Consider the following 143,742-nt stretch of genomic DNA (forward strand, 5'->3'; position numbering starts at 1 on the left):
ACCGGCGGCAACGGAATGCCCCTCGGTGGGTGACGATCGTCTGGGCTTCAGCAGTGGCATCATCGACGGGCAGTTGTTGATAGGCTTGGGCAAGGTCCAGCTTAGCGAAGACCTTACCCTCACCCAGGGAATGCAGCAGGTGTTGGACAACAGGAACCGGGTAAGCGTGCTGCTGAAGTGCCTTGTTGATCGTGCACTTGTAGTCAGCGCAGATTCTCACCGACCCGTCTGGCTTGACAGGCGTGACGATGGGGGTTTCCCACTTGGCGTGGTCAACCGGCTCCAAAACTCCTTGGGCGATCAGCTTGTCTAGTTGTTCGTCCACCTTAGCCTTGAGAGCAAAGGGAACCCGGCGTGGCTTTAGCTTGACTTGTGGATCAAGGCTAAAGGAGATGGGCGTACCTGTATATTGCCCCAAAGTGCCGTCAAAAACCTCGTCAAAGTCTTTGACCAGACCCTCAGTCTCTGCGTTAGAGATGCAGTTGATGCCGGTGACTTCCAGGCCGAGGGCATCAAACCAGTCTAGCCCTAGGAGGCTTGGCCGCTGACCTTCGACCACCACCAACCGGAGCAGGCCCAAAAAATCCTTGAAGGCGATCTGGAACCGGCCAACGCCTACCACAGGAATGTCGTTTCCCTGGTAGTCTCTCAGGTGTACACGGTGAGAGTCGAGTTGCCTTTTGGACACTCTGGGTACCAGTCTTTTGATGGTGCTCCAAGACACGATGGACAGGGCAGACCCGGTGTCGATCTCCATGTCACATGGAGCTCCTTCAATGAGCACTGTGACGTTCAGCTTGCGTCGTGTAGGCGAGTCGGTTTGGCCAATCATGGTTCCAGACGGACAGCGGCAGTGTCGGGATTCAAGCCAAAAGTCAGAGCCTCCAGCTCAGCTCTTAGTCCAGAGGAATTTGGCCACCCTCCAGGTGCCCGGCTTGAATCCTTAAGACCTCCTGCCAGCGTCTGCCGGCAAGATCAAAGGAGGTCTCTCCGGCGATCCTTTTCAAACGTGAAAAGAACACACCACTCCTCCCCCAGGGAGGGGAAAGAGACAGACAGAAATATATTTACATGTCTTTATTCCTGTCGTTCACCAGTACAGAGAAAACATGTCTGCACACTCTGCTTCCCACTGCAGAGAGGGAATAAACTCCACCCATGTACTTCCAGTACAGGGTCATGTGCTGCTCTGAGGTAACATCCGGCTCTCAGAGCAGTGAATAGACAGTCCCAGTTTCCCACGGTACAATCCAATAACATCAGTTTCCTGTTTACCATTCCAGCCACCTGGTGCTTGCTTCTGCATTGCTCCTTTTTCGTAACATCCTCCCCCAAAAGAATCAATGCGTGTTGCAGCAAGCAAAGCATGATCCAGAGAAGAAAACAAACAGTTGTTATACACATAACACTCCCCTGTTGTTTCAGTTCCACCCTTGGAACTCCCCGCCACTGGTTTCCCCAGTGTACCTCTCTGGTTGTCTGGTTTCCAAGGAATGAGTGCATCTGCATTACCTTGGCTAGCAACTCTCTGTTGTGTCTTTGTCTCTGACTTAGACACAGCTCCAACCTGTTCTCGGTTGTTTACAACAGCAACACATGCAACAGCTAAGTTAGCAAACTCTTTTGAGTACCTCTTGGGTGGTTGACCCTTTGTAACTCTCTCAGACCTACGTATGAGGTGCTGATCCTCTCTGCTCACTGGTCCAGTCTCAGGACTCTTTGGAGAACCAGTTCCAATGGTAAACAGTGGTTCATCCTTCAGTTGTGAAGGCCTATCTATTGTGTGAGACTTCCTCTCAATGACTGTGACAACTGAGCTCTCCGAGCTATCAGTGTCATCACTTTCTGTACAGCTGAAATCAGTGAAATCATCATCATCTGAATCGTCCTCAGTGGGAAATGTGTGTACTATCACTCTCTCCTGTTCAGGAGCACTCTCTAGAAATTTTGTGAGAATCACCTGACCAGATTCAGACAAAATTACTCTGTAGAGACCCTTTTCATACCCCACAAAAATGCCTCTGGCATTCTTTACTCCACCTGGAGCTTCTGTTCTCACATGAGACCCAAAAACCTTGAAATGGGCAACAGAAGGTTTTCTGTGGAACAGTTTCTCAAAAGGAGAACTTCCCAACTCTTTTGAAACCTTTCTCACTTTCGTATAACAGAACGACATTAGAGACTCGGCCCAGTACTCATGTGGCAGATGTGAACTTAGCAATTGCGCTTCCATCCCCTTTTGCAATTCTCTGTTCACCCGTACACAGACACCCCTGTTCCACGCTTCCGCTGAAACAGCAATCTTGTGTCTGATCCCCTTCTTCTGCAGGAACCTTTGGAAATCCTGTAAAAGAAAAATCTGCTTTTCATCTGTGAATAGACAATCAATGTTAGCATCATGCATACTCTTAACTTTGTCACAAAACTCCTGAAACCTCTCCAAGGCTTCCTGTGGCTTTTTCAACACATAAACCCAGACATAGTTAGAGAAATGATCCACACACACAAGATAATATCTTGCATTGCCTCTAGATGGTTCTAGAGGACCAATCACATCAGCATACACCCGCTGAAATGCTCTGTTGACTCCGGTCTTCTTCTTGCTCACACCTGCAAGAGAAACTAGGTTAGACACAGATGAATTACATTCCATGTAATCACTTTGTGCAAAAGTCAACAAATAAAGTCCATCCTTCTCCCTGGCAGAAAGATATAACTCTCCATCTTTGTAGATCTCGCAGCTCTCAGCATCGTAGGACAGTTTCAGTCCTCTCTTTGCAATCTGCGAAACACTCAGCAGATTGAACTTCAATTCAGGAACCAAGTAAACATTGTTTATTGTCAAGTTCAGACTCTTAAGATAGACAGTCCCCACGCCGGCCGCTTCCAGCTCCTGACCGTTGGCCTGTGTCACAGTGAAGCTTTGCTTCTTAAACGTTGAAAAGAGTCCTCTGTGTGGGGACATATGAACCGTCGCTGCAGTGTCGATAATAAACGCGTTCCCAACATCTGGCGTGGTTCCTTTCGCCATCAAAGCCTTTCCAGGTTTCACCATAGGCTTGGTACGACCTTTGCCTGACGCCTCAGGCTTTGCTGAGCGGCCCTTCGCTCCTTTTGGCTGACGTGGCTTCTTACAGCTCCGCTGAAGATGCCCAGCCTGTCCACAAGTGTAACACTGCACAGCATTCAAAGCTACAGCATCCTTTCCAGTAGCCTCATCGGTGGGGGAATTAGAACTCCGTTCCTCCCTCCCCCTGTCCTTTTCTTCCAGTGCAGCATGCCGGCTGTGTTCATCTAGAACCACGGCACTCAGGGGCACTCCCCCCTTCTTGGCATCCATGCTGAATCCAAGGGTCAGCTTTACACTCAATCTCAAGCCAGCTTTCACTTTTCAAGCCAGAAAACTCCAAAAGTTTTTGTTTACTGCTTCACTGGCAGGCAAAACTTTTGGGCTGTTTTTTCAAAACCCTTGCACAGCTGCGCAGATACACTTTCGATTTCCCAGGCTCTTTCCCAGCCATTCAGTTACTGGCAGACGTTGCCTAGCAACCTGCTCAGGACGGAACTCCTTATCTCACCACAGGAATTCCTGGTATGCAAGCTTGCCCTTTCAGAGCTGTTTTTTTTAAACGCAGCTCTTGTGAACCAGAAATTAATCTTTCTGCGTTCATTCTCTCTCCCCCAAAATGCAGCATACCTTTTTTGGGGCTCTGTTGCCTTGAAACACACTCCTCTCGGTGTCCAGCTGTCTGTTTCAGCTTCTGGCTGCAGGCAGACGCTTTTCTTTATCTCCTTAGGTGCAGAGGATGGCAACGATTCATCGACCTCTCACCTCTCATGCAGATTCTCATAGATCAGATAACCATCGGTCTGCTACCAGTTGTCGGGATTCAAGCCAAAAGTCAGAGCCTCCAGCTCAGCTCTTAGTCCAGAGGAATTTGGCCACCCTCCAGGTGCCCGGCTTGAATCCTTAAGACCTCCTGCCAGCGTCTGCCGGCAAGATCAAAGGAGGTCTCTCCGGCGATCCTTTTCAAACGTGAAAAGAACACACCACTCCTCCCCCAGGGAGGGGAAAGAGACAGACAGAAATATATTTACATGTCTTTATTCCTGTCGTTCACCAGTACAGAGAAAACATGTCTGCACACTCTGCTTCCCACTGCAGAGAGGGAATAAACTCCACCCATGTACTTCCAGTACAGGGTCATGTGCTGCTCTGAGGTAACATCCGGCTCTCAGAGCAGTGAATAGACAGTCCCAGTTTCCCACGGTACAATCCAATAACATCAGTTTCCTGTTTACCATTCCAGCCACCTGGTGCTTGCTTCTGCATTGCTCCTTTTTCGTAACAGGCAGTTGGTGAGAGCGAAACAGCTTTCCTTGGCAGACTGGAGTGAAGACTTGGATTTGCGAGTCGGTGAAGGGGGGGTGTCAGACGGAGCCGATCGGCAGACCTTAGCGATGTGGCCCCTTCTGGAACACTTCCTACAGATGGCGTCTCTGAATCAACACTTGGCACGGGAATGGTTGCCTCCGCAGCCGGCACATTCCGGTTGGCCCTTGGACTTCTGTTTGAACTTCCTGTGCTCCCGCTTTGTCTGGTGCACGTCATCGTCTTCACTGGATGATGCCTCATCACTGCTGGCCTCTTCATGATGCACTGGAACTGGCTTCCTAGCAAGACACGGGCTGCTGGACTTGCGGATCTCCTGGGCAGCTTCTGAGGCCACAGCCTCCTCAATGGCTTTCTGTAGCGTGAGGTCTGGCTTGGCGAGGAGACGCCGTTGCAGATGGATGTCCCAGACCCCGCAGACGATTCGATCCATCAGGGCATCGTCTAAGTATCGGAACTCACAGTGCATTGCAGCCTGTCGGAGGGCAGTGGTGTAGTTGCTGATTGACTCCCCCTCTGCCTGGTTCCAGTGGTAAAACGCATGGCGGGCAGCAATCTTGGACGGCTTTGGTGTGTAGTGGTTGCGGAGCTTCTCTTGGATCGTGTCCCATGGTGTTGCCTGGACTGCTTCAGGCGCAACCAATGCTCAGGCCGTCTCAAACACCTCAGGCCCACAGAGGCTGAGGAATAGGCCCCGCTTCCGTTCCTCTGATACTGCTGTCAGCTCGTTGGCTTGGAGGTAGCAGTCGAACCGAGCGAGGTAGGAGTCCCATGATTCAGAGGCTGGCGCAAACGGCGGTAGAGGCACAAGTGAAGCCATGATTCTGATGCCGGAGAGAAGGGCGATGGATGGAACACAGTGCTCTAGCCACAACGGTCAGCTCTGAATTGGTTCTGTCCCGTGATTTCGCTCAGTGATTTCGCTCTGTGACTCAGCTCAGTTCAGAGGATGGCCGCATCTGGCTGTGCTCTGATGTCCACTAATCCCATCCTCGTCGCCAGTATTAAATAGTGGGTAGACATGGCAGACGACACAGCGATTACTTCTGTACATAACACTTCTGTTGTGGAGAAGTGGCAGCCAGGAACATATACCCTTTTACAAAATGCAAGCCATGCTGCAATCATTTCATTTTTAATGCATCTGCTCTCTACTGTGTTCATGGTCAAAATGCTGTAGTTGGAAGTAGGCAAACTACCAAACCCCACGTGCACAGGAAGCTGATTAAGAATACCACTCTGTAACTAATTGGCGGAAATGCCACATTTTTGTCTTCATAGGTTATGGCTCTGATTGATCTTTGCATATATGTAGCTTGGCTGCCAAAGAAGCAGATGGATACTGTCAGTAGGGCTGTGCTATAAATCAATATATCGTCTGATATCAGGTTTTAGATCAAATCATGATCACCGTTTTTTACAAAATGACTTTGCAATTTATCGCATATCGTGTGTGTGGTATTAAAAAATCACAATTTTGGAAAAACCAGAAAACTGATGCTTCTTCCTATCCGTTCAGCCCTTGCTAACTCCACCTCAGCTAGCTCTTCCCTCCCTCCTGCAGCAGCAAGAAATAGCTACAAATCACCGATTCAAAAATCGCCCAGCAGATAATAATAAATAATAATAATAATAATATCTTTATTGTCATTACCCCCTCTCGGGGACAACGAAATTACTTGACTGCTCCATAAAAACACTAATTAAACAATACAGTATAGTACAGCGAGGAAGATTAGATGACTTTCAAAGTCCAGGCTTCCCATTCAGGGCCGAGATCGCTCTAGAGAAGAAGCTGTTCTTAAGACGGCTCGTTCTTGTCTTCATCGTCCTGTATCTCCGTCCCGACGGCAGGAGCTCGAAGAGACAGTGACCAGGATGCGATGGATCTTTTACCATGTCGAGTGCCTTCCTATGGCACCTTGTGGCATAAATCTGCTCTAAGGTGGAGAGTGGGCAGCCAACAATGCTCTCTGCTGCCTTAACAACTCTGCACAACCCCATCCTGTCCTGGGTAGTACAGCTTCCGTACCACACACATAAGCCATAAGTGAGCACGCTCTCCAGCAGAGCTTTGAGAACCGGTTAGCTCTCCGTCTCCCCGGCCATCCAGCCTGCAAGCGGAGACTTCTTCCCTCCAGGTTCTTGCTTAAAGGCGCCAGGCTGGGATGTGTGTGTACTGCTTGTGGGTGCCTGAGGGTATACGTTAGTCTCCCTCTTCCCTCCCGTTGGTGGGGTGTCTGGTGTGTTTGTTTTTGTGAAGAAGCAGCCACCAGCCGGCAAAAAAACACTCGGGTTTTCAACGACCCAGTCGACACTTCACATTTTTTTCTGTAAGCTGCAGTCGGCCCCTTGTTAAAACTACAGTGGTACCTCAGGTTACATATGCTTCAGGTTACAGACTCTGCTAACCCAGAAATAATACCTCGGGTTAAGAACTTTGCTTCAGGATGAGAACAGAAATAGGGCTCCGTTGGCACGGCAGCAGCAGTAGGCCCCATTAGCTAAAGTGGTGCTTCAGGTTAAGAACGGTTTCAGGTTAAGAACGGACCTCCAGAACGAATTAAGTTCTTAACCCGAGGTACCACTGTATACTGCTTGTGTGTGGGGTGTGGGTGTGATTGTGTCTCCCTGACTCCCTCTCCCCTCTGTTGGTGTGCCTAGGTGATGCTTGCTTTGGAGCCATGGCACCATGGCAAGGAACTTTCCTGGGGGGGGGACAAAGCTGTTAAGAGGGGCTTCTTTAGCTCCATTTCTTTATCCCTCTGTTCCTTGAGCTCAGTCTGCCCTGCAGTGCTTTACTTGCGCTGTGTGTGTGTGTGTGTGTGTGTGTGTATGTGTGTGATTGTGGCTTGCAAGTTGCTTCAGAATAAAAGGGGGAAAATACCCAGTGTTTGCTGTGTGTGCCTTTCCTTGGGGCAGAAGCAGCTCACAGGAGGTTGCCAGCCCCATGTCAACTCTGCAAGCCTTCAGCTCTCCCCTCCCCAGTCGTAAGCATGCTTGAGATGCTGGTTGGCTTGCAAGTTACTTCAGAGTAAAAGAGGAGAAACCCCCCTCCCTGCTGTGCCCTTCGAGCCTCTTCTGTCTCCCCCCCCCACCTCCTTATGCTGCCCATTTTCTCCTAGATGGCCATGCCAAGAGTGGACATTGATGGATGCCCCCTGACGTGGGGGGGGGCACATGAGGCATCCTTCCCAATGTTGAAGGGGATCGCAAAGAAGTTTTTGGCTATCCCAGGAACAAATGTGCCATTTGAAAGTGTGTTCAGCTCGGCTGGCAATGCTCTTCAAATACAAAGCGCATCTCTATTGCCAGAGAATGCCAAAATACAGTTTTTCCTTGCAAAAAATATAAATTTCATTTTATAATTTTTGTTCTGTAAAATGTTCAGTAAGTGATGCCTGATTGGCAAGGATGATCCATTCAGCAAAGAGAAAGAAGAAGAAGCCAAAGGAAACAATGGAACCAAACACGGTTTTTAAAAGGTGAAGATTTGCCAGGAACGAACGAATGAATATATACCGTATTTTTCTGTGTATAAGACTAGGTTTTTTATTTAAAATTACAGTAATGCTAAAAAGTGGGGGTCGTCTTATACACGGGGGCAATCTCCCCCAATTTTCTCTATTTGGAGTCCCAAATATGGGGGCATGTCCTACACGGAAAAATACAGTATGTACATCCCACTGAAATGGCTGTTTTAAGCCTAAAAATTGAAACAGGAAAATGCTTGGCAATAAACCCAAGGCACATTATTTTATTTAATACTTTTCCTATATCATTTTTGCTTGGTTACCTCTTTGGAAGATTGAACCCAAGGGCTTCAAAATCAGTGCTGCCACCTAAGCAGCTCTTCTCAACTGTCTGATCAAGCTCTAGACACAACAAATCCTCAGCTCTAAATGTCAGCAATCAAAGAGGCTCAGGATGCCTAGATTTTCCATTAAGGCACAGACAGTGAATCTGATTAAAGGTCAAATGCATAGACTAAAGGAAATCAAACTGGCTGTAAAATAAGAGAATTTTCTAACTCTTTGTTTGCCACAGAAATATTCACAATACAGGAACACAGTAAGCTGCCTTATACCAAGGGAGACCATTGGTCCATCTCAAAGTTAAAAAGGTAAAGCACCCCTGGACACTTAAGTCTGGTCAAAGGCGACTATGGAGCGTGGCGCTCATCTCACTTTGGGCCAAGGGAACTGGCGTTTGTCCACAGCTTTCCAGGTCATGTGGCAAGCATGACCAATGCTGGATTTACATATAAGCTAAACAAGCTATAGCTTAGGACCCCACTCTCTTGGTGCCCCCCAAAAAAATTAAAGGGAAAAAACAACTGGATGTACATTTCCAAAATATGATAAAAACAAATAAAATAAAACCTACATACAGCAGCAGTGTTTTAGGTTGTGTAGGCTCCTATGATGCAAGTAATGGTCCCCGCCTGCTAGCCTGCTCCCTAAAATATCACTGGTTTGCTCATTTCTATATATACGTCTCAAGATAAAATATGCTACCTCCACCTCATGTGCATAGAAAGTGACAAGCTACACAGTTTATCATTTGATGATATCATCAGTGATTTTGCTTTGGCAAAAGCAAGGAAAGTATTGTAATTTAGATCATGTTTGTGTACTGTTTGTATACACAGTATACAATAAATCATGATGAAATTATACAGTTGAATGGGTATTGGGTAGATGCATTAATATAATTAGTCCTGTCAAATAATTTTTTGATGTACAGGCATGTATAGTATTAGAAATACCGTCTTTTACACTCACTAATTGTAACAGGGTACAAAGGTCTGCTATCCCAATGAACAGTGTAGACTACTATGGTGATACTGATATTATATTAAAAATGCATTGTGTTAACTACAATTGCACTGTATAGGTTGTAACATTTAATTTCATATTAATAAATATAATTAATATAATTATTAGTAGTTTGCATCATATATTTACACCTATTATTATTTCATGTTATAGCAAATTTCTAGAGACTAGATTATGAGTCTTTGTAAATTGTGTTTTCTAAAGGAACTTTTGTTATTGCCAAATGCCAATGTGTTTGCATTATTAAGTTTGTTATGAATAAAAAAATCATTTTAAATTAGAGCTTAATAATTATTTCACTATTAATATACTTCTTCTTAATTGTATTTCACTATTAATATACCAAGAACCAAACTGTAAAACCACATTTACAAGGCTCCCCCAGAAGTTGATATTTCCAGAAATTATGAATTATTCAGATTTGCCTTGACAAATTCCTTCCTCATCCTTCTTGCTAACCTAGTAGCCACCTGAAGGATAGTCTCCCTTGGAAAACCAAGCTGGACCAGAAAACCCCAGAGGCTGAAGGAAAAAGGGCTCCATTTGCCCCTTTACAATGCATTACTCACTGGAGGAATTCCTCAGGAATGCAGGAAGTTGATGGCTATCAGCAGCTGTGGAAAGTGATGGCGCACAGGTACCTTGCATTCATCCATCCAGGGGATGGCGTGCAGCAGGCTGGTCAGATGTTGCTGGAAGAGAGAGAGGGGCAAGTCACTTTCCCTGCTTTTCTGCAGAATAGAGAAACCCCTCAATATGACACTGGGGAGAAGAAGCCACAAAGCAAGGGATTCGTCCTTAGCACAGCAGTGGCAGACTCTGCAAGGGGCTCTGATGCAGTTGCTCGGCCGTCAGATGGAGTAGTTGTTGTTGGTCAGCCAAAACCTCCTGCCATATTCTCTTGCAGGCACAGTGAATGGAAAAACAAGAGCAGCGGTCAGACCCCTTGGCTTAGGGATGGCGCATTATTGCACGGAGGGGCAGTGGTGCCGGGGCCAGAAGGGCGCTTTGCCTCAGAACCTGACCACAGGTGGTCCAGCTCCATCAGGAACTCTACTGCTTGCTGCCATGCCACAAAGAGAGGAGATGGCTTGGTCTTCCCTGGTCTCCTGCACTCCAGAAGGATCCCTCAGTGATCTGGATCAGCCCCTCTGTGCCGCTGCATGCCTGCAGATAGCAAAAAGACCGCTCCTGTTGAGAGGGGAAACCTGCCCCAAGAGGACAGAGGCCTGGCCCTGCCTTCTCGGCTTCTGCTCTGTTGCTCTTCCTGTTAAAAGGACCTAATCCTGGCTATGGTACCATGGCAGGAGCCCTCCAAATCTTCTGCCTGTTGCCATGAGGCAGCAAATCAGCTGGGAAGCCAGAGGGAGGAAGAGATTTGGAGACTGGCTGCTGACACTGTGGGGAGCGGGTTCTCCAGCTGCCTGGCCTCCTCCCTCAGGGAGAGAGTTACATTCTGAGCAAGCCCTGCAGATTCCCAACATCTCTCTTAGGCGGGTAGAAGCCTGAGTGCCCCATAAACGAAAGGAAATTGGAGGAGGTATTCAACCACTTTCTCCAGGCAATGGTAAGCTAAGATGGAGAAAGCGCAGATGGACACTTCTCTGCCCTCCATTGTAGACCTCAGAGTGATCTTATGGAAGGCCTCCAGCAGCACCTCCACCTGTCAGAGATGAAGGAGAGGATCACTCAGATGGTACCAGGAAGTGGGGCTGTCTCAAGACCCTTTGCTGTGGTTCTTGTTCTGACATTGTGAGGCCCCTCTCAGCAAACATGTGTCATGGCCACCCAATGGCATGAGGTGGACTCCCCTACTTCAAGGCAGAGACTTAGAAGACATATGAAGGCAGCCCTGTTTAGGGAAGTTTTTAATGACTGATGTTTTAATGTATTTTTAACCTTCTATTAAAGGGACGCGGGTGGCGCTGTGGGTTAAAGCACAGAGCCTCGGACTTGCCGATCAGAAGGTCAGCGGTTCGAATCTGCTTGACGGGATGAGCTCCCGTTGCTTGGTCCCTGCTCCTGCCAACCTAGCAGTTCGAAAGCACATCAAAGTGCAAGTAGATCAATAGGTACCGCTCCGGCGGGAAGGTAAACGGCGTTTCCGTGCGCTACTCTGGTTCGCCAGAAGCGGCTTACTCATGCTGGCCACATGACCCGGAAAAACTCTGCAGACAAACGCCGGCTCCCTCGGCCTGTAAAGTGAGATGAGCACCGCAACCCCAGAGTCGTTTGCGACTGGACTTAACTGTCAGGGGTCCCTTTACCTTTACCTTTTACAATATAAATACAGTACAACCAACTAAATAAAAGATAAATGTAAACAGTCTTATAGTTCTGCCAAACTCATTTGCTTTTTTTAAAATTTGAAATCCATAGTTACGGTAATACTGTGCTGATCTGTACAAAGAAAGAAAACCACCTCCCTCCCCACCCCAAGTCTGACAAATGATGCAACAGGGATAACTCTCTCTCTCTCTCTCTCTCTCTCTCTCTCTCTCTCTGCAGTTAGCATCCCTTCCAAATCTACCCCCCAGTTTCCAGCTCTGCCACCTTTCAAGAAGGGCTGGGTCAGAGTTCCCGCCATCAAAGGTCCCAGGGGCAGTTACACAGGCAGAAGCTCCCAGCCAAGGTCCAATCCATACACAACCTTGTTAGACCCAGTCTCTCTGCAAAGCTGCTAAATATTCTTCCAAAAGTTGGTGCTGGAATCCTCCGTCTGCTTCGGGAGACAATATTGAATCTTGGTGTTTCACTGTCACTTCAAAGTCTCCTTAGGCAGCGCTGCTATTGCGCCGGGAGCCTGTCTCCACGTGCAGGGGAAACACGTCCCCGGTAGCATCACTATGGTGCCTTATGTCACAACCAGCCCCTCCTTCATCCCGTCCCGCCCGCCGCCTGAGAAAGCGGGAGCTGCGGCCTTGAGGTGGAAGTTGCCCGGGCGCAAAGGCGCGGACTTCCAGGCAGGCAAGGCGGGCGTACCAGAAAGCTGCCGGAAAGCCCGCGCGCAACCCGGGAGCAGAAGAGGCCGGTGCGGAGCATCGCTTCCACGCCAAGCCGCTGGATCCCACGGCTCTATCTGGCCGCCGGGAAGAAGCAGGTGAAGGAGGGGCGTGGAGGCCGCTGCCCCCCCCCCCCGCTCGGCTCCTCCCTCCCCTCCTGCTGCCGGGCAAGGGCGCCCGGGATGCGATGGCACTACTGCCCCCCCGCCACCCCACCACCTCCCTCCCCGCCTCTTCTCCCCTCGGCCGCCCTCTTCGGGACCTCATCCTCGCCGCCCGCCCCCCCAGCCAAGGCAGCCCCACCCAGGGCCGATTTACGTATATGCTGAACAAACTATAGCTTAGGGTCCCACTCTCTTGGGGGCCAAAAAAATGTAAAGGGGAAAAAAAAGATGTACATTTCCAAAATATAAGATAAAAAAATAAAATAAAACCTACATACAGCAACAGTGTTTTGTGTTGCGTAGGCTCCTTTGATGTAATTAGGTCCATAAATTACCATATAGTATATATTCAACACAAAAAAACAGCGACAATTTGTTGTTGACAAAGGACAGCTGGATATATAAAGGGCCTCATTACCTTCAGTTGCTTAGGTCCTCATCAAACCTAAATCCAGCCCTGAGCGTGACTAAACCGCTTCCGGCGCAACAGGACACTGTGACGGAAACCAGAGCGCATGGAAACGCCATTTACCTCCTGCCACAGCAGTAGCTATTTATCTACAGTGGTACCTCAGGTTACAGGCGCTTCAGGTTACATACGCTTCAGGTTACAGACTCCGCTAACCCAGAAATATTACCTCAGGTTAAGAACTTTGCTTCAGGATGAGAACAGAAATCGTGCAGGAGCGGTGCGGCAGCAGCGGGAGGCCCCATTAGCTAAAGTGGTGCTTCAGGTTAAGAACAGTTTCAGGTTAAGAACGGACCTCCGGAACGAATTAAGTACGTAACCAGAGGTACCACTGTACTTGCACTGGTGTGCTTTCGAACTGCTAGGTTGGCAGGAGCTGGGACAGAGCAACAGGAGCTCACCCCGTTATGGGGATTGGAACTGCGGACCTTCTGATTGGCAAGCCCCAAGAGGCTCAGTGGTTTAGCTCACAGCGCCACCTGCATTCCCTCTATCTCAGTATTTGTCTACACTGATTGACAGTAGCTCTCCTGGTTTCAGACAAGATACATTCCCAGCCCTGCCTGGAGATGCCAAGGATTGAACTTGGAACTTCCTGCACGCAAAGCAGATGCTCTGTTCTGCCCTTTCCACAAACCACTTCTGTACATACATTACCTTCTCATGCTTTAAATGCACCACAAAAACATTGAGAAACATTCAGTTCTACATTTGTTCTATTTGTTTATTTTTATTCAAGGCAGTTACTGCACAAATTACTTTTCATGCCACTACTGCATTATCTGGGATACCAGAAGTCTTTATTAGCCATTATGCTAAGTAAGCCACAGCTGGGCCTTCAGTGAGTTTGTGGTTGGTGAGCATCTCTGGCTGTCTCTGCAAAGCACCCACTTATCCTTCAGGCATTACTAAAAAGAATTTAGTTTTTCTTATGAATATCAGCAAAGCCAATAAATTAAGACAATTCTTTGTCTGATCTCTTGACCCTAGGATAATGCGCAACAAGAAATTATGCAGAATGGCAATCACAATGGGAATCAATGTAATCAAGTGTAGGTCCAAGAAGTGTGGCTCAGAATCGGGACCCATTAATTCAGGTTTTGCAAAATGCCTAGAGGTCTTGAGTGGGATACTAATTCACCTCTCAAGAAGTCCCTTTCTGGTAAGATCATTTGTGAGGTTGGAAGAGATTAAGAATTTATATTTAGTACTCTTCCAGGTGTTAGTGTAGTACAACTCCCATCAGGTCATGGCAAGTGGGGCCAAAGGGAGCCAGAATCCAGCAACATCTGGAGGGCCACAGATTTACCACCCCTGCTGTAAAGAGTACTAAATAAATATATTTAAAAAGTTAAATAAAACATAATATGGTTACAGTATTTGATTTCTGCTTTTTATAGTTTTGTATTTGTAAGATAAGCAGTTCAAAACCTGCAGTGTGATCTTCCTATCTTGATTCACAATACCTATGGAGAAACACGACAGGCAAAAACAAAAGCACTGAAACTATTCACCATTTTTCATAAACATTTTTGGTTGTACTGAAAAGCTCCCCTTTGAATAATTTTCTTCTCTGAAATCCTCTGTATGCACCAGAAACTTTTTATTGATATACATGCAGACATCTTGGGAGAAATTATGGGGAAATAATTAAATCTGGAGGAAAAGCTATGGCCAGGAGACTGCACATCATCTAAGAACTTTATAGCTATACAAATCTGAATCTTATTAAGGACATCAAAATTGGTGAGGCTATAATACTGGCATCAACAAAAACACACATATTACTGAACAGTGAATACAGGCATTTACTGGTAATTCTGAAGATTTTAAAACGTGCACAGGGGAAAATATTATGTGCATAACTAAATGTCAAAGACTACAAAGTGCATTGGGGCTGTATGGGGATATTAGGGGAGGGGTAGTACCTCTGTAGGGTAGATATGTCGTGCTCTTTCTGCAGTTGTTTGTCCACCTTTGGTCCCCACCATACACTCCTAGAAGCTGTCAGCATATGACAGTGGCCACACCTCAGGAACTGCTTCAACTGGCTGGCTAAACCGGGTGAGGGTAGCTAATGGATTTCAAACCTTTGATGAGCTAGGGACTTTTCCTGCATGTGGAGACAGGCTCCAGCAGATGGAGCAGGTGAGACCAATAGTGGATCCAATGGTCAAGAAGGTGGTTTCTGCACATGCTGTAGAGGGAAGTTAGGTGCAGGTGGGGCTTGTCAACCTGGAAGGTAGCCCAGCTAGGAGAAGGAAAACTCTGATTCTAAACCTTTGCTGCCTTGCAGGATAGCTTCATAGGAAGAAAAGACCAAGGAGTAAACCCTATACAAACCCAGAGTAGCATCCCTAAGACTGTTGGATGGTGTATTGTATGTCCCCCCCCCCCAGCAACTCCTGCAGCCAAGCTGGTGCCAAACATACTGCTCTGCTTTCCTTTGGACCACATAGGGTGGTCTTGTCATCTGGGCAGCCCAGGACCTCCAGACACGTGGCCCAGGCTTGTGCCTCAGGAAGGCGACTTTGGTGCTGCAAACACAACGGTTTGACTTCACCCCCAGAGGCACACTCCATTGTCTCTCAAGACAGACAGGTGCCAACAAGAATACAAACTGCGTTCAGTAGATGTTCAAATGCCATGCTGATTTCTTTTAAGTCTTACCTGCCATTTCCTTCTGACCCTCGTAAAACCTTAAGAATTACCAGTAAATGTCAGCATCCACCAAGTTTAGGTTAATGAAACATATTCTCATGTACGCATACAATATGTATCAGTTGTATGTAGATGCAAAGCATCAAACAATTATCGGCACTGAAAATTAGACTATTCACTAGCAAATATGGCATAGGCCTTTTGATTTCTGTACTTCATGCCTCTTTGGTCTTGTATTTGGAAAATAGGCAATACAAGACTAGTAACGTGGTCTTCATATCTCGGTTCACGAGATCTGTGAAAACATAAGGCAGACAAAAGTAGAATGGGTAAATTATACATCCTTGAGATAAAGAGGAACAGCCCATATAACACATTGAATTTGCATTCCCTAGAATGGAATGGGGAAACCAAGGCAGCTACCACAAACCCAAAGCTCAGGAACAGAAGTGATGGTTGGGATTTCGTCTGAACCGGAGGATGGGCATCCAGCCAATCGCCATTATGCGTGTCTGCCCGAGTAAACAAATCATCAACAGAATCCAGGCCCGAGGTGGGGGCACTAAAGCTACTTTATTATTGACAGTTCAGAACAAAAGGAACATGTCTCCTCTCCTTCATGCTCTCGTAGAGAAGGGAACAAAAGCAATACCTAAACGGAACTGTGAAAGTCAAAACATCCGTTCTCGTGCTCCAACAGCTAATGCTGGAATGTATACAGACATGTGATGATTAACAGTTCCACACATCTGAGAAGTGCCCCTAAGGTGATATGGAAACATGAAGTGAAAACGCACCCCTTCTTGTACAATGACTAACCTTCAGGGTTGATAGGTACATTCAGAAGGCCTCCGTCCATTAGCAAGTCTACTGCAAGGCTTGCATTGTGTACCTGAGAAGGGTCAACAAAAGAAAAGGTGGTGTCAATTCTGGAAAAATTATCGCCAATGGAAAACAACAACATATTCCCGTATTTTTCTGTGTATTGGACGCCCCCATGTACAGGATGCCCCCAATTTTTGGGGACCCAAAAAAAAGAAAATGGGGGGAAATTGCCCTGACTTGTTGAAATTTTGGGGGGAGGATTGCCCAGAGGCTAATAGCCCCACGCATCTAACAGGCCACCTATCAGCTGTTCCCTCACTGGCAATCACTGAGCTTTTGGGGGGGCAGAGTTGAGCTTTTGGGGGGTGGTGGTGAAGCTTTTTTTTCCAATTACTTTTAGCACTTTTCGCCTTTCCAGCGGAGCCTCCATACAGTATTCTGCTTGCCTCCTCCCACTCTGCCCGCCCTGCAGCGGGGAGGGAGACTGTTTTTGCCATGTGGTGCCATGCAGTCTGTTTTTGCCATGTCGTGTCTTCACGCGGCTCCATTTGTGCAGGGGCGGTGCAGCGTTACACAGGAGGAGAGCAGCGATTGAATATTCCCCCTCTGCGCCTTTAACATTAGTGAAACATCGCACCTTGCGCTCCTCCTGTGTAACGTTGCGCCGCCCGTGCACAAATGGAGCCGCACAAAGACGTTGCGCAGAAAAAACAGATCACACATGCAGCCTCCCCCAGGCAGCCTCTGCCTGTAGGGTGGGCAGAGTGGGAGGAGGCAGGCGGACTGAGAATGCCCCACGAGAAAGGCGCAGAGGGGAGAGATATCTTCGATCACTGTGGCCAACATGGCAAAGTCAGGTGAACGCCAAAATGCACACCACCCCAAGAGGGCCATGTGACGGACAGCTGAGCCACACCAGAGTCTGGTGATGCAGTGCCTCAGAATTCCACCAGAGGGCTGGAGCCTCTCTCTGATTGGCTACCTAGACAGACAGACAAAGGTGGGCGGAGCCAGCACTTGGGGAGGGAGAATAAAAGGAGCCGTTTCAGAGAGAGGATTCTGATGGGGAGATGGTTTAAGAGAGAGCAGGAGGGAGAGAAAGAGAGTTGGTCCTGGTCTGTGTGTGTAACATCCGCCCTGGGGGCAATATCTACAGCTAGAGAAAGGAGTCTCTGAGCTTAGATAGGAAGACGGTGTTGAGTGTCTTGGGAGAGCATTCAGACTGAGTTTGAGACAGGAGAAGGAGAAGATGTGAGGATAAAGTCTCCTTGGGTCTCCTTCCAGTCAGGAGGAGAGAGATCTTCCAGAAAGAGACTCCCAAACCGGGCAAAAGGGGTGCATGGGGATCCCCTGGGTCTGTTTGACGGCCAGAGGTATCTCAGGAGTATAACTGGTCAAAGGCTGGGAAACGGACAGAAAGTACCACCTCCTTGTTTAAGAACCAAAGTATTAAGCTGTAACACCTGCACAACAACTAAGTTTAGGAAATCAAGTGAAAGAAGTGGAAGTAAACTTTTGTCTAGAAACCTGTAACATCTAACTGAGGAGTAATAACTGAATTAAAGCAGCTGACATTCAAAAAAAGCTGTGCATTTATTACCTTGTTTAGAAGCCTGTATCATCCACTAGATTAAGTATAATTATTAATAAGTTAACTGTTTCCTGAAAGAACATTATCTCCTGACACATCCTTTGTTTTATTAACTTCATTCTGTAAAACTAATGTCTTATTTTTTCAACTTCTGCTTGAGTCTCCAAGGATCTAAGTTTACATAAACCACAAAGATAAACTGTGGAGGTTACATGTAGTATATAAGTCAGTGGGTTCTGCCACAGTTGGTAGCCAGAGAGGTGGGATCCGCTTCACTTTGGTGACACAGCGGTGGGATTTGCTACAGGCCGGTTTATTCCCTTTGCATAGGGCACCTAAGAAGCTTGGAAATAATGTGGGGAAAATATTTGTGTGTCCTACGTATTACAGTTTAGGGGCCTCCAAATGTCCTGTAGCCACAACTGGGTGCATAAAGAATAACTTACCATTTCTGCAGGGGAACTTGGTTTCAGGAAGAAATCTCCCAGATTCAGGAAATAGCCCTGAAGCTGCCCAATTAGCAAGAGTAAAATAACCCCGTCTGCAAACTGGGGGGAAATGAACAGAGGCATTACATTAAAGATTATTAAAATGATCGCAGGGTCAGTTTTGTAATCCACAAGACCTCCATGAAATAAAGAACTTTCCTGCTGGACAGAAGCTTCTTCATATTTGCCCCCAAGGCTTACAAAAGCTTCTGTGTGCAGCAGCACAAAACAGTCACACAAAAACTTCTTAAAGTGCTACAATACTATATGTTATATATCACCCACATCTGTATGTTACAGTCTGAATCCAAATTTCAGCACTTCAGGTCCAGTTCATAGGTTATCAGTGTGACAGGTAAGTCATTTATCTCTGGCTAGATTCCAGTGCCATTTGAATGAAAGAATCATGTCAACTATATAGATCAAGTTTTAAAGTTGCTTATTATTTTGACAAAGGACAAAATCCAGATAAGGATTTCTCTTAGTGCTGATCTTATGCCAAGAATTAAAAATTCTTTGTAGGTGGGATATATGAAAAACTTTTGCATCACTTCACTTTCCAGGATACTAATGTGTGTTAGCAGAGAACAGAAAACTGGACTTGCATCTGGCAAGAAGAGATTCAAGCCCCACCTTGGCTGCAGATGCTGGGCCACTGCACACGTTAGGCCATAGTGAACCTGGGTTTGCCACCAGATGCACATTTGGTGGGAAGCTGTAGCAAATCCCGAGTCCAATGAATATGAATGCATGATACACATGCTTCCAAACACATGCATATCTAATTAATCCACTTAATTTCTATGCATGCAACAACAAAAAAACTTAGATGTGCACCAATGTGGTGTAGTGGTTAGACTAGGACCAGGGAGGTCCAGGTTCAAATCCCCATTCAGCCACAAAGCTCACTCAGTGACCCTTTCAGTCACTATCTTGGAACTTAACTACTTCACTGGCTCATGGAAATGATAAAATAGGAGAAGGAAACTATGTGCATAGCCAGAGCTCCCTGATAGAAGGAAGGAATAATAATGGCATACATAAATTTTAAAAATGGGCTTCCTGCAAGCATCTGAGATATTGAAATGAAGAATGAAATCAAGGAAGCCCTCACTTAGCATGCTTACTCGCTATAAATTGTTTTCTTAACCACGTGAGGCAGGTGTTTAAACTTGATTTCCCATCATTTGAAGTAGTCCTTGTTTGGAATTCCATCCCACCCTTTGCTGCAGATATGTGGGATTGTTATATGTCACATGTCTGTTTACATTCCAGCACAGATTGCTGGAATCCCGTGAGCAGAAGTTCTGCTCTGCATTGCTTTTGTTTTCTCTTCCTCTGAGAAGAACAACAAGGAGAGAGGCCATGTTTTTCTTTGTCCTGATTTATGTAGAATAAATGCATAGTTTAGTACAGTATCCACGCCTCAAGCCTGATCTTTGTGTGTTTACTCCGCTGAGTAATGTGTGCTCTTGCATGCACAACAGCTTGAGTTGCAGACACATGTCGGAGGAGTATTACTGATGGATCTCCACAGAGGCAAGACTGAGAAGGGAGACGCTTCGGCTGGGGCCAAGCCAGCTGGCTTTTCATCCCCGGTTCCAACAGTCCTGCTATATAGTGTTCATGTGCTCCACACTGACTTATGATGTGGCCTTCATCAAGTTGCAGCCCCAACCCATGTTTCCCATCTGTAAAGGGAAATGCTTAGTGATAGGCCTCCAAGGGTTGATGTGAGGGCAAACACCATAAAGCAGTTCATAAATTAAATGCAACATAGGATCGCGAGCAGGATATTTTTACCTGAGAGTCAATGTCTTTCACACTTAGTCCTAACTTCCCAACATGTCTGTTGACAAACTTCAAAAATACCTAAAGGAACAGAGAATGGCATTAAATCACTGTTTCTTGGTTATATATCACATTATAAATTGTCTGGGGGGAAACAAAACAAAAACCTGAGGGTGTTTGTTTTACCTCTTTCACTGCATCCACTTTCTCTGGAGCATATGCCATTAATTCATCAAAGATTTCAGCTTCTAGAGTAAAGTACCAAATTGATTATTTTCAATATATTTCACCACATGAGAGTTTTTCTGTATTATGTTTTGCAATGCAGGTCACAATGACCCATATCTTAGCCCAATAACAAAGGAGGATGGAGGTGGAGTGCTCTGCATATGGCTTCTTTGTGGGCTTGTGGGTCTATGTGCCATCCCATCCTCTCAATTGCCTTTTCCTCCCGATGCTGTCATTCTGTACTACAGAAATGTGGGTTGCAATCCTATACCCATTTCTCTGGGAGAAAGCTGCTTTGATCTCAATGAGATTGACTTTTAACTACTTAGGACTGCACCCTTAGACTGGAAATTCCTTGGGACAGGAACCTGTCTTCCTGTATGTTTATTCAATAAAGCATCAAATCTATGAGGGGGGCTCCCTAGATGTTGCTGAACTCCCATCATCCCCCCTGACTATGGCCATGGTGGCTGGGACTGGCAGGAGTTGAAAGTCCAATCAATCAATATTTATTACAGTCAAAGTCAAAGACAACAGAAAGAACGATAATAACACATATAACTACATCAGCACCTGAGGTAGAAGCGGTAGACAAAATCGGAAATGTCATATATACTTCTTAACATTCTTAACATTAAAAGGAATACTCCATCAGCTAAAGTCTGAGATCCAGAGTCTAAAATCAGTATTCATTCGCGGCTTTGTCAGCAAGAAGGTATTTCCCATAAGCAGCTAGGTAGTTAGTTTCCTTAATAAAGGTTGAATTAGTTCTTTTCAGCTATCATAGTATAGCAGGCAGTATAAGAGTACGTGGGCAATTTATTCAATCTCATCTGAATTACATGGGCACAGCTACAATTATAACGTTATAAGTCTCAACAGCCCCAGGTGACTTTCCAGCTCATACCTAACCTCAGAAGAATTATTTTCTGCTGCTATGTGTAGAAATTTAGTAAAACAATGGTAGTTCTTCATATTTAAGAAAGAGCATCAGGAGATTGTCGTTGATGAAGATATGAGGCTTTTTGCAGAGAACAATAACTGCCACAGAGCTTTTCAAAACAGATCATGGTGGAGACACACTGGAATAAGTCCTTAGTTCTGTAACTTACGTGAAGAACTTTCGTCAGGTTCCCTAAATACCCAACAAAAGGAAAGATGAGTTAGAAAACAAGCAAACAGGCATCTGAAGTAGCAGGTGGTTGCAGCCCACAATATCTCTGGTTGAATAGTTAATCTCTGGGGTGCGACAAGCCTCATGTGGCAGAAGCTGACGCATATTTACTTGGACATAAAATTGCACAGCACTCCAACCTCGGTTATTTTGTGGCAACAGATTCACATGCCTGCCTTTCTAGAATTTGTCACTATGAAATAAGAGACTGAAATATAAAATGTGGCTGTGACCTGAGCCTCTGGCTCAAAAGTCAATAAAGGTTTATCTTATAAGCGTAGTTTCTCATATTAGAAATTGTCTAACATAACAGATTATAAAAGATATTGGTAAGGACAAACCCATAGAAGGCAAATGGCATTTCTGATGTTTGAAGCCAAGGCGGAAAGAGGCAAGATCTTGCCTGGTGTCATGGTCTGAGCGCAGAAGGAATCAGGAGCCCAGAAGCCAACAAATAAGGGATGAATTGGCACTCATTTCCAAAACCACCTAAACAAAGAACTCTATGGGGTTTACAAAAACCAGTACCAAACACAATACATTTCCTACTCTTTGTTAACCTTTATTTGCACAATAAAACTGACACATAAGTAGAGACTACAGTGGTACCTCGCAAGACGAATGCCTCGCAAGACGGAAAACTCGCAAGAAGAAAGAGTTTTCCGTTTTTCGAGGTGCTTCGCCAGACGAATTTCCCTATGGGCTTGCTTCGCAAGACGAAAGCCCATAGGGAAATCTCCGGGGACCTCTTTTAAATGCTGGCGGTGGGAAGAAAAGCCCTTCGCCCCCCGCCGGCCTTCAAAAGAGGTCCAGGAAGGCTGGCGGGGGGAGAAGGGCTTTTCTTCCCACCGCCAGCCTTCAGAACAGCCTTCTGAAGGCTGGCGGTGGGAAGAAAAGCCCTTCTCCCCCCGCCAGCCTTCAGAAGAGGTCCGGGGACAGATTTCAGAGTTCAAGGCAAATTTTGTCTTTTACCTGTTCCCGGTGATGTACTCAACTGCATCTTCTGTCTTAAATCCGTTCGCTGTATGCTATGAAATAGAAAGAAAGGATGCAAAAAGAAGGTATCAACTACTAACTGCAAAAAAAGGAGGAAAGGGGAACAATATACCTCAGGCATGTGCTGTGCAAGATTTCTTTATAGTGAAATCTTGGGCATTCCTACACAGAAGGAAGACTGACCAGGTTACTCCCAGGTAACCAGGTATAGGATTGCATCTTAATTATAGCAAAATCTTAGGCAAAATCTACACGTTCTGGGGTCAAACAGAGCATCCTCAACAAAAACACAATCCCAACCTTGTGTTTTCTGCCAAAAGGAGAAATGCCATAAGTTTTCCCTCGGCAACTCTCCCCCTGCCACTCGCCATCCCTAACTATGGGTTCTGAGATGCTTTTGCCTTGAGGGTTTGCAAGGCAGAAAGACAAAATGTGTGTTTTAATAAATAAATAAGTAAAATTAATAAAGTGGGAGCCGTGGATGGTGATCTTGCTCCTGGCACTGCAAACACAAACATGCCCCTTGGAATGGCATCAGCAAACATGGAGTGGAGAATCCTGGGTTTGCTTCTGCTCATATAGCTCTGCCCAATACCCTCCCTGCTCTGCATACTTTGGCAGTGCAACTTCACACGTTTTCTGCCAATAGAATTCCTATAGGATATATGGTTTGTTTGAGTATTTATACAAGTTAGTGCTTAATTGCTTTTTAATGGTTTGAAAAAAATGTTTTTAACTTGTTTCTCTTTTATCTGTAAGCCACTTTGAGTCCCTGTCTGGGGAAAAGGTTGGATTAAGTAAGTAAGTAGTAAATAGTCCTCATTCACACATAGGAAATCCCAGCCAATTTGCTCCTCCCCATTCATTCTGCTGCAGTGCTGCACTGAGCTAAGTTATGGTTTGGTTTAGCATGTGATACAGACAAAGCATCAGCTGTAAACCATAGGACAAAGTTTGTCTGGAGACAGCGAAACCCTGAGCTTGGGCTTGGACAACACATTAAGCCAAACTAGCAAAAGAAAGGCCAGGAAGAAGCAAAGGAGCCACCATCTCTTCTCTGGGAGCCATGGTTTAGCTTAGCATTACACATGAGCTTATTAACAGTGTGATAAAATGATGAATTAGTGCAAATTTTGATGTCAATTACTCATTGCATACATATTATCTCAGTATATTTACTATATATGCAGTGAACATTTGATATCTCAACATCAATTCCAGTGATATTTAATTTTGAGACATGGCATTTGATTTCAGAATTAGTTGTTTGACAGTGAACATTTGACAGTATTTGATAGTCAGCATGCAATGTTTAATTTAATTTAATTGCTGGTATGCAATGGTATTTAACATTTAACAGATATGGCATTATATGTAGTGGTATTTAGTATGTGGTGCTGCTTCAGAGTGGACAGCTTATAATATTCACATCTAATAATAAAATGTCAAGAGAATCATAAGATTATCCATTTCTTTTTGTTAGTTGCTTTTCATTATACAAATCATTCTAAAGCAGATACTATATCAATAAAACACAACCAAGTCATACAACCAGAAAACAATAGAGCACAGTTAAAAGGGGGGAGCACAAACACAGTCAAACAACTATTTATAAAGTGCAGCATCACAGACATAGCCCAAAGTCGGGGTGAATAAATAGGGCTTCGGTTGGCTTATAAGACTTAGCACCAAGTAACTGCAAAGTCCAACGTAATTGAATTTTGTTATAAAAAATCACGTTAAGGATTTGAGGATTTGAATTTGACATTTTGTTTTCAACATTTGAATTTGACATTTTATTTTCAACATTTGAATTTGACATTTTGCATCCATGTTTTTAATATTCCTAATATTAATCAGAGTTCTGGAAACAGCCCTGAGAGGATATTTGTTTGCAATCCACCTTGTACTAGGGTCCATGACACTTCTGATGGACCTGAGATGGAAGACACAGGGTTTCCCAGGCACTGCCCACTGCCTTGCAGCCTGTCATGTGAGCTGCTGATTCTATAATAATAATAATTTATAATAATTTATTATTTATACCCAGGCCATCTGGCTGGGTTTCCCCAGCCACTCTACAGGTAGACTAGTGAGAAATAGAAGTGTGGACCTACGAAACCCATCCTGGTTCCACTCCTTCTTCACCAAATTGTGGTGGTGGCGCTCTTAACACTATGCTGCAGAATGGCGACATGGTTGCCACAATGCAAGTGAAAGCGCTCTCTCCAAACCCCCCCATCCCTACCCCACAGCACCTCCCTGAGGTCGGTGTGTGGATGAGAACTGGGGCTATGCTTGGCTCCTGTGCCTGCTCCCACAACCATCGCAAGCAGTTTCTCTAACTGCAACATGCTTGCCTCAGGGTGCAAAGACAATCTTAACAAGCTCAGCAGAGAGCGGAAAGAAACCAAAAATTGTTCCGGTACCTCTATGTTTATTACATCCACCTTAACGTTCGGAGGTATAGCGAGCTCTGGTTGAAAGTGGCCAGCGATGGCCACCAGAAGATGCAACGTGGACAGCAGGTCCTTCCTGAAGATGGCTAAAATAAGAGCACGAGGCAAACGGATGAAGTGTAAACCAATTCATATTTGGAAATACCGTATAAATAAACCGTGTCTGGAAATGGTTTAAATGCTAGATTTCAGTACAATGGTACTCTTTCTAAAGCTGCGGGGGTATGTAGCTCCTGGTGGCGCCAGGGTGGGGTGGGGGGCTCTTCTTGACTGGAAGAAGTGAGGAGGGGGCTTTATGGCCCAGTGGGCCAAGATGTCCTAAACAAATGCACGCTTAGGCTGGCCCTGAGTCTCTGTTCCTCAGAATCCCTCACCAATGGAACCCTTGTTGTTTTAGTTAGCAAAATGGTCATCCTTGTGACAGAAGTGTGTGTCTGGAGGGCCCTTGCGGCAGTATAAAATGCACGCCTTATCAGCAAGGGCCAGGCCACGGAGAGGCAGAGATGGAAAGTTGCTTTCCACCCACACTCCATCTTGTCTCCAAGTGCAGCAGTAACTTTCCTCCACAGCAATTAATGCTCACCATTCATTTATCTGGGAGGAAATATCTGCTGCAAGGCTAAACTTGCACTTAGCACCTGGGGACTCCAGCAATTAGGAATCAATGCTGTTTTAATCTGTACAGTCCAGACCTGGGTTTGTTTCTTGGGAAGACTAGGGTGGTGGTGACTGGCTTTTATACAAAATATTACTTTTATGCTGACATGTTTTTGTGGGTGGGTGCCTTTGTGTTTCTCCTTCAAATGTTATAAGAAACTTAGCCATGAGTTTGTCAGGAGTTACAACTTTTGTTTGGGGTATTTGGTTCTTTTACTTCCAGTCTAGAGGATCTTCTTCCTCTACACCACTAGATTCCCAAGATAAGAAAAAGGAAGGAGATACATTATTATTCAGTATCCGGTTTGTGTTTTGCATTTATACCTACAGTCTACACTCCATTTCAGTTTGCTTTCTTCTAGCTGTAAACACTGGTTCACAGATTTCAGAATAATTTCAAGTTTAAGCTTTTGTTTCTTCTCTGTCAATGCAATTTCCTCTACTTCCAGACTGAGGGATCCAAGTTGCTCTAGGAGTTGAAAAGAAGACAAGAAAGAAAGATGCAGAATATAGTCTGACTTCTGGTTCAGCAATTTATTGCAGGGTATTCTAATTCCTCCAGGAAGCCCTGGCACAAAAGTGGCTTATTTTAATTCACACAACACCAACCTTCTAGCATTGTGTACTGAATCTTAAGTGGTGTGAGCCTCTTCCAGAGCCATTTTGTGCCTGAAAAGCTGTAGAAAAGCCTAACGGCTAATAGGTGAGTGTCCTTCATTCACTTAGGCGTAGGGCATTCAGGGCAACCGTTGAAATGAAAGCGAAAGGTCATTGACAAAAGATCCCTTTGTGTATCTTATAGAACACTCAGGGGTTTGGACTGTAAATACTGTATTGTTAGATTTCTATGATTCCACATTTATCCAAATACCTATTTTTATATGCATTTTTGCCAAATCTACACAATTTTTCAAGCAATTTATCCAACAATGCATTTTGCAAGTTATTTTCACTAATATATGCATGCACACTTTTGTGTACTGCAAAATTTGAAGCAGTTTGAATGTTGAAGGATAGCTGTTGTTTGGTTCAAGAAGTGCAAATTAGCCACATTTCTCCCCTACCCTAACTCTAAACACACACAAAGAAAAGGTAACAGCAAATAAAGGACTTGTGGCAGGAACCACGAAGCCGTATGAATTATCAGTCACTGAAGGCTAGAAGTGCTTATGTTTTATCCTTTTCGAGGGTTAGTCTTTGTCTCTGCTTTTCCCCTTCTGCATAAAATCCTGCCGTTGGCAAGGCCTTCTTCTCTTTCTTCATTCTATATTCTTCTAAGTTATTTTCTTTTGCTGCTCCCTTCCTGTCAGGCTCCCACAATATCTGCTCATGATGGTCACACAAGAACAACAGGCTACCATTATGTGTGCATGCATGCTATTTCTGCACAGGATGATCTTAATTCTGTGTGCAAGTGTTTCAAGGATACACTAAGTTGTGGCAGGAACAAATTGCAAGAAAGCCAATACATAGAGAGTGTGGGAGGAGAAACATGCCATTCAGGCTTCAGAATATTTCAGTTATCTGGTTTATCTGCATGTAAACTAAGAAAAAGAACTGGCAAATAAATAATTATAGGAGGTCACTCTGTAATGAGATTTATTCCACAATACAGGTATTTCCAAATGCCCACATTTAAAACAAAAATGGCTTACCTATGAGATGATGAAGTATTAATCCATCATACATGTCTTGTTCAAGGCTTTTCACCACAATGTGTTCATGCTTCAGAGTTGTGTTAATCCAATCCATAAAGAACTGTGGGGGGGAAATGTTGTCTTGAATAACAGCATTTGGGTATTTTCTCACTTCTTCTTTTTTAAAAAATAGAAATCAGATTTACTTCAACAATCTGTGCCAAAGTATCCTAATTCTGTAATTGGTGGTTACTGTAATGTAAAAGTAAAATGGAAGAGCCCTAAATTTAGCATATATGTGTGTGTTTTTAGTTAAATTTCATGCACTTGACAAGAGTGGCATGTTTTTGTACACTGCTTGGAAATTCTGAATATTAAGCAGCATATAAGTATCTGAAGTGGAGAAATAAAAGATATATTTTAACATTTTAATTCATTGCAGTATATATTTTTAACAAAAAAAGTTCATAGAATCATAGATTGCAGAGTTGGAAGGGACCACAAGAGTCATCTAGTCCAACCTTCTGCAATGAAGGAATCTTTTTATCCAACATGGGGCTCGAACCCACAACCCTGGCATTAAGAGCTTAATGTTGTACCGAGTGAGCTATCCTGCTGGCATATTATCCCCGAATTGCTGAACCGTCACACCAGCATCTTGCAAAGAGCAAGAAGAAGAGGAGGAGGAGTTTGAATTTGATATCCCGCCTTTCACTCCCCTTCAGGAGTCTCAAAGCGGCTCACATTCTCCTTTCCCCTCCTGCCCCACAACAAACACTCTGTGAGGTGAGTGGGGCTGAGAGACTTCAGAGAAGTGTGACTGGCCCACGGTCACCCAGCAGCTGCATGTGGAGGAGCGGAGACGCGAACCCGGTTCACCAGATTACGAGTCTACCACTCTTAACCACTACACCACACTGGCCCATAGGTCTGTCTTGAAGAGATGCCTGAAAGTCAAAAGAGAGGATGCCTGCCATGTCTCTGCTGGAAGAGGGCTTCACAGGATGGGAGTGGCAACATGAAATGCTCAACTTCAGATTCAGGCCTGATGGGTCACTTCCACACTGTTGTTAGGAGAGCCCATTCCCCTTCCAGAACTGAAATTCCCAGAATGGTAAACAGTCAATCCTTCTTCCCAGGAAACTCTGGGAATTGTAGTTCTGTGAAGGAAATGGGGCTCTCCAGCAACTCTCAGCGCCCTTCGCAAACTTCTGTTCCCAGGATTCCCAACAAAATAGTCCTCAAGTATAAAGGTAAAGGTACCCCTGCCCGTACGGGCCAGTCGTGTCTGACTCTAGGGTTGCGTGCCCATCTCGCTCAAGAGGCCATGAGCCAGCGCCGTCTGAAGACACTTCCGGGTCACGTGGCCAGCGTGACGAAGCTGCTCTGGCAAGCCAGCACCAGCGCAGCACACGGAAACGCCGTTTACCTTCCCGCTATAAAGCGGTCCCTATTTATCTACTTGCACTTAGGGGTGCTTTCGAACTGCTAGGTGGGCAGGAGCTGGGACCGAAAGACGGGAGCTCACCCCGCCGCGGGGATTCGAACCGCCGACCATGCGATCGGCAAGTCCTAGGCACTGAGGTTTTACCCACAGCGCCACCCGCGTCCCTTAGTCCTCAAGTATACTGTTTGTCAACTTGGAATTTTATCTTTGAAAATGCGGTTCTTAAAAAACCATAAGGTAACTAAAATAAGGAGAAAGTGCATTACTGTTTGTAGAGCTTCTAGTTTAGGGTCATTTCGAGAAGTTGGCTTTATGTATTTCCTCTTTTCTCCTAAAAGAGATACAAACAAACAGCAGTTACAATTATACAGTCTAACTCACCCAGGCCCTGAGAACAACCATCAGCATTTCATCACCAAATTGCCAATTCAAGCAAAAAAGTCTAATAATTTGGACCCGTGAAGGAAGCCCAGCACAGCAGAAGGCAAATGGTCAACATCACAAATTCGAAATTATAATTAAGGGAATACAAAGTGACATCATCTTTTTTGAAGGGTGATAAAGGAGGAAAGGAAAGGAAATCATAAAAATGATGCCACATTTGTTTGACTTAATGCTGTGATAGAGAATCTTCTCAGTTAGGTTAATTTATCAAGTATATTTGCATTTCCTAAACTGGAAATGGCAAGTGGTGGAGACACCAACCTATCCAGGAATGGACTGGATTAAGTCTAGAAATAATATTGAATTAATGAATCTGTTTTGTACATTTGGTCACACTTTCGCCTCTTAACAACATACCTTGCGCAATGTCCTCCTCGTCTGAGAATGCATTGACTTGAAACTCTGGGAAAGCTTTGAGGAAGCTTGGCTCCATTGCTTTGGTTTCCTTCCCCTTGCAAACAGGAAGTCTGGGTTTACTTCCCCTAGAAACCATGGCAGAAAAATACAAGTGAGCAAGCTGTTCCCAGGGGAGAAAAGCGGTGGCAATAATATCTATGTAACTGAAGCAAATGTGTTGATGGGATCTTATTTTGATGACATAAGACTCCAGACCCCAAGGTGTCTTTTGAAACATTTACCTCCAGTAAAATGGGGCTCTTTTGGGGAACAACCTTTGACTGTTCAGGGATTCAAATCAGCAGGGGGGCGGGGGCAGCACTGCAAAACTGATGAAAGGCTTTCACACCAGGCTCACAAAGCAAAACAGGCATAAATCCTGGGGAAAGCAAGGACTTTAAAAATGGACTTGACAATAAGAAAATAATTGAGAAGAACGAGGAAATTGACCATCTGGTATAAATTAAAGGCTGAAATGCCTGGTGAAAGATAATATAAATAGGAGAGGGAGATGTGGGAGGGGGAGACATGAAATCTACTTTTTTTTACAATAGTGCTGTAACCCACACAACGACTTTCTCTTAACCTTTTGATATTAATACCAGCCACCTTTTGGAACCTCCAGTTCCGATTTAACTCAATATAAAAATGCTCATAAAAGGAAGTCCTAAGAAGAAATATAGAGGAGAATGAGCTCATGTCTAAACTCTGAATCCAGAGCTCAAGGCTCCCAATTCAGAGCTCAGCAAACACCATGATGCACACATACACATGCATGTCTTACATGTCCCTTCAACTGCAGTTTTCAAGGCTCCCAAAGAAATCTAGGAAGCCTTCCTTCAGCACTGCAGCTGGATGGGAAGGTGCTGGCATATCCGTAGCAGAGATGGATGGAGCTTTGGTTCCCCTTGGTTTCTCATTTTTAGAAACTTTAGTCTGGACATTTTCTCATCAGTTTGCAAACATCCTTTTTTAAAAATTGCAAATACTTTTCTCTAATATGTTCATATGCTATTTTGCTAATGTATGCATTTAGGCACACTTTCCTCTAATGCACACCTCTGTACATATTATTTTGGTTGGAGAGTGGCATAAAAAATCAGAGAAGAATGGATTTCAGTGGATAGTTCTTCTTTGGCCCATGCATCGTTTTGGGAAGTGCAAATTAGGTAGGTTTGCATTAACATGAGAACCAGACCGATCCCCGTCACCCACAAAAACCTAAATAGGAATGTGCAGAGCAGTTACTGCCTTCCAACCTTGGGCACCACACACAGTAATTGGCTTTTTGCAGACTGCCCAGATGTGTGATCTGAGCACAGGAAGCTCAGTTTGAGAGGTTTCCTCTGTAAGGTTCTAAGAATTTCACACTTCCCCTAACCTAAGTAGTGGGAAGTTACAGAGCAGCATTTTTACAAGGCCACTTTTTTATTTTTAGATAAGTACTGAAGTCTTACTGTGAACTTTGTAAGAACTACCATTTAGAAATGCCCAGGCTGAGCAGGTGAAGAGAAAGCAACCCTTGCTTCTCTTTTTTTAAAAAAATAATTTTTATTCATTTTCCAAACAAGTTTTATACAGTCAACAAATTATTTTACACTCATGCTTCAATTTTTGACTTCCCTCAGTTTCTCTGTCAATCTTTCGAAAAATTTCTATTTATTGGCGCATTTCTAAACATGATATTGCCTTTTAACACTCCTTTTCCTCTTACTCTCTTTTTTGCAATATTTCTTACTATTTCACAGAGTCTCTTCAAAACCAACAAGCGTTGTCTGTGTATCACATATATTTTTCAGATATTCTGTAAATTTTCCCCAGTCCTCAATAAACTTTTGGTCTTTCTGGTATCGAATCTTCCCAGTCAATTTGTCCAAGCAACCCTTGCTTCTCAGCAGTCTTCTGTAGCCAGTTCTCAAAACCTTCTTCCCCCTCCCACATTCTGATACAGTGGTGCCTCTGGTTAAGAATTTAATTTGTTCCGGAGGTCTGTTCTTAACCTGAAACTGTTCTTAACCTGAAGCACCACTTTAGCTAATGGGGTCTGCTGCCACCGTGCGATTTCTGTTCTCATCCTGAAACAAAGCTCTTAACCCGAGGTACTATTTCTGGGTTAGCGGAGTCTGTAACCTGAAGTGTCTGTAACCCGAGGTACCACTGTACTTTACAAACTGTTCTTTTCAGCTGTGCTGGACCTGGCAGACAGGTGTGGCTTCAGGACATTTTTAAACTACCCTTAACAACTACAGTAACAACTGGAGAGGCAATGAAGTGCAGTGGGTAGATTTTGACTGGAGACACCTGAGTTCAAATCACCACTCGTTCTCTCTCAACCCAGCCTCACAGAGCTGTGAAGGTCAAGTGGGAGAACCACACATATACTACTCTGAGCATTTGAATTGGGAAATAAATAAAGAGATTCCTATAGTTCAGCATCAACAAAAAGGTCATGCAAGAACCTAGACAGAGAGAGCCTTCCCTTTGACACCAAACAAGAGCAGGCACCATCCATAACATCACTTCTTGGGGGGCGGGGGGCAGATTTGCAGAATATTTTCAGTCAGTCACATTTTATTTATAGCCAATGGCATTTGCAGAATATGACACTCTGAGCTGTACTTTCATTACTGAAATCAGAAAACCAATGAACTTTATGGCAAAGGCTCAATTTCTACCCGTAGTTCTAACTGTTATCATTTTCCCTAGTGTTCAATAGGAGTTTCTGAGTTAGTTCTTTATTAACTATAAACCCCAGAGAAATAGATCAAAACCACTTACTTTTGCAGATTCCACTGAGGAATGTGGACTCACTCTTTTCTTTTCTGCTAAGGAAAAAGCAGAGACAAAAGACTCAGAAATTGTCCCAAAGCGGGGGAAATGCTCCATGGACATTTTAGGGGGGAAATATTAAAAACTCCAGCATCCAAATCATAGCAACTTTTTTCAGACATGATGCTTAAAAGAAGCAAATCAGCAGCCAGCAGAAAGCAACTTCCTCGTTTTGTTCTGTCCCCAAGACTGAAGCTCGTAAATTTGCAGCAACATTCAACAGCAAGGAGGCTGCATTTATACGTACAGGAACACAGAAAAATACTCAAGAAATCTTTTTAAGTACCAACCTAAATTCCCAAGCAAGATCTTTGGAGAGCTGTATTGAGGCAGGCAATCTATTTTGACCCCATTGGATCAGTTTTGCTTTCAGAATGCTGCCTTGGTGTGTCGTGCGACCAGGGAGAGGAAGTTGGTGCACATCCTTCCTATAGGTGACATTTCAAAAACAAAACCACCGTTCCTCACACATTAGCGCAACCTATGCATTCCCATATCGTCCAACAGTCACTATTCACACATACTGGTCTTGCTGGCATCTGTGCGTCTCAGTCCCTGGAAATTGCTGTCTCTAGTTAGCTTTTGAGAACAATTGTGAAGCTGCTGCTTCTTTTTATAATAAGTGCTTATAAGTTCTAAGTACAAATTCTGCAATAAGTGAAACACTTTCCGTAAATTCAACCAGAGCTAATGTGAGATTAAACAACGCTCTGCCTTTTTAAAAGAGTGCTATTGTCATTTTGCCAACACACCCCATTTCAGAAGAAAGCAAAGGGCAGACTAGAATGGAATAAATTAATGCAACAAACAGAAAACAACAGTGAGCTGTCAACAATGTGTTATTGCAGCAGGTGGAGAGGGGGAGGCAGGAGATGCATAGACAAAAATATATCATTTTCAGCTATGGGAATATTGGTGGATACGCATTCCTACCATTCAGAAACGTTATAATTGCGTCCAATGGCCCAAACAAAAATTTGGCAGTAGTTATGGATCTGGATTAAACATGCACATTACAATGGGGTCAATAATGCTGGTGTCTGCAATTGACTTATTTAAAAAAAATATTTGGTCTCTTGTAGGCAGAGCATTGTATGTAATGCTGTATGAGCAAAATTCTGCTTGTGCAACAGGACTTCTTCTTCTCCTCTACCCTATCACACATCCCCCAAAAAAACTGCTCCAGAGGGGGGTGGCTGTAGAGGAGGGACACGTTCTGCTGTACCAGCAGAAATCTCCTGCCAGTGGCGCCAACTCCAGGGGGGCCCAGGGGCTCAGGCACCCACAATTTTTTTGCTGTGGGTGCCCAGCCTCCGCCCTCCCGCCACTGCGTGTCCCCAGCTGCCGCCTTGCCTCTGGCTCTCCAGCACCATGGGTGTGACTGGGCCGGGGCCTGCACCTCCACCACGGGGCCTGATCCACCAGTTGGGGCCTGATGCGGCCCTGGACATGCTTCTGGGATGCAACCACAGTGGCCCCCAACAGAGGCCCTGCCGTGCAGGCCCCAGCCTAGTCGCTGCCAGAGTGCTCACGCGCCCCATGCCGAACCGTCATGATGTCACACGACATCATTGATGTCACATCACACCTCGATGTCATGATGTTGCAGTGTGGCGAGCGTGCGCTGGGCACCCAAAGTCTGGGGCCCCAGTCGGCACTTCTGTCTCCTGCGCAAGCAGAACAGCAGTGTTAGATGCATCCGAGGGTCTCCCACACTGAATGGTTGTGCTAGCAAACACTAGCATAGCACATTATTATTATTTATTAAATTTATATACCGCCCTTAGCTGGTGGCCTAGGTCACCTGCCTCACCCCTTGGAAACTTACCTGGCAAGGGGGCAGCAGAGGAGGGCAAGCAAAGTGGCTGCAGCATAGAATTACATCGGGATCCACAGGTAGCATAGATAGCAGCTGCAGCTGCTTCCCTCTGGTCAGCGCTCTGGGACCTGCCTTCATCCCCACCCCCCATCACGCCAGGTGCTGATGGGGGACCAGGTGGTGAGAAATGATTTTGGTGTCCTTTGGAGCAGCACAGAAAGTTGTGCGCTTCTTAGGTTGTGGGTATCTTGTTCATTGCCTGGGATAAGAACTTAGCATAATTGGTTGTTATTTTGTATGTATTGCTTAAACACTAGCTTCTGGGTTAGGGTGGGCTATTTTATTATGTGCTCACTGGAAGGACAGATCCTGAAGCTGAGGCTCCAATCCTTTGGTCACCTCATGAGAAGAGAAGACTCTCTGGAAAAGACCCTGATGTTGGGAAAGATGGAGGGCACAAGGAGAAGGGGACGACAGAGGACGAGATGGTTGGACAGTGTTCTCGAAGCTACAAACATGAGTCTGACCAAACTGCGGGAGGCAGTGGAAGACAGGAGTGCCTGGCGTACTCTGGTCCAGGGGGTCACGAAGAGTCGGACACGACTAAACGACTAAACAACAACAACAACATTTTATTATGTATATGTGTATTGTTGTTATATGTTTGAAAAAATTTAATTTTAAAAAGTGAAAAAGAAGAAAGAAATTATACCAGAGCTGCTTCCACTGTACTTTCTGGTAGTGCCTCACTACATCTTGCTAGATGTTGCCTTAAATATTTGGGGCAGGCTAAATTCACCACTGCAAAAACTGAAATTGTATTTTTAACCGTAACGTGGACATCCCCATTAAGTATATAGCCCCTTAATTAGTAGACTCATGTAATGCTCAGGATAGGACCAGTAGAATGCTTTTTGTCCCAGGAGAGTAGCCAAAGGACAGACAAAAAAAAGGCGCTGAGGCACTGAAGCTGCCTGAGAGGCTACCAAGAAGAACAGAGGCCTTTTGGCACAGCCATTTGCATTTCAGCCTATGATCCTAAGCTATCAAGGAGACAGAAAGATGTGAGAGGTTTCCCTGCAAGGCCCTGGAAATGGCTCCAGGTCCCTCCAGGTCCTTCAGACACGAAAGACTCCTGAGACTGGCAGCAGCTAGACAGTATGACTGCAAAAACAAACAACAACTTTGAAACAAATATCTGAAACAAAATGGATAAGAAATTTATAACATCCTGGTTATTTCACATATACTTCTTTTCTTAGAGAGTTCAAATGAAGGCTCTGCTGAATTTTCAGAGATTTACCCATACAAGCTATCTAACAGGGCTGGTTTGGTTGCTGTACCTCCCTTCAACAGTTGATGTACACTATGAGGTTTTGGATAAAGGAAAAATGTCATATGCATGGAACAATTGTATTGGTCACCCATGAACTTGACATTTAATTCTGCTTTCACAAGACATAAAAGGGGCCTCTGATTAGCCAAATGCAGGGGCTTCTGGCTCAGTTTCAAGACGTGACATGCATACACATACATACTTGGGTGGAAAGCAGCTTGTTTGGAAAAAGGGAATGCGTATATGTATGTGTGGAGGAAGCAAGAGAGAATATTCAGAAAAAGTACAAACCTGCTTATTGACTTGGATCTCAGCTCATTGTTGAAGTCCGTCTTTGTTCAAGTTCACAATACTCATTGCACAATACACTCACTATTTCATTATGTCTTCCTGAAGTTTAGTACCTAGACTGACATGGCTTGAACATCCAGGAAAACTCTGGTTTAGTTAGGGTGTGTGTGTGTGTTTTTCAAAAAGAAAAATTCTACAGGCCTCACTTTAGTACCATAGATGGTGGTGCAGAAAGCACAGATTGTTATTTCCCTGTGTTGAGATAGAGGCCTGGTCCTTTGCCCTTTAACACAGGCAGCCAGACTGAGCCCCAGCATCAGAAGCTTCAGATCACTCCACGCGTTGGCTTTCCATCAGTTTCAAAATGGGCCAGGGAGTGGATTCTCACACTTCTTTTCAAATATGTTAACATTCTGTGAAAAGCTTCATTCTAAAACAAGTCAACTCGTAAAATACAACCGAGCTGTAAGATTAAAATTGGAGCAATTTAAATAAGTAGGTCGGGTGGAAACTGGATACCTGGAAATGGCCTATTCCCCTCCCCAGGTGTTGCGTAGGGAAGAAGTTAGGGCCCGTGATGCCTGAGCCCTTCAGGAAGACGTATTGGATGGCCGTGTGCTGCTGCAACGGCCAGAAATGTTGAATTCCCAAAGCAGCTTGAAAACGGAGAAGTATTCTTTTGGCTAGGATTTAAAGCCTTGCCCAAGGATGGGCAGAGGTCCTAGGAACCTAGCTGTGAAGGGCGCTTCCCAGCCAAAGGAATGCACACGGCAGATAGTTACCTCTTTATTGCCAAGCTGGCACAGTCGTTTCTACGGTTCTGAAGACCCATCTAGTGTCTGGGCAGCTGTTCCCAGGTCCACGCTCAATGCAGCGACTGCAGCAACAGGGGACCACTCTCTCTCCCTCACTTTGGTATGTACCTCCCCCTGACGGGCTGCACACACACAGGGGGAGACTACTCCCACGTGACAACTTCCTCTGCTCATCCCATTTCAATCCCCTCCTGGTTCTGGGAGACAGTGGTGCAGGAGAGGGTGGAGAAGCCCCGGCCCCCCTTCCCTTGCCTGACCTGCCTCTTCCTCCTCTTCTTCCAACCCATCCTGTGCTCCACCCTCCATCACCAAAGCTTCCCCTGCCTTGACTCTTGTCTCCTGCCTGGAAGTCGTGCTGCCTTTCCCAAGTCAGACTCCAGCCCCCTTTTCCTGGCACACTCATCAGCCTCCTGCCTGTCCTTGACATTAGTGAGGTGAAGGAAAAGAGAGCCTAAAGGCAAGGATTTGGCAGGGAAGGTCTCTGTAATCCTCACCATTTACTTGCTTAGTAACAGCTTCAATGCAATAATCCCGTCCCCTGTTAACAGCCATGTCCCTCAAGGAGCCTTCGTCCAAATTAACATGCCAGCACAATCCTCTTTGTACATTTAACTCTACTAAGCTCTCCTTAATATTGCTGGGCACTGTGATGAAACCCACCAGTTGTTCCAAGGAGGCTCCAAGCTCTGCAGAAATGTTATCTAGCTCACTTTTTTAAAAAGTGACAAAATACCAGCTGGAGAAGGAAACCAAATAGAACAAGCTCCCCAGTGTGTGAAGGGAAGCAAAGTGCTTTTCTATCAACTAGAAAACAAGAGGGTTTGAAATTCACACCAATTATGTATGGAGCAAGCACAGAGATTGTTTGCATAATACAATTGCCACAGAACAAATCGTTATCTTGAGAAACACTGTGTTAGCTTAAGTATGAAGCTTTTGACAGCACCTCATTCAGCCCCACAATGCTCTGTGTGGGTCTTCCCCCATCCTGGTGCCCTCCATATGTTTTGGGGGTTGCACCCCCCTACTTCCTTGACCAGGGGCCACAGTAGCTGGGGCCGGCAGGAATTGCAGTCTAGAAATATCCAGAAGGCACAAAGTTGGGTGGGACTGCTCTGTGACAGCAATTTTCAAGCGGTTTACCTCAGGGAACAACTTATTTCTGAAAAGATGTAGAGTCCATGTTTCAATAGCTGAATATTTTCAAAGCAAATAAACACTTCTGAAGGGATTCCAGGGTGTATTTTAGTGCAGTCAGTTTACCCAGCCCTACTGAGCTTATTGAAAGTGCACCCTAGAAAACACCCCAAACCATGTTCAGAAGATTTGAGCAGTTAAAGATATGCAACCTGCTTTTCAGGGAATCGCATCCAACCCTGAAAACCCCCTCATAAGCTTCCAAAACCCTGTTTGAAAACCAGCGAAGAAGGGAGGTTTGTTTTCGATACATTTGCCCATCATATCAATGCATGACCAGCGATTCATCGGACATAACCAAAGCACAACAAAAACTCCACACAGCCATTCCATCTGAGATTCACAGTGTATTTAGTGGCAATAATACTGAATGGTAGGAGGGTAAGACAGAAAGGTCGACAAGGACTCCAAAAGTTACATAGAAGAGTTCCAGGGCACAATCTCAAAATAACAAAATATAATTGAACAGAGATCATATTATGAAATAAGCCGCGCAGTGGCTTAATGAATAGGGCTGGGGTATATATGTCTAAAATCAGGGTGTAGAGGAGGGAGCAGAGGAGATGCACACACCCCTCTGAAAGTCTGGAGGGAGGGAATGGTCCTTTCGCGAACGGATTACAGCTACTTCCTACCTCATAGCCGCACACATTTGAAAATGAATTAAATTCCACACTCCAACCAACATTGGTTTCACCCATACCTATATCATATGTGTCAATATTATACCCTGGAGACTGGGAAAATATAGCAACTTACTGCTTAGCATTCCTATAGCACTTGGGAGTGTTCAAGTTGCTTCCCATTCATGATCTCAGTGTATACGTACAATGACCCTGTAAGGATGTCTATGATTATTTCTTTATTGCATGTGTGGACCCTGAGAGTGGCCAGCCTAAAGCCTCCTAGTGGGTTCACTGGAGAGTTGAAACAGAGAGAAGGACCCAGAAGCCCATTACCTGGACAAAAGGCATCCTAGCACTCCGTCATCAACCACTTCAAATCTTCTCATCACCAGAATTCACCCTAACTGCAATCTACACTAATGGAAGAAGGTGCTTGTGCTGAAAGCAACACATGAGAGCCTTCTAGAACAAACAAGCACACTGTGGGTAGTTCAAGGAATTAAAGCTACATTTCAAAGTGGGTTCAAAGCATAGAAGAGTTACAGGCAGATAATGCTAATAAAAGAAGAGGCACCATCGTGCACCAGGGAGCACAGCATATGGCACAGAAGGAAGAAAAAGGGAAGGTCTTTTTCCTCCTCTCCCTGCTAAGAAGATGCTTGCGAAGATTAGAGTCTCAGGAGGTCTCCAAGTCATTCAACATTCTTGTATTTTGTAAACAGGTTGTACAAAACTCTTAGGGTAGATTTCAGGTCCAAGTTGACAACATCTGAGGGATTTAAAAAAGAGAGAGAGATTTTTAGGTTAAGAGCTTGACTTTTAAAAAAAAGAAAAATAGTCTTCTGCTAAACAAGCTTTTTAATACCAAAATGCCCCCTGCAATTCCCTTTATACAAAATTATGAAAAACCTCAACAATAAAAACTCCCATTAAAACAACTCTCTTAGGAATGAATTTTATTTGAACACTGGACTGAAATTTCAGTAGACGGTCTTTTCCAGAGACTCACTGGGAAGTTTAAACACATAAGCACATGTGAGAAAATAATCAATTTTTAGAAAGTTACAGAATATATTTTTCTTCTAATAAAGCTGCTAAACTGTTGGACCAACAGCCTGACAATTTAAGGCAGCTTCATATTTTAAACCAGCACCTACACAAGCCTGCTCCAAACAGAAAAGTATTTGCAATGCTTCTGGAAACTATTTAGGAGAAAATTTCCAAATTGTAGGGGATGGATTATTTGGGCAATCTTGGAGGCCGATGGGCCTCTATAGGCAAACAGGAGAAAATGCTGGTCCATGCTTTCCCTCCTAAATGAGGGAATTTTATAAACAAGTCCCTTTCTGGGCCGCAGCACAGGAACCCTTCCCAACACGGCTCATTCACTTTGCCTTCATTATACTGATTTCCCAATTCCTTTGCATGAGGGACAGAAAGTTGTCTCAGCCACCACACGAAACTTCCGCATTGCCCACAAATCATAACTCAGCAGAAGATTAAATACAGTGTCCATAAAGCACATTAAATGTTACGGCATCAAATGATATTTGATGCAAGATTAACAGTGCAATTCTGGACATATTTACTCAGAAGTACAGTGGTACCTTGGTTCTCAAACGCCTTGGTTCCCAAACGACAAAAACCCAGAAGTAAGTGTCCGGTTTTCAAATGTTTTTTGGAAGCCGGACATCCGATGCAGCTGTCGGCTATTGTTTTGTTTTATAGTACAGTACATTGTTTACTGCTTTCATTTTATGGATCAATGGTCTCATTAGAGAGTAAAATTCATGTTAAATTGCTGTTTCAGGGGTTGTTTTTAAAAGTCTGGAACGGATGAATCTGTTTTGCATTGCTTTCTATGGGAAAGCACGCTTTGGTTCTGGAACGCTTTGGTTTTGGAACAGACTTCCGGAACGGATTAAGTTTGAGAACCAAGGTACCACTGTAAATTCCACTGAGTTCAGGTGTGCTAACTCTAGAGGGGGCCGCCTCAATATTCCTTAGCAGGGGCCTCAGCTCCCCCAATATTGAGGGGGCGGAGGAGGCCAAACTGCTGAGCCGAGCGCAGGGCCACATCCAAGGCAGGCGAGAGAAGAGGAGACACGGCCATTGAAGCTGCACAGTGCTGGGCAGGGCCTCCTCCTGACGCAGCAGTTGGCCCCTGCAATATTTGGTCCAAGGTGGCACCTCTGAGTTCCATGGGGCTCACTCAGTGGTGGCCGGTGCCTATTTTGCCTGGTGGGTGAAAGGCAAGGAGGCCAACAATAGATGGAGACAGAGCCAAGGAGAGGCGGAGCCCACTAACTCCAGCTTTCTCGCCTTCCTCGTCCCTGCTGAGTTCTACAAGAGCAACAGCGAGACTAAGGAGCAGGAAGACAATCAACTGCGTCATCCTCTAAGATGGTTGTCAGCATGAATACAGGGAGATGAAGGATGAGACGGGTGGGACAGAGCCTCATTTGCCCTGATAGACCAGCCTCTGCTAGTGACACTGCCTGGAAAACATGGCCGTGGAAATTCAGCCTTAGACCACACTTTATGGCTGTTAACCATCTTGAGAATGAAGCCTAGAAGAAAGCTACAGAAAAACAGCCCACGTGGACATGGCTAGAGATGCTGTTACAGTTGGGAGAACTAACAATTTAAATCCCTCCCATGCTTGCCAACATGCATGTCCAGTTGAGCATGTGCGTGTTTCAGTGGAACTGCGCACGATACCTTCTGGTCGAGCTTTGGGCTTCTTCAGCCCTCCGTCCTGCATCAGTTCAAAAGCAAAGGAAACATTGTGAACCTGCAAAACAACAACAAAAAAAACCCTTACTTTTTCAGTAGGATGAAAAGGCCCCCTCCCTCTGTTTCCCCCCTCATATTGCTTAGCTTATCCCTGGATGCACGCACCCCAGGATTATTAAGACAGCCTACATTCTTAATGTATCATCTTCTTTCAAGAAGAATCACATTGCTTAAACCCTTTAGGACTTGTTCAGGTGACCACACAGATCAATGTAACGTGCCAGCTGGAAGTTCATTCATTTCAGCCACAGCCATTTTCGGGCCTGGAATTGAATTCCAAGCATAGAAATTCCATGAAGCAAAAACCCTGCACATATGAACACTTGCACATCAGAGAGGAACACTCTCCCTGAAATGCTAGCTTTCCAAAAACAGAGACTTTTTATATCTGTGCGGAAGTATTAAACACGTCCCTCCTCATTCCCGCAGCAATTGGAAGTGCTAAAATCCAGGAAATGTCACATGAAGGGTTGTGGGTTCAAGCCCCACATTGGACAAACAATTCCTGCATTCCAGGGGGTTGGACTAGATGACCCTCGTGGTCCCGTCCAACTCTGCAATTCTTTGATTCTGTGACTGGTTCATCTAGTTCAGCTGTCAGAAGTGATAGGAGCCACAATAACTGTTATTGGCAATGCACTGGCCCGTGCAAGGGGTTCATATATGAACCAAGCTGTAAATGACACATCAGTGTCATTCTGATGAAAACAGGCTTCATTCATGATATATGGATCAAAGTGCAGCAAATGGAAATGTGAAGAATATTCTCTTTGATTAAAGGCTGGAGTAGGTTGTCTATAAGGCCAGCTTTGGAGGAACATTTTGTTTTGTGCAAATGCGCCGCGGTGGGTGGGGTATCTCTTTCTGCAGTTAGATTAAAAGAGCGCACTTCCCTGCTGCCATCTGCCTTGAAATGACCAATTCTTGCAATATTACACCACACACAGGAGGAAGGGATTTAATTAAAACTACTCACAGCTCAGTGAGCTGAGCAGTAAAAACAAGGAAACACTTCCCCACCTTTGAAGTTAATTGGTTTTTTTAAAAAAGAGTTTATTCCTCCTAATTCTTGCTTACCCCTGACTCTAATAGTCAAAAGCACAATCCTATGGGTGTTCTGTTTTTAGGGATTTTATGGTTGGACAGGTTACTTGACTGAGAGGTGCCTGGAACACTGTGGGCAAATCAACGTACAAGTCCTCTAAATAAGCCATCACAAAATAGTACAAACTGAGTTTCTATCCTTCCTCAGATACAGATACAACTTCCCTTCCATCAGGGGCTCCAAATATTCCTATGCAAGTCAACCTATGAATTAATATTCATTCATACTTGTTATAGTGGAAGTTCAATATTTTTATAAGGCTAGGTTGGTTCAGCACACAGAATTCAGTGAGCTACAGACTTCACTATTCTTATTATACCCTATTATTAGGGTTGAGGTTATCCCATACCCTTTTAAAATGTGTTTTTTGGGGGGGAGGGTGTTATTGAGTTGTTGTTGTTTTTATTTTGATTATGTATTTTGTAGTTTTATATTTTGATTTTACTCTGTTACCCGCCCTGAGACCTGCAGGTATGGGGCAGTATATAAATTTAATAATAATAATAATAATAATAATAATAATAATAATAATAATACCACCCTATACCTGTACGTCTTAGGGTCATTCACAGATGAAAATCAAAATCTAAAACTACAAAGTACATAATCAAAATAAAAACAACAACCCAATAACACCTCCCTCAACATATTTTAAAAGGGCATACTATGACACACTTCTTTGCTAACAGTAACATAATTGCAAAGCTTTCCCCAACACTGAAATGAATAGAATTCAGACAAGTGCTTTTAGATGTCAAGTAAGAGCTTACCTTTGAACAGTGACTCAGTGAATTGGCCATTTTATAGTATACACTATGTGGTATTTCTGTGACTGGAGACTTTCAAATTCTGCTTTTTTAGATTGCAATGTATAGGTTTACTTTTACTATGCAAGTTGTTGGTGAGAATTGCTGTTCTTAGGAATTCTTAGGAACGGTTTTATAAATCCTCAAAAGAAAAATAAAATAAACGGAGCACACCAACTGTGTGCACGCAAAGGAGGTTGCTCCTCTTCTTCAGTTAGGAGCTATGTCCTCGTGGAAGCAGCTGGATGGGGGGGCAGGATGGAGCAACAGGCACTGTCTATGATATTTTTCGGCCACATCCAAGGAGAAACACGTGCAACCCTTCGAGGAGCAGCCAAGATCCCCCCACCAGCCATTTGTGTGAGAGAATGGATTCTGTCCCCTTCACCTGCCCTTTGTCTCTCCCAAAGGATCAGCAGGATCATGGCCTTTTCAAGTGCCCTGTGCACACAGATCCAGCTGCTCTCTTGGACCACCGTCTGTGAGATAAGGGTGACTCCACAGACTTTACTTTCTCTTCAAATTATATTTGCAGGCCATTTTATCTTTAGATTTCTCTCACACACCCCTGCAGCTAATACATCATTGTAAAGCTGCGGGCTGCACATTAGCTGCTAGATTAATTGGTTTTCCAGGTAAGATTCATGGCTAAGCTTCTCAGAACCTTTTCACAGAATTATAAAATGTTAACCGTGCAGCTTATCTGCCGCCATTATGAGAACGTGCTGGTTTCACTCTGGCTTTAGTGGCAAATATAAAGACAGAAGGCTCGTTTGAATGCGGCAAACCAAAGTTGCCTGGCTGGGATTTCTACTCACCTTCTGATCAAAACTTTCAGGCGTTAAATAGAAATTGTGGAGCGGAACAAAATAGTCCTCCAGGAGACCCATCAGTAAAACCAGGTAGACGCCATCTGCAAACTGAAGAGAAACACGAATGACACCCCCGCTGGGACCCCAGGAGAAGTCAAACAAGAGGTGCTGCAAACTACACACTGAATCAATAATCAATTTCTCCTTGGCACTTCGGCTCTGGTCGGAATTGCTGGCATCAATTCATGTTTGCAGGGATTTAATGATTTATTATTACCCCACTGAGGATCGAGGTGAAGAAAAATGCTAGTGCAACAAGAAGGAGTGTTCCCAAGTGTGCTGAGTTTGGGGGTGGGGACCAATCTATATAATAATAATAATAATAATAATAATAATAATAATAATAATAATAATAATAATAATTTTTTATTTGTACCTTGCCCTCCCCGGCCGGAGCCGGGCTTAGGGAGGCTAACATCATGAAACTAAGACAGTATACCAAGAACATAAAAACAGGCAATCAATTAGTTAAAATACATCTTAAAATTAGTTCAGAGCAAATTAAAATCTGGACAGATGGCAGTCCACAGGTAAAATTGAGAGTGGTTAATATTCTCCAGGGCCAACTGTTACCACTGGTCTTATAAAGGACCTGTGAGCGGGCTAGAAGGCCTCTTTAATGCTTGTTCTTATACAGAAAGAAAAGAATCAGACTGAACCCCAGCTTCCTTCCAAGGCAGCCATATTTAATTCCTCATGCTGCAGCAAGAGATACAGAACACAGCAGGAGAAATAGGAACTTGGCTTGCCTGTTTTTTGGATAAATACATTTTGGGCAAGACTGTGACGGTTCCCATGCTTAGGTTTCAATACCAGAGAAGTCTTTCCTTGCATTAAAGCTATTTAGCCAGGGCTGGTGTAGCAACTAAAATGGGCAAGGTGAGTTTATTTGCAGTGCAAATGAAAGTTTACAGACCCCTTATCAAAACTAGTAAACCCTATAGCCAAGAAATCCTAAGACCAATAAGCTTGCACTCATTTTCAGTTTAAGGTTTTTCTGTTTGCTGGGTCTCAACTGCGCATACCCTTTCTACCACCTGCCTGCAAATTTTGATGACCCAAAAAGAACAGGAGGAGCACCACAGGAAGGTGAGTTTCACTACTGTTGCTATTATTAAGCACTTACATTACTTCTGCCTTTGTCTAAACCTGGGTAGCTAACCTGCGTCCCTCCAGGTGCTGAGGGCCTCCAACTCTCATCAGGCCCTGACAATATATCCAAATGGTCAGGGTTGATGTCAGCTGCAGTCCAGCAATCTCTGGAAGGCCACAGATTAGTGCTTCCCCATCTGCACCCCAGGCAGTGCAAACCAGATGTGCTAAACTAGATGGAGGTGGGGCTCAACAACATCTGGAGAGCTTCATTTGGGCTATACTCTGTTCTTAAAAAACAACCACCAGTTTCCTCATATACGACCACCTTAGACCCTTGGAATAAAGGAGTGGGAGATGTGGAGACATCTGTGGCCCCCTTACAGGCCCTCCATATAAGTAAATGGAGGAACCTTTCCATTTGCTTCTGTGGAAAAGGGAAAGGAGTTGAAAACTCAGAAAGGAGGAGGGATCATTTCCTTTCCAGACCATGTTGCCTCAAGACCAAGGATGGAGATATTTTATGTAACTTCAGTCCTTCCCCTTTGCCCCATTCAGCTACATATAACAGGGAAATTGGATTGAAATTGGGGGAAACTCTCCAGGGGAGAAAGACAAGGGGATGTAATATTTATCTACGGCAGCGATGTAGCTTAAACTGGTCCTGTATTTAGGCTCAGATATTTGAGTGAGAAAGCAGCTTAGAGAGAGAGGTTTTTATCAGCAAAAACAGTCTTGGAGGAAAAGTTTACGTGTTTAAAACCCAGTCATCTAATAACATTTACAGCCTCCTGCAGACACTTTGATTTATTTCTTGATTTTAAAAAGGAAGATGTTTTAAAATATCTGAAGGCACGGTTTGACTGTCGACACTGGTGCTGAGTAATGCCTCTTACCTGGGTTTCTAATTCTGTCACTTCCAGATTAAGTTTATTTAGGTGCTTGTTCACAAAAGTGATCAGGGACTGAAAAGGAAAAAGAGCATAGCAGGTAAGGAAATTAATAAGCAACCGATATGCAGATTGAGGCTGCAACCCTAAGCCCATCTACTGGCATACCTAGGACCACACCACTATTCATTTTACACTTCTAAGAAGGAACGTAAACACATTCACAATACAAAACCACCCATTTGTAAACCTTATGCTTATGCAGAAGGAAACTTTGGCAGGTTTATTATATTTGGAATTCAATGGAACAGGGACTGATTCGCATTAAGTGTCTTTTGCCATGCAAGCAGCCTCTGGTGGCATTCTCCAGCATGCTGCTCCCGTGGGGAAATGTCGTGCTCTGGAAGCGTCTGATGAAAGACAACCTGGACCTTTCAAGGAGGCTTGCTTTTAAACATTTTTAAGCACAAGAAAGCTCCTCAGTCGAGAGACTCATCCACAAGCAAAAGGAGGGAGGAAGAATGTAAATCCTCAGGAATCTGCAAACTGCCTAAGGCAAAACTTTATTACACGCCTCTGCAGCGAGGATCTTGAGTGTTTTTGCCTGACTGTCCTTTGATTAATGTCTCTTGCTTGTGAGGATGGAGGGGCGAGTGAGTGAGTGGGCGTAGAAACTCGCCTACTGCACAAAATAGAAAAGTTGCATTCGCTGCTCCACCCCCCTCTTCCTTTGGACCCAGCCACCCTTGGCATGTGGCTGCCAGAAGGCTGCCCAGAAGACCAGAAGGGGAGGTGGCCCTCAGGCCAAAATAGGTTTCCCTCTTGTGGTCAGGGGTCAAAGTGCAGAAAGGACGGAGAAGTGGAGTTCAGCAAAGAAAGGGCTATCAGCTGAGCGAGAGGCACTTTTTTGCTTCATCCAGGTTGCTGGTCAGTTTTAAGTTTTTCATCCCAGGAAAAACACCCATTCCCAGAAACATGACAGAGATCTTTGTCAGAAACAGTAAACAGAGGGCAAATACAGGCTGGGATTTTTGTGCCAGCAACTTAATGTGGAGGCTGCAAAAAAAGTTGTAATCGTGAGGAGTAGGACTCTTGCAATAATCACCAAGCACCTAAAAAGCCTTTGCTCCTGGTTCGTGTCCTTAGACAAGCAAGACCCTTGCTATCTGAAGAGAGTGGGAAAAATGCCCACTGGCCCATTAAATACAAATGGCATGTTACCTTTTTTACGACACTTAGTTTATCTGGAGCGTGGTCAAAGAGTGTGTCAAAAGCATCTCGCTCTGGTTTGAGAAAGGGAACAAGGTTTTAACAAATCAATAAACGCTTTAGTGAAAATTCACAGAACCAAGATATGCATTATTCCGTACTTATCTAAGTAATGGACTCACTGAGCAAGGGGAAAGCCAGTGCTATGCAGTGGTTAGCGGAGCAGACTAGGATGTGGCGGACCAAGGTTCAATTCACCAGTCAACCATGAAACTCACAGCCTAACTTGCCTCACCAAGTTGTTGTGAGGATGAAATGAGAAGGGGCAGAACCAAGTATGCTACCTTGAGCTTCGTGGAGGAAAGTTGGGATATAAATGAAATGAATGAATGAATGAATGAAAATAAGCACAGAGTGCAAGTGGAGATAGCCTTCTGAGAAGTTAATCCCAGTTGTTGAGGAGTCCATTACTCTTCTGCTCCTCCATGCAAATGAGGGTGTTCCATGGAAAGCAGAAGGTGCAGATCAAGCTGCACTGGGACTGAGAACAAAGAGGGCAAAAGAAGGAAGAGAACCTGTTGCAACAAGGAACAGAGGAGGCCAGCAAGATATGTAAGATCATAACAGCTGTGGGATTGCCCCAAGCTCATGTGCAAGGCAGGAGTCAGACCACAGGAGTCAGGACTTGCTGGAAGCACAGAGAAGGTGGGAGCTATCAGCAGCAACAGAAAATAAGCTGAACACTGTAGTTTGGCTGTACATCAAAAATGTCCAGTGCAGTCCTAGTTGGCAAAATGGGATGCAAGAAGACAGGCTGCTCTAAGCCCAAAAGGAGAATGAGAGAGTTGTTTTAATGTGCCACCTTGGACAAAAACAGGTTTAAGGGCAACTCCTAAATTGTGGGAGACAAACTAGAGACAGAATTACTAGTTTGAAATGCAACCTTATTTTACTGCTTTTCGAAACTTGCACATGGATCATTATTATGGGTTAAAATCTTGTACTTACCAAATCTACCCATCATCATCCTGCAAATCAGAGTTTTAGAAAATGCTCAGTTAGTGCATTAATAATGGGCTCCTAAGAGACCACAACTGAATAAGAAAACCCAGGTATCTCCCCCCCCCAATACACCCCAGACCAAGATCAATCTTGCTACACAATCTTTTATGAAAGGCAAAATTATTACCCCAAATTGCCAGAGAACAATTTGCTTATATACCACTACCATTATACTAAAATCTGAGCTCCAAGGAGGGTGACATGGGGATTCCAAGGCCTTGTGCACCTCCGGGGGGGGAGGTCAGTGCTGGTCCAAGATGTATCGCTGCCTGAATCAAAGCATCCAAAGCTGGATTGCATCCTTCAGGCATCAAGTTCTGCCTTCTCTGAAATTCTGATGCCTGAAGAATTCTTCTTCATTTCACTGTCTTCCTGGCATTACTCAATGAATGACTATATAAGTATATAATTATGGACAAGTGCCCCCATTCCCAAGACAGGTTGCCCACCACTACGATGCAACGTAGATCAGCAGGAGAGCCACTAGATGTATCATAGCTTTTATTTTCCGTTCATACAAGGCAACAGTGAGCCCCAACAGGCCTGTCTGATGCCCCACCTGAACCAAGGGAACACCCTAGAATATATCCACAGAAACGTCTGCAGCACGCAGGAGTTCCTTCAAGGCAGAGAAGCATGAAAACCACTGGTGCACATACTACAATGGTCTACAAAGGTCCAGATACTGTTTAGGGGGCACAATGGATGGGGCTGTCCCAGGTGATCCCAGGCGAGAATTTTCTGAGCGCTCCCCATGAGCTCAGGGTAGGACAGGGGTCAGCAAACTTACCATGCCTCGGGCCGGTGTCTCCAGCGCAGATCGCGCAGCGGGCCGGGGGGGCGGGAGTGTGTGCCCATACACGTGCGCACACGCTATTTCTGGCACACTTCCGGGTCAGAGGAGCACCGGAAATAGCTTGTGCGCATTTGCACAGGCCTCCTCCAACTCGGATGTGCACCGGAAATAACGCTTGCACATGAGAAAATAATGCTTGCGCATGTGTACAAGCTATTTCTGGTGCTCCTCTGACCCGGAAGTACGCAGCCACGCAGCGCAGCGCCGGTAAGAGCGGGCGGCAGCAGCAGGCGGTGGGGGTCGCCGCGGGCCGGATAAACAAGTCCCTCAGGCCTTATCCGGCCCACAGGCCTTAGTTTGGGGACCCCTGGTGTAGGAGAAGGGCTTACTCTGTGGTGGTGGTGAGCTCTTCTGTGACCTGGGCTGTCTGGAGAAGACCTTCCCGCTTCTGGAAGACAGAAAGGAGAATGTTTGTGGCACAACACTAAATTCTGCTTGAACTGTGACTGAAAAGGCTGCCACCATCACCAAAGCAGGCGTCAATCATGTAAAAGCAATAACAGCATCTCAGTGCCCATTATTTTTCATTTAAAGTACAAATGAAAGCTATGGGTGGTAGTTGCCCGTCTCTGAAAAGGCCCTCTTCTCTCACAAACAGAAGAGGTGCACCGCTTGTCTACCTGCATTATCTTAAGAACTAAAACACCCTTTTTTCTTCAAAGTGACTGATTAAATCTACATACAGCTGAAACAAACAGTTAGTTGGTTAAAACAAACAGGAGTTCCTTAAGAAGATGACAGCCTTGATTATTAGCTGATGGTTCCAAAGAAGAAAGAAAAAGATAAAAGTAGCGTTCCAATTTAAGGCAAAGTCCTTTGTAAACTCTTCCTCTCTGTCAGAATCTGTATTGGCCCATGGCGAATTACCATACAAATGCATCAAAGAAGCATTCTAAAATATGGGTTCTTTTGCTCCTCTTGAGCAAGAGAAAGCATTCGTGCAGGCTCTGAAATCCCTGCTTAACCTAAAAGTTGTGCCACCTAGTGGTGCCTTTCTTAAATACTGCACTTTTAAAAGCAACAAAGGAGATTGACGCCCTGTTTGCACCATGTTGCTATGTGGATTGTTTCTGCTGTCAGAAGTCTTTTATTTTCCCCTCCTCCAACAAATGGAGATAATCAAGCAAGGAGGCATCTTTGAAAATGCAAAGGCCAAAGTCAGGCGCACTCTCCTTTGCCTTCAGCAAAACAATTTCATCCCACTCCCAAGTGACCACAGCTTTAAATGAAAGACAGACCTCTGAAGCCAGGGAGATGTATTAATCTCTCACATTCAGTGGAGAGTTTATAGATGCGAGGAAATTGCCCTGCACCTTTGGGGACTTTGCAAAGTTACACCATCAATCTATCTACTAGTGCTGTTTATGGCAAATTGTTTTCTTCTCCCACAGTCCCTAAGAAGTAACATCAAGTCACAGAAAACAACCACCATCAGCAAACGGTTTATTTAGCATATTGCAGCTACAGCTGTTATCAATACAGAAGTTTTTTAAAAAAAGAATTCCAAACATAGCACAGACCTTCATCAATTATGAAATGTATGCAGCTCTTAACAGCCATGGGCAAGAAAAACGGGGGTGCTTCCATGCACGGATGATAAGGGCACCCAACCCTTGCTTTTCTGCTTTTCCCTTCCTTGATTTCTGCAGAATCAGAAGAGCCGCTTTGCTCCCAGATTTCTGGAATCCAAAAAGCACTCTGTATCTAAGGGATCAGCTCCCTTTCCCCAGCTGGGAGTCGGGTGTGTGTACAATATTTCCACTGAGACAACATATTTCCCAAGTCAATCTTGGGAAAGAAGTATCTCTAAAAAAGGCTGGCAGCTTAATTAAAAGCCTTGGCATGTATAGAAACAAGCAGTCAGAGCTGAAAGCAATTCATTAACAATTAAATCAACTAATTATTTATATTTAAAATGATTCCAACTAGAGATGAAACTATGAATACCTGTTCTATGTGACTGTATAATCAAAATAAGATTTTGTTGACCCTTGAAAAGTGCCCTAACGCACTGATGTGATCAGCTCCACTTGCTCCATGTGCCAGAACAGACAGACCAGCAAATCTCAGGTATGCCTAAGGCAGGGATGGTTTGAATGGGAAGTGCTGGGAGTTGCTGGATGTGGCTGCTTTGAGTTGGAGCCCAACACCCTCCTAGTGGTGCAGAAATAAAACTGCTAGCACATTTGTAAAACTAAGCACGGTCTGGTATGGTTTCAAATTGGATGGGAGACTGTTGTGTGTCAAGATTCCTGCACTGGAGGGGGCTGAACTAGATGACGCTCTGGATCCCTTCCAACTCTATAATTCTGTGATTCTGTAACTGTCTGCAAGGCCACAAGTTAGCCACTCCTGATCTAATGGCAGGAGAACATGTGGCCAATAAAGCCAAACCATGACTGCCTATGCTTCTCCATTTCTGCTCAGAGCAATTGTTTATTTTATTATTATTTCACTGACTGATTATCTATTGACTCTTAAAACAAACCCCAAAACCAAAGCCTTAGAGCAATTTACAGAAAAGATATAGCAGTAAAATTATCAATAAGAATTAAGAACCATTTAAGACTTTCATAAAAGTTAAAATGGCAACACACTAAAAACAGATTAAAACTTTCATCCACTTTCTAAATGTTATTATTTGCAAACCTCCCAAATTAGGTCCAGGCCAGTTCTAGAGCTTGATTCCCTGAGCTGGTGTGTGTGTGTGTGTGTGAGAGAGAGAGAGAGAGAGAGAGAGAGAGCGCTTTAAAGTGTAACCAACTTTCAGAAAACAGAATAATATCTGTAGGAAATACATACATAAGGTTTCAACATGCTCTTACCCTTACGACAACCACTTGCACAGAAACATGTTCAGGAAGTCGGATGGGAGCCCGGAAGTGCATCGCCAGAGCCACCAGCAGGTGGAGAATGGACACCAGGTTCTTGCCATGGATTGCTTGAAGGGAAACACAGGTATATAGAGACACACAAATGTTAAAAGGCAATTAAGGGAAAACATTTTCTGGGTAAGTTTTGGATCGGTGATCTGGGGTTGACCCTCTGCCTCCAGGGAGCCCCAAGAACCCTGCCTCTCTGCTAAGTCTTCCGCAGAGCCTCTTCTTCAGAATGGCACATCTTTTGCACTCCAATCCCCACCCACAGCAACTGCAAGTTAGCTGGGGGCATCTTTAATCCTCCCCGATTCCTTTTGCCTGCATCCCCAGGTCTCTCTCAGCTCACATTCAAACCACACACCGAAAGCGCCATGGGACCACTTTAAACATCCATGGCTTCCCCCAAAGAGTTATGGGACCTGTAGTTTTTCAAGGGTGCCTATTCCCCTCTCAAAGCTACAATTCCCAAGAGGGGTTGACTGTTAAACCACTCGAGGAGTTGAAAAAGCAGGTTACAAAAATATGCTGGAACATATGGGGAACAGCAGATGAAAACTGACATCAGAATGGTGTCTCAATAAGAGCTTTGAGTGGTCGGGGGGGGGGGCTCAGTGTCCTGTATGGCAACTTGCTCCTCCCCCATGAGCGGCAGAAATCATGCTAAATGAGCTAAATGACACAAATCAAGCCATTTTGCATAATTTACATGAGTTGCAGAATACTGTTTTGCCTTTGCTAACCTGCCCAATGCCACGGCAGGGGGAATTTCTGTGATCACACCAGCCTGCCTTACACAGATGTGCATCTACCTGCCCAGTACTGTCTACTTTGACTGACAGCTGCTCTCCAGGGTCTCAAGCAAAGATCTTCCCCAATCTTGCTATCTGCGTGGAGACAAAAGGGGCTGGCAGTGGAGCAGCTCTGCCCTGGAGCCACGGCAAACCCAACCCAGACAAGCTTCTTACAGTCAACGTTCCACTTGATAGCCCAGCCGTGGGGTCGCAGCAAATCGTGGACAGCTTCCAGGACAGTCTGCAGCTTTTGTTTCTGGCCTATTTCCGACTGCGTCACTTCGGCCACGTTGAGCTTACGGCCAGCTAGTTTCTCTGGGTTGGGAAAACAGACAAGCAGAAACAAGATTCTTCAGGTAGCGCAAAAGGGATGGGGAACATGGACCCCCTGCAGCCAGTTCCTCACCTGGCCAGGTACAAACCCATCAGCTTTTTAAAATTAAAGTGTATTTATATTTTAAGATGGTTATAAGCCACACTTATATTTCAATAAGAATAAAATCAACAAAAGTATCCAGTAAAAACATCAATAAATCCAATCTGATTGGTTAAAAAGAGAAAATTCATATTTCAAAGGCCTGTCCATAAACAAAGATGGTTTCCAAAACATGTCTGAAAGAAGGGAGGGGTGGTTTCTGCCAAATGCCCAGTGCTGGGGAGTTCCACAGGACAGGGCCTGCAATACTAAAGGGTTGGTCCCCAGCGGAGGCCAACTAAACCCCAGGGATGTGGGGAACCGCCAGGAGTGACCCACCAGAGGATCTCAGTGATCAAGGTGGAGTGTAAGGGATCAGACAGTACTTAAGGCATTTGGGCTCCTGCATTCTGCAAACAGTTAAGCTTCCAGACCAGATACAAGGGCAGCTCCACATAAAGCATATTACAGTACTCAGTCATGGACCACTGAGGTCAAGCTGTCATAGACCAGGAACTAAGGCGGTCTCATTCACCTGGTTCACACCACTCAAATCCTGGCTTCATAAACCAGGATCTGCACCTGGAAGCGCCCTTTGCTCATCCCTTCATGAGAGTCAAGTGGCAGTAAACTATAGCTTCCCATTACCCGTGAACTGGGAATGGTGGTTAAAGGCTTTCAAACAAGCGAAGAATCATAAGCTGCGGCTTCATGGACAGGCTTGATTGAAATACATTAACCAAGCAATGGTTAACTGCAACTTCCTGGCTTGGTTCCCTGCTGGTGGCCAGTCCACCGTCCCTCAGGCCTTGTGGGCGGCTGGACTATATTTTGAAAAAGAAAGAAAGAATGAATTCCTATGCCCCACAAATAACCCAGAGATGCATTTTAAATAAAAGGACACATTCTACTCATGTAAAAACACTAGGCAGGCCCCACAAATAACCCAGAGATGCATTTTAAATAAAAGGACACATTCTACTCATGTAAAAGCATGCTGATTCCCAGACTGTCCATGGGCCAGATTTAGAAGATGATTGGGCCGGATCTGGCCCCTGGGCCTTAGGTTCCCTACCCCAGTTTAGCATTATGAGAACCATCTCTCTCCTCACCTGGCATGGCCACAGGGAGAGTCTTTTGCTTCCACTTTTTGATTAATCAAAGCTTGCCCCATCTTGGCTCGTTTCGACAGACCATGGTTAACCTCAAACCACAGTTTGCGCAGTTGGCTTGCCTCAAAAAACATACTTAAGATTGACCAGTTGAAGCTATGGAAATACTGTAACGTTGAACTACGGTCAATCAAAATTGGAAGCAAAAGATTACGGTTGCCTCCTTTTCATTAGTCTCAAGTCCAAAACACAGCCCTTTTGGTTTAGCAAAGCCTGCTTTTCCTCAGCGACCAACATGGCTGAGTGGTGATTCAAACCCAGATTCCCCTCGGTCCAGCTCCCGCCCTCCGTCCACTGCCACCTGCCTACCGCAGCCACTCACCCAAGAGCTTCTGTAGCACCTGCCCATCATAGACATCCTCCTCAAGCTGCTTGACAATGATTCTTTCTTCAACCAGGACATCATTTATCCAGTCAATTAAAACCTGGGACAATAAAGAAAAGACATAGATTACTTGGTTGGTCCTAATACATTATTTAGTTTCTATCCTTTTAGCGGGGGGGGGACACCTCAAGTCAAGCAGACTTTTGGGGGAAACTATGAAATTTATTATGGTGCCAGATTTCCTGTATTAGAATTAAATTCTTCAGCTGCATCTCACAAAAATAGCACTTTGCAAAACACTTGCAAGCCCCATGCAGGCAAAAAAAGATCGTCTGATGTCACTGTGAGATCAAGTGATTGACAGGTGGGCAGCTCCACCCACCAGTCAGAACTTAGGCCACAAAACGTGGGGAGATAACCATCTGGCTCACCAATTAGACCTAGTTCCTCATCCCTGATCTATACCCTAGTGAACCAACTAAAAATATCAGTATCAGCGAAGCAAATGGACAAACTGGGAATTTACTAATGTCTGTTGGGTTTCCCTTTTTTCCAGTGATTGCCCTGCGAGAAGAGGGTAAAAATGCTATCAATACACTGATGCCCCCTGCTCTCCCTGATATGTACCCGGAAGATACTTTACTCGGTACAGTATATAAATGCTACTTGTGGATTAAGAGGCTAAACAAAAGAATGCTTATGGGTGGCTAAGTTATGGCTCTGTGCAAAGAGAGAAGATTTTTCAGGCAAGGTGATTTTCCAGTCCTGAAGTTCTGTACATTACGTGGGTGTGCATAAGTTTAAAACCAACATATGTTGGAAAATCCAAAAAGATTTGCAAAGCCATTGTGTAATAGATTGTGCACTACAGAACTTAATTCAAGATGCATTCTATTGACTGCCACCAGATCTTTCGAACTAGTCTAAGCTATTTAATTAAAAATGATCCTGTTATTCCATCTGAGCTACCTTCCAAGTTATGGAAAAACTTGCAAGTCAGCTATTACTGATAACCCCAGGGAGAACTTCCTTCAGCCCAGTAAGAAGATCTTCTCTTTCTGTTCTGCACTTGATTCTACTGTTGGTCTTGCCCAAAGCCATGACAGTTAATGTTCTAATCATTTCCAAACACACACGGTGCCGGCAGCTCTGAATCTACCACCCACATGCTTCCTCAGGCGACAGACAAATACAGTGGTACCTTGGTTTGTAACCGTTTTGGATTACAACTGTTTTGGATTACAACCACGTCAAACCTGGAAGTGTGTGTCCCCTTTTTTGGATTACAACCCGTTTTTTGGATTACAACCCCCCCCCTCTTTTTTGGGGGGGAGGCCCGATTTGCGAAATCGCGCCTTGGGTTACAACCTGTTTTGCTATACAACCGGACCTCCGGAACGGATTATGGTTGTAAACCAAGGTACCACTGTATAGACTAAGCTGCATTTTCTGGGACTTTGCTTTGGAAGGTATCACCACTAGATATCAATAGATTCATTTCTCAGGACACACTTTTATCTCCAACTTGATAGTGACTCCTTCTGTGGAACCAAAGTCACAGAGAATGATTCACAGAAATGCGGCGACTTTCCTGCCTGTGCAGTTTTGTTTTTTAGTTGGGGGGGGGATTAAAAATGTGATTTTCCTGCCTGCACTGAATCTGAAATGGCACTGTCCTTTCTACCACCTCCAGGCAGGCAGCAGCTGCACATTCAGCCACTTTTCCACTCCAATTTGGAAAAGTGTGTGTGTTCTTGCATCAGAGAAAGGCAAAGCTACTAATCAATGAAGCCCTTACCTTGATGAGTTCTTTAAATTTGGCTTCCTCCTTCGAGTTGGGATCAATCATGGTGCGCTCTTCATTCTCCTCTGCCGGTTTAGAAGACAAGCGCTGAGTTAGAGCCATCAGGGGGGACACACACAAGCACACTGCCTTGGAGATGGGTTCTCAAAAGCCAGATGCGGCCTGATTCATAAGCGGAAGAACCCAGTCATGGTACAAAGTTAGAAGCAATATCAAGCCATCACGGGGACGTGGCATGTCGAAGGATGCAAGATCACACAGGGCTAGTTTCCTCAAAGTTAAACTGGCCGCACCCTTTTGTGAACGGGCCTTTCCATCACAGGGCCTGCAACATGGTGACCTGACCCTTCTGTTTTTTTGTTTTTTAAAAATATATTTATTAGAATTTTTAAAGAAAGACAAAAATAAAGAAAATAAAGAACATACAAAAAAATAGAAAAAGAAAATATAAGAAATACAGAAATACATAACAAACACAAAAAATAGTTAAAAACAAATCAATTTGTCAGATTTTTAGAATTCTCCTTAACTTGTTTCTCAGACCTCCTCACACCTCATAGAATCATAGAATCATAGAATCATAGAATCATAGAGTTGGAAGAGACCACAAGGGCCATCGAGTCCAACCCCCTGCCAAGCAGGAAACACCATCAGAGCACTCCTGACATATGGTTGTCAAGCCTCTGCTTAAAGACCTCCAAAGAAGGAGACTCCACCACACTCCTTGGCAGCAAATTCCACTGTCGAACAGCTCTTACTGTCAGGAAGTTCTTCCTAATGTTTAGGTGGAATCTTCTTTCTTGTAGTTTGGATCCATTGCTCCGTGTCCGCTTCTCTGGAGCAGCAGAAAACAACCTTTCTCCCTCCTCTATGTGACATCCTTTTATATATTTGAACATGGCTATCATATCACCCCTTAACCTCCTCTTCTCCAGGCTAAACATGCCCAGCTCCCTTAGCTGTTCCTCATAAGGCATCGTTTCCAGGCCTTTGACCATTTTGGTTGCCCTCCTCTGGACACGTTCCAGTTTGTCAATGTCCTTCTTGAACTGTGGTGCCCAGAACTGGACACAGTACTCCAGGTGAGGTCTGACCAGAGCAGAATACAGTGGCACTATTACTTCCCTTGATCTAGATGCTATACTCCTATTGATGCAGCCCAGAATTGCATTGGCTTTTTTAGCTGCCGCGTCACACTGTTGGCTCATGTCAAGTTTGTGGTCAACCAAGACTCCTAGATCCTTTTCACATGTAGTGCTCTCAAGCCAGGTGTCACCCATCTTGTATTTGTGCCTCTCATTTTTTTTGCCCAAGTGCAATACTTTACATTTCTCCCTGTTAAAGTATTGCACTTGGGCAAAAAAAATGAGAGGCACAAATACAAGATGGGTGACACCTGGCTTGTGTTCCCATTCACATAATTAATTCAGCAAATCCTTACCCTTTTTCTTTAAATTTAACTCAATATCTCAAAGAATTACAACTTTATACTTTCATCCATTATCGAACCATTTTTACATTTTTCTTATTGGTCTTATTACTAAGTCCACTTAAATCCAATCCATCATCATTTTAACATTCATAAATTCTACAATATTTCTGCAGGTAGTCTTTAAATTTCTTCCAATCTTCTTCCACCGACTCTTCTCCCTGGTCACGGATTCTGCCAGTCATTTCCGCCAACTCCATATAGTCCATCACTTTCATCTGCCATTCTTCCAGAGTGGGTAAATCTTGTGTCTTCCAATACTTTGCAATAAGTATTCTTGCTGCTGTTGTGGCATACATAAAGAAAGTTCTGTCCTTCTTTGGCACCAATTGGCCGACCATGCCCAGGAGAAAGGCCTCTGGTTTCTTCAAGAAGGTATATTTAAATACGTTTTTCAATTCATTATATATCATTTCCCAGAAAGCCTTTATCCTTGGGCACGTCCACCAAAGATGAAAGAATGTACCTTCATTTTCTTTACATTTCCAGCATTTATTATCGGGCAAATGATAGATTTTTGCTAGCTTGACTGGTGTCATGTACCACCTGTATATCATTTTCATAATATTCTCTCTTAAGGCATTACATGCCGTAAATTTCATACCTGTGGTCCATAACTGTTCCCAGTCAGCAAACATAATGTTATGTCCAACATTCTGTGCCCATTTAATCATAGCAGATTTAACCGTTTCATCTTGAGTATTCCATTTCAACAGCAAGTTATACATTCTTGAAAGTATCTTTGTTTTAGGATCTAACAATTCGGTTTCCAATTTTGATTTTTCCACCTGGAAGCCAATTTTTTTGTCCAAATTATAAGTTTCCCTTATTTGATAATAATGAAGCCAGTCTCGCACTTTATCTTTTAATTTCTCAAAACTCTGCAATTTCAGTTTGTCTCCTTCCTGTTCCAAAATTTCCCAATATTTCGGCCATTTGGCCTCCATATTGAGCTTTTTCTGAGCCTTTGCTTCCATAGGTGACAACCATCTTGGGGTTTTGTTTTCAAGTAAGTCTTTATATCTTATCCAGACATTAAACAATGCTTTTCTGACAATATGGTTTTTAAATGCTTTATGAGCTTTAACCTTGTCATACCACAAATATGCATGCCACCCGAAAACATTATTAAAACCTTCCAAATCCAAAATGTCAGTGAAGCAGCCATTCTTTCAGCCAGCAAAATGCTGCTGATTCATAGTAAAGTTTAAGGTCTGGCAGGGCAAATCCACCTCTTTCCTTTGCATCAGTTAATATTTTAAATTTTATTCTGGGCTTCTTGCCCTGCCAGACAAATCTGGAAATATCTTTCTGCCACTTCTTGAAACAATCCATTTTGTCCAAAATTTGTAGTGATTGGAACAAAAACAACATTCTTGGCAATACATTCATCTTTATAACAGCAATTCGGCCTAACAAGGAAAGCTTCAAATTTGACCATATTTCTAGATCTTTTTTCACTTCTGACCAACATTTCTCATAATTATCTTTAAATAAATTTAAGTTTTTAGCAGTCATGTTAACCCCCAGATATTTTACTTTCTTTACCAATGTTAACCCTGTCTCCTTCTGAAACCTTTCTTTCTCTATCGGTGTTAAATTTTTCTCAAGGACTTTGGTTTTTGACTTGTTCAGCTTAAATCCTGCCACATGACCAAATTCTTGGATCAATTCTAAAGCTCTTTTAACACTAGATTCTGGCTCCTGTAACGGGCGACCTGACCCTTCTGGTCCTCAAGGCACAGCTCCTCAGAGTGGCAAGTGGGTGATCAGTTCCTTTTTCATCATCCAGCCAGATCCCTTTCCTTTATTGTCTTAAAATGGCAGAGAGTGAGGACTGCCACTCTGCTCCAATGGAAAACCTACTGTGTCAGTGGACTTGGGAGTCCTATAATAAACCCACAAAGCATGTTTTATTTTCCGTACAGTCAAACCTTGGTTCCCAAACGGCTCAGCTGCCAAACAAATCGGCTCCTGAACGCTGCAAACTGGAAGTGAGTGTTCCGGTTTGCGAACGTTTTTCGGAAGCCGAACATCCAACATGGCTTCCGCTTGAGTGCAGGAAGCTCCTGCAGCCAATCAGAAGCCATGCCTTGGTTTTCGAACCATTTCGGAAGTTGATGGACTCCCAGGACAGATTAAGTTTGAGAAACACGGTACCACTGTATTTGGTTATCCTCACAAAAGTCTTGTGGAGTGGGTTGCTAAGATCTTTGTTTCTCTTTTTAAAAAGAAGAAGAGGCAAAAGAAGAGGAGGAGGAGGAGAAGGAGGAGAAGGAGGAAGAGAAAAAGAAGAAGAGAGGGTGAGAGTGAATCTGCCTGAAGGCACCTGCCAATACCATGGCTAATAAACATACCCCTGGACACAGTGGCTCCAGCCCAGAGGCTGTCACACAATAAGCATGGTGATATCAGAAAGACCAAAAGTTTATCGAGGACTGGGGAAAATTTACGGAATATCTGAAAAATATATGTGATATACAGACAACACTTGTTGGTTTTAAAGAGACTCTGTGAGATAGTAAGAAATATTGTAAAAAAGAGAGCAAGAGGAAAAGGAGTGTTAAAAGGCAATATTGTGTTTAGAAACGCGTTAACAAAATAGAATGTTTACGAAAGATTGACAGAGAAACTGAGGGAAGTCAAAAACTGAAGAATGTGTGCTAAAATATGTGATGATTGTATAAAATTGTTTGGAAAATTGAATAAAACTTATTTTAAAAAAGAAAAAGCATGGTGTTGCCCCATGGCTGCGGGTTCACGGCTGCAGCTGGATGCTGAAACAGGGCGCCAAGGGGCCTCCCCTTCCCCCCTCCGCTGTGCAGATGCACAGCACAGCAGAATGCAGAAGCCAAGGCGCACATGCCGTTCCCAAACCTGGGTGGGGTTTCGCACAAGGAAGCCTTCCTTTGACACTTAAGCCTTGCTTTTGCTAAAATGAGTTTTTTTCTTGCCAAGAAATCCAAGCAAGTACTTTGAATCAAATGGCAGTGGACTATAAAGGTGACTCATTAATTTAATTAAACTCAAAGTAAGTGTAATTCCCGGATGTGTATTTTAACTTTGTTCTTACCTTAAATAAATGTATACTTATCCATGTTTTACAACGGTCTGTGGTGATGAGCAAGAAATATTTGCTGTATCATAGAATATGCTTCCTAGAGAGGTCCATAAATGTATATCCCTTTCTTCTTTTTAAAAGAAGAGGGCACAAGGCATGGTTCTAGCAGACTCATTCGGTTGATATCCTTATGCTGCTGAATCTATTTAGAGCTATATGAGTGGGCCCTGCAGCAAAAAGTTGCAGTGTTTTCCCGACATGCGTGTGTTATCTGGGGGACAGGGAGTTAGCACCAGGGACAAGATTTCCTACTCTATCTTGGAACATGATGTGCACTTTTTCTGAACATTTAAAAGTGCAACCAGTCTGTAAGTCAAAGGAGCACGAGGCTACGTCAAGCAACTGATTATTTGGTTTGGCCTGTGAGGCAATATAAGGAACCCCATCTCTCACCTGAAAACAGCAACACTAGACTGCATCCCAGGGCTGCGGAAAGCTACTCTCTCTTAGCACAGCCCTCAAGCCTGCAATAGAGGTGTGCCAACAAACTATGCAGTATTTATTGATTTATCTATCTATGTAAAGTACTTACTGTATATGCCACCACACTAATTAAGTTAACACCAAGTTAACGCACAACAAAACAACAGTACAACATTCAGCATGCAAAAGAAACAACCTAACATATCACAATTCACAATAATGATGGACTGTTCAGCTGGGCCAGGGAAAACTTAAAATGAAAGGGTTGTTGTAGATGCTTCTCCTCTAGTAAAACACACAAAAATGGGAGATAAGAGTCATGGATAACAATGCAGAAGTGTAACACACTCGGGGTGCACAACACTGCAGGGGTGTTGTAAATCAGCTCTTCTGCAGTCACTGACCCTTTTGGATTTGGCTTGGAGTTTGCATTAGCAGGCAATGCCATGGGTTTTTATTTTTTAAATCATAGAATCATAGAGTTGGAAGAGACCACAAGGGCCATCGAGTCCAACCCCCTGCCAAGCAGGAAACACCATCCGAGCACTCCTGACATATGGTTGTCAAGCCTCTGCTTAAAGACCTCCAAAGAAGGAGACTCCACCACACTCCTTGGCAGCAAATTCCACTGTCAAACAGCTCTTACTGTCAGGAAGTTCTTCCTAATGTTTAGGTGGAATCTTCTTTCTTGTAGTTTGGATCCATTGCTCCGTGTCCGCTTCTCTGGAGCAGCAGAAAACAACCTTTCTCCCTTCTCTATGTGACATCCTTTTATATATTTGAACATGGCTATCATATCACCCCTTAACCTCCTCTTCTCCAGGCTAAACATGCCCAGCTCCCTTAGCCGTTCCTCATAAGGCATCGTTTCCAGGCCTTTGACCATTTTGGTTGCCCTCCTCTGGACACGTTCCAGTTTGTCAGTGTCCTCCTTGAACTGTGGTGCCCAGAACTGGACACAGTACTCCAGGTGAGGTCTGACCAGAGCAGAATACAGTGGCACTATTACTTCCCTTGATCTAGATGCTATACTCCTATTGATGCAGCCCAGAATTGCATTGGCTTTTTTAGCTGCCGCGTCACACTGTTGGCTCATGTCTAGTTTGTGGTCAACCAAGACTCCTAGATCCTTTTCACATGTAGTGCTCTCAAGCCAGGTGTCACCCATCTTGTATTTGTGCCTCTCATTTTTTTTGCCCAAGTGCAATACTTTACATTTCTCCCTGTTAAAATTCATCTTGTTTGTTTTGGCCCAGTTCTCTAATCTGTCAAGGTCGTTTTGAAGTAAATCATTTTACATTAAATAAGAACTGGGATGCAAAGAAAAGCAGTGTTGCTCATTTGCCACTACTAGTGTTCTGAGAGCGAGTGGAATGAGCACACAGTTGCCCAATCCCAGCCAGATTAAAATCCTGGATTTCACCATCGGCGTCACTCTGCTCCACTTAGGAAACATTTAAAAATAGCTTCTCCAGCGAACCAAGAAGTGACCTCCCCAGACAATAGTTTGTCTCTCTCCTCCTGTTCCAGTCACTCCATTGTATTGTCAGGGCTTCCCCCCCGATTCTCAGGCTGCGTTCAGACATTACATTAGCTTTCCTGGTTGCAATGCTAGCACTCCCATTCCAGTCAATCATGTTGATTGTGGAACTGCAGTGCTTTTTCATCAGACACTGCCATGCAGAGCTGAATTTTAAGATGAGGGAAAGAACTGCATGCTGGGACCCCAGATGATGGAAAAGACAGGGAAGCTGCGCCACAAAACTCCAGCACTTCACTGGCACTCTTCCAAATGGATTATGTCAAGCCTGGTCCCTCTGTTCTCCCCCCAAAGTAACTGAAGCTCTTTTGTTTAGATCTCTTGATCCACAAGTAGCATTTATATACTGTACCGAGTAAAGTATCTTCCGGGTGCAGATCAGGGAGAGCAGGCGACATCGGCGCGTTGATAGCATTTTTACCCTCTTCTTGCAGGTCAGTCACTGGAAAAAAGGGAAACCCAACAGACATTAGTAAATGCACAGTTTGTCCATTTGCTTCACTTTTATTCCGAGTAGAACCAAACATTCCTTAGCTTCATTTTTGCACTGGAATGTAATTGTTTTAGTGAATAGCTCCCCTGCTCTCACACACACAAACACACAGAAACTCTCTCTCTCTTTTGTGGCTGTTTGCAGCCATCCTAATCCGCAGCTGCCTTTTTGAGGCTGTGGAAACACAAGACATTTAAAGCACATCCCCCCCCCCATCTGCAAAGAACGCTGGAAACTGTAGCGTCCCCCCCACAAAACTACCATTCCCAGCACCCTTAACAAACTACAATTCCTGGGATTTGGGGGTGCGGGGAATGTGCTTTAAATGTACACAGCCAGAGACGATTTCTCCCTTCGCTTCATTCCCCCTCCCATGATCCGGAGCCATCAGGTGACGCACTGGAGAGATGATGTCACAACACGCAAGGTAGTTGAAGCTCCTTTTGAGTGAGGTCAAAGCTGACAAGTAAGTGCTATTTAGCAGTTCTTTAGTAAACACCAAGTTGACTTACCTACGGCACAAGACTCAGCTATATAGCTGCAAATGAAACGTTTTAAGTGTGTTTTAACTGCAATATACAATGAGACACTAGATGGCGATGTTTAGAACCTTTTTTTATATGTATCTAGATTCCACCTGGAACTAGGATAGGGAAAAACATGAGGACATCACAGCACATAGTTTCATAGCTAATTTTTACAGATGGGTGGTGTCAGGGAGAGGCAAACGGGAAGAGATGAAAGGACAGAAACCAACAGTTATAGCGAGCCTAAAGAGATTATCAGCAGCGTGTCGTCTGACAGTCAGTCTGCTGTACACAGAGGAAGTCAGGGGAGGAGTTTTCGCAGACTTGCATGCTGCGTGCGGAAAAGGAGGAAGTAAGATCAGAGGGAGCAACTGCACACAAGGGGAAGGAGGTTAAGGGAAACGCTGGAGATGTACGTTTGAACTTTGTCAAATAAATCAATTGTTTGGAACTGGCTGGGAGCCCGGAGTCTTATCTATGGCCAGCTGGACAGCACTAAGCCTCTGACAGGTGGGTTCATAGGAGCCAACTCCTAAGGACCATGGGGGCTTTGGCCCCCACAATAAAAAAATTAATAATTTAATAATAATTTTTTTATTTATACCCCACCCATCTGGCTAGGTTTTCCCGGCCACTCTGGGTGGCTTTGATGGGCATTCCCATTCAAATGGTGTGTGTGCACTGCATCATGGGATCGATTATGCGGGGCAGAGCTTACCTTGGCCCCCACAGTATTTTACTCAAGTTGGCATCCCTGAGCAGGGTACAAACAAACAAATAAAAGTAGCTTGCCATTGTTACTGACAACTATGTGTCATCACATCTAGTTCTGTAGTAAGGCAATTAAAACATACAAGAAAATGTGTGGTTTTTTCTATGTTTTGAACAGTTCTTGTTTTTATCGGTAAGCCAACTTGAGTCTCACCAGTAAGGGCAGGTGTGTGTGTGTGTGTGTGTGTGTGTGTGTGTGTGTATCTGTGTGTATAACAGTATCATTTGTTCCAGAACTGTACACCTCAAAACACATGGAAGTAGGGGAATTGCTCAGTTTTCTATGTTGCTTTTAACTGTTTCTATTGTATCTTATACATCTCCATGAGATCTGTGTGAAGAAGGTGATAAGGAAATGGATAATTTTAAAGCGTCCCATGTCACAAATCACCTCCTCCTCCCTGGCAGACCTGCTTTCCACCTGCAGGTTGATTTTCAGGACGGCAGCCCCTTCAAACAAGCAATTTCTTCCCGTGCATTCTGGATCAGTGCAGTGGCTGGACTGTTCCACATTTTCACCTGAAAGTCCGAATGCGCCTTTTAAAAGAAAGTTATTTAGCAGGAGGGCAGAGTGAGAGCGACTGTGAAAACCCCACTTTCCGTACTTAAAAGGTGCTTACAAGTTCTGTAGACATTCAGGCTGAAGTGAAGGCAGTGTTTGAAACTCCCATTGTTCCAGGCGCATTTTGTGGCAGGGAATTTCATTAACGCAAGCAGTTTCTGAGCTCTGGGTGCAGATTTCAGATTAAAACTGCAGAGTGGAAGGCAAGGACCTTTTTCTGCCTGCCCCCCCCCCTCTCTGAAGACTGGAGAAGAGACCCTCTTAAGCAGGGTAGGCAACCTAAGGCCCGGGGGCTGGATGCGGCCCAATCACCTTCTAAATCCAGCCTGCAGACAGTTCGGGAATCAGTGTGTTTTTACATGAGTAGAATGTGTCCTTGCACCTCTGGGTTATTTGTGGGGCCTGCCTGGTGTTTTTACATGAGTAGAATGTGCCCTTTTATTTAAAATGCATCTCTAGATTATTTGTGGGGCATAGGAATTTGTTCATTCCCCCCCCAAAAAAAATATAGTCCAGCCCCCCCACAAGGTCTGAGGGACAGTGGACCGGCCCCCTGCTGAAAAAGTTTGCTGACCCCTGCTCTTAAGAGTATTAGGGGGGTGGGCTGGAGAAGGACCAGATCATGTGAAAAATGAACATAAGACTTTTTCTTGTCTGTTTTTTGTAAGTCTTGGCGGTTTTAAATTTGGAGGTTTAAGTATATTATGTTGGTATGGGAAACTGTCGTGTGATGGGCCAATGGCCGTAATGAAGATCAATACAATAACATAAGACTTTAGCTTAAATTCTTTCATTTTCAGCTTTGTATTCTTGTTATTAAAATGCGCGCCTAGACATTTCGTTGTTGCGGCCGTAACCTAGGTTTAAGGTGCCATTTAGCTCCTCGCTTTCATACCTCAGTTTCTAACACTGAGTGAAGAGGGCAAAAGTCTCCTAGGATCCTCTGAAGAGTGGGGAGGGGAGAGAGAACATTAGCCGTCAAGTGTTCGCAGTGCTTTGTACTTCACACCAATTATTTGCTGCCCTAATTAGCACAAGCTGAATAAGATTTAAATGGGAAAACAAGAGAGACTTTAGTTGGCCCATCTAATGAGGCACACAGCCATGTAGGAGTCCAGCAAGCTCGTTGGTTTAAAATTTCAGAAGTAAAGAACAATCTATTCCTCTGAGTGGTGCACCAATAAAACTGCTAGCCCATTTACAAAGCTAAGCAGGGTCTGGTCTGGTTTCAAAATGGATGTTGAGGTTGGTGCATTGCAGGGTGTTGAACTAAATGATCCCTGGAGTCTCTTCCAAGCCTACAATTGTATGTTTCCATTTCTATGTTCAAACATCCCCTCAGCTCTAACCTTCCTCTCCCATATACTGGACACTGGAGGGGGGCAGTGAGCAAATACGCCGTCTTTTTCCTGCTGTTGGATTACTCGGGAGCAGAGAACATCTCCAACAATAACGGAACACCTCCATCTGCCCACATGCTGAATGGATGAGAATTATAATTCTTATAACAGACACGCAGCGCTTGTGCTGGACGCCAGAACCAAGTCCCCAGGGGACGAGCGTACAATGATTTAACAGCAGGTTTCCTCATGACTGTACTCAAATGTGAGCTCATTCCAAATTATGGCAGGATATGAAGCATATCTGGATTCCTCAAGAATGAGGCACAGACCACAAAGCCAATCCTGCACTTTGCATGTGGGCCTTTTAAAATCCACTGGGCCTCCAAACAGCTTGCCAGATGAAGTTTGCAATTGGGGGTTCTGAATAAAATGAAGCTCCTTGTTTCTACAGCATATTTTTGCTAAAGAAACAGAAGCAAAATTGCCAACTATTATTTTATGGCACCGGTCAGCATAACTGCATCCTGGCCTGTAACCAGTAATGGGTTCGAAACGTTTGTAAACTTCAAAAATGGCCCAGGAAATATCCATTTCTTATCGATCCCACTCTGCCGATTTCAATGCTGTTTTCTCAGCAAGTCTAACTTTAGCTCCCTCAAAAGTGTTTTGCCTTAGAGTAATTGCTTCAAGCCCAAAAACCGCTTGAGGAGGGAAATACATGGAAAATGTTATGGCTATAAACTAAGACCGATGAAGGATTTCAAGGTGGTGTTTGCCAACTCTTTAACCAACCCCTGCTCCTATTCTGCCTTGTTCTGCCAACATCAGAAGGCCAGAATGCTGTATTTTTCAGGTCCAGAGCCATGGGAACAGATTTTTCTGCTCAGGTGGCAATCCTAGGCACATGATATCACAACTGCTGCAAACGTGATCATCACATCATGACGATGCGTGTTTTGTATTTAAATAACCTTAGTTCTGGGTCCAACACCAGTGATATCTCTGCACTTGGACAGACTTGCACACACAGCTCTAGTTAACCTGAAGTGTTGTTGTGCCAGCGAACAAAGAGTGCCAATGTAGCATCACTGCGCCACCGCAAAGCATGCTCTCAGGCTCATATTACAGCGCATTTTGATACAGCCGTTATCAGCAAGCTCGTTTTCTATTGTTGAAATCAATGGCTTGGGTTTCTCTTCCCCTCCCGCCCTACCTTCAACTATTTGCAATCTCTGGAACAGATCATGTCCTGCATTTCCCAAACACCCCCACGGACTCGGAAGCTGGCAGAGGAACTAAAATGTGGAACTAAAAATAAATCATGCCCAATGATCCTCCCCATTCTGCAATTCAACAAAGAGCAGGCAGGTGGGGGGGAGAGAGAAAGAGAGAGAATATGCTCCGTCTTTGATTTTATTTTTTTATTTTTAAATCCCACTTGCCAAGACTGCTGAGCTGTGCTCTATTTCTGAACTAAACACTAAGCTGGCAAGGAGAGCATCAAATGTCCCAATGAAGAAAACTCCCAAACCTCATCACATTACCACTTGCTCTGGGACAGAAAACTGAAGCTCACTGCCAGGAAATATTCCTCTTCCATGCAGGTAGTTCTAAAAGTTTGGGGGGGGGTGTTAGTGGAGAGTCACACATTTTCCTACCTCCCGTTTTCTTGCGTTTTTTACAAAGCAGGCCTGCCATTCCAGCTCCTTGGAATGTAAGGCTACGTATTGCTGCAGAGACCAGCCTTGGACAGTCCCAAATGTTTAAAAAAGAAGGAGGCAGATGGACAGGGACTGACCTGCAAGCCTGGGTTAATTTGGTCGCAGTGACATGGGAGGAGACGGCCGGGCAGCAGCCGTTGCGAGGGGTGGAAAGAGGAGGGTGGAGGAGAAGCACATGGCAGGGCAGGGCGAAACTCACGAAGAACCGGCTGCCAGCACCACAGCCAAATCCTCCGCCACTTTCTCCGAGCTGAATGGAGGGAGGAGGCACTTCTCCTCTTGCTGCCGGTTTGTGAGGTAAGTCTGTCATTATGCCGTGTGGAGAGCCTGGCTCTGAGCGTTGCAAAGACCTCTGGGGTGCAAGAGCGCCTCTGCAACTGCCCCACATCACACTTCCACCTCCGTGGGATTTCCAGGTGTGGAGGCTGCCCAGGGCGCGAAAAACTGAGGGAAGCCTGTGCCTTTACTACAAGAGTCCCCCCACTCTCCAGCCATAGCAACCCCTTTATTCCCCCACCCATATGCACTGAGATATCAGCCATTTGCTGTAGGAGAAACCAACTTTTTATTCCTTCATTCATTCCTGCATTTATCTCTCTCTTTTTTCTCACAGGAGCTCAAGGTGGTGTACAATGTCCAGCCCTTCTCCTTCAACCCTGTGAGGTAGGTTAGGCTGAGAGACAGTCACTCAGTGGCCATGTGGGGAATGAAGGAGTGAATCTTTATTTGTGTCACACACCGGCCATAGCAATAAAACAACAATACGATATACAAAGAATAGAAATAAAAATAAAAAGTCGATTATATAAAATACATTTTAGGGTTTGGGGCCATGTGGGGATTTGAACCCGTGGCTGCCAGGTCCTAGTCCAACCCTCTAACTATTACACCACTCAAGGGCACCAACCTACTCTCTGCCCCAGGTGTCCCCCAGTGGAAGGAGGAGGTTCAGCACCATCTGGGCCAAGTTCAAGTTACAGCCTGCTTATTATGTCACACAGAATTTTGTGGGGGCTCTTAGGAACTGAGCCAGCTCCTTCCCTCCGCCCCAGCCAGCCTGGTCCACGGTCTGAAGCGATGGGACTGGAGGTTGAGATGTTGATGACACCAGCAATTGTCTCTTGGAGATCAGATTTAAATAGTTTTAACATTGTGCGCTGCCCTGGAAATATTTACATCGAAGGGCAATATTTTTTATTTTAAAAAATGAATAGATAATAAAATTATTTGCCATCACCACCTCACCAGGCTCCATTAGCCCTCAGATACCGTTAATATGAGAAGTTGGCTATAGTGTGCTGCTGATAACCCCAAGGTTGCAGGTTCAATCCCCGCACGGGATGGCTGCATATTCCTGAACTGCAGGGGGTTGGACTAGTTGATCTTCAGGGTCCCTTCCAACTCTACCATTCTATGTTTAAAAATTGCTTTTAACCCCTTCCCCCCTTTTAATCACACCTTACAAAATACTCTTAGACAAACAAGCTGCAATTTTCCTGTCTACAGCAGACGAAAAACCCCGAAGTTCAAAGCCAGCAGCACCTTGAAGTTCGCTGCAGCCGCTTTCTATATCCTAACAATCAAGTTTCTTCTTAATGGCCATCAGCAGTCTGGCTGCTTGGAAAAGGAAGCCGGATGATAACTGCTATTTAATTTTAGCTGCAGTTATTTCTGATCCAAGGTCTGAACCTCGCAGTATTGGAAAACAGCAGCTGTCATGATGATGTTGAATAGAGCAGCTAATTATGGGACAGAGGACACAGTATCTTCCGCCTAAGTGAAGCCACAATGGTGCGCTGCCCGGCTTTTAGGAGAGCATAAAGGATAGTTGCTGTCCTCTTGGAGAGTTGCAGTAGCGAACTTCCTGGCCGTGTCAAAGACAGTCTTGCAAAGAGGTCCCTCAAAGTAACCAGCCCTCTGTTGTGTTCTCTTCCAGCCCACCTGCTGGCATGTGTCAGTCATTTCTGGCAGACAGGAGACATGAGAGAAAGCAAGGACCAGCTCATCTCCCGTGTTCAAAAGCTTCCCAGTCTGATCACCTGGAGATTTTTACTCCTTGCAGGTAACCAGAAGAACTGAGATTTTTACAAACAGTAAATCCCATCAACTGACAACCTTTGTCTCATTTTTCTCCATTTGTAGAATGGAAACTTGAAATTGCAATTGGGGTACATGAGCAACAGTGCAGTTTCTGTGCTTCTTTGTACCTGTCTGTCTGTCTCCGAATTGGCTGGCCATTGCTTCCAAAGTGCTTTCAGATCCAGGAAGAGCTACATCCAGTGGAAGACTCACTTCCTTGTATGCGGATTGAAGGTCAAGGCATAATTATGACAGAGAGCTATACACATATAATTTTGTGTTTTATTATGATTATTACTGGTGTTAATTTTATGTTTCTTATTTCTCTGTTCCTTTCTTCTCCTCCTTCTTTCTTTTCCCCTTTTTTTTCTTGTTCTATCTCTCCTCTCTTTCTTGTCTTTTTGATTCTATTTCTTCTGGAAACAATTTTTATTGGATTGTGAAAACTTTAATAAATATCTGTGGGGGGAGGGAGGAACGGCCACATCAAGGTAGTCAGCCTGGTGCCCTCCAAATGTTGACAGACTATTATCCTAACATTGCTGGCCATGCTGCCTACAGGGGCTGAGAGTTGAAGTCCAACAGCAGCTGGAGGGCACCATTCTGGCAATAGCATGTCCCCCCCCTTCTTCAAACCCCTCTTTTCCCATGAGGCCCTTGGCATGGCCATCTCAATCCCTATCTGCCACCTGCAATAAGGCTTAGATTGATACAACGCCACTTTCTCATATCCATCCTTATTACCTGGGCTGCTTTATTTCCCCCTTTGCCTAACCCTCAGGCAAAATCTTCTAGTCTGTAAGCTCCTCAGGGCAGAGCCCATTCACTCTGGAAACTGCCGCGGACGTTGGTGGTAACAGTTATCATCGTTCACACTTATAAATCCATTGGATCATGACTGAAGTATGAAGAGTTGAATTCCATTTGTGAACAAACTACCACAGATCAAAACTCCACAAAGTGATCATATCAACTTTGCCCATTTTCATTTTTCCCTCTTAACCTCCAAAACAAAAGGGGGGGCACTGTTTAAGAGCCAGTGATGAGCAAACTGCTCCTCCATGACACCAGCCAACAACCCAAAGCACATTCAGCCCGGTTTTATCAAATTAACTCTGTATCTGGAGTGCAGTAAGCAACCTCAGCTCCCTATTCTTTTATATTCCCAACAAGCAGGGCATATGTTAGGATTAGTTCTCCCCAAGGATTATAGCTGGTGGCTCTTTTAAATAAGCTCCTTTGATCAAGTTCACCAGTTCAGCAACAGCATCAGACCCATTCAACCTGGAAAAGCCCCATGTTTCCAACAGAACATCTTTGTCTAGATGCGATGCAAAGGAACACATATCTACATTGCAACGGCTTAAAAGTCTTCGCAAGCAAAAGGAAGGAGGAGAAATAAATCATTACAAGACCACAGAACTCACTGCTAAAAAGGATGGTCAATCCGAGGTCAGGGAGAAAGGACAAAAGTTGATTCCACCCCTGCTTCAGTTTGCAGAAGTCCAACTGAAATGCATTACTTACAACATCTTGGGTAATTGTTAAGAATTTGAAAGATAGGCACAGTTTGGGGAACACAAGTGACTGTGCAGGAAGGCTAGGCAGAAGATGATAAAACATGCTCCACCCTTCTCCTGTTTGTGTGCATTTTCCCCCAGCAAGCTGCAACCAGCTAGGCCTGGCAAGTTTGGCAATAATGGCCTGGCTTGCACCGATGATAAGCCACGACTGATTTAGCCAAAGTGTAATTTGTCTGAATGCCTGAACCCATCCAAGAGGCTAACCATGGCTTGCTTTCTGGCAGCAAAGCACAATGTTAAGCCATGGTTTGCTGTTGGCTTATGAGCCACGGCTTGTTTTCTAACGATGCCTTGGCGTTATGTCCAAATCCAACAGCCTTCCTGAACCATGGTTAGGCCACCAGAGATGTTCACCAGGATACAGCAGCTGGAAAAGAAAGCAATGGCATTGCACCATGGGTTTTGCTATGCTATGCTAGTTACCTGGGAAGGCACAGCTTTTAATAATAATGATGATGATGATGATGATGATGATGCCTGTGTATAATGAAATTAAACGAGCCTCCGCCCCACCCCCAAACACTCAATCTCTTCTCAAACAACACACCACCTCGCAAGTCAATTTCGCTATGTTATTTTTTGTTCAACAGCCCAACAGCCCATGGATAGAAGCTATTTTTTAGCCTGTTGGTATGGCTGATTATACTTCTATGTCTCCTGCCCAAGGGTAGAAGATTAAAGAAGTGATGCCTGAGAAGTGAGTCATCCCTGAGAATTCTTCTCACTCTCCTAAGGCAACAATCCCTTGCGATGTCATCTAGCGGACTAGATGCTAAAACCAAGAAAAGACCAGTAAAACACAGGCTCCCCTAGTTAGTAAACGGGGTTATTTAATTTTGGCACTCTTTCCTCAAGATCCCCAAATGTCTGAATGGCATTAGTAGGAACTTAATGGACCTATGTAGAAAATAAGTCTCACTGATCCTGGGATAAAATAAGAGAGCTGTACAATTTTCTTTCACGGTTCTGGAGACACACACCGCCCACCTCCCGTTACTTTCTTACACTTTCCAAGTTCCTTTCTTGGCAGGAGAGTTTTCGAGCAAATTACCACTGCAGTACATTCTCCAAATGCAGCAGAGCATTTTGAAAATTATTTCAGGCATAACAGCAACTGTCTTCCCAGTGAAGCTTAGACATTATTTCCAGACAAAGTGAACAGATGATGAAGTTGAGGGCTTAGCAAAAGGGTGGAAAGTTGTATCCCAACAGAAGAGCCAGGAAGAAGTACACACAACCAGTCTATTCAGAAACAAGGGAGCAGAAGCAAGCCTTGAGCTCACAGCATCCCAATTCCCCTTTCCCTACGCTTGAGGGGGATTAAAAGCTCCCTCTCCTGATGTGGAGCAAACCATCATTTGATGGGTGCAGTCCTAAGCACACTTCCTGGGAAGAAGCCCCACTGAACACAACGAGACCTAATTATGAGTAAGCATCCATTACTTAATGGCTTCCTCCAGTTCTACTGAATTGGGGTTTTAGCGATGTGACATAGGATAGCTCCCAGGCTCAGTCTCTGCATAATATTTACTAATTCTCCACTATTCTACTATAACCAGGGGAAGCCATAGAAAACTCTGCCCAAGCCAGCTTCTGAAAGTTTCTCTCTAAGCTTCTGAAAGTTTCTCTCTAAGCTTCTGAAAGTCTCTTTCTGTGCTTTGGGTTTCGTAGTTTAACTCTTCAAATTGTAACTTGTAAAAGGCAGGTGTTTACCCAAAGGTCTCCGAATTGCGTGCCCAATTTTGAACCACACCTTTCTAATCCCAATCCCAATATTGCATTAAGATAGAGGACAATGAAATTTAAAAATGCATTTGAACTACTGTATTAGCCTTCCCCCACAACATACACACTTTAGTATAGTGGAAGTTTAACATACGGGGTGTGTGTGTGTGTGTGTGTGTGTTTTATAGCCAAGGAACTTCTGCGGAATTTTCCACTATGTGGTTAAAAGAAAAATAAAGAAGGGAGAAAATTATCTCAGTGAAACCAGAGACAAAATGCTTCCTTTCTCATACACACACACTTAAAATAAGGCACATCTTTGTGTCCAATAGAAAGAAACTCTCAATATACAGCTTAAACTACCCATGCTAATTTTGTCATTAATGGTTGGGGATTATCCCAGGTAATATCCTTGTAAGGTTATTCCAATTTATCCTCACAACAGCCAACAAGGTAAATATGGTAGAAATTTGGAGACTGGCCCAAGGTCACCATATACACTTCATAGCTAATCAAGGATTTGAATCCAGGTCTCCCGATCCAAGTCCAGCATTCTATCTGCTATGCTTACGCAAAAGCTTGCAATGCCAAAAAGACCAAGCAATTTGCTAAGTCTGTAAATGGAAGATGCCTCAGTGCTGTATTTCAAACTAAATACTGTGCATGGTTCATCAATACTCATCAAAACAACCCCCTTTGTAGACTCTCTACATGCCATCTCTTCAAGGCCAGGTATCTCTCACCAGGTCTGGTAAAACGTGGCCTCTGCTATGCCACATCAGGCTGTTCCATATCAGGTGGGAGGGGGAGGCAATGTCTCAGGGACTCTGCATGTTCAAAAGCACTTTTTACTTTAACATTGCTTTGCATCAGGGATGTGGAAGCTGTGGCCCTCCAGAAGCTGTTGGACTACAACTCCCATCATCCCTGGTCCTTGATTCTGCTGCACCAGGCAAAAATGTTTCTTTCTAACCAGGCCTTTTATGGCCTTTTAAAAGTGTTTTTTTTTGGGGGGGGGTATTGGTTTTCATTTGACCCCATAGTTCTTAATCTCAGGCATAGTGGTTAGTGCTGGACCAGGACCTGGGAGACCAGGACTCAACTCCCCACTCAGCCATGAAGTCCAATGGGTGATATCGGGCCAGACATTGTCTCCATCGCTCTATCCTATCTCACAGGCTGTTGTGAAGATAAAATGAAGAGAACATAAGCTCCTTGAAAGAAAGGTGCGATAGAAATGTAGCCGCCGCATCAGCATCGAAGCATAACAAGGCCTGCAGTTGCTTTTGTTCACCCTTTGCAAACCCTCCTCTTTTGCCATTGCCACCCCCCTCTCTGCTTTTGCCATCCCTTGTGTTTCCCCGGTTAACAATTTCAACAGCCTAAACCCAAATTCAGCCTCGTTGGTTAAGCTACTCCTATCAAAAGAAAAGAAAAAAAGCACACTGCTGCTTACTAAGGAAGTCCACTTTGTTCCCAGCTAATTAAAGAAGCGGCATTAATTCAGCTGAGAAGATTCCTCTAGCCAAAAGGCTGCGCTCATAACACAACCTGGCAAAACCTGACAAAACAACAGCCAAACTCAGCAGAACCCAGCGCACTTGGCAGTTGCTGAGTGCAGCAATAAATTCACAGGAAGCAGGATCCAGCGTTATGGACTGTGCGTGCTCGGTTACAAGGCAAACCTTTACAACCCAAGAAGGACCTTCACATAAACAACACAACATTCACCTGTTGTTCCATTCAGCTTTCAAATTAGACTGTTTCACACAAACCTTTACTCTACAAGCAAGAGGTCACATTTAAGGTATATGACTAAAGTGTGAATTGCCTGCCTTGGGAATCTCTGGAAAGGAAAGATCAGGGAAGATCTTCTATAAAGACAAAGGGTTCCAAAGATACCAGGATGGTCATGGCACAGTAATTTTAAATGCATGTGCATGGACACCACAGTAGTACATGGGAGAACAGTTAGTGCAAGAGTGGGAGGCCATAGATCAGGATCTCCTGGGAGATCTCTGGCTAACGTACAGTAAATAGGCAAAGATTTCTGGCTCCCAATGGTTTGACAATGGCAACAAGAAAATGAATCCCAAATGTAAATTAGTCAGCTGAAACAAAGAAAAGTCAAGGAACTGATTTGTGGGCAGAAGGACTGTGGACCCGGGTCCATCCTGGCACTCAAAGCAAAGCCCTCTCCTCAGCAGCTGCTCAAACACACCCAGCTCTTTAATTCGGAGTGTTTATCTTCCGCACCTGGCTCTTATTGCTGGATCATAAGGTTCTTTCAAATAAAACACAAAGTAGATCCCGCACGCCTGAGTCAGTGGGTCATGAGAAACAAACATTAAAGAATCTTGTGTGTATCAACACACAGTTGACTGCTTTGGTCAATTTGCTGCCTTCCCAGTGAGGACCAATAATTCCTCTGCAACTGTGTATGAGGCCCATTACGTTCATACAATCACTCACCCTACCCTCAGCTGACACCTTTCTACGGCCTAGGCGCATGGGTAGGCAAACTAAGGCCCGGGGGCCAGGGCCAGCCCAGTCGCCTTCTCAATCCGGCTCGCAGACAGTCCAGCGTGTTTTCACATGACTAGAATGTGTGCTTTTTATTTAGAATGCATCTCTGGGTTATTTGTGGGGCTTAGGAATTCATTCTCCCCCCCCAAAAAAAAAAATATAGTCCAGCCCCCCACAAGGTCTGAGGGACAGTGGACAGGCACCCTGCTGAAAAAGTTTGCTGACCCTTGGCCCAGGGCATCAGAAAGGGCACAAAGGCCAAACTGACTCACCAGCATTGGTCTGTATGGGAAACTGAACAACAGATTAATGGCCAATAACCTTGAGCGGGGTCTTTTCATCACTGCTGGCAAGCACTCGATCAAGTTAAGCCCCAGCTCTAAGCACATCATTTTACAGCTTGGGAACAGATGATCTAGAGAAAACAGCTGCAAACCTTTGCATTTTAAAATGTTAATAATGAAAGGAAATGTGGCAAGCTAGGAAGTCCGGCAGGAAAGGGAGGGGGAAGGGAAGCAACTTCCTTTGATCCACATTGGGAAGCTATGCGCTTGTGTTTATCTTCTTGAAATTAAGAGGCAATGAAAACTACAGTTCTCAGCATGCTTACAATGGAGTAAGTCCTCCTGCACTCAGTGGGACTTTATTTCCCAGGGAGCATGTTTAAGGTCAGGCTCCATCAGGGTGCAATCCTAAACAAGGCCCTGGAAAATCTGCAGAATTTTTCCAAGTAAACATCCTAATTCAGATGCCATCTTGGGCAGCCTTTGGTGCATGCCAAGAAACTGGTTCCATGCTTAAAGTTCAACTGTTCTACTTGCAAAGGTCACATGCTGGTGCCATGCTCCCCTGGCACACGCTCCCTGGCGCGCCAACACTAAGTGTAGGCAAGGAAGTCCAGGAAACAGATGAGTTTTCTTACATTTAAATAGGACCTAAGTGCTCCACTGTTAAGTTCATTTAAAATGAGTTGTTTTAATAGCCATTCAAAAGAATGCTGGTAACACTTCCCCAATCTTTTACATCAAAGCCAAGAACATTTTTGATCAGCTTAGAAATCAAAACAGACACAACTGAAGGAAGTGACTGATGGATTTCCTGCCGGTTGACTGCAGCTTAGTCCTCTTGTGTTCATTGCAACATTTTTCTAAACCCTGTGTAACTTTCACAACAACAAACTCAACTTATGACTTGGAAATTTATTAATAATTTGTTCCCTACCCATCTGAATGGGTTGTCTCAGCCACTCTGGGCAGCTTCCCTCAAAGTACCGTATTTTTCGCTCTATAACACGCACCCGACCATAACACGCACATAGTTTTTAGAGGAGGGAAATCCGTAGGCATGCCACCAGTAAGCATTCCCTCCATAACACGCACAGACATTTCCCCTTACTTTTTAGGAGGAAAAAAGTGAGTGTTATGGTGCAAAAAATACAGTAAGTTGCTCCTTCTAACTCAGGAGGGTCTACTCTACCCGCTGACCAACAGGAGTCCTCCAGGGCTTCAGGCAGGAGTCTATCCCAGTACACCAAGGACTGAACCTGCGACCTTCTGTCTGCAATACACTTATCAGATCTGCTGGCATCACAACTGCCCCATATGAGTGGGGAATGTGCCCTAAAAGACACCCAATGTCCCCCTGTTTCTGCACATTGAACTTCCAAATAAACATGAATAGGACCGGGAGGTGTAAGCCACTTTTCCCCCTGTGAACTGCTATGAGAACAGATTTACTTGTGAAAAAGGTTAAATAACCTGGAGCTGGGGAGGTGGAGAGAAAATAGCACTAGCCTATACAATGGTGGATTAGCATCCAGTTTCTGGTGTGCAATGGACCACATTTCAAGTCAGAGTAGAGCATTTTTTGTGGAGTTGGGTTTAGCTCAAGGGTATCTTTTTGACAAGCAACTTTTCCACCCGTGCTTAAACCCCCATCAGGTGGTAGTAAGATGCAATGAGATTTAGCTCAGGGATAGGAAATCTCTGGCCCCCAGGTATGTACAATGGTGAGGAGAGCTGTAGTTGTGAAATGCCGCCGCCTCCTCCAGCAAGGACTCCTTCAGACAAGCAATTTGTTGAGCATCCATCCCCATTTGTTTGCACAAAGTCTGTGCAGAGGTTAAATCATATTTGCTGTTTATTGAGCACTTGTTCCAATTTCTGGGGTGGTTAAGAAATACATCCATTTAAATATGTCTCGGCTACAATGTGAAATTAGTCAAAGGATTCTGATTTACTGATGTAAGGATTTCAAAGAATGGCTTGTTCAATGCTTCCCTTCCCTCTAAAGACAGGGTGGGAGGGTGGAAACCCCCCCTTTTATTCCAGGTCCTCACACCATATGTGTGTGAGTCTGCTAACCTCTTGCATACTTTGATAAGTTGTCTCTCTACGCTAATCATGACCTATATTTGAAGCACCAAGTTGCCACATTCCTTTCCCTGAACGTGCTTCCATCTGTGCCTTTAGCAGCAACAATAAAAAAAAGGTTTTTCATTGGATGGGTGACCATGTGTTGAGATTCTGGCATTGCAAGGGGTTGGACTAGATGACCCTTAGGGGTCCCTCCCAACTCTATGATTCTATGATACCATGGCAGGAAAAGCTTCCCCTGCCATTTCTGCCTGCAGTGCACCTATCAAAGACATGGAAGCCCTCCAAAGAAGGGGGGGACCTGTTTCGCTCCCTGCAAATCACCAATAAAACCATTTCTTGATCACCTTTACAACAACCGTGTGTGGTAGAAAGGCATCATTACAGTGGTACCTCGGGTTAAGGACTTAATTTATTCCGGAGGTCCGTACTTAACCTGAAACTGTTCTTAACCTGAAACAAAGTTCTTAACCTGAAGCACTACTTCTGGGTTAGCGGAGTCTGTAACCTGAAGCATATGTAACCCGAGGTACCACTGTATTCCCAAATTGCAGAGAGGCAGGAAGATACAGGGGTTTACAAACAGAGCTACCCGTTTGCAGCGCAAGTGAGATCTGAGCTGCTCTTCCAAGGGGAGCCCGTGGCGCCAGCTGGCACAGTCCTTTGGCACAACTCTACCCCGCGCATCGCCCCACGGAAGCCTCACTCGTCTTACAGGAGGCAGAAGAGAACTGCTGGGGAACTTCTCCTCAGCCCCTTCCCCTTTCATTGTCCCTGGCTGCCTCCACCAGAAACCAGCAGCGCCGCGAGGAAAGTTTCCAGACAACTGGAAATAATCAGAGGGCGGCGGGCTGGGCTGGGAGCTCTGCATTCCGAGCGGAGAGGCAGCGCGCAGCTGCGATCCTGTGCCCCCTTCGAGGGCAGCCACGAGCCAGGGCTGCGCGAGTCCCCCCACCCCACACGGAAGCCCGCCGGGTCCTCGTCCTCCTCGTCCTCCGGGCGCCCCGGGCCCCCCGCCCTCCTCTCCGCCGTGCGCCCTCCCGGCGCCCCGCTCACCCTCTCGGGCTTTCTTCTTCCTGGCCAGCGTCCCGCCGAGCTTGCCCAGGAAGGACTCGTCCTTCTTCATCCTGTGCGGCCGCAGGGTGGGCGAGCGCACCGGCGTGGAGGACATGGGCGCGCCCGGGACGGAGGGGGCGAGCGGCGGAGGGAGGGCGGCCAGAGGCCCGCAGCGGCGCCGGCAGCCGGGAGACACGCAGCCCGCCGCGGGGCGCACCGGCGCGGCCAAGCGCAACGTGAGGGGAGGCGGGGCGCGCGCGCGCAAGGGCGCATCCCCGCCGGGGCCGGAGGGTCTGCCCAGAGAGCGCAGCGCCCGCCCGTGGCGCGCGAGGCCGAGGGAGGGGCGGCGCCGGCGGCGGCAGGAGGGGCTTCTCCTTCGCCGGCACCTTCGGCTCCGTAGCCTGGCTTCCCTTCGAGGGGAAACAAACGCCTTAACAAAGAATAACCGGGGGGGGGGAGTGGCTCTGCGCACGTGCCTGGCTCGAGAAGGGCCGCCGCTCTCTTTAAAAAGAACATGAACCCAGGTCGGTGGTTCTTCTGGGCATGTGCCGAGTGCCAGTCTGCCGTGAGAAGGGGGAAGGGGACGAGTTCAGAGACAAAAGGAATGCTGGACTTCCCTTGCGCGCCCACAACGGTTATCTTCTTCCGCAGTGGCAAAACTATGAAGCAGGATTTCGCCGATGAAAATAGGGACATCCTGTTGTTGTCGTTGTTGTCACACACACACCCATCGGACTGGGATGCCCCAGGCACCCTGGGCGGCTTCCAACAAATATAGAAACATAATAAAACATTTTAAAACTCCCCTGTTCAGCCTTCAGATGTCTTCTAAGGTTGTCTAATCACTTATTTGGGGGGTGGGGTACCCATGCAAAATAATATTTCACAATATGTAGCAGTGACACACATTATATGTGTGTGTGATTCCTTGGAGGTTTTCAAGCAGAGTTTGGATGGCCATCAGTCATGGTGGTTCGTGGTGGTTTCTGCATTGCAGGGGGTTGGACTGGATGACCCTTGGGATCCCTTCCAACTCTATGATTGTCATGAAGCTGCATGCTTCTCAACATAGCCTTTCTTGCCTTTGCCAAAGCCGTAGATGTGAACAGAACAAGGAAAATATCCATTGGAATGCAACAAATGTAGTTATCCAAATTTCTTATGACAAGTGACTGGGATATCACCAGAGTCTTATTGCTGGGGAAATGAGGCTCATTCCCAGGCTGGTAGGGGAAATGTGATTTAGAGTGTTGTGCGGAACGCAGTTGCATGTGTGCCATGGACACCTATTGGACAGCACCTGTTACATCACCAGTGGTGAGCAATGCATTTCTCTCCACCTACTAATGCCAGGTATATTGCTTGTGACTCTAATACCAGTGGCCACCTTGCAAAGAGGAAACCTGCGTATTGCCTTCCTTGCACTGCTTCCTTCCTGGTCAAGCTTTAGAAGATTCTCCTTCTCAATCGTCATCACCTCCCACCTCCATCGCTGCTAGTACCATGTGTTAGCCATTCTGAGCTGTCTGAATGGGACCACTGCCAGGGCCTCAGGATCACCTTAACAGAAAATAAATGATGGTGATGCATAGAAGAAAAGTCACAGCAAAATGAAATTAATAAACTGGAATTATACAATTATTGCTAAAATTAAAGAATGCACATACTGTGCATCATTATTGGACTAATACAGATATCTGGTTAGCATCTGTGAGAACAGGATGATGGACTAGATGGATCATTAGCCTGATCCAGCATATTCTTACTATATAACTGGATGGTATAATTAAAAGCTTAAGAGTCCATTGGCCATCATATAAAGATGAGACACAATGCACCGAGCTTTCCCTGCCTTTAGAGAGTCAAAGGTGCTCCTGTAACTGAAAGCAGTGGAAGAGCAGCCCTGGCTAGGCCTAGCTGTCGCTTCTCTTTGCAAGTCACCCACACCGTAGAAAGTGTAGGGCTTGTGTCAAGGGAAGATGAGTGAGACACCAAGCGTTTAGTTCCTCTTTAATGGAAGAGGGACTGCTGAGCAGCAAAGTCAGGATCTAAAATAGCAGAGCAGGAAGAAGCTCTGTTAGTCATCTAAACAGTTTCCTTTCCCTCGAGAAATGTTTTGATACGCCCTGAAAAACCGTCTCTGCTCACACATCTGCAAAGCAAGCCCTTTCAAGATGGATACCAAACCCTAAACATGTTTAGCTGGTACCTAGAAACAGCCTCCAGCATTTTCTTCACATTTGTGAATAGCAGTCAAAAAAAATAGCCATGGGCAGAACTTTTCATACTGCCTCAAACACCGTGCTTTTTGATAAGAGCCCATTCATACATTCAACTGTGTGGCATCAAGTGATACGAAATGCATGTGTGAGCCAACCCTAACCCTCACTTTCTTTTTTTAATTTTTGAGGGGTTTTTTAATACAAAAAGGAGCAAAAGAAACGTACATGCTACCCAAACAAAAGCACAAAGAAATGCACTATTATTTACACAAACATAAATCCTTCCTGCCCAGTCGCTTCCCATCACCACACCCCTTGACCACATCACAACTTCCTTATTTTTTGAGTTCGATATAATCATTGCACACTTTAGATTTTTGATTTTTCTCTCTTTATAACATTCCTAGATAATGTTGTTTTTCCACTTTACTCCTCTTTCTAAACATATCAACATATTCAGTGTTTCCATGGAGCTTTGTTTCCAGGTAGGATCACAGATGCAAACCCAAGTACAGTAATACGATATTAAGCCCCTCCTAGCACATGAACAGCAGAGATGTGGCTCCTCCACTCATTCTTCTCAAAGGACGAGTTAACTGGCCTGCCCTGATAACACTTTCAGCTATACCAAATGCAAGTTTTATTTGTGTCTCCCTTGGCAAAAGTGAGTCCTCAAACTGAGTTACAGGTTGCTGTTTTCCAAGTCCTGATTTAAATTTTAAAAAAAGTTTTTGAAGAAATCAAGAATGCATCACACCATAAATTATGGGACTTTTTAAAGCAAGTTTCTTTATTGAAGTAAACCCTTCATACATAATTATATTTTGGTAAAATCCTCTGGGACATCTTTGTGCCACTCTTGAAGTCAGGGGCTCATTTTGGCCCAGTGATATTATGAAATGACTGTGACGTTACAAGAATCTTATTCCAGCTCCAAACTGAACTCCATCACATATTCTGGAAAAACAAAAATAATTAGTATGATATGCAATGTTCTGTAATAAGCATTTTAAATGCAATTTTAGTTTGAGATAACGCTTTACATTTTGCTGACCTTTAAGCAGAATATTTGTCTCACTTCTTGGCTTTATGTCACTAATTAAAGATTATAGATTTCAGCTGTGATCCTATGCGCACTTACCTGGGAGTAAGCCCCACTTAAAACAGTGTAATTTGCTTCTGAACAAACATGAATATGAGCATGCTGAAGTTTTCTTCTCCATTAAGCTTGACGATTATACAGGAGCCTACTAAAATATGCTGATGAGACCAGATTGCATTTTTTTGTTTGTTTTCACCTAAATTCATACTGGTAGTTCTGTTTCTGAAACATTCTGAAACATTGGTAGTTCTGTTTCTGAAACTGTGCTTCAACTTGGAAGCTGAATCAAACGAAAATGTGCATCCTTGATAAAAATGCACTTTCTGAGAAGAAATTTGCAGTCTAGAAATTCTCCTGGATTGTGGCAGCTATGGCCAAGAGAGCTTTTTATCAGTTACACCCTTGTGCAAATTAATTGAAACAAAGCATGTTTTCTATCTTACTCGTAATCCTATACTCAAAACAAACATGAAAAGTCAGTTGATCATTATGGTGTTGGAAGCCTGCAGCCAATAGAAGGAATGATGTGCTCGCCACAATATATTGAGCAGGCATAGCCAACCTCGGCCCTCCAGATGTTTTGGGACTACAACTCCCATGATCCTTAGCTAACAGGACCAGTGGTCAGGGATGATGGAAATTGTAGTCCCAAAACATCTGGAGGGCCGAGGTTGCCTATGCCTGATATTGAGGTTCTACAAAAAAGAGTTATTCCAGAGCTGGAAAAGAGGTATCCTGACGGTACTAGGATATTGCATCAGGACCTAGCCCCCTGTCACACATCGAAAGTGGTAAAGAAATTCATGACAAAGCAGCAAATACAGGTACTTGATTGGCCAGGGAATTCCCCAGACGGAAATCCCATTGAGAATTTGTGGGCTATAGGCAAAAGTTGCCTCCGTTATGTAGACTGTGTGACTATGGAGAAGCTCATTCAGGCGCTGATTCAAGTGTGGTACAGGGATACGAAAATCAACAGTGACTGTTCGAAACTAGTAGACTCCATGCCAAACCTTGTTCAAATGCTGCTTAAAAATAGCGGAGGTCATATCCATTACTAATGTACGTATATGTGAGTTTTGTACAATAAACTACATCGTTTGTTTCAATTAATTTGTACACAGGTGTACATCTCATATATTAACTGCACCCCTTCTCAGAGAACAAGAAACACGTCTTGGTTCTCTTGAAAATTAAATTACTCTAGTGTGTTCCATGAGACTGTCCCTAACATCATTAGCATACAACTAGGTTGACAGATGTGTAGAAAGACCAGACCAACTGTTGCTCAGCTGTGCTGGATGTTAGTATGAGTGTGACTTAAAGTGCTGTTTCTAATGCACCTATAAAGCCTTGCATGACTGTTTTCCCTATATCAGCCAGTGTACCCTCTTTATGATAGGTAGATGAAGTCATGCTCTGAATCCTGCTTCTGCAGAAAGTTTAAGGAGAAAGGCTTTTCCTGTGACATTCTCTCCAGGGAAGCAATTAAGCAACAAATCTGTCTAGTTTTAGATGACTTGGCAGGGAGAGGGAGAAAAGAGAATCACTAGGGGTTTTTTTTAGCTCTCTAGTATTTTTTTCATCTTATAGCTTTGCAAGTCAGTGGGCCCTGAACAGAGAATATGCTATCAGCTCTTTTATGTTGGTATGCGATTAGAGAGGAGCATATAGTGGATTTTACAGTTCTGAAGCTGTAAAATACCTTATTTATATTTTTTAACATATATATATATTAGGTGGAAAGGCAATAACCGAACATACCTGTCCCCACTTTGTACTCCCATTGGGATACAATAATTGAGTTCTAATCGAGCAATGTTTCCAAGCCTGAGAACTATTCCAGCACCATAAGACCACCGGATGCACTCTGCTAGTTTACGAAGATGAGCCTTAGGACCTTCACCTGGGAATGAAAAGAAAGCCAATGAGAATGAGACAATAACCAAATGTTTTCATGGCCAGTAGCCCAAGTTCTGTTCCAGGTACAAGGCAGTAAACTATTTTAAAACACTCAATTTAAAAAATATAATTTTTGCAGAAACAGTTAAAATGCCTTAAAAGGGGGGGGAGGGCTACAATGTATTTGCTTCTTACCATAATTAAGATTGCAGAGGTTGCCAGCGTTGAGAAAGAAGTGTGTTCTGAATAGATCTCCAAATCCTCCCCGGCCAGGCCGAAAAGGGAGAGGAGTGTACAAATGCAGACCTCCAGCCCAGTAAGCTTCACCTCCCAGGTAATCCCCTAGAAGAGTAACACAGCACAAAATATTCGCTCCATCAGCAATCCCAAGAACACTATTCAGTATAAGAAGGAGGTATCCTCCATCACTTCAGGCTAAATCAACTTTTTTGCCATAATTGTCCATAGAAGCACTACACACTGTAAAACTTCATTGAAGGTCCCACCCGCTGGGAATGAATCAGAGAACAACTTTCAGAAGAATATTGTGGGACGGCAGCAATGCCTTCCCTGTATCTGGGGGTCAAGCTGGAGGCGTAGGGGTTTCCAGGGCTTGGGTGAACCCTTTTCGGCTTCACCCAGCCCTGTGAAGCTTGCCTGCCTAATTACAACATCATCTTTCTTTACTATGTTGTAGGACATAGGCAGAAATACAGATACATAAAGAATGCAATTTTGTCAATGCATCTTTCTGTTTGTTCTCTTAAAGAAGGTAGATTTCCAGGGGACACTGGGTAACTTTTTTTCTGAAAAGGGGGTGGTAGGTCTGATAAGTTTGGGAACCTCTGCCATAGAATATTAAACAGCCCAAGGTCTGGTTGAAGAGGAATCTTTTTGCCTGGCACCTAAAGACATGTAATGAAGGTGCCAGGTGATCCTCCTTAGGAAGAGCATTCCACAAATGGGGAGCCACCGCAGAAAAGGCCCATTCTCATGTTGCTACCCTCCAGATCTCTCACAGAGGAGGCACTTGAAGAAGGGCCTCAGGTAATGATTGCAGTGGAGAGAGGCAGACCTTGAAGTATTGCGGTCCTGAGCTGCTTAAGGTTTCATAGGTCAAAACCAGCACTCTGAATTGGGCCTGGAAACTAACTGGCAGCCAGTGCAGTCACGCCAGGATCGGTGTAATATGCTCAAACCGTCTAATCAGGTAGACCAACCACCTATCATCATCATCATCATCAAGTATTCTCAGCCCATTTTCTGGGTCCTAGTAAAATTATTGACAATGATGCAGCCTGCTAAAAATGTCTCAAACCTTCACTCTGTGGTCCAATGCTGTACATACTGAATCCACGCACACTTGTTGGTCCGCCAAGATAAAATCTATAAGGAAAAGAGAACCATTACTACATGTGAAGTGGCAGGCGACAAGGTGTGTTACAGCAGGCAGAAGGAACTGTACTTAACCACCTCCTCACCTCCAGATCCACCCTTTCAATATGATCAGGGCATATCCCTGTCTAAGCATACAGGGGTGCCACTGTCAGTTTGGCCATCCTTTGCTAAACTTTTCTGAGATGCAGGAAATGCTGTCATTAAAGCAAACTGCCAAGTAGCTTGGTTTGGAAGCCATGCAAATGAGTACCATTAAAATCAATGCTTAAAATAAATTTCTTGATGCAAGAGATGCATCATTTCTATTTACATGCTATGCCAGACAGACAATAGGCAAACACAAAGGAAAGCAAGTGGAATTACTTACCTATCAGCAATACTTGATGGTTTGTCTCCAATAGGAACCAACATTCCACCCCAAAGAGAAGTTGATAAAACCTTTAAAGAGACAGGCAATCATAGATTGAGTAAAATATATGACAGGTGTGGAGATAAATGTTGGAGATGTGGATCCTCGAATGCAGGTATGAGGCACGTTTGTGGTCTTGTTCATTAAGAATGAAACCCTAGATTAATCACACTAATAACCCATTATGTTGTAACTTTGGACCCTTTAGCAATTCTATTGTGTTATTTAGATGACTAAATAAAACAAAGAACCTGTATGGAACTTAATTGTCGCTGCCTGCATGTTAGCAGCCCCAACATGGAAGAACAATTTACCACTTACAGTTAAAAAATAGCTAGGTAAAGTTTGGAAATAAACCCACAGTTGGTTCAACTGCAGGATGGAAAAGAAAAGGGAATTTTAGGAGTAAAATGGCTTGCATTTATTGAATTTGTAAAAAATAAAAATATGTACTTTCTGAGGCAACATCAGTTACTTCCAGAATAATAGTTTTTGTTATGTTGCCCCTTTTTCATCTTAGCATTTCCAGTGGAAAATAAGTTTCAATACATTCACAACAAATTGAAAGGCTGTCCAGGGGCGGTATAAATGACAGGTTGGCTCCACATAGCCCATCTCCAACCCCTGAGCCACTTTCATATTGTGGAGCCTTTTAAAAGAAAGACTAGAGTTTCCTATATTGCACTTTTAAAAAATCAAAAGGGCAGAAATAGATGGATTTCTCTAGGTTGTACGTATATACTGCAAATTATGGTCAGGAGCCAAGAGTTGCCTAATGTTGAGCAAAGGGTTAAGCCATTCTCCCTCTCCGTCTCCGCCCCCCCCCCACACCAACACCAACACAAACACACATTCAAACTGGATTCTTAGAACAAGAAACCTCCCCACCACAACACTAACTGCTTCTGAAACTCCCTCAAGTTTCAAAACTTATGTGACAATTATCACACCTGCATTTTCCGTTAGGAAAATGCACACATTTTCTATATTCTAATATGCAGGCTGAAATGATTCCAAATTGAACTGCTAAATGCTGTACTTAAAACAATTTGTAACTTTAAAAAGATACTTTATTTCATTTGGGGTTTTTTTAAAAGGTACTATGATATGAATCGTTTACTCCCAATAGCACCAAGTACTTACTGAATCCCACAAGAGCTTCTTATTAAACTGAAGTTCAAAGTCCTCTTTCAGAAAACTCACATCACCACCGGTATAGCCAGCCAACTCCTAAAATACCAAACAGACTCTTTTGAAGACAGAAATATAAATACAAAAACACATTTCCACACGAATCACTTGTTGTTTTATTATTTTGGTGGTACTATATATGAAATAAAATATTGATTTGAAGGCTAGCTCAATCATGCAGGGAGCTGAAGTATACAGGACTTCAACCAATAGTGCCATATTTTGCATACATATTGCAAATATAAAACACCCACCCACTGCTATTTTCTAGAACCTGATAATACCTGGTTTATTTTCAGCAAAGCACCTCGTCTCGGCAAGATTGAAGAGTTACGAGAATCAATTACCATAGCGTGCTATAAACAAACACACATATGAAATGTTATAAGGTAGGAACAGTCAACTATGGCATTCTTTTTTTCCTGAATTGCATAGAATCTTATTGGAGATAGAGGAGAAAATTATTCACCACTACTCATTTGAGCAAACATTCGACTAAACTCTTAACATGTTGTGATACTGCAAAATCAAAATTATCTAGCAATAAAAGGTTCATCCTTAATTCTGAATTTTACTGAGTAGTTTTGTAGACGAAGCATACACTGAGCATTTCAACATGAAGCTACTACATTATGTGGAAACTGTGGCCAAGATCCAATTCATTACACTGAGTGGCTGCATTCCTTGTGACAACTGCCAGTTATCCAACTGTGCACAAGCAACTGAATATGAATACACACGTGAAACTGCAAAGGAGATATTTGTTCTTCCATCTGCAGTTTGCTGGATCACAGCAATACTACCAGCCACTGCAACGTTAGCTCTGTCTCAGCAAGTGAAGAGAGAGAGGCGTACTTACTTACTGATATGTGAAAGAAAAGGCAACTCTTACAATATTCAGTTCCCTCCCATGTGAAAGAATGTGGGGGATACCTCCCTTAAAATGATGCTCCCCTGACTAATTAGCAATGGCATATTTTTAGTCAAGTAAACATTCTGATAGATCAGTTGAACCTTACAGCTCTTATCGTGAATAAATATACAATTGCCATTTCAGCTATTTGCATGTGAAAAACCAACTGCTATTAAGAAAGTTGTGTCTATCTTCATGTTAGGAAATGTACCCTTACAATGAACTGAAAATATTAGGTATGTTGTGAAACCTTGTAACAATAATATAAGTAGATAATTATAAATATAAAAGTATATAAATGAATAAATGGATAAAGATGCTGTAATCTGAAATATATATATATTTATCAATCAGTACAAAAATCAGCTTTCCTCATATCAGTATAGACTCGAATCTCTATTGCTCTTGGGCAAGAACGGACAACAGGTGTCATAAGGAACCGTTATTTCAGCACTATTGCATTTGGCTTAATTAATGTGGTACTATTCGTCAGCATTTGTCATACTTCAAAAATTCATATTCCAAATAGCAAAAACTTACAGACACAGACGACTTGAGTGAATGTCCACTTTCTTCTCGGACAGAAAATGATGCTGTTCTTGCAAGACAGCCAAGCTCCCTCCAGACACCCTCCCATTTTAGCGTGTGGTTGGTCTTCCATATGGGAAACTGTAAAAGAAACAATTTCTTTCATTATGAATGAGAAAACATTTACATATTTTCAGCATCTTTCACATATATCTTTATGAGCAGGAGCACTGGGTTTCCTGGCAATGCAGCCAGTCTTAGAAGAGCCAGCTCAGACTATAGGTGCTGCTGCTAAGGCACTTTGCTTTGACGGTCTCCTCCCAGGTTCACCTGGCTTCTCTCTTGAGGGCAGGTGCTAGCCGGGTGAGCTGGCTTTTTGTGAGGAAGGTGCTGGGCTGCTAGCTCCTTTCAAGAGAGTTGCTAGGCTCTCAGCTGGACTGGAGCCGAGGCAAGCAGCAGGCATCAGCTAACTCAGTGAATTCTCACAGAAAGGAGATGCTGGGGTGTTGAAATCCATGCAAGGATTTGCCAGTTCCAGGAGGCAGCACTGGAGCAACAACAGAGCAGGAAAAGTATCAGTGGCTGCATCTGCTTCATTTTTAAAATGCTGCTTCCATTGCCTTCTACTCCCCCACCTCAATTTTAGCAATGCAGAAGGTGAAGGAAGAAGATGAGAGGGAAAGGAAAGGTAAAGTCTATCATGCCCAGCACAAATATTTCCTCCTCCTGAGTTCTCTGCAATCTTCAAAAAACTTGAGAGAGAAAACTTGGTTTGAGTGAGGGGCAGCTGCCAGACAGAGAGGCACTGTCACTGCAGATAACCAAATTTGTGGATTTCTCTCTCCCCAGCCAACCATAAACAAGTAGTGCTATTTTACCTACATTGAATTCTGTTGATATTCCTCTATCAGTTTCACGAAGAGAACTCCAAGGAAATTGTCCGGTTACTTTATACAGATTGAGAGAAAAGCTAGAAACATAACATTGAGATTTGGATTACTACAACAAAGAAAGGAGCTGAAGAACAAGTGTTTCATAAGATCACACCTATGGCACTGCTTAACTTTACCTATAGCAGATAAAAAGAACTCTTTACTTGGCAAGCAGGACAAGGCTGTATGGCTCTGCCACATTTGTCATTATAAAACCCTTAAAGGAAAGATGTTAAGATTGCACTCGTGGTTCAAGTTCCTGGACCTCCAAACTAACCTTTTGTGCTGTAAGGTCAGCAATCCTATTTCACCATATGCCTCACAGACACTCTCTGTCTCTTACTAAATGAGCCAGGAAGGCAGAGATGAAATGCTAGCAGAATGGTGGTTCACCACTAGCAGGACAGGAGCCTAGCGCCAGCTATGACTTCAAGCTAGAACTGGAGCCCTTAAGTTAGATCCAAATAGCTAAACCACAGACGAATTGCTTGCAATAGTACTGTACAAAATCCTTTAATAGCTTAAAAACCAATTAATAAGTTGGTTACAGAAAATGGAAGATAATTCTCATATGTCATCATTAATCAATTTAATTTACTTTCAGTGTTAACAGTGAAATGCAGATAGTTGTACAAGGAGCTGCGCAAGCTTAACACTCCACAGCAGCTGTCTCTTAAAGTGCTGGCAGCACAGACATCTACATTAGCTTTCTGAACATTTGATGAAAAAAGGCAATTTACCATTTTATCATGAAATTTTACTGTTTTTGGATTTGACAAAAACTGTTGAAAGCTTAAGAACATATGGGAGGGATGAAACAATCTGAGCTGCCTTTCATTATCTTTGTGCGAGTGGACAGATATACAGCTGTTAGCGCAGACTAGATTTACTTGCAAACATGTCAAAACAGAAGGATACTGTATTTGACTTAGCATTAGCTGAAACAAGAGATAGAAGCTAAACAGCAATATATCTTGCTCATGTTCTCCAAAGTTCACCAGTGTTGGAAAAACAGAGAAATATAACCTAATTAATGCAGAATTAGTTCCAATATAATACTTTGCACACATGGTGTGAGAAATCACTGCCCTGTATGTATACATGTAAAAAATATAGTTGAATGTATCGCCCAAAATGTTTGCTCAAAAAAATATCCTGGGCTAAAGCTAGATATTTTTAATAATGATAATAATAAAGTTGTGAAACAGACTTTCTATCCATGGGAATAACTCCAAAAACATATACTCAATTTGGGCATTAACATGTTCTACTGAGGCCTGGTGCTCAGGAACACATCACCAGAGGGGAGTTTTCCCAGCTGCTGAAATCCTGGCAAGGCAACAGTAGCAGATGGAAGGGAGAAGGACTTTATACATGACTTCAACAGCAATGGCAGCTGGGAGGCCAGAGAACCAGCAACATCTGATGCCCATCTGCCTGGTAAGACCTACAGCAGTCAAGAAATATCCCATTCAAGGAAAAGCATAGGAGAGAATGAAAACTTAGAAGTAAATTCTACCATGTAAACTGCCTTAAGAACTCTTTTGTTAGAACTAAGGAAGCATAGATTCTAAAAGTGCAAGACACTGGGTTGTATCCAATGTGGAACTTCTGCTTCCTCTCTAGTCACAACCCAACATTTGTTCCAGATCCCCCAAGCCTCCAGAGTTAGGGTACATAGGGGTGAGTGGGGGGAGCAGGCAGGAGAATAAGCTCCGTTGTTCACACTAAGTCCATTGTATAAGCAGAGCTGAAGCACTGGGTGTGGCCCAATCTGTTGACATGTGCCTTAAAATATTTGCTAACGGTCATAACAGTGAAAGCTGTTACCAGCTACTCTCAGTGTGACCAACTGCAGATGAGAGTGAACGTATTGAGTATTGGGGTCACTACCTTAAGTAGCTCATCTTTCAAAAAATGGGGGGTATACTGGTGATTTTACTGTCCTTTGCTACACACCACTTACAATACATTTTCAAGGGTCTAGGGTTTTTCTAAATAGATATACATAGCATTGAAACCTTACTACATTCTGAAGGTATCTTACTTTCTTTCGAAGTGGCCAGGCTGTGGTTTGAAGAAAGAGAGACCATATGAAGTTTCCTTTGTGCCATAGGAGAACTGAAATGTCACCTTCTCGGCACGTCCAAATATATTTGGGAGTTTGAGTCCAAGTACCTGCAAGAGCCAGAATAAGTACTGAAGCATGTACAACTTTGCCAAGACACTTGCACACTTAACTGTTTTCTGTAGTTTTTTGCTGCACACAAATGTTTCCAGTGGCAAAGGATACCTGCTCTGCGCCCACCTTTAAATGTTTTTTATCACTATGCTACCCCACCTGGGCTCTGGCATTGAGCAGATTCTAGGTGCCATCTTGGTCTATATGTCCCCCTCAATGTCCCAGAAGCCATTTGGGGGCATGGGAAGAGAAATATGACCACTGTCACAGAAAGCACAGCCCACAGAGCTGCAGTGGTGAGAAGCCTGGGGTGGGGGAGGTGGGGGGGAGGAACTCACCTTCTGCAAGCATCCTTGAAGATGCTGTGACTACAGCCCATTGCTATTTGTGACATTTTAAACAGTGTGAATTTTAAAACCCAGTTAATATTAGACTTACTAACCCATATTTCCCCAAACCTTCATGGAAACTTTGCAGTTTTCAAGTAGTTAAAATATCCCTTTTTACCGTTATCTCAAGCTTCTCCATAAAAAACCCCAGATAAATATATTATACACCATAGGTAAAGTACCAGTGATCATATTGCTGTCAAATGTATGAAAGATGAGAAAATACATAAATCATTGCAAGTTTCTCAAATTGGAACCCTAAAGCATTTTTTGTAATTTTCACAGAGCTGTCAATCATGTTCTAAATTTACAGAAGCATCAGTTTTTGAAAACATGTAAATCTCCTGACTACAAGCTTCTGATTTCAACTGAAACCTCCTTTCATTGAATCTCATGACATTATATAATAATAAGCACTCAATTGAAACAATTGTGTTTTCAGCTTGGAATAAAATATTGCAATTATTTACAGTCTCAGCATATTTCTACACAATAAAAGCAGTCAAGAGATCAGAGATTTCTAGGACAACTGTAGAATAAACAGAAAAAAATGAACACATACACATCTCATTTATTTTAATGGAACTCTCATTCCAAATAAATGTATTTATGATTGGAGAGGGAAATCTGTTTTACCAAAATTAATTTAAATCACTTATGATAAACTAGCATATATCATATCACCACAACTTAGATTGCAGGAGGATGTTAAGCAGGTCATACCATGCTCCCTTCATTATTGCCAACCATAGTATTATAACTTCCAGTTAATCTTCTCAGTTCTGTTACTTCAAATGTTACATCTAAACCATTTGGAAGGGCATCATCTCCTAAATACACAGATAGACGTATTAGTAAAGAAAACAACTTTTTAAATCCAGTTTGACATTTCTAATTATTAAAATACAGTGTTTCTTAGATAGCTTCTTAAAATACTTTAAATAACATATGTAATACCTAAATTAAGTTTTCACAGTTAAATACACCACTCAGAAAAATGCCTTCACAGAAGCTAATACCCCAAATAGATTTATCCCATGCATTTGACTTTCTATAATACTAAACACTGTTTGGTTCAAACTATGAACACTTAACAGTGGAATTGAAGATTTAAGCACAAACCTCACAGATCAGGACAGGAGCAGAGATCTGTGTGCCTTACCATACTTCCCTCTAGCCTCTTATAACATTTCCTTTATTTTTATTATCATAATTAATTTATTAATCACTCTTTACACAATCATCCCAAGGTGATGTATAATAATAAAAAACAGCAGCAAAAGTTAAAAAAACAAAAACTAGCTGATACATTTAAAACAAAACTAAAGCAATACAGAAGAGACACTCATGGCAAGGACCCATTCATCCAGATGGGAAAGCTGGGGGGCGGGAATCTTTGATTGTTTTCATAATGTACAAATAGTGGTGCCTGTCATATCTGAACAGGAATGCTATTCCACAGAACAGAGACAGCTACACTAAAATCACTGCTCCAAGTTACTGCAAAGAAGGCTTCTAAGATCTTGGAACTTGCAGAAGTTTCCCCACAGACCACGAGGCCCACAAAACCTGATACTGCTGTATAGGGCCTTACATGTTAGTATCAAAACCCTGAACTCAGCCTGGCAGCAGACTTGGCAGCTAGTGCAAATCCTACAAGCAGGGTGTTCTATGCTGGCAGTCGTCTGCCCACAAACGCAACCTAGCCGCCACATTCTCCAGCAGCAACAGCCTCCAGACCAACCCCAAGAGTGCACCGGAGTAATCCAACTGTGAGGTTACCAATGCATGGACAACTGTGGTCAAGCTATCCCGATCCAGTCCTGGTACGTCTTTCTAGTACTGGGTCTTCTACCCTCACAATTTCAGCTGATTAATAAGGGAAAGTCTGTATCAACCTTCACTATCCTTTTATCCTGTGAAGGTTTTGGACTACAACTCCCATTATTCCTGATTATGTGCCATAGTAGCTGGTGCTGATGGAAGTTGCAGTCCAAACCCTCTGGAGGGCACCAATCTGGGGAAGGCTGGTCTAGATGGCAGCAAACCAGCACCATGTTTTAATTGGGGGCAAGCTCAGTGCCAAGGCTAGCACTACACAAACAGTTATAGAACTCAATGAAAACAAATACAACCTGTCACCCTGATGGATACTTTGCTGCCTGATATCTATATATTGAAACTAAGCATTCCATTCATTTATGCTACACTAGAACTATTGAGAAGGACACATGTATAAAATAGTCTGTCCTATCAAAGGAGGGCTAGCCAATTTTAGTTATACTCAGAGTAGACCTACTGGAATCAACGGATTTAGGTAACTTAACTCCCATTTATTTCAATGGTTCTCCTGCAAGAGTTACTTATTTTAACCTCCTTCAAAGTATTTAAATATTACACATATTAAACTACTATAAAGCTATATTAAAACTCGAGGAAAAACAAATCACACACACTGATAATTACCTTGACACGTATCAATTAGAACATCCACCTGTCTAAAAATTCCTAGACGGAGGAGCTTTTCACGAGCTTCATGGGACTTCCTCATAACCTTCAAAATATTTAAGGTTTAGCTTTGCACCTTATTGACTAGATGTTCGACAGTTATTTGCCAAAACGCATACATTCATAATTTCACATACTGCTCTACATTTTAATTACACAAATGGGAATTTCAAGACACAGTGTGGACCTCATATAAATCAGTTTAGCATCCAACCCCAACATGTATAACACTGGTGTATAACTAAACTCAAAAAGTAATAACAGGAATTCATGAGGCTTACGTCTGCAAGCGCAAGACTGCAGTTTAGCACCATATTTATACACTGGAATATCTGCTTACAAAGAATACCCATGCTTCTGTTAAAGCATGTTTTGCAATATTGTTTTGGCGTGTCAGTTTGTATAGCCCATAAACCTGCTGCGTCAAGGCCTTATGTCAGCTGCTGCTAAGCTTTTCTGTCTAGTGTTGGTGTTTTGTGTACTGAGGTGTTGTTATATTTTGAATGTCATTTTTAACCTTTTTCTTAAACTAGATTGTAAATTGTCAAGAGATGTCCTGTGCTAAGTGACTTAAACCATGCATAGGCAAACTCAGCCCTCCAGATGTTTTGGGTCTACAATTCCCATCATCCCTGACCACTGGTCCTGTTAGCTAGGGATCGTAGGAGTTGTAGTCCCAAAACATCTGGAGGGCCACATTTGCCTAAGCCTGACCTAAACAATAACATAATAGTAATATTAAACAAGGATCCTGACATTTTTAGACTTCATAGTGTTTTCAAGTTTTTGAGGGTTTCAGAAAGTGAGTCTAATTTCACTACTTACATCAATGAGGTCTTTAGCCTTGAATACGTCACCAATTTCATACATGATAATGTCATCTTTAGTCCTTCCAAGTCCATCAAAGTGCACATGTTGAACCACAACCTAAAGATTAAGATGGTTCTCATCAAAATGTTAACCCTGGAAACATTCCAAGGACAACTAGAATTTCTGCTCAACTAAAACATAATGGTGCCATAACCAATGAATTACTGAATTACAATTCCAAGACAGCACAGAACATTTTCTCATCATGAATCAAAGTCAAGAATTTTAAGTGGCAAAAACAGCATCATTATTAAACAGGTTTTTACATTATTTTGTGGATGAAGCCCACATTTTACCAGCTTCCTCGCAAGAATATCATAGGGGACTTTGTCAAAAGCCCTACTGAAATCAAGATACACTATGTCCACAGCATTCCCCTTATTCACCAAGCTTGTAACTCCATCAAAAAAAGAAATGAGATTTGTCTGGAATGACTTATTTTTGAGAAACCCATGATGAGTCTTAGTAACCACAGCATCATTTTCTAAGTGCTTACAAACCAATTCTTGAATTTTTTGTTCTAGGACCTTTCCTGGTATTGATGTCAAACTTACCATTCGGTAGTTATCTGAGTCTTCTTTTTTTCCCCTTTTGAAGATGCGGACATTTGCCCACCTCTAGTTTGCAGGTACATAATACCTGAAGAGAATTATTCATTGCTAAATGGTAAGAATTCTGCTCCTACTAAAATTATGACTGTGTTACAATGACTGTGAACTGTTAAACAGAAAGACAATACCCAATACTCACATCTTTATTTTCCAGTATTTCCTGTTTGGTTTCTGGCTCAACTTCAACCAGTTCAGCTTCTTCCCCTATAGCACCAAAATCAGGTCCACTCATTGGAAGAGGCTCCAAACTCTGAGCAGGATAAAATTAAGTTAAACTGGATTTAGTTTTTCAAGTCCTCAAGTATTTATAGTGATTCTTACCATTCCGTCTTGTGCAGTTGTGTTCCCAGAATCTATATGTGTGACTCCCCATGCAGTTTCATTATGCAAGAGTGGTAAAGGAATGGTATCCAATTAAGTCATAAACAGAGTAGACTCACTGAAAGTGGCAGGCTTACGTTATTTAAATCCAGTTGTTTCAATAGTGGATATCACTCATAATGTATACTGCATAATATAAGCCTGTCAGTCAGCTCAGTTGGAGAGAATGTAGTGCTGATAATGCTAAGTTTGTGGGTTCGAGCCCATCCAGGCCAGCTGTATATTCCTGCATATTCCTAAGTAACCCTTGGGGTACCTTCCAAGTTTACATTGCTATGATTCTAATTGCCTTACACAGTATTACATTTTTCAGCTTGCCTTTTTATTTTACAATGCACTTGGTCAGTATAAGTGCTATTTAGAGAATGAGTATCTCACAGAACTCAGAAGGGTTATTTAATAAAGAAAGATCGCTCACTAAGATTTTAAGCAGGTATATATTTTTAGATGCAACCTGCATTGGTCATTTATATTTGGGGTGTGGCTCTCATTCCATTATAGACACCTATGGTGCTGGCTGTGTTGCCCCTACTTGACCAGCTGACACAAGCTGCATAAAACTTTAATTTCCAAAGTCCTAAATTCATTTCAATATGAGACCACTGGAAACTGTCACCCTATACTTAAGGTACTTTTGAATGTGAGCTTTAAATGTATACTTTGAATAGCCCTGTAAAACTTCACCCACCTCTATTCTTTTCAGACAGCTGCTTTGGAATAAAGGTACACTATTAATGCTGCAACAGAGAAGCTTCAGATTTTGTAATCCAATGTATGGTGGGGGAGTAAGTTAAATACACATTGTCATTTGGGTTAATGTATCATTTTGATTCTCTAATATGCAGGGATGGGATTGCCAATTTTTTTAAGGACTTTGAAGATACTATGAAACAATATTGATATAAAAATGTTTGGAATATAGCTTTGGTTGAAAAGTTGGCAACAACATTAGCCAGGATGACTAAAAAGAGGGATGGTTTAAGATCAGAATGGTTTCATTTTGTAATGCACATGAATAAGAAAATGAATGATGTAATGCTGCTATCTCAGTATGCTACTTTGTGGAACACAGCTGTTTATTTTTCCTGTAGCAACATTTGCCATCTTTCTACTGTACGTTATAGAGCAATTGTGGGGGTTTTGCTGTGTCTATTAGCCTCTGGAACTGAGTTTTATTTACATTTTAAGTTATGGTCAGAAATTTATGTTTTAAGTTTTTGGGGTTTTTGCATGTTTCTATGCATAAAATAACAATTTATTTTTTTAAAAAAGTTAGATTTTTCTAAGACCTCGAATTACCTGTTCAGTTGTAGCTGTTTTGTTATTGCTCTGTCTACATTTTTGCATTTCACTTTATGCTTAATTTGCATACTTATGCTACTGTAGGATCCTCATAGGTACTAGAAATCATAGAATTGTAGAGTTGGAAGGGACCCCAAGGGTCCTCTAGTCCAACCCTGTGCAATGCAGGAATCAAAACTACAGCATCCCTGACAGATGGGTCGTCCAACCTTTGCTTTTAAAAAACCCAAAAAAAGCAAGATCACTGCCTTCTGAGGGAGTTGGAATAGCACTTACTGTCAGAAACATCTTCCTGATGTTTAAGATGCAAAGTGTAGGTGCCACCTCCAAGTCACTGTGATGCATGTGGGTGTGTCATGAAGACTTTACATTCACAACAGGTGTGTAAATACTGTGCTGCCAAGGAAAGCACTGCAGTCCCACCAGAGAGGCCATCACAGGCAGCACCACTTTGGAGAATTATCGATTAAGGCTCCGTGGGGAAGCAGGAGCCTCCCAGGCTCCATGCAAGCCAGTCCAAGTCAGCTGGCCAAAACCCCTCCGCTCCCTCCTCCTTCCTTGTTCCAAAGGTTTGAGGCACCAGAGCATGTGCAAAGTCCACCACTAACCAAGGAAGGAAGGCAGGCTGGAGTGGAGGCACCGGATTCCACAGCGCACCCAAAGCAGCCTTCATGCAAGCAGGCAGGCAGGCAGGCGCGCATCCCCTTCACGGGCACCTTGTGCACATTCTCAAGGTCACACTCTGCACATGCTCAGAAAAACGCTGCTCGGAATGTTCGGTATTGCTTTTAAGGAGAGCCCTAAAAAAGGGGGGCGGGGGATTCTGCACATGCTCAGAAGAACGCAGCTCAGAATAGACAGTATCCTTTTCAGGTGACGGCCGTAAAAGAAACCCAATGGCAATAATCCTAGGAGGAGGAATTCTTCACATGCTCAGAGGAACGCTGTCCAGGGTGGCCGGGCGTTGTATTAGCGGAGGGGCGCGGCCCTCGTGCGCGCGTGCACGTAAGGGCGCGCGGGTCTCTGCTACCTTGGCGGCCCCGATCCCTCCTCCGCCCAAGGTCGCTGCCCTCGCCCGCCAAGCCGGGCGCTCCTTACCCGCGCGTGGACGGTGCCCATGGCCGCCTCTCAGCGACACCGAACGGGAGAGCGAGCGGGAGAGCCGGCGAGGGAGCGGCAGGCGAGGGAAGAAGCGCCGCGACAGTCCCTCAGGAAAAGAAGCTCCAGCGCGGGGCGGCGGCCATGACAGGAAAGCGCGTCGGCAGCAGAACGAGTCTGATTGGCCAGGCCGGGGCGGAAGGGGCGGGGACTGGAGGCGGAGCGCACGGAAAGGATGGGCGCCGAGACCGTAGATAAAAGAAACGTGAGGAGTGAAGAGACATGAATAGCCGCGAGCTTCCGGGATGTATGAGGGAACTAGCTAGTGGTAGGGCGAGCCCTCCCACGAGGCCAAACTAGGCACTGCCTCGGGCAGCAGGGTCCGCAGGGGGGAAACGGAACCCCATGCAGAATCCTAGGCGCACAGGAGTTGTAAGAGTGGGCAGCGACCCCCGAGGGTCATCTAGACCAACCCCGCTGCCATGCAGGAATCCCAACACGCGTCAGATACGGGACCCGAGCGGGACCCTGCTTCGCTTCTGCAGACGCGCGGGGAGCCGATATGCGCTTCGCCTCCGCTGCCCCCATCTCTCGGGTTCACGTCTGAACCCCACGTCTGTCCCCCCGGGTGCTGACCGTGGAAACTGGGCGGATTGGCGTCGCCGGTAGAAGCGGCTGCGCGTCGCCTCCAGCAGAAAGGGGGGAGCCAGCACGAAAGCGCCTGCTGTGCTGTCTGGCTCCAATTGAAAAAGAGAGGTTTTTAAATAGCGCTTTTATAATTGCCACGCTAAATGCCTTGACAGGATTGTGAAGGTCGTGCCCCATGAGACCACAGAGCCATCTTGCAGGTTAGCGGTGAGTGGCTGAGACATAGCTGTCAACTTTTCCCTTTTCTTGCGAGGAATCCTATTCGGAATAAGGGAATTTCCCTTTTTTGAAAAAGGGAAAAGTTGACAGCTATGGGCTGAGAGTCGCTTGGATCCCAAGCCCCAAACCCTCAGCGCAAAAGACAGACTTGCCACACGCAGGTTTGCAGCAGGCAAAGGCCAATCTACTTAAAATCTCACTTTGCAGTCCCAATCCATCGCTCGCGTTTCGCATCCGACAGCACGATTCAAAAACACGTCGATCTGTCTTCTGGTGCTGCCTGCGATGGAAGGGATTGCACCTCCTGTCATGAGAATTGCACCCTCTGCAATTATGGGTCAGGGTCCCTCTCCTTCCTGCATGTTGTGACTGTTGCCACAGGAGTAGAAGAAAAGAATGAAGCTTACTCGCCACCTTGCTCGGCGTTGCTTGTTGCAGTTCTCCTTTGCATCCTTTCTGCTTGAAATAAAAAAGGAAGCCCATCCTTTCCCAAAAACACAAAATTAGAAAGAGCAAGCACTTTTTTACTGTGCCGCTACCTTCTTATTTCTGCTGCCTAAACTAAAAACGCTGTGTTTTTGCTTTCCACAGACAGATTTCACTTCTACCGGAGGCAAAAATGAAATTGGGGTTCTAAAAGTACCAGGAAACTCCATGTTTCTCTGATAAAGTTGCTATTAACGTTTATTATCCATCGGTCACTCCATCCCTGATCATGTCCAAGGCAAGACAATTGTATGCTGGACTTTGCAATTGGAACTTACAAGCAGAAATTCCTTATTTATGTATGTATTTATTTATTTATTTATTTATTCGTTTATTCATGCATACATACATACATACATACATACACACACATGCTGCTGTTTTCCCTGATATGGAGTCAAGGCAGCTTGCAGATGAAATAATAACAGTTGAAAGATGGGACAATCGTTTAAAAAAAGCAATGAAACATGAATAGAATTAAAACATTTTATTTTTTAATCCAATGAAAACATGCAGATAATTACAATTAAGAACAGCACAGCACCAGACCTTTGATTAAAAGTAGTCAGTTCCCAAACAGCCTGTTGGAATAAATTGTCTCTGGGCGACTCCCAATAAAGTTCCAAAGTCTTGGCACGGCCACCGAGAAGGAGCTGTCGGCCACATCAATTGTTATGTGAAGGACTGTGATAGTGTACCCCGACATTTTCTACCCTCCTGTGATTGGGCCCTTGGGAGAAGGCAAAAGGCTCCCAAACTTACACCCATGCAGTATTCAAAAACCAGCCACTGAGATGACTCACTGCCCCACCCAAAACTTTCAGGCAAAGCATTGTGGGAATTGTAGTTTTGTAGCAGGCTCTAAACACTCCAGACTCCTGGTGTAGAGCCAATATTTTCTTCAGTCCCACCTACATCATTGTTGTTACTTTTATTTATTAAATGTGTTACGTCACTTTATCTTGCCCAAAGCAAAAATACACACATTTGAAAATGTGCAGCTTGAAAATGCACACATTTTAGGCCACTCTTTTAGATTCTATTTGGCCAAAGTTTGGTTCAATTTAAGCATGTGCTTTCTTTTTTTTTAATAAAGATATTTATTAAGTTTCCAATTTTATACAAACAAAAAGAAAAAAGCAAAAAAGTTTAAAAACACATACAGTTCCCCATACTTAATTTTCAATGACATATTTCCCTGACCTCCTCATACCTCCCCTTCTTGTATTCCAATTCAAATTATTTACTCAGCAAATCCTTATCTCAAAACATTGCAGCTGGAAACCCCTTAATTTCAATCCAACATCATTCAACATTCTTTAATTTTACAATATTTCTGTAAATAGTCCTTGAATTTCTTCCAATCTTCTTCCGCCGACTCTTCTCCCTGGTCACGGATTCTGCCAGTCATTTCTGCCAATCCCATACAGTCGATCATCTTCATCTGCCGTTCTTCCAGAGTGGGTAAATCTTGTGTCTTCCAATACTTTTCAATAAGTATTCTTGCTGCTGTTGTAGCATACATAAAGAAAGTTCTATCCTTTTTTAACACCAACTGGCCGACCATGCCCAAGAGAAAGGCCTCTGGTTTCTTCAAGAAGGTATATTTAAATACCTTTCTAACCACAATGAGTCCCCTACCAACAAAAAATGGTTTGACCGCGAATGCATCCAGGCAAAACTTATACTCAGGGAATGCTTTAAGGTCTTCCAGCAAAATCCTAACCCTATCACCAAATTAGAGTTACAACTTAAAAAAAAGAACTACAAAGAGTTACTAAAAACCAAAAAAAGAACCGCAGACTCTCTCATCTGGCAGGCCCTCATAAAAGCGTCAATAGAAAAAGACAATACCAACTTCTGGAAAATTATCTCCAGTCAAACCAAAGCTCCTAACGAGGGCACAATAATCCCTGCAAATTTATGGGAAGAGCACTATAAAGTGCTGTTTAGGGAACATCGTCCTTCTGCGCTGCTTAACATCCCCTTAGATAATGATACACCATGGCCCCCAACATCTGAAACTGAAATCACTTTGTTAATTCTACAAATGAAATCTGGCAAAGCCCCAGGAAGTGATTTCATTGTCGCTGAACTTCTGAAAGCGCAAATAAACTGATGGGCCCCGGTTCTTGCAAATCTATTTTCATATATAGATAAGACAACTGAAATCCCTAAAGATTGGGGACTGGCTATAATTGCTCCTATATTTAAAAAGGGCAACCCCTCTGACCCATCTAATTATAGCCCAATCAGTCTTCTGAATGTGATCTGCAAACTTTATACAAAACATCTATGCCTAAAATTATGTGAATGGTTAGATCATAATGACTTGCTAGAAATTGAACAAGCAGGGTTTACATCTGGACGTTCCACCATAGATCACTGCTTAGTGTTAGATTATTTTGTCTATAAGTATGTGAAACATTGGAAAAAGTAATTGTATGCGGCCTTTGTGGACCTAAAGGCAGCATTTGATTCTGTATCCAGGGGTAGGCTCTGGGCCAAATTGGCCAATATGGGTATTAACAGAAGGTTATTACTTCTGATGATTAAGCTTCATGAGAACAATACCCTCCAGATAAGACTCGCACAGGACGGCAGACTCTCTAGAGAAATCCCAGTCCAAAGAGGAGTTAGACAAGGATGCCTATTAGCCCCATTTTTATTTAACATCTATGTTAACTCCCTGGTCACATGTTGCCGTGAAATCGAAACCCACCCCCCCGTGTTCTCTAACGGCAGAAAAGTACCAGTTTTAATGTATGCGGATGACGCTGTTCTTCTCTCTCAAACCAAAGTGGGTCTGAAACGTGCCTTAGGAAAGTTTAGTGACCAATGTAACACTGAACTGTTAACAATTAATTTTGCCAAAACCAAAATTGTACATTTTAACCGCTCCTTCAGGAAAGATAATTGGAGCATAAAGGGAAACGCCATTGAACAGACTAAGACCTTCCAATACTTAGGCATTACTTTCTCTTATAATGCCAAATTGTCAACACACCTGACCACATCAGCTATATCAGCAGGAAGAAGTGCAAATGCCATCCTTAGATTATTCAGAAGGAAAGGAGCTGGCTTCCTCCCGATGGCCCTAAAAGTTTTTCAGGCAAAATCTTTAGCCCAACTCCTGTATGGCTCTCAAATTAGCCCCTCTGCCAACCTTAAGACCCTTGAAACAGTACAATCAAAATTCTTAAGATCATTATTTGCTACCCCAAAGTGTACACCTAATGCAGTCTTAAGGCAAGAGGCAGGACTGCCCAGAGTGGAATTAAAAGTCTGGGAGCAAGCAATATCCCTCTGGCTGAAAATCCATTACAATCCTAAGGGACTGTTACCTTGCTTCCTGGCCGCAGTTCCCTATCCTCCTTGGCTTATGCAAATAACTAATAAGATCAAACAAATTGGCCTAAACCCTGAAAACCTTTTTATTGGAACTCTGAACAAGGCAAAAGCAATTATCACTCAGAGACTTTACAATGTCGAATTACAACAAGAAGACGCCCTACTCCCGGAGACGTATAGATGTTTAAAAGCTTGGCCTAATTTTGCAGCTGCCCCTTACTTAACTAACATCACTAACGAAGCTTATAGATGGGCTTTCTCTAGAGCCCGCTTTGAGACAATGCCCTCAGCAGTGCTGTACGGCAAATTCACGCGGGTACCAATGCATGCGCGTCTCTGCCCCTGTATGTCTAATAAGGTAGAATCTGTCACACACATCCTTCTATTTTGCGAATTTTATAGTGAAGAGCGAGTTCAACTTATTTTGCCGCTTTTATCAAAATTTATACCCCTACAACATTATTTGGAATCCTCCCCCGAAATTCTACGAAAATACCTTCTGGAAGATTCCTCAAGCTCAATATCATATGAGGTGGCCAAATTTTGCACTTTAGTAATCAGGAAGCGTAAATCTCCTCTGTTGAATGGCACACTGCGAAGTTCCCTTGTGTAATCCTTTTTTTCCCTTTTCTGATGTTGTTGTTGACTTCTTTTTGTTTGATCTTGTGGTGTTTAGTGTCACTGGCTTTTGCCGTAATAAAACTTGGCTTGGCTTGGTTAAATACCTTTTTCAATTCATTATATATCATTTCCCAGAAAGCCTTAATCTTAGGGCACGTCCATCAAAGGTGAAAGAATGTACCTTCAGTTTCCTTACATTTCCAACATTTATTATCGGGCAAATGATAGATTTTTGCAAGCTTGACTGGGGTCATGTACCACCTGTATATCATTTTCATAATATTCTCTCTTAAGGCATTACATGCCGTAAACTTCATACCTGTGGTCCATAACTGTTCCCAGTCAGCAAACATAATATTATGTCCAACATCTTGTGCCCATTTAATCATAGCAGATTTCACCGTCTCATCCTGAGTATTCCATTTCAACAGCAAATTATACATTTTTGACAAAGTCTTAGTTTTGGGTTCTAACAGTTCTGTTTCCAATTTAGATTTTTCCACCTGGGAGCCAACTTTCTTATCCAAATTGTAAGCCTCCATTATCTGATAATAATGAAGCCAGTCTCACACTTTATCTTTTAATTTCTCAAAACTCTGCAATTTCAATTTGTCCCCTTCTTGCTCCAAAATTTCCCAATATTTTGGCCATTTGGCCTCCATGTTAATTTTTTTCTGAGCCTTAGCCTCCATTGGTGATAAGCATGTGCTTTCTAAGTTTGGGTGCATTATATCCTTCATCTGAGAGAGTCCTCATAGGTTCCTGTTCACCTATGTAAAACAGGTATGAGCCCATACCTTAGTATGTAAAAACATTAATAGTTTTTAAAGGCAACTTATCTCCATGTTATGAAACACCTCATTTATTCTCTACTAAATAAAATGCATGAATGATTAAGTGCATGTAACTCATGAGGATTTATTTCCATATCAACATGTATAGCAGCCGGCCATGCATGCAGTTGGGGGTGGGCAGTACAGTGGTACCTCAGGTTACATACCGGTATGTTTCAGGTTGCATACACTTCAGGTTACAGACTCTGCTAACCCAGAAATAGTGCTTCAGGTTAAGAACTTTGCTTCAGGATCAGAACAGAAATCGTGCTCTGGTGGCGCGGCGGCAGCAGGAGGCCCCATTAGCTAAAATGGTGCTTCAGGTTAAGAACAGTTTCAGGTTAAGTACAGACCTTCGGAACGAATTAAGTACTTAACCTGAGGCACCACTGTATTTAGAATCCAAACACTAAATTTACAAAACAAAAGCAAATCAAGCTGAATAGTAAATCGCAGTTCATAAGTGCATAAAAAGCTGGCTCTATTCAGAATATACTTGTAGAAGAAAAAGCAAAATCCTGCCCACAGGTTTACTCCCTAAATAAATACAGGAGGGAAGAGGGAAAGGAAGATGGTGGAGAGACAGACACGTCGGGTCACTGGAGGTTTGGCGTGTGCTCTCATCAGTATGTTGATGCTCTACCTCCTTGACACCTGTAAGTCTAGCAGGGGATGTACCGGATCAGTGCCTCACCTTGGTAGAAGAGTGGATGAAAAGCAATAATCTGAAGCTCCATCTGGGAAAGGCTGACTGAGGCAGTTTTTGGGCAAGTTTCTAGATTGCATGGGTGTCCAACCTGTTCTGGAAGGGTTCGCACTAGCACTAAAGGAGCAGGTATACAGCATAGAGATAGAGACATGTGTAAAGGTTTTTAAGCAGAGGTTGGATGGCCATTTGTCCTGTATGAGCTGGTTGAGATTCCTGCATTGCAGGGGGGTGGACTGGATGACCCTTGGGATCTCTCCCAACCATGCCATTCTTTAATTCCTGGATCCACTGCTGTTGCTAGAGGCATAAGTGTACATGGTTGCACGGAAACCTTCTGCCGGTTTGAGTTTCTGGCCTATCTTTGACCGTATTTGCACAGGTATAATCTAGATTTAGTGGCCTATATTCTTATCGTTTGTAGATTAGATTACCGCAATGTTATACATGGGGCCTTCCTTTGAAGACTGTTTGGAAACTACAGCTAGTGTAGAAATCAGCCGTTTGATTACAGAGACCAGAAGATCTGAGCTTATTACACTGATTCTAGCCTGCTTGCACTGGCTACCAGTTAGTTTCTAGGCTCAATTTAAAAGGCTGGTTTTGACTTACAAAACCTCATGTAGTTCAGGAATCCCGAGGCTCTGCTAAAACGAACCAGTCCAGCCCCTGCAGTATTAATCAGAGTTGCTTCTCTATGTGCCTCATCTGAGGAAAATGCAGAAGAAATAGCCGAGAACAGGCTTTTTCAGGCGTGACTGTGTGCAGCTGAATGTATGCCCCAATGAAACATGCCTGGTGCTATAATTCTAAGTTTCTACCCACAAGGCCTTTTTGTTTACCTAGGCCTTTGGTGATTGTGCTAGCCTCTACTGCTGTGTTAGTCTTTTTTGAGGATAGGAGGTTGTCCTTATATTATTTTAGATACAGTGGTACCTCAGGTTACATACACTTCAGGTTACAGACTCCGCTAACCCAGAAATAGTGCTTCAGGTTAAGAACAGAAATCGGGCTCCGGCAGCACGGTGGCAGCAGGAGGCACCATTAGCTAAAGTGGTGCTTCAGATTAAGAACAGTTTCAGGTTAAGAACAGACCTCCGGAACGAATTAAGTACTTAACCCGAGGTACCACTGTACTGTGTATTGTACATCATTCTTAATTTGACTTTTGATTGATTTTGTTTCTATTTTAAGTTGCTTTGGGACATTTCTCTTTCGTTACAAAGTGATCAACAAATACTAGTACTGTACTGTATTATTATCAATAGTTCTTCATATTGAAAAGAATATAACATAAATAGCAAGTATTGTAGTTTAATGTTGCCCGCCAAACAGACCCAAAAAACTTTTTTGAAAACCAAACGACATTTTCCATAGCCTCACTGAATTTACATTGTAACCATAAAAACATTTAGCTTTTAGAGAAGTTGAGAAAAAGACCTCTGGACCCAAGGGCTCTGCTTGAGATAGCTGTTGCAGTACAGCTATAATCCCTTAAGGTATGCACATACATACTTTGCACCCAACATCTCCACCTGTTATCTTTATCCCTGCCATACACATTCTTTTCCAGCCACCGCAGATGGAGCACAAAGGCTACAAGAGATATTTCCCATGTAAAATATGTCCTTGTCTTGTGGAGTAATGTGGCAGAATATAAATCTCAAAAATATTGCCACTCCATAGAAGAAATACAAACCTTGGAATATTGAATTTTAAGCTTTCTATTCATTTTCAAAATATATAATTTATAAGAACAGGAGGTAGAAATCATTTAAGATATTTGTGCACTATGAATTTCAGTGAACGGAGAGGGAGAAGGACGTCTTGCCAGCGACAGCAGGGACCAATCTTTAAATATTTTCCGAAGCCTCATAGAGGTTTCGATGGCTCTTTGGTACAATGGTACAAGCAGAAATACAGGCTTCGGTTTTTGTAATTCCATAGCTTAAATATACAACCTCGTTAAAAGACTTTAAAACTTTACAGCAGTGGCCCCCAAAGTGGGCGGGGGGGGTTATGTGGGGGGGCAGCAGGAGGGATTCTGGTGATGTAAATTACTAATAGTCTTTGAAAAGTTGGTATCATTGGATCAAGTTCAATAATTTTGTTGAATTAGTTAAACTAAATAGTGATAATTGGATTTTGAATAAATGTACAATTAACTGGTACTGTTTTGAATTTATCACTGTTCTGAATAATGCTTTTTATAAGGTAAGGTAAGCGGCACCATGGATTAGTTTATGGAACCAAGAGGGCAATGCCCCCCCCCAAAATTAGAAGCTGCTGCTTTTACAATACAATATATTCCTTGAGCTCCCTCCCTCCTTCCAACCACACTTATCTTAAATTCAGTTTGCTATTATAAACAGCAGACACCAAAAACATTTTTGTCTCTTTATTTTGCTGCTTTATATAAACATTAGTGATTGGAACAATATTCTGGCCCATTTTGGAAATGCAATCAAGATTTTTAAAATAAAGCATACAACCAGTGATCACACAAAATAACTCATTTATGTCTATATCTTGAATGAAATAGCACCAGAAAGGATATAAATAAGAAAGTTTTTGCAATGTTAAAAATTTTAAACGTAGCTTCGTTGCTGTTTTTCTAAAAACAGCACTTCCTTCAGTTTTCACTGTATAAAGTCATGGCTGAAAGACTGCTAAACGCTTGGTCAAAATTAAACTTGCCCATAGTCAATAATTAAAATAAATACACAAGACTTCCCATTCTTATGAAGGCTTTGATTTTAGTCAAAATATAAGCCACCTCATTCCTAACATAGACTCCCAAGCCAAAATCTATTTGATTGACTCTTAGGCCATTATGCTAAGACAGCATCACTGCAGACCAGTCCTCCAAGTGCCTTGCCAGCGGAGGGTCATCAGCAGTCTATGGGACCAGCATTTCTTAATCATTTACCATTTTGGAGAATGCAGGGTAAATCCTGTGCCATAAATAAGTATCCTTGTCACTTTAAAGTGATGAATAATGGTAGGCAAGGAATACTCAAAGCATCACTATCAAATATGGTATCCAGATTTCAGAGAGGCTATTTATCTTAACACGTGTATGTCTAAAATTAAAACAATTTGAAAAGTAGCTTATTCATGATTCAGCACTACTGTCAGCTCTCACGTGTTAGGCAACTTAAGACCCTAACCTATAATAAAACTGGAAAAAACATATTGGCACATTTTTTGTTAGTAAAGACTGGGCTAAAATGGTTTGAATTTAGTGCAACGGAGAACAGAATGTTTTCTGTGATTACTTCAGGGAAGCCATATACAGATTTTAATCTGTTTTCAAAAGCTTCCAGTGCTGCCTGATTACAAGAAATAATAAGAAGCTTTTAAGCTCCATTAATTACAAATCACACTGTAACTTCTTGGCTATTTGGATAGGTAAATCATTCAGCCTATGTCTTGATGGCATCTGCAGCTGATACTTCCATTGGTCCACACCATACTGCCTTCTCTAAGAGAAAATGGTCTACAATTAGATTCCTTCAGTAAAACATTGTTAAAGTACTGTTTATTGGGACTGAATTCAGCCCATAAGGATTCTCTGGTATGGAGTGGCACATGTGCATTGCACTAAATTCTGAACTACATCTGTGGCTTCTCCTCCAACCCAGTGAGGGAGAAAGAATCACTTGGGGGGGAGGGACCACACTTGTTAGAACACACAATGCCTCCTAAGTACTATCTTTCTGAAAAACAATGTAGCCTTACGATAAGGAGTGTAACTGATGTTAACAATTCCCACAAGTATCATGCATAAGGCAAGTAAAACTTCAGAGGTCTTCCCAAAAATTCCTATATGCCATAGTCATCTGAATACACACTGTTTGATTTTGCTCAAGTGCTAACGCCACATATGAAGACAAACAAGAAAAAGACTATTATAAAAGTTAAATACTTTAAAACGAAGTGGTTTTGCTAAAAATGCTTTGTCCCAATAGAAATCAGAAGACTTGAATCACTTTTTTCCTGCCGAAAATCTTGTTTGGGTAAACCATGTTCTATTGCACTAGGGTCTTCTTAACCCTTCAGTCATTATCAGGAAGCCGGACCAGAACAGCACATTTCTCTTTCCACAAAAGATTCCTCATAGGCATTTTGTCATCTAGTGTAAGCCAGTCTTCCAAAAGACTGTTTGGCAATCTGCTAGATAAACCGATGCCTCCAAGACTGAGATTTCTTTGTCTCTGCCGCAGTTCTTAAGCTAGTCCTCACAGGCAGTCTGGAAACTCTTCTCCGAGGAGGAGTCAAAATCCACTTCCACTCCCGATTCTTCAGAGCTCATAAAAAAGGGAGGCATGGAGTCCAAGCTTTCATTTATACCCACTGCAGCTTCTTTCTTAACCAAGTCCTCACAGTATGGAAGATCCAAAAGCCACTCTTCCAGGTGTGTGGAAGAATGAGGCCTTTTAGGAGGGCAGTAAGAAGAGTGAAGACTTGTGTTCAGAGGGGCACTCTGACACTTTCTAATCAGTGCACTGTTTTCCTTGCTGTAAAAAAGAAGAATAAATCTCAGTGACTCTTCAGCAACTTTTGATTTTTAACATATATAAAGATGGAATATGCTCCCCATCCTCATGCAATCAGCAGTAAATGACTGAATAGGGTTGTTTTTTTTTAAAAAAAAATCTTCACTGAAAACATATTTATACAGTGGTACCTTGATTCTCAAACAACTTGGTTCCCAAACACTGAAAACCCGGAAGTAAGTGTTCCGGTTTTCAAACATTTTTTGGAAGCCGATCATCCAATGCAGTTGTCAGCTATTGTTTCTGGGGCACCTGCACCAACCAGAAGCTGCGCCTTGGTTTTTGAACATTTTGGAAGTGAAACAGACTTCTGGAACGGATTAAGTTTGGCGCTTTTGTTTTTGTTATTTATTTTGCATTCTTGAGGCTTTTTCGGTTAATCTATTTTTGTGACTGTGTGGAACCCAGTTCAGCTATGATTGATTGTGTGACTGCGGAAATGGATAAAAGCCCCCCATGCAAACAATGACTAAGAAAAAATAATAATTTTAATTTTTATCATCTACAATACTGTCTTATTTATTTTATAGTACGGTACATTGATTATTGGTTTCACTTTATGGATCAATGGTCTCGTTAGATAGTAAAATTCATGTCAAATTGCTGTTTTAGGGGTTGTTTTTAAAAGTCTGGAATGGATTAATCCATTTTACATTACTTTCTATGGGAAAGCGCGCCTTGGTTTTGGAACACTTTGGTTTTGGAACAGACTTCCAGAACGGATTAAGTTTGAGAACCAAGGTACCACTGTACAGGATTACCCTGTGTCAATTAATTAAACAACTCTGATTTAACTAGAATTTCATTCATGCTATTTAAGTTTATATTTATTAGCTTAAATAGTTTTCTATGTAATTCACAACTCTTTGCTATTCTTCATTTTAAACTAGCAAAGGAGAGCGGTAGGGATGGGGAGAGGAAGCAGCCAAACAATTCTTTCCTGTGGTCATTCCTGGTTTGGTGATTTTATTCAAATTACCATTTGAATAATTATGACTATATGGAAATGGCTGAGATGACTGGCAGAATCCGAGACCAGGGAGAAGAGTTGGTGGAAGAAGATTGGAGGAAATTTAAAATTTATTTACAGAAGCAGTGTAAAATGTATGAATGCTGATGACATTGAAATGAAATGAAGGGGTTTTAGTGACGAGAGTAAAAGTTTGAAATTATAAATTTGGGAGGTAGGATACTTAAGGACAAAGTGGTAGGATATGAATTTGCTGAACCAACTGTCAAAAAGGGATACAAAAAAGGGAGACGTGAGGAAGTCAGGAAAATAAGTTAATCAATGTTGAATAATTAGAAAAGAGTGATTTGTGTTTTTTCTTATTTTACTTTTGTGTGTTGACTGGTGTTTTTTTTTCTTCTTTTCTTTTTTTTCTTTTTTAGGTTAAATGTTTGTATTTTATGTATTTTATGTATTGTGAAATCTTGGTTTTGTGCTTTTATTGTCCTTTGTTTGGTGATGTTTTTCCTTATTGTTAAACTTAATAAAATATTATTATAAAAAAAAAATTAAAAATTACCATTTCCTTAGCAAAAATGTCTAAACCTATTCCAAGTTTTTGCTAATGGATAAAATGGGGAGTGGGTGGCATCTTAACACATACTCCAGCCATGGATGAGAACAGGGGTAGAAAGAGGGTTTTGAAAAGACACCAGTAATTGTAACATTCAAAGGGTGTGCAATCCTGTCTTTCACAGTGCTTGCATGCACACATCAGTTAATATTCTTGGCTATGCCTCAAATACTACACATTTCTTATACAAAAAGTAGCCCAGTTTTTTTAAAAAGGCGGTGAAACTTGCATGACTGCTGTCCTGTGGCCTGCCTTTTGCTCTGCATCATTTCCTACAGGTTTTTAGTGCAGACAGATGAGCATCAGAGCGTTGATACTCTAATGTAGTGAGATAGAGCTAAAGTTGTGAGAGGGAGGCAAGTAAATTAAAACATTAAAAAGAGATGCAGAGGGAGAGAAGTTTGTTTAAAAGAAGAAGTGAATCACAAGAACAAGGGGCAAGTACAACTTACAAAAACTAATGCTAGAGCTGTTAATCGGAAGAAAATGGATTACTTAATGCCATATAAAAGATTTTTAAAAAGTCAATTGCATGTGAATTGCTTACATTTAATGTTACATCTACTTTAAACCACAGTCAGTGTTAATTTCATTGCAAATGTAACACTAAACCGTGGATACCAGCAAAAAGAGAAGGAATGGGTGTTCATGGAATGATTGAGAGGGAGTGGATAGATACACAGCACACTCACAATGATTAAGCAATCAGAAATATTATGTCTGCACCTGACCAACAAATGTGCAGCATGAAGCATGTAGCAGCATAAGATATACCTGGGAATACTCAGTAATCTTTTTCTTGCTTTGGAATATACTGTGCCCACAACTTCACAGAGCTGACCTTGCATCCATCGTACATCATCAGGGATATCAGGAAACCAGTCTACTAATCTGTAAGGAATAAATAATAGTGTTTCAGGCAGAACCCTGATTTGAGAAAATGCCATATAGGAGTGAAGGACTTTGGGCAGAGAGGCAGGAAAGCCATTCTACTAATGCTTCTTATTGACATCAGCCAATCTGCCCCACCTAAAACTTGGCTTGCTTGCTTTATTGACATATTGACTAAATTTATATACTGCCCAATACTCACAGGTCTCAGGGTGGTTTATAATTAAACACAATAAAAAGGTAAAGATAACGGACCCCTGACAGTTAAGTCCAGTCACAAACGACTCTGGGGTTGCGGTGCTCATCTCTCTTTACAGGCTGAGGGAGCCGGCATTTGTCCGCAGACAGTTTTTCCAGGTCATGTGGCCAGCATGACACCGTTTACCTTCCCGCCAGAGCGGTACCTATTTATCTACTTGCACTTTGATGTGCTTTCGAACTGTCGCGGGGATTCAAACCGCTGACCTTCCGATCGGCAAGCCCTAGGCTCAGTGGTTTATACCACAGCGCCACCCGTGTGTGTTTAATTTTTAATAGGGGTGTTTCATTTTTAGTTTTTTCTCTACAGCAGGTTTGGAAATATTATTGCTATGTTTTAAAGGGCCTTTATCATTGCAAACTCCTTGAACAGAGTTCCCTACACAGCCAGTTTCTCAGTTAAATCTGGAGATACACACCAATTAAAATATAGGGTTTTAAAAGTAAGCTTCATGCACATACCAAGTTTATGAAACTGAACACAAAAAGCACACATGGGAAAGAAAATATACCTACTATTTCTCAGTTAATCGTTTTAAGAATAATATAGTGGTTAAGCTGTGAGCCTGGAAGTTCCAGTTCAATCAAACTTTAGCCATGACTACAAAAGTTACCTAAATATATTGTTACCTCTCAGCAGTATTCCACTCATTCATTCCATCCCATGTGCAATACAGGGATAATACTTCCCTGTCTAGCAGGATTTAATTTTTATAAGAAAATTGGAATACATACAAATTTAAAAAAAAGAATTATTGTAAGGCTTTTGAGCCCTTAGAAAATGTGCTATATAAAAACACTAGTACAACAAGGGCAGACTTCCATTCTTAACACTCACCTTAAGGCCACAAAATATGCTGACTCAACTGGCAGAGTATACGGCAGCATCACATAGGACATCAGTCGCATTGGTAGAAATTTAGAAAGCTGAGCATAGAGTCCACATTTTTCTTTACAAGCCTCCTGCAATGCTGTCATTTATACAATCATTAATCTCAACTGAACATGAACATAATGGCTTCTAGATTCTGCAAGAGTGATGAAGCATTGCCTGGAATCATGCTAGATAACCCACAACAGGCTTTCTCATGACAGAACTCAACTAAATGCACCTAGTACTCTCCTATATACATACGGGCCAGTTCATCACCATCTGGCTGTTAGAAATTTCAGTAATGTTCAGTCAGCTTCTAAAGGGGACAGGTAATTCCACCAAGACTGCTTCATGTACAATCTGATTATCCTAGCATTTCTCATGCAGTCGATATACAATCAGAAGTGGCTGCTCACTGTGTCACTGTTCTGTGAATCATTATTCTAAGTTTCCTTCCTTTCAATCAGAACAGACTCGTGAAAAAAGGCAGCGGTGGATCCTCCAAGAACAGGAATTTTTTACTCTTTTACACTCAAAACCTTTTGCATATGTTTTTCCACAACTTTAATTCAGAAAAAGCAATGCATTTTGGCCCTCAAAAGCTTTGAAAAAACATTTATTTTCTTGCTCACTTATAGCACAACTCAACCAAGATTTCTATTCAACAGCTTATTCACTGGATAGTTTTCCTTGCAATTTACTTGTTTTTCTTTCCTTACAGCCTTAGAATAAAACTCCAACTCTTCTCTCTTCTGAACATGGAAGACAGGAAGCTGAGTGAGGGGCAAGTGCCAAGCAAGGAAGAGAAAGGAATTAGTTCACCTGGCTTATTCCCTCTCCTCCTCACCCCACTTGCTCTGTTATAGTTTGTCTGAAAGGTACACTCTTTTTCCATGTGCAGCCAGAAAGCCACGTTTGCACCAAGGTTTAGTTAGTATCCAACATTAATAACTTTCATTCAAAGGTGGCCAAAGAAGACTCTTCTGTGATGCTCAAATATATACCCAAGTTCTTAGTTAAACTGTTTTACTAAATCAATTTGCACTGTATTCCAGATACTCCTGTACTGAATGTTTATTATTTGTCCTGTTATTAAGTACCATGGGGGCTGGGGGGGCCGAGGCCCTGGGCGCAAAATTCTGAGCGGGCGCAACCAGGTACCCCCATGCAGGCACCAGCTTCTGTAGGGATCCCTGGCTTGATGAAGGTGGCAGAGCAGCCCAGAGTGAGCAGGTACAGGCAGAGGGAGGCTGGCAAGGGGTAACCCCAGCGCAGCCTGGCCTGGCCCTCTTCTTTGCAGGTGTCGAGAGGATTTGCCCAAGAGCCACATTGGCCAGCCAGGTTCCCCCCTGTGCGGGCGGGCAGGTGGCGCAACGCAGCCCCACTTGGCTCTGGTTGGGGGGGGGCCTCTGGCAGCATCAGTGACTTGCCCACCCCGGGCACCAGCAACCCACGCTATACCACTGATAAGTAGCAACAGTAGGTTTCTCAGCTATTTTATGCATAAGATTAAAGTATATAAAGATGATTAGCAAAAATAAACTGAAAAGCAAACTTTTATCATAGTATATAATAACTGGCCAGAGTTGATACAATTCACTATGTTACAGAAACAAGGCACTACTGATGCAGTTAAAAGCACTGGTCATGATCCAGCCCAAGTCAAACACTTTAAAGTACCATGGATTTCAATGGGAGAAATTTAAGAATGTGCTAAATGTTCTCCCGCTGAAATCACGTTGGATTTACAAGTGCTGAATTCTGGCTGGACTATACCCAATGTTGTATGCATTGACAGTATCATTACTAATTACTGGAATAATTTAATGAAACTTAGTTTTACAATAAAAATGAGGTTATTTTAAATCTCTACCTTTACGGAGTCTAGGAGGTAGATTCTCAAAAATGGTTCCATCCAATGGCCAGGCAGCTAATTGCAGCTCATCAATAAGCATTTCTTCATCCTGCATCTCTTTTTTTGCTTCATTTGCTGCAACTGTTTTTTTATCAGCATAATCTGGGGTCTGAACACATTCCTGATGGTTTTCCTTTGTTAAGGCCAAGTCAACTAAAACTGAATCATACAGTATACCTGAGGAAGACAGAATAAAAACAGCTTCTGATGTGATGGTATTTTTGTATTCAAGAGCATGACAGGCACCATATTGCAAAACAGAGTTGGAAGAGGGCATAAAGACTGCACTACTCCTAGGTTGAAAAGTCTTCTAGTATAAACTTTCAAATCTTGAAGAAAGAAGGTCATATGTTGTCTGAAGTGGGCAACGCAAGAGTAGAAAAACTGATGGAAATGAGCATTGTCAGCCTAGAAATCTCTTAAAAGTGGAATCCTATCCCTGACAAACAGTAGAGAATTAGCACATTGCCTCTGTACCTCCAAACTGGCCAGGCAAAGCCCATTTTCAAAGGAAAAACTGCATTCCTTGTGCCCCACCCCAAATGCCTGTTTCAAATCTAAAAACCAAACTATAGCTTGACTATCATGTCTTCACCTTAAACATTCTGATTCCCTCACTCAAACTATAGTTAACCATGACATCCAGACCAGACAAATTATGGCACAAACCACAGACTGCAACTGGGTTCCAATTCCATTTGTGATACAACCTATGGTTGCACAAATCTGGAATGGAATGAATTAGAACATGAGCGAAGGAGGGCACACTGGGCCAGAAGTCTGTTCTGCGTGGCCAAACATACCATGGGGTGGCTTTAACACTGAACCAAGCCATAAACTTTACCTTGCTGGCATTCTTTACTAAGACTGGTTTAAAAGAGTGTTACAAAAGGACAATAATTTCTACCAGTGTAGACCCCAGGTTGCTGAGTGGGCTTTAAAACTACAGCTGCTCCTGGATCTTTTTAGTAAGAGTTGGAATGTCTAAGCCATGTGTGTTCAGGAAAAAAAATACTGGATCTCAAGAACAAACCACAAGGTTGCCTGTAATTGTAAAAGTCAATGTAATTTCTGTGAAATTAAGTAGGCTCAGGCCATTGTGCCATGCCAAATAAGTTATACTTAGAGTAGACCCACTGAAATGAAGTTAAGAAACTTAAATCCAAGCTCAACTCTCTAACTAAGATTTATCCATTTCCCAAAGTGTATGGCCACAGTTATATAAACCACAAGTCACCTTAGTCTTACAAGTCCTTGAGGGGGAAATGGCTCACGATACCCGCAGCTGCATCATGTATCGAGAAAACATGATACTAAGCAGATGGAATGATAAGACTCTGGCAAGTCTAGCATCACCCACTTCTGATAGAAAACACTGTTCGCATTGCATGGCACAAACTTTTATTATACAAGTAGTGTTGAAGCCACAATTGTACTGCCTCAGATGCTATGTAGTCATTGCTGAATTTTCCCTGGACCACACTTTCTGCAGCATGTGAACACAGATAATAAGCTACGTTCATAGGTAGGATCACATGGGAAGGCAGAATCCTTCCAATATCAAAGTCTCCAACTGCTTAGGAGAAAATATTATGCTGTGACCTGCTCTGAGCTCTATGGATGAAAGGCAGTATATAAATTAAGTAGAAGAATATAATCTGTTTGAACTGGGTTCAGGAACAGTTTGGGAGTCAGTGAAGATGATCCTATACATCTACAATGTAGAATCTATATATGCTGGGTTCCAGCTGATATTAGCAGCTGTATTTTGAACTAGCTGAAGTTTCTGAACATTGTTCGAAAACAGTCCAACACAGTGTAATCTGAACTCGATGTTACAAAGATATGAGCAACCATGGTCAGCATCTTTTGTCCGTATACAAAAATGCACAGACCTGTCACAACATTGTGAATGACATTCTGTTCACCATATTATATATTTGAAATCACAGTGACGTACCATTTTCTTTCAAAAATCTAAGAGCATCCGAATAGCCTTGTTCACAGATCTCTCCTAGCACCTGAAAATAAGGTTACAAAAAACTAGTAAACAGGAGGAAGTACCATGTTTTTCTGTGTATAACACAACCCCATGTATAAGACAACCCCTACTTTTGGGAGCCCAAAATAAAGAAATCAGTTTTTTACAGTTGTTCAGGTTTTGTGGGAAATCGGCCAAAAAGCTGTTGACCTTTTTCTCCAGCCAGCGTCTGACTTCGCCTCACACTGGCCATGCTCCCTCCTTGCCTGGGCACTGCCTCACCTCTCCAGCCAGCTCTGAGGCCAGCACTCTGTGACTCAGGAGCTGCCAGCTCACTCAAGACTTACCATATAAATCTGGGTATAAGGCAAACCCCAATTTTTGACTATTTTTTGGGGGGGGAGGGGAAGCATCACCTTGTTCACAGAAAAATAGAGAATATTGAAAATTCCCAAAGAGCAACATACAGAAAGGCATCTCATGCCAGTTAATACTTCGTTGACACATTACCAAAAGGCTCAGTAAGCACTTTATCATAACGAAAGAAAACAATTCTACAGTAATTGTACCGTAGAGCATTGCATACCTCCTTCCTCAAACCTTAACTGCACCAAATCTGCCCCAATCATTGCTCAGCTCCCACCCCAATATTGCAAACTGAGGAGGGTTACCACCATTTACATTGTTCCTTGCTAGTAGGAATTGCTCTCAATGAATTTACTAAACGTGCCGCTAAGATGCACTCAAGTAGCGCATGGTCATCCTCTAATATCTAGATTAAATGTGGAGTGGGAAAACCATGTATGCCACCATGAGCTTCTAGGAGGAAAGGTGGGCTATAAAATTATATAAATACAAAAATTTAGAAATTTAAACACAACTATACCTTTGGAGAGGTGCATCTGTCTAGCACTCCACGGTAGGAACATATAAACACACATGCCAACAAACTAGCGACTGGGTAAAAGAAAATAGTGAATATACATACCTTGGGTTCTGGAGGAAAAAGTGCTTGAGTTAAACGGTAGATGTTCCCTAGGCTAAACTGAATGCTGGTGTTGGTGAAATTCATTTCATGGAAGTTTGCAGAATTGCCCTTGGGACAAATGTCACACTCCCCAGCAAAAGGTGAAATTGTGATGGTGTTTTTTGAGTCATACTGAGGTAAGTTGTCACTTATTCCACCATCGACGTAGCGCTTTGGGAAGGGAAGAAGAAAGAAAGATAAGGAATCTATTTGCTTAAAGCAAAATTTAGCTGTCTTGCTCTGCAACTTCAGAAAGGAAGCCTAGTATTTCCACTTGCCACACCTTTCAGTGGTAGTATTATATGTGAGCAGGTACTGACCCAACACAAGCCATTGCTCAGAACAGCAACAGAGAGCTTTGTGCACCTCAGGATCGCAAGTAATGCCTGAAAAAGTGCAGGTGCACATCCCAGATTATATGCTGCCCAGCAGCTTCTGCAACATTGGAAGCAATGTTATGGGCTCTCTTTTGGCATGCACCATACTTAGAGGCAAAATTCAGCCCTGGTGAAAACATTAGCTAAGGAAATTTGCAACTCTTTTTTGTGTTTCATAGGGCTCACATCCTTCTCACCCTGCCCCTGCCCCAACCAAGGTTCCAATGTTCACCCTAGTTTGAACAAAAGGGCATACTCTTGATACAAATCAGCCTTAAAAATCCAGCTTTTGCTAAGGTTGCCTACACCCAAGGAAGCTGTTAGGTTTTGGCACGGAGAGGCCTAGAGAGAGCCTCCATTACAGTCATTACAGCAACTCAGGCAGACCACATTTCAAGCAAGCTGAGAGGAAACACCTCCAGCTATTGACTGCTGTCTCCTTTCCTGTAAATTATCTGCCACCCTCCTTTATCATTTGTAATTTTAAAGTTAAATAAAACAACACCAAACTCCTTCTAGAATTGTTAAATGACTGTATGATAACCCCAAACGTCACATCCTCCCCTCCCCACAACTACTGATCAAGTCATTTCAATAAGCCAAAGATCTCAAAAGATGTGCTAAACTCCTTTCCATATCTCACTTGGAAAGGACAATGAAAATGCATTTTAGAAGCCATTTCTCAGACACTTAGGACAATTTCTTCCTGACTAGTGCCACTTAAAAACTTTAACCTCTGGTCATAGCCAGGAAGACAGGATTTGCAGTCTTTGTTTTTATTTTTAAGTCCAACTTGAGCATAAAGGGTGATGCTTTTCACCTTAAAGGTAAAGGTAAAGGTACCCCTGCCCGTACAGGCCAGTCTTGACAGACTCTAGGGTTGTGCGCCCATCTCACTCAAGAGGCCGGGGGCCAGCGCTGTCTGGAGACACTTCCAGGTCACGTGGCCAGCGTGACATCGCTGCTCTGGCGAGCCAGAGCCGCACACGGAAACACCGTTTACCTTCCCGCTAGTAAGCGGTCCCTATTTATCTACTTGCACCCAGGAGTGCTTTCAAACTGCTAGGTTGGCAGGCGCTGGGACCGAACAACGGGAGCGCACCCCGCCGCGGGGATTCGAACCGCCAACCTTTCGATCGGCAAGCCCTAGGCACTGAGGCTTTTACCCACAGCGCCACCCGCGTCCCCGCTTTTCACCTTAAGAGGTACAAATCTTTCAGGTTTCAAAGATACCTTACGTCACTGCACAGGAAGGTTCCCATGGACTCTACCTGTCCCTTCTCCTTTCCTGTCTCTATTCTCTTTCTGTTGCTGAAGAGGCCCCTTCACCTTCACTATAGCAAACCCCAGCCTCTCAGAACCTCCCCCCTTCTCTCTTCCCTAACAAGTTAGTCAGCTGGCCAAATTCTTACTTTCCCCCTCTTTCCAGCCCAATCGGGTCCCTGTTTCCCAGGCAGACCTGCTCTTTCTTTCCCTTGCTATGCCCTTTTCTTCTTCATTGGCCGTCTCATACCAACAACCTCATATTCTCCTTCCCTCGCGACCCATTGCCACCCAAAAGTATCCCACCTGATTCTTCAGATTCTTACCTAAAGAACTTTCCTGAAGCTCCACAAACCCCTCCAAGCTACCTTCTTCCCTTGCCACCTCCCCTTCTCTCTCTAGAGCAAGGCAGCACCAATTTCCATCTGGTACCACCTTCACCCTTTCAGCCAATCTCTTCCCTCATCCAGGCAACAGTCTCCTAATTCTCCTTTTGATACAATAGAATTTACTTTAGATCTATCTTTGTTGTCCTTGTTAACTCTCAGGGCACCAAATTCTAGAGTGTCCAGGGGCCTCTACATCAAAAGATCCCAAATAGGAGATGTCAGGATTGCGCGTGAGAACTGCAGGTTTCTGCATGATCTGCACACTTCCTCCTATAGTTTTGTTTCTATGCCAATACTGAGTGGCAAAGCCAATTCATAAAATTAAGTAGGCCTCCAGGCATGTCTCATGTTTGTCACCCAACTAAATCCTTTTAGGTAACATAATTGTCCAGCCACGAGGGCAAAGCAACCAGATTAACCTGAACTATGGATTTAGTCTAATATGCTACTTTGCACCTCATATAGGATTTCAGCTTTTAAAGAGTAAAAAATGGATGAATATAAGACTTATAAAAAATCTAGATCAGCAGGCTTTTCAAAAAAATTATCACTAAATCACAGACTGTTATTCTTTGTAGTTTTGATTTTGAAGTAAAAAAAAATGTCACATGAAGCTTTCACATGAATGTTAGCACTATTTTTTAACCATCTGGAATGTGCACATACTTGACCTGAATCATTTTTCTTTTCTTATTACTAAAGTAGGAGGGCAAAACCACACTAGCAAAGATCAACATCCCCATGCTTCCTTTCAACTAAGATGCAGGCAGCCTTTAATAGGATTCCTCAAGTTCTACGTAAGGCCTTGAAATACACTGCTTAAGAAAGGACAATTAAGAGGATAACAATTAGCATCTCATCTTTAAGATCGTTTCATCTGGTACTCTGCAAGACAGTTCTCAACCAACACATACAGGCCCAAGCCCAGATAGAAACTACTGTGTGTCTGTATTGCTAAATCTATGTGCATATGTACCATGTAACATATTCATGTAGAGATATGTGTGCTCCATGGAGTGCACAAATGAAGAGATTTGCATACAATGAACGTCCAAGGATGGTTCACAGATTCCTAATAATAGGACAACATGGCCAGGCAGGAGGCAAACCCTTCTGCTTCATACAATATCATGAAATGTGGCACCCTACATACTTTGTGTGCCAATAGAGGCACCCTATTTCCTTAGTTCTTCCATCTTCAAATTGATGCACAAGAAGAATAAAAACAAATGCCCCAACTAGATTTTATTTTTAAAGAATTAACATCTAGTTTCCTTAAAACAACTGTTACATTACATTGTATGACTTATTTTGTAAAGACAGCATTTCAGTCTCTTTATCTCTCACATGAAGCTGTCCTGGAACTATTTTTTTTTGCCATGTATATGAAGGACACACAGCAAAGCAGACATCAGAATGCCAAGATTTACATCTTCCCACCTTTTCTATCATCATCACTGGCCTTCTCATGCTGGTTTATAGTATGGGAGAATGAGCAGGTACTTACCACCCCTCTAAACGAAGGCGGGATGAGGCCACAATATATAGGCACAAATGAACTACAAAGCAAAGCCTGTCAAAAAGAAAAGAAAGGTTAATAGGAAATTTCCCCCAAAGTAAAGCTCTAACACAGCCATTTTCAAATGTTCTAAAAATGAATATGAGGAAACAAACTAAAAATAAGGTTGAGACAAATGTGAAATATTCTGAACATTATTCTAAACATGGTTAAAATGAGAATGTACCTGTATGACTTCTTCTTTGGAATTAAAGTTGGATACCATCACATTTTTGCCATCAGACACTCTGGTAAGTGAAATGGAAAGTTTCCCTGATATCAACTGATGAGTGTTTTCAGGAAGATTTTTGCAAAGTCCATCCCTGATAATCTTCATCACGTTAAAGGAAGGATGAAGAGGGCCAAGATTTCGCTTCCTTGCTTCTCTGGCTAGACCCAGAACATCTGCACAAGCTTCAGCTGAAAGATACATTACTGCATGTAATTGTGGAAACCAAATTGGTTAAAACAGATGTCAGGGGTCACAAAACAAAAAAAATTGTGATCGGAATGTGCCATGGGGTCTTGACCATGGTGTGCCTTTGAAACTCAGCATGAGTTCAGAGCACAAGCTATAACCTTTCAAAAAACAAATTATTACAACTTTTATCTGTATTAGGTGAGTGAACAATTTCCCAGATAGTTTCTATCTTTGACAGGGTCAGCCTGAAGTTACAAGATTAAAACAAACAAAAAATCAAAGTCATTTCAACTATTAAAAAATAGATTCTGAAATGTAGTTATGCTAAGTTGTGACAGCAGGCCAATTCTTCAAATGTCAACAGCATCATAGCTGTCAGGGAATATCTGACCTCAATGAATTGACCAGTCAATTGGCATTATTTGACCAGTCAAGTGGCAAGCACCCAAACTCTAATAATAAATAAATAAGGAAAAAAAGAATATGGGGCCATGACACACTAAAGGTATGTTAGGTAACTTTACTATTCACTGATTTATTTGCCATTGGTGGCCTGAAAATACATTTTAATAACAGCATTTCATTAGAAGAGATAGTACTTTTCCAAATTAAACAAACTCTGCTATCTGCCCAAGGACTTGTGTAACTATTCTGAAAAGAGTACACTCCCAAACTATTTTCTAAATATTGTATTTTAGATCAGCCATTGCTGGTACTTTGATAATCTAAAGGCATTAGCAGAGGTTTCCTTCTCTCTCTCTCCCCAAGAGCTGCCCAATAAATGTTAATGTCCTGCAGTAACCTTCTCTACGGGGGAGAGGACTAATCGTCCCACATGTCAGCTGAGTCTCAGCTTATTTTCCTCACCCAATCAAAAGACAGCAAATGAACTACTACTACTACCAGTTTATGAGGGCTGCTTTTTATCCTTTGCTCATCAATTGCATGCCCAGAAAGGAAGTTAAATTCAGCTTTCCAAGAGGAATTTGACCTACTAATGCAGGGCACACAAAGAGCTGAAACATCTTGAAGGGGTCAATACAGACAGAATATGATTAATTAAATAATAAGTTATTACATTTTTTTACCAATCAATGAAAGTTGGATTATAATGTAGATTTGCACAGAATTTATATTTCATTTAATAACGCCAAAAATATATATATACTAATTTTGATATTGGTGGTGAAATCTAATTGACACGTACATTTTACCAAGCTATGCTATCCTACTCAGAAGTCAGCCTCACTGAGCTCAAAAGGACTAACTTCCTGGCATGGGGAACACCAGGTGTTGTTAAGAGTTCCTACATTGCCCCACCTACATTGGCCAGTGGTCGGAGATGATGGGAGCTGTAGCCCAAAGGTATATAAAGAGACACTTTCCAAATCCCTGGTGTAGAGCACTGCAGCCATTAAGCACCAAACTGTCTATCTATCTATATCTATCATCAAAATGCCATAAAAGGTGCACAATTTATCAGAACAGTGGCAGAAGGTGTACTTGATCCTTTCCCAGTAAGCCATAAAAAACCAATCACTTCTGCCAGCTGCTTTCCTACTTGGGGGTAAGGAAAGTGGGGGGGCGTTAGGAAGCAATGCTGGGGGTGGGGTTTTTACCAGTAATTAAATGTACAGCTTCCCATGGTTGTATTTCCCTGTGTTTTGAACACAGTGCTTGAAAACTGTTTACTTGTCACCTGTGCATCTAAATGGTTGGGCCATACAAATTATTTTAACAGTGTTTGCTCTCAACTAAAGGCCATGGACTTTTCCCCTTGAAAGGTGTGGGTACTAATCAAATTCTGTGCACTATGCAATAAGCAACCAAGTCTTTCTTCCTGGTGCTGCTCAGTTTTTCTCATGCCATCTGACGCAAAGAAAAATCTAGCTAAATGTGGGAGACCATTATACAGTAACTGTTACTTAGCAATGGAAAATACAGTGAAAGAGAATCTGCCCACACAACTTCTTAACTAATGCAGGAAAACTCAAATAAAAAATAAAATGTGGAGAACAAGTCCTTCGGAAAGCTTAGCTCTAAATTTGAACACTCTTCCCCAAACTATAAAACCTAATTTAGCTCAAAGCAGGTTTTCTAATATGCATATGTTTATATTTAGTCGCTGAGAAAGGATGTTCTTTCAGTTAAATGGAACACTAATTAAAAAGTGAAGGCAACATTTCAACGGATAAGAGTTTAATCCTTTAAGTATTTAACTAAGATTTTCACACACAATTCAGCATGCTGCAACTCACAAAAATGCTATTATGCCATTTCATGTCAGGAGACAGCACAAGAGGGAAGGGATTGACTTTTAATAGTTTAATAAATATTACTGTAACATAGGGCTGCCTTTGAATAGCACTCAGAAACTTCAACTGGCTCAAAGGCCTACAGTCAGACTGCTGACCAGGGCTGGTTACAGGGTATATATTTTGACTCCCTTGTCAGAAGAGCTCCACTGGCTACCAGGCACTTTCCAGGTGCAATTCAAAGTCCTGGTTACGACCTATAAAGCCCTACACAGCTTAGGTGCAATCTATCTGGAAGACCGTATGAACCTGCCCGGGTTTTGAGATCTTCAGGAGAGGCCCTTCTCCTGGTCCCGCCACCCTTACAGCCATGCAGGAGAGGGCCTTCTGGTGGCTGCTCCCAGATTCTAGAACTCCCTTCCTAGAGAATCTAGACTGACTGTCTCCTTGCTGTCTTCCGCCAACAGATGAAGACCTTGTTCCAAAAGGCTTTTGGGAACTGACTGCTTTTAATTGAAGAGCTTGTGCCATGCTGTTTTTATTGTAAATACTGGTATGTTTTAAGCAGATTTTATATATGTATAGTTTGATTCTATTAATGTTTTGTTGTTTTTTTCTATGTTTTTAGTGATTCTTGTCTTTACATGTAAGCCCTCAAAGAAAAAGGAGGGCTATAAATAAATATATAATATTAGTAAGATGAAAAAGGCTTTTCCCACACACACCCCACCCCCCAAAAAATTTAGGCTGCTGAAACTCAAAGCTTTGGAGTGAAGCTAGGAATTGAATTTTGGATGAAAAGACTGTGAGCCCAGTACTGAAAACTGGTTTCTAGGCCGAGTGTGAAATTAATTCCTTACTTCCAAGTATACACCTGCCCACCAACGCCTCATGCCACTGTTTTGCAGTTGGCTCTGGTCGATAAACCTTGGGGTTCTTGTAAAAACAAAGTCAAGCTCAGAAGCTTGAAGTCTGCCACACCTGTCCTGTTTCAAATGAGTAAGAATAATGTGCCATGGTGGACATACAAGTACTAGATACAATCCTCCTGGTACTATCACAATTAGGCTACAATATTTAAATCAGTTAATTGGTTTAAAATGTTAATGGGATAAAAAGGTGCTCTGATTAAGTGGGCAGATCTTTTTGTCAGATCTATATAGTAAGAAGCTATTAGGGTATTTGGGGTGAGCTCTAAGGGTGCAGTATCAGTCCAGGCAGAGCAGCAGTGAAGCCAGGACTCAATGTGAACCAAGGGTGCTCTCTCAAACACGTCCCAAAATTCTGCAGCTTACAGGAGGAGCTCCATGGCAAACCAGTCAAAGTGAGAACTGCCTAAAAGGTCACTGTTGTGGTTATTTAATTATGTACATAGTAGCAGTAGCTTGTTAACACTGCACAAAATACAACTTTGAAAGAAAATGTTTCAGTTCCATTTGTGTTATCCACAAATATTTGTCCACACATTTGGGTTAGCTGGTGTATCAGTATTTTCCTAACCAATCTCTAGACTTATACTAAATGAAATACTCATAAATACACGTACATCAATCCACCCCAATTTGTAACCTGTGCCATGCGTTCACTGGGCATAGACTAAAGAGGAAAAGCACTTTAAAGGTAACCTAAGCCTTGACTGCAACACTCTAAACTCTCCACCAAGGAAGGAGGTGCTTTGGATAAATCAAGTTAAAGCTAACTAAATAAGGCTCCCGTATTGTGTCATTTAAAATCAATGTGCCTTACACACTTGGAAATAAATATTGGATGTTGGGAGTGAAAGATGACTGACAAAAGCTGACAGCGACTTCCATCTGAGGCAGGATAGAAAGCCCTATGAGTGACCAAAACCTCAAACATCAGCATAACTCCACTTGGTAAATGTTAGGATTTCATATTCCTTCTGGTATATCAGGTTTTTCCCCTCTTGTGAGAGGAGAAACAGAGTAACGAGTAAATAAAGAAGCTTTGTACTAAAACTTTGAGCTGTTCTGTATTTTAACCAATTATACTGAAATACATTTACACACAAAATTTTAAAAAAAGCAGGGAACAGCCTGTACAGGCTATACATAGAGACAAAAGCTTATCTTCATAATTCTTTTGAGCAGGTAAGAACTGCCATGTTAAATTATTCAACAATAAAGCTAATTATATTTGCCAATAGGTGTGTTCTCAATTGAAGAATAATAAGAACTTCCATTTCCTTCAGGATCTTTGGTATCTTTAGTTTGGTGACTATAAGAACTAACCAATATCCAATGTATTCTGGCTATTGTGGTTTGCACATATACCATTAAGCATGAACAAGCCTCCCTATATATTGCCTATCTTCGGAAAGTCATATAGTTGATCTCTTTGACATCTATTCTACAGGGCGGATGCCACTACCAAGATGGCCTTCTGTCTGGTTCCCTGTAACTTCGCTTCTCGCAGTAAAGGAACCATCAGAAGGCCCTTGGAGCTGGACCTCCATGTCCGGGCTGAGTGATGGGGGTGGAGATGTTCCTTCAGGTCTACACGGACTACAAACTAATAACAATAGTGTGGAGTGGTAATGGTACTGATTGATATTGGGATTATGGGAAGGATTAAACTTCCCCTCCCTATGGCTGAGATGAAAATCACCACACACAAACTTTTTTAAAAAAATAAATGGAAGCTTCTAATATTGCATTAAGTGTCACAAGTGTTTGACCCTTAGTCAAACCTATGGGAAATCTATGGCTTTACAGATGATGTTGGACTTCAACTGTCATCAGCCAAAGCACTGTCAATGGCTAGGGATGATGAGCTTTATTCTAGCAATATCTGGAGGCCAAAGATTCCCTATCCCTAACCTAAGCAGTAGATAGCCTCATATGTACACACCAATATATACTCTTAATGACTGGTCACTGATTCTATATCATTTCTCATCAACATCCATATTGGTTCCCACCCTACCCTATAATCTTGTGGCAAGTTTGGTCAATTTAATCACTGGTTATGGTCAGTGGCCTGGCCATCGTATGTTACTGTGATAGGTTTCCTAGGCAGACACCTGCTGTGTGTGTGAGGAAAAAAAGACTGAGTGCAGAACAGAGAAATCCTGGAAGTCTAGCTGGAAAACTTTGCTAAAATGGAAATCTGATGGGAAATTAGCAGGCGTTTTATCTGCTTGCAGGTGCATAGCTGACTTCACTATTTGCGCACCTCGGTTTTCAAATGCAATCCGTTCTGGAACACCTTTTGACTTCCGAAATGTTCGAAAACTGAGGTACAAAGGGCAGTCTGCCAATTCAAGAAAGAAAATAATAATAATAATAATACCTTTATTGTCAATGTACAACCTGTGTACAATGAAATTAACCGAGCCACTGCCCAACCCAGCAACGACTCCATTAATAGAGCACAAAAAGGCATAATTTTTCCCACCATTAGAAGTCAGTGTTTGATTTCTAAGGAGAGGCATTTGGGCTCAATCCTGTATTAAGGGAAGACATGGCTGGGTCACAAGTTCCCACCTGTCTAAGACTGTGCTGCACAAGCACCTCATGTATATTCAGAGTTACTCTCTGCATCATTATTGGGACCTGAGTTGAGCTTCGGATCCTAGATCAAGATTCTGGGCACTTTCATTCCGACATTTGCAGCCTTGCTCCCCTTTGAACAGCCTCAACCTCAAACACACACCCCTTCTCCATATTTAGGGTGAACCCCCTCAAGGGTCCGTTTCTTTGAGCTGTAAACCACTTTGGTCGCCCCTGGGCAAGAGAAAAGCGCCTAATAAACTGAATAAGCAAGGAAGTCCATCCCTGGCACCCGCCCCTCCAGTGGCTGGTTGAGCTGGAAGCCACTCTGGGTTGCCACGGGCAACATAAAAGCGCCTAATGAATCGGATACAAAAATCGTAATTAAAATAGCAACTCCGTACGTCCGGTGCAAAAAAAGCAAACCTTGCATTAAGCTACGGGATGCAGCTCCCGGCCGCTCGTCCGTTCTTTAATTAAAAAAAAAAGCTTTTGTTGCGATTATTGCAATTACCAGGTTATTCTCCCTGCTCTTACGACTGCTCCGCTATTACTGCCTTCAAAGCTCAATGCTTCGTTTGCCCGTCCAAATAATAGTATTATAAAATAAAATGACAAAATGATAGTAATTGCAAGCGAAAAGCCCAGCAATAAGGGAGAAGAGGCCATGAGAGTAGCGGTGCGCAGGCGCGTCCCCTTCGCTCGTACCCAGCGACCCGCCTCCGACGAGGACGGCTCCGGTCAGGGCTCCGGCCGAGGCCCCGCACACCTGGCGGGCGTCGCGGATGAGGTGCGGGGCCCTCTCCTGCAGGCAGCTGGCGGCGCCCACGTGGTAGACGCCCAGGAACCCGCAGCCGGCGAACGACACGCTCCAGCCGCCGCCGCCCGGCATCCCGGCCGCCGCCGCCGCCGCCGCCGCCTTCCCGTCCCGACCCGGCGCGTCTGAGGAGGCGGCGAGGAGCCGCGCACGCGCAGAGACGCGAGGGAAGCGGCGGCGAGATCTCCGGCTCGGGCGCTTGGTTGATAAAGAAGGCCGGCGGCAGAGGGAGCGCCGCCAAGAACGTGGCCCGAGGGGCGCCGGCCAATCGGAGGCCATATGCAAAAGAGAGGGAGGCCGGGGGGGCGGGGCCTCCTGTCCTGCTTGGCTCGCGCGCTCTCTAAGTTCGCGGGTCTTGGAGAGCGTCCAGCGGGGCGTCGGGTCGGCCGAGGTCTCCATCTTCGGATCTCTTGAGGATGGAGGGGTTGGAAAGGGACCTTCCGCGTTGGGCACAGGCTGGAAAGTGCAGGCTGCTGTGGAATTTACACGGGTAAAGGGAACTTACACAGGAATAGGTAAAGGGACCCCTGACTGTTAGGTCCAGTCGTGGCTGACTCTGGGGTTGCGGCGCTCATCTCGCTTTACTGGCCGAGGGAGCCGGCGTTTGTCCGCAGTTTGTCCACATGTGGCCAGCATGACTAAGCTGCTTCTGGCGAACCAGAGCAGCGCATGGAAATGCCGTTTACCTACCTGTCCTGTCATTTATCTCCTTGCACTTTGATGTGCTTTCAAACTGCAATGTTGGCAGGAGCAGGGACCGAGCAACGGGAGCTCACCCCGTTGTGGGGATTCGAACCACCGACCTTCTGATCGGCAAGTCCTAGGCTCTATGGTTTAACCCACAGTGCCACCCGCGTCCCTTACCAAATAGATAGATAGATAGATAGATGTGTGTGTGTGTGTGTATCTCCTTGCTTCATTTCACTTCATCATCATCATCATCATCATCATCATCATCATAATATAATTTATACCCCGCCCATCTGGCTGAGTTTCCTCAGCCACTCTGGACGGCTCCCAATCAAGTGTTAAAAACAATACAGCATTAAATATTAAAAACTTCCCTGAACAGGGCTGCCTTAAGATGTCTTCTGAATGTCAGGTAGTTTGTTTATCACTTTGACATCTGATGGGAGGGCGTTCCACAGGGCAGGCGCCACTAACGAGAAGGCCCTTTGTCTGGTTCCGTGTAACTTGGCTTCTCGCAATGAGGGAACTGCCAGAAGGCCCTCAGCACTGGATCTCAGTGTCCAGGCTGAACGATGGGGGTGGAGACTCTCCTTCAGGTATACTGAGCCGAGGCCGTTTAGGGCTTTCAAGGTCAGCACCAACACTTTGAATTGTGGTCAGAAACGTACTGGGAGCCAATGCAGATCTCTCAGGACCGGTGTTATGTGGTCCCAGTGGCCACTCCCAGTCACCAGTCTAGCTGCTGCATTCTGGATTAATTGCAGTTTCCGGGTCACCTTCGAAGGTTATTATTATTTGCATCTGCCCATTTGTTGTTCTTGTTCCCCCATCTGTCTCCAGAGACAATGGAGCAGTGCACCTTCGGGGGTGAAGTCAAACCATTACTGTACAGAGTTACAGCACCTGCTGTGGTTGCAGAGACTGATAAGGGAGGTGCATGCTTCATTGCAGTTGGGGCAGATGAAGGGGGGCAATCTTTTGTTAGGGAGAGCAGAAACTGAAATTTGCATTGATTTGTTTTGATGGGGGGCAATTGCCCCCCACCCACCCCCTGGCTAAGCCCATGTGTCTGGTTGTGCTGCTGCACATGCCCCCTCTGTGCTCCTCCCGGCGGCCATTCCCTTCTTTGGCCACGCTGCCTCGGGCTGACAGGAGTCCAACAAGACCTGGGGGAGTGTTGCAGCCAACTTGAACTGGGAATGTGATCGTGGCACATATGTAGAGCAGGAAACAGCATGGCTATGCCAAAAAGGGTTGATGGTCAGCACCTGGAAAGCACCTTTCTTTGCAAGCCACATGGATCAGCTGGTTGACAGGTTTTATGGCACACTGTGCAGTAGACTCACTGATGGCATTGTGATGTGAAGCAAGTGACAAGTGGAGGTGGGTTGGCTTGGGCCCACCCTGCGCACCTGTCAAATGCCTGCTTGTCACACCTAACCCATGGGGGGCGGCAGGCAGAAAGATTTGGCCAGGCAGCTGAACCCAGTTCCCTGCCACTACCCTACATGTGCAATATCAATATTTAGCAGCATTGGAGGACCGCCAAACAGCAAAATCATATTGCACCACCTCCTGAAAACAACCTGCAGGAAACAATGGAACCACTGTGACAGAGTGCTTGCAATTCTTAAACCCTCATGCGACACACCTATAAGTAATAAGTGCCTCTTTATATAAACAATCCTATAATTTATGCTTTGAGGGCTATTGTCCAATATTCTTTAGATAATCACCACCAAGTTTTATGTGCATATGTAAATATTCCTATAACAATCTTTTGAAGATGACTGCGCAACATGCCCTTCCAAATATTGCTAAATTGCAGCTCCCATAATCCCTTCAATTAATGATTGCATTGAGATGTTGCCCAACACACATGCAACCTACTCCAGGATGTCTCAGTTTCTTCCTTTAATGAACTTTCTCCCATTTCCAGGTGGTGTGGACACTGATTACTACTATGATGCAAGCAAAAAGAACTTCTGTGTGTGCAGCCAAACCTCACTTTCTTATTCAGCCCACAGGCACTCACCTTGATTCGGTGGGATGGACATATGAATGAATCCTAGTGACAACTCTGAAATATTTTTCTCTGGCCCAGTTCAAGATGGGATCCTTTTCAGTTCTATACAGACAGCAGGAGTGTGATTCCGATTCCACTGGTATGGAGTAGCCACTGACCACTGAAGTCCATTAACAAGAACTCTGTTGTCCAACAAGATAAAAGGAATGGGGCCATTTTGCATAACAAAATGACAAATTAGCAACAAGAGGTAATTCTGAGACAGCAGGGATATGTTGGTAGTAGGAGAAAGGGAAACAGAACTCAACACAGAGACCACAGCAGCCTGGTATGTAAAAGGTTTTTATGCTACATGTAAGTGGGGAAGTGAATGGCTTGGGATTTTGCTCATTAAGACTGTCTGAAAAAAATGCACATGAAGACTACAAGATTTCCACCCCACTGTCTGACCCATCAGAGATTTTAGATAGGCCACACTTCTCACTAAACTCTGGCATACCAGAGGTTTTCTTTCATGAAACCAAGTGATGTCAGTGATTTAATTGGTATTTCCAAGTAAAGATTGCAATCTGGGATTATTTTGCTTGTACCCTTGGCCTCCCTCCTTTATAAAGTAAAGATGCAAGCTTGGTATCAGCTCATTTGAAACTAATAGGATTTACTTCCAATGAATTTGTTATTTACAAAATGTAAATAATAGGAAGCCTTCCTGATCAGTCCTGGGGAAACTGGTTTGAGGATTCTCAAAGGGGAAATTTCACTAGTCAGTCCTGCCTTTAGCACTGACCAGTGGTAGATCTACTTTTCAAGGCAGCACTCCTTTTAAGCTCTGCCACCAAGAAGCTCTGTTTGGGATATTATTACTGGTACTAAACAACACTCCGTCTCTCTTCTCTTTGGCCTCAAACACAACCATGATTTGGCATTTCCACATCCAGCAATAATGTTTCAAAAGTTTTATGAGGAAGTAATTAATAGTATCTGTCCAAGTCAAAACAGCAGCTGAAAGAACCCATCTTGAGTGGCTGGAATTCAGGCAAAGGTACAAAGTGGTTTATTACCAAAGGGTTTGCTCACAAACCATGTAGTCCCCTCTGCCAAAGGATGGTTCCAGACAAGGGCTTAATATTGCACGCAGTGACAGAAAGATTGCAAATGGGTAGTTAGCAACAGATTGTTTTTCACTTACAAGATTTCCCCCAGAGAGAATAAATCAGGTGAGGGATATAGGTTGGCATTCTGATGACCACAAGATTGTGCGGATACTGCAAAAATCTTGCATGCATGAAAACCACTAATCCAGAATAAACATGCCTCTCCAGGCAATATTTCGAATACGCACCATGACAGGGAACTGCACTCTGGTGAGGTTCATGAGGGGTTGCCTAGGCCAGGCCGTTTTCTGGGTTGGCATTCCCTCTCCTCCTATGACACCAGCTATACTTCCAGTTTGTCATTACTCCCTTGGCATCTTCGGGCTCAGAACTGGAATGGCAAACTATGGAGGGAAAGGGAGGCAGATGCAAGTCCTCCCCTCCCCGCAGTCCCCTCTCGCCCTAGTGTGGAGCCAGGACTTCCTATTCCCACTTCTCCCAAAGGGAGAAAGCCTTGTCAGAATCTGGGGAGGCCTCTGAGCATGGGGTGGCCAAGCAGGACGGGGATGTGCAGCCTTGAACATCTTAAAACTGCCCCCAAGTCATGAACCTTGGCTCTTGCTCCTAGACTGGGCCCAACCACATCAACTAGGGCTGGACAAAGCTATTTTGGCACCTGAGGCAAACCACAAATTGCCACTCCACGTGCCAGGGAAGAAGGGGTGAGTGAAGAGCTATACCAGGAATAAGGTGGGGAATAAAGATCTACATGGAGAAGTGAAGTTCTACATTGGGAACAAGGAGGGAGCTGGCAAGGAGGGAGCAGATCTTGCCTCCAAGGAGTGCGCCACAGCCATTGCTGCCACTGTGGAACCAGCAACAGCTGGTTCCCTTCCTGGGAGGCCAGATCTGCTGCCCCTGTAGATCCTGCCACCCAAGGTGGTTGCCTCAATTTGCCTCATTGGTGGGCCAGCCCTATTGTTAAGCCTTCACCTTGTTAGAGCTCTGGGACTGGATTAGCGCTCTGCTGCTGAGTCTGTACTGTTACTCTGCCTTAATAAAGATCCTTTCCTTGTCATGTTTTCGCACCGTTGCTGGCCTTCTGCTTAAAAAGTGCTTTGTTCAAGGGCTCTCTCTGTTTCTCTTATGTCCTTTATACTTATTCCATGTGCCAGTTTCTGCACGTTTTTATGTACCCATTCTTCAATTCCTGTGTTGTCAATAGACACATTCAAACAGGGAAGTCAATGGGGCTCCTTGTGCCAATACTGGCAACATCAGGAGCCTGGATGGTTCTACAAAAACTCCCATTGTGATTAGAAATAACTTAGAGTTCTTGCTGATAAACACATTGAGTTGGTAGATCATGTTTTTTGATTTGGTGCCAGATACTCATGGTTCATTTCTGTGTTCCCAAACAGAAATGAGGATTAATATTTCCTCAATGCATACATGATGAGCTCTGAAACAAAAGAAGCAATGTTTTGCAGCACACAGCCACATACAGTATTGGCGCTCAATATAGTCCTGTCCAGGGTTTAACCAATTGCTGTGAATAAGCAGGACTTACAGCAATTGCAGGAAAAAAACAATGACTTTTAAATAGGTGTGGTTCAAAAGCAACAAATGCCCAGCAAGATAATAGATCACAACTGGAGCTGGTTCAGCTGTTGCAATAAAAGTTGCTATTAATGACAAGCGAGTGACATTTCTGTATCCTGTAGGGCTGAAAGTATTAATTGCTTTATTGGTCATTCAGTTAATTAGACCTTGGTCCTACACAGTGCTTTTTTTCTGGGGGTACGCAGGGGTACGCACATCCCTAAACATTTTGTGAATCTAAGTTTGGCCTCATTGAGGGGCAATATTGCAATATGAGTAGGAAAATGAGAGTACCCCTAAACATTTTTTTTAGAAAAAAATCATGGTCCTACGCATGTTTGTTGTAAGTTCTACTATGTTTACTGAAGCAAACATATGCATTGGACTGTCATACAGTCATACGATTGGCAGGAGTCAGTTGGAAGAGCTGATTTAATTTTCCTGCCTTGCTAATAAAAGCGAATGGGAAATGACAACACCGCAATATTGTTATTCATACCCAAATCTCTGAGTGGTGAGTGACTTCAGGGGTGCCGAGACGTGCCTCAGCTTTTGTTTCTTTTGAATGAAGATCACTGGAGACAATGGTGTCGGTGATAGATAGTTTTATTTACACACCTATCCAGGCTGAGCCAGGGCCGGCCCAAGACTTTTTGGCACCTGAGGTGAACCACAAAATGGTGGCCTCCCCAGGGAAGAAGGGGAGAGTGAAGCTCTACATCAGAAACAAGGGAGGACAGAAAATCTACATCAGAAACAAGCAGGGAATAAAGATCCACATGCTCTGCGTTCCCTGGAGGCTGGATCTGTTGCTCCTGTGAATCCTGCCATCTGAAGTGGTCATAGAATTATGGAAATGGAAGGGACCCCAAGGGTCATCTAGTCCAACCCCCTACAATGCAGGAATCTCAGCTAAAGCATCCATGGCAGATGACCATCCAAGCTCTGCTTAAAAACCTCCAAAGAGCTGTCAAACAGCTCTTACTGTCAGAAAGCTATTCCTTATGTTTAGTTGGACTCTTCTTTCTTGTAACTTGATGTCATTGGTTCAATTCCTACCCTCCAGAGCAGGAGAAAACAAGCTTGTTCCCTCTCCAATATGACAGCCCTTGAGAGCCCTTGAAAATGGCTCTCATATCTCCAAGGTGGTCACCTCACCTTGCCTCAGGTGGATTAGACCTCAGCTGAGCAAAAGATGGAAGGACTCACACCATTAACACGCAAAGAGATCTTGCTCCCCAGCAGTGCCAACTTGAATAAAATATGGGGGGCCCAGGTAAGCCCCACCTGTGTGATCACAGCATGACAGGCAGTCAAGAATGATGGGAGCTGGAGTCTAGCAACACCTGAAGGGCTGAATCATGGAATCATAGAATTGTAGAGTTGGAAGGGACCCCGAGGGTCTAAGCTCCTGCAATGCAGGTTCTCAACTAAAGCATCCCTGAACTAACCATCTAGCATACTCCCTCATCAATGAAATATGTTTACAACCTAAGTAGCAGAACTTGTCTTTCCAGATCTATTTCATTTTCTTCCATTTCTGCAAGTGGCTGTATTTTGAAAGAGTCTTGTGAAGATTCTTACTCATGGAAATATTACTCAACTTGCACCGTGTGACAATGACAACTGTTGCCCAGTATGTGCTTCTCATGAGTAAACAGATCTCCCCACTTCCTCTTCAGTCTTTTCAGCACATGAAGGGAAATTGGTCTGAAAGACTTAAGAGGAAGTGGGAGCGTCTGTTTACTCATAAGAAGCACTGACCAGGTACCAGGCACACCCTAATGTTAAAAAGAACAAACAAACAAACAGGGGATCAATGGAAGCAGACAGAAAGAGTTGCAGGCAGAATAAAAGGCTAGAATGGATCTGGAATGGATCTGCAACTTCTGCCTGCATCTGTCTCTGGAAGTGGCGGTGGGGTGATTATAGTTCCAGTGGCAGCAGTAAGGGAGGATGAAGGGCTACTTCTTCTGCAGGCAGAAGCTGTAGATCCATTTCAGTATCTGTCTCCATCTCATGGTTCTGTCTCTGTCTGAGCGCTGCTGACCACCTTTTATGGAGAGAGATCTATGGACCTTGGATCCACCCTCGAACCTCCAGATCTGCTCTTCCTCTGGTCAGCTTGGCCCAGGTCTTTTTCTCTGCAGGAAAAATCTCCTGTTTTAGCTTCTTGGCCACTCTTGTGGTTGTTTAGTTAGCCTCTTGCCTCTTTATCTTTACTTATTTGTCTTGTGACATTTCCCTTGAAAATTATAGGAAGGGATTTGTATGCCAGTTTCACCAGTTCCTCCATTTGGTGCAGGAATTTTATTTTTAGTATTAAAAGGGCTCCGTTCTTGCACCTACACCCACCAGTTTTAACTGTTCTTTGAGATGCAGAGGGGAGGAAAATGGATAACTGGGACATTCCAGGATCAAATCAGAAATAGGGACAGTTTCGGTAATTCCAGGACTGTCCCTGGAAAATAGGGACACTTAGAGGGTATGAGTTCATTGGCATCCAGGGCTTTGTTCCTATGAAATAATAATAATAATAATAATAATAATAATAATAATAATAATAATAATAATAATAAATTACTATTATTACTATTATTACTATTATTATTATTTTATTTGTACCCCGTCCATCTGGCTGGGTTTCCTCAGCCACTCTGGAGCTTCTCATAACTTATCAACTTGTGATAAGAAAAATCAGTCAGGGCAGACAAACAGCCAAAAATCTTGCTTTTCCACTATGACCAAATTTCCTTTGAAACACAGGGGAGTTTGCAGCACATTCTACAGCTACCTTCCATTCACATACAATAGTATGCCAACCATCCAGACATCACGCTTTCCTCATGCAGTTGCTGTGTGTGCTCAGAATTCCTAGATACACCCAGTGGATTCTGTGGTCAATGACTAGCTTATTTCACAGACAAGTCAGTGTCGAAAGTGTTCCCAGAGGGTAGTCTAGTAGCAAAGAGAGTGAGCTGTGAGGCAAGAAGTCTATCATTCAACCCAGTGGCAGGGATGGACACATTAGATGGTGCAACGCCAAGCTATTATTAGCCTCATTCCGCCACCCCATTCTGCAGTTCAAGAGATAGATGTACTCGTGGAAGTCAGGGTAGCGAAAATGCAGCTAAGAAGCTCAGATGATGTATATATGACTGACACTCTTCTTTGGAAATTCAAGCAATGTCCAGACTTTAACATTCAAAAAAAAGTTTACTTGCAGAAACTTATAGATGAATTAAAACATAGTATTTAAAGCCACATGCTTCCGCAAGCATGGACTTACAGTCTCTTCTTCTAGCTTCCAAACTGATGTATTTTCTGCTCTTTCCAGCCTTCCGTATCTCAGTTAGGCCGTGCCTTGCAGGTCCTAGGAGAGACTTCCCTTTTCACCTTCTCCTGCCGCTTTGCTCTCTTTCTTCCCAGCAGAGAAGCAGCATTCCAACACTCTATTCAACTTAGCAGTATTCACAGTGGATTCTAAAACACAGTCATCTTGCTTCACATAAAAGAGTCTCTCCTTCACTAGATATCTCCCGTGTGACCAATGTTAGCCAATCTCATGAGAACTACTAGAATTCAGTTACCAACCAAATTTAAACACATAGCAATCCAAGCATTTACAATTTCAGTGAATTAAACTACTATACTTAACAGTACTGACCTACCTTACAAGACAGGACTGTTCCAAGTATTGCTGAGGTACACAATGTTCTGAACACTTTAAAATGAGCCATAGAAATACTGTATGCAATAAGGGTAAGCATTTATAAGTCGTCATGGCAACACACCGTATTTGAACTAACCTGAACCTTGCTGCTGGAAGGAACCCTTTATAAACAAGGTTGAGCCCTTATAAGATATTCTATAATAGTATGTCTGCATCCCAACATGGAGCCCCCACCCCACCCCCCGCAAACAGTGCACAGGCTATAATTTGTGCCTAAAAAGGCTAGGAGTGCAGTAGCTCACATACAGCAAATCATAAACCAGAAAGATGTGTAAGTTTTCAGTATGATATGATACAGAATATTATGATACAGAATTTATGCAGATGCATTCAAAGTCAGAAAGGCTCTTTAATGCACTGGAATAACAAATAAAACACATATATAATTTATTTATAATCATTAGACAAAAGTTAACGCCACCAATTAGAATAAAAGCCTAATGCCTAATAGTTTAATAAGTTCTGCCCAAATGAGCCCTTTCAGTGAGATACCAGAGATAGATCTATTAAAGCAGATTTGTTTTTAAAGAGGAAGCTGATTGTGTAGTAGAACATGGTGACCTATTACCTGAAGGTGTTTGGTCATCTGGTGGGGAATATAAAACACACATTTAGAAAGGAGCAGCTTTTTCATCAATGTTGCTTTTTTTGGTACATTGCTGGACACACCACAGAGAGTATGGGATTGTGTCTTCTCCCAATATGCATTACAGGATTTGTTTTCTCCTCACTGAACTCCTATTAAAGGAAGCTGTCATCCGTACAGGAATTGGCACCTGTGTATTTGCAACAGCCATCTCAAATGTATACACCTCAGCTTAAGAGTGACTTACATTTTTAAATTCAGCAGAAGCTGGTTTGAGGATAGTTCAGGATTGCGGCTAACATCACGTGTTCTTGGCTTTAAACACCAGCAGTGTGAGCATCCTTGATGCACCCACGATGCCGTGTACACAGAGTAAGTCTCAAATCGGGGCCTAGTAAGATTCCCCTATGACCCTGTTTACACAGAACACTAAAAAGCACTTTGGAGCCAGTGGCGAACTCTTTGTCTACATGTGCTTCACAAAAGACAGTGGAAAGCACTTGCGAAATTTCTAGCACTATTTTGTGCCACATGAAGTTGTGGCTATTGATGAATAGACCCAAGGAGGAGCAGACTTTGGTATTGATTACATAATAGCTGGATCTGACAACAGGCACAGATTTGGTAATATGGTGCTCTGAGAGAGAACAAAAATTGGCACGCCCACTCACCCCAAATATTTATTTTCACAATGACACCTTTTAGTACAGTTGCTTTTTAAATGGATGTTCTCAGTAGGTACTTGTATAAATACAGGGGTTTAAAAAAATTTATTAGTATTAGCATTTTGCACCCCCTCAGCTTGGCAAGCTGTGCAGAGGAACCACCCTCACCACCTTAAATCCAGCATTGACGGGCAGTGGCTCTCCAGGCTTCCAGACAGAGATCTGTACCAGACCTACATAGAGATTCAGTTCTGGAAACCTAAATTTATGATAGATTTGTTGGATTGGAAGGACCCCAAGGGTCATCTAGTCCAACCCCTTGTAATGCAGAAAAGCCTCTTAGGCTTGCCGATTGGAAGGTTAGCAGTTTGAATCTGCACAACAGTGTGAGCTCTCTTTGCTCTGTCGCAGTTTCTGCCAACCTAGCAGTTCAAAAGCAGACCTGTGCAAGTAGATAAACAGGTACTGCTGTGGTGGGAAGGTAAACAGCATTTCCATGCACTCTGGCACTCGTCACGATGTTCTATTGCACCAGAAGCAGTTTAGTCCTGCTGGCCACATGACTCGGAAAGCTGTCTGTGGACAAACACCAGCTCCCTCGGCCTGAAGCGAGTTGAGCACCGCACCCCATAGTCGCCTTTGACTGGACTTAACCGTCCAGAGGTCCCTTACCTATTTACTTTTACCTAATACAGGAATCTCAACACACATTTTCCACATGCCCATCCGATTTGAAACCATACCACACCCTGCTTAGCTTTGCAAATACTGTAGCAGTTTTATTGCCGCACCATTTTTTGTTACATGGCAGCACTTTGCAAACCAATGCAAGAAAACTGGATTCCGAGTTCAGTTTAGGATTCTATGCATATAGATGCAACATCTAAACACTCCCCAAACTAAACAGTGGGGGGCGGGAATGGGGGGAAAGAGAAAGGTTCTGCCCCAAGGAGCATACAATCTTGGGTTTGTAAGAAATGGCACACGTCCCCCAATTTAATGGGAACAATGGTTGCGCCAGTTTCTTATAACATTTTGGGAAGTTTGCAAATTATTTGGATTTGAAGACTGAACAAATATTGGCTTGTAGAAAACGGAATCACTGGATGTTAATGAGTGAATACTATATTCATCTGAGAGAGAACCAGAAGTCTTTTTCCATTCTCTTCTCTTTCTTTCCCTTTTCTTCTTCTCTTCTTCTTTTTGCTCCTATTCCTCCTTAGATTAGATTTTTAAAGTATTTCCTTTAATCTGGTGTATTCCAGAAAGATACATTGTCCTGGGTATGAACTTTTGTATATCTTTTGATAAGTATAAATAAAAGCAGGTATTTCCAACCCTCAAAAGAGGAAAAGGGGGGTTTGCAAAACAGTGGCACCCTGAGAGCTGCGAGGCAGGCAGAGGGTTAATCCCCGAGCAGGCTTGCCTCTCCGTCTTGTTGTTGCAGGATCCATTCTCGCCTGCCTAGCGAGCGGTCCTGCATTACATCACCACCTCCGTAGCCCATTCGCTGAAGGCCGGTCTCTCTCTCTCTCGGCCCCCTCCCGCCTGCCCTTCTCCCCAGCCTGCAGGGCTCGAGCCGGGCTTCCTCGTCGGGCGTGCCCGCTTCGGGGGCGAGAGAGAGAGGCGCAGGGAGCGCGGGGCGCCCGGAGCATCCTTGATGCGCCTTGGCCTCGGCTGGGCTGCAGGGAGGAGCGAGGATGGCGGAGAGCGAGTGCGAGACCCCCAGCACGCCCGGGGAGTTTGAGAGCAAATACTTCGAGTACAATGGGGTGCGCCTGCCCCCTTTCTGCAGGGGGAAGATGGAAGAAATCGCCAATTTCCCCGTCAGGGACAATGATGTCTGGATTGTTACCTATCCCAAATCAGGTAAGAGGCAGGGCCGAGCTGGGGTGGGGAGGGGCTGAGAAGGAAGGGAGGGGTCACTCATTCTCCCCCCCCCACCGCATTTAAGGGATGGGTTGTTTTCCCTCCCAGATTTCACCTGTCCTCCCTCCCCCCCAAAAAAAAAACCCAAGTTCATGCAATGAGCATTGTTTTTTCTGACTCCTAACAAACAAATGGATGCTATGTAATGTTGGGCTGTTACTGGCCTACTACAGAAGCGCATGACGTAAATCACATTTTTATACCTTGCTATCTCATTATCTTGGTTTTAATATAGAGCAGGTACCTTCAGTGCTGCAAATGTGTGTGCCAAAACGAGGGGGTGTGTGTGTGCATAGGTGGATTAATTTTCTCAGGTCCAAAGTTGCTGCCTTTTAATTTGATTCCCTGCAATGCTTTGTATGTGGAGCAATAACGAACAGCAAGATTGGATGCCTGGTTTGCTGTTTATTGCAATGTGTTTACTCGGAAGTAAGTCCTCCTGAGTGCAATGCAGTTAGCATCCTAGCAGAAATGGCCCAAGGCATCTGGGGACCTGAATCAGAAAACCCAAAGGATACTCGCCCACAGGACTGGCCCAAGACATGTTGGCACCTGAGGTGAACCACAAAATGGCAGCCCCCCAAAAAGAACAACAGGAAGGGGGGGGGTAAAATTAATATCTACTTTGGGATCGGCAGCCCCTCTGGACCCTTTGCCTGAGGCAGACCATCTCACTTTGCCATCAAGAAAGGATGAGGCATGCTAGTTAAATGGAGCCATTGAATTCCAGGTACCAAGGACAAAAAATAAAACAAAATGGTGTAGACCACCCTCTGCTCACGAGCACCAAAAGGCACAGGAAGATTGCTTTCGGAAATAGGAAATTGGACTGGATAGACCCTCAGTCGGATCCAGCAAGGCACGGTTGTGTTCCTATGTTCACTGTCTCCAGTGAGTCTCCTTGGGAGAAGGGTAGGCCACCCTGACTGCAAATATGGACCTGCTAACAGGTCT

At 43.4% G+C, this 143,742-nt stretch overlaps 5 protein-coding genes and 1 long non-coding RNA gene across 11 annotated transcripts in view; 2 read left to right on the plus strand and 4 right to left on the minus strand.

Moving 5' to 3' along the window:
- Positions 1-14,454: 14,454 nt before the first annotated feature.
- PARVG (parvin gamma) lies at positions 14,455-33,321 on the minus strand. Of its 3 annotated transcripts, none has more exons than XM_053387644.1 (14): positions 32,780-33,318; positions 32,439-32,482; positions 29,622-29,746; positions 29,087-29,151; positions 27,392-27,494; positions 26,065-26,205; positions 25,050-25,165; positions 22,597-22,652; positions 21,563-21,585; positions 20,409-20,470; positions 20,235-20,303; positions 18,390-18,491; positions 16,347-16,419; positions 14,455-15,822 (listed from the first exon to the last, which is right to left on the minus strand). In XM_053387644.1, the coding sequence occupies exons 3-14, from the start codon at positions 29,695-29,697 to the stop codon at positions 15,743-15,745; spliced, it is 966 nt and encodes a 321-aa protein (XP_053243619.1). In that variant the 5' UTR covers positions 29,698-29,746; positions 32,439-32,482; positions 32,780-33,318; the 3' UTR covers positions 14,455-15,742. The 3 variants fall into 3 exon arrangements, with proteins under 3 accessions (XP_053243619.1, XP_053243617.1, XP_053243620.1); XM_053387642.1 differs by having other exon boundaries at positions 32,439-32,485; XM_053387645.1 differs by lacking the exon at positions 26,065-26,205 and having other exon boundaries at positions 32,439-32,485; positions 32,780-33,321.
- A 786-nt stretch (positions 33,322-34,107) lies between these two features.
- LOC128413552 (uncharacterized) lies at positions 34,108-35,551 on the plus strand. The gene is made up of 2 exons (XR_008330369.1): positions 34,108-34,385; positions 35,232-35,551. It is a non-coding gene; the product is annotated as an uncharacterized LOC128413552 (long non-coding RNA).
- A 2,730-nt stretch (positions 35,552-38,281) lies between these two features.
- PARVB (parvin beta) lies at positions 38,282-80,141 on the minus strand. Of its 2 annotated transcripts, none has more exons than XM_053387646.1 (13): positions 79,982-80,141; positions 63,573-63,662; positions 56,642-56,712; positions 54,841-54,943; positions 53,106-53,246; positions 52,087-52,202; positions 49,591-49,649; positions 48,352-48,371; positions 47,356-47,417; positions 46,141-46,209; positions 44,099-44,200; positions 41,295-41,367; positions 38,282-39,342 (listed from the first exon to the last, which is right to left on the minus strand). In XM_053387646.1, the coding sequence occupies exons 1-13, from the start codon at positions 80,094-80,096 to the stop codon at positions 39,266-39,268; spliced, it is 1,098 nt and encodes a 365-aa protein (XP_053243621.1). In that variant the 5' UTR covers positions 80,097-80,141; the 3' UTR covers positions 38,282-39,265. The 2 variants fall into 2 exon arrangements, with proteins under 2 accessions (XP_053243621.1, XP_053243622.1); XM_053387647.1 differs by lacking the exon at positions 79,982-80,141 and adding an exon at positions 68,575-68,594.
- A 2,825-nt stretch (positions 80,142-82,966) lies between these two features.
- SAMM50 (SAMM50 sorting and assembly machinery component) lies at positions 82,967-100,085 on the minus strand. Of its 2 annotated transcripts, none has more exons than XM_053387649.1 (15): positions 99,920-100,085; positions 97,278-97,388; positions 96,483-96,584; positions 95,616-95,703; positions 93,873-93,979; positions 92,626-92,756; positions 90,529-90,616; positions 89,659-89,787; positions 88,490-88,561; positions 88,158-88,244; positions 86,973-87,043; positions 86,526-86,593; positions 85,403-85,549; positions 85,070-85,211; positions 82,967-83,160 (listed from the first exon to the last, which is right to left on the minus strand). In XM_053387649.1, exons 1-15 carry the CDS (start codon positions 99,938-99,940, stop codon positions 83,115-83,117), a joined length of 1,410 nt encoding a protein of 469 aa, XP_053243624.1. In that variant the 5' UTR covers positions 99,941-100,085; the 3' UTR covers positions 82,967-83,114. The 2 variants fall into 2 exon arrangements, with proteins under 2 accessions (XP_053243624.1, XP_053243623.1); XM_053387648.1 differs by lacking the exon at positions 99,920-100,085 and adding an exon at positions 99,098-99,212.
- A 9,081-nt stretch (positions 100,086-109,166) lies between these two features.
- LOC128413554 (1-acylglycerol-3-phosphate O-acyltransferase Pnpla3-like) lies at positions 109,167-130,617 on the minus strand. The gene is made up of 9 exons (XM_053387650.1): positions 130,355-130,617; positions 123,646-123,878; positions 123,408-123,473; positions 119,833-120,042; positions 118,824-118,884; positions 116,822-117,040; positions 114,913-115,045; positions 113,700-113,816; positions 109,167-111,303 (listed from the first exon to the last, which is right to left on the minus strand). Exons 1-9 carry the CDS (start codon positions 130,536-130,538, stop codon positions 111,018-111,020), a joined length of 1,509 nt encoding a protein of 502 aa, XP_053243625.1. The 5' UTR covers positions 130,539-130,617; the 3' UTR covers positions 109,167-111,017.
- An 11,828-nt stretch (positions 130,618-142,445) lies between these two features.
- Positions 142,446-143,742, plus strand: part of SULT4A1 (sulfotransferase family 4A member 1) — a 24,166-nt gene continuing 22,869 nt past the window's right edge. For both annotated transcript variants that reach the window (XR_008330370.1, XM_053387652.1), the window contains exon 1: positions 142,446-142,728. Coding sequence is in view for 1 of the 2 variants with exons in the window: in XM_053387652.1 (XP_053243627.1) it covers positions 142,560-142,728 (169 nt within the window). In the remaining variant the exon portion in view is untranslated. The remainder of the gene's footprint in view (positions 142,729-143,742) is intronic.

The sequence above is a fragment of the Podarcis raffonei genome, chromosome 5, assembly GCF_027172205.1.
Source record: "Podarcis raffonei isolate rPodRaf1 chromosome 5, rPodRaf1.pri, whole genome shotgun sequence".
Lineage (NCBI taxonomy): Eukaryota > Metazoa > Chordata > Lepidosauria > Squamata > Lacertidae > Podarcis > Podarcis raffonei.

Coding starts and splice junctions, on each gene's coding strand:
- PARVG (XM_053387644.1), bottom strand. CDS start 29,697: ATGGAGCCAAGCTTCCTCAAAGCTTTCCCAGAGTTTCAAGTCAATGCA. Junction 27,495..29,086: donor AACTAGAAGCTCTACAAACA/GTAATGCACTTT, acceptor TCCCCCCCACAG/TTCTTTATGGATTGGATTAA. Junction 20,471..21,562: donor ACCTGACGAAAGTTCTTCAC/GTAAGTTACAGA, acceptor ACTTTACTCTAG/AAGCTGAAATCTTTGATGAA.
- PARVB (XM_053387646.1), bottom strand. CDS start 80,096: ATGTCCTCCACGCCGGTGCGCTCGCCCACCCTGCGGCCGCACAGGATG. Junction 41,368..44,098: donor CTGAAAGTTTTGATCAGAAG/GTGAGTAGAAAT, acceptor GTTGTTTTGCAG/GTTCACAATGTTTCCTTTGC. Junction 39,343..41,294: donor GCCCAAAGCTCGACCAGAAG/GTATCGTGCGCA, acceptor TAAATCCCTCAG/ATGTTGTCAACTTGGACCTG.
- SAMM50 (XM_053387648.1), bottom strand. CDS start 99,166: ATGCATCACAGTGACTTGGAGGTGGCACCTACACTTTGCATCTTAAAC. Junction 86,594..86,972: donor CCATCAAGTATTGCTGATAG/GTAAGTAATTCC, acceptor TTTTCCTTATAG/ATTTTATCTTGGCGGACCAA. Junction 85,212..85,402: donor CCTCTGCAATCTTAATTATG/GTAAGAAGCAAA, acceptor TTTCATTCCCAG/GTGAAGGTCCTAAGGCTCAT.
- LOC128413554 (XM_053387650.1), bottom strand. CDS start 130,538: ATGCCGGGCGGCGGCGGCTGGAGCGTGTCGTTCGCCGGCTGCGGGTTC. Junction 123,879..130,354: donor CGTCGGAGGCGGGTCGCTGG/GTACGAGCGAAG, acceptor TGTATCTTTCAG/CTGAAGCTTGTGCAGATGTT. Junction 120,043..123,407: donor CGCCTTCGTTTAGAGGGGTG/GTAAGTACCTGC, acceptor CCCTTCCCAAAG/CGCTACGTCGATGGTGGAAT.